Below are 122,126 nucleotides of genomic sequence, written 5' to 3' on the forward strand. Positions count from 1 at the left end.
AAGAACCAATACCTTAATAAGAGATCTCTTCGCAGTAATTTGTCTCTAATCTGCGATTATACCTTTTAGGACAGTGTCCGTAATATACCTTTATCGCTAAATGCGAATAACAGACACAACCACAGTATAGAAGTATGGAGATAGAAACTCCGTAAAAAAGATGTATTTAAGTCCCTAATGGACAAAAGGGGGTTACAGGAATAGAAAATACAGGTATAACAGGTAATACAATAGTCTAACAATGAGTATAATAAACAGGCTCTACTAGGGGAAGAAAACAGATACAGGATACAATCATAATCAGCCACATTACATAAAAGGGGAATACGAATGTTACCTTCAGGGGAAATAGCGCAGCGCAGTCCGGTCGGAGCTCACTATGTTCAGGTTTGAACATAGTCCGGTCAATGGTCAGGGAAAGGAAGATGTGCCAAAGTGACCGAGGCCACCCTGGGTCACCTATCTTATAGGGTCAGAAGGGGGAGGTCAAAGGCCATTCCTATTGGTCAGAGATCGTATGTCAGGTCCTCTGTGATTGGGGCAAAGTAATCCAACTGGTTTGGAAAGGTGCAGGGGAGTGAACTTTTGGAGTCCTTTGTTTGTTAGTATCGTCGTCAGGGATTGTAAATAGCAGTCAGAACCGGTTTTAATAGACTCCTTTGTTATATACTTTTCAACAGAAACTGTCTTAGGAATATGGATTTTGTCCATAACTATCGGACCGTATGTATTGCGAAATATTCGCACTGACCGGAATACTGCGCATATGAAACGGAACATATCGGTACTAAACATGATACAGACGGATGTATGCAAATGCTAACTAAGCTATGTGTGGCGTTCTAAACTTTTAACTATATTTTATTTAGTGTAAGTATGTTATTATGAATTTATGTGTAATAGTATGGCTGCGCTTCTGGTCCACTTTGTCACACAGACTCGGGTATGGAAACTTTATTTGCGCAACTCTGCGAACCAAAATGGCGGCCATACTATTCTAAAATGGCGTGTGTGCAACTCGACTTCCACAGTCCACCCTTTAACAGTAAATATAAAACTGTTACAATACAAACATTTTACATAACAATACAGAAATTCATAATCCAAACAGAGGAATTGGGATCCGTGAATTAAACATATAAGGGGAGTAAACCATCTGCTCTTTGGCCGATCCTGGATCATGGATAAACGATGGGCCGCATTTATCGAACAATCTACTCAGGGTGACGAAGGATAATGTACAAATCTTGGGATAAAAATAAAAACAGGGGAGGTTACACTATATACAATTGTTTTTCAGATATGGCATCCTTTGGTAGGTATTGTTTGTGACAACAGACCCCTGAACTCTTTGTTGTCTCTCTTTTTGGTATGCTTTTAAGTATGATGGTATTATCACTTCTGGCTTTCTGTTCCTTTGGCAGTAGGACGAACGTACCCGAATCTCTCTCTCTGCGACTTTGTTATTGAGGTAGTGCTGGTCAACAAGACTTGGGGTGGTTCTTTCCAAAGGTCTATCAAGCAACCTGTATATGGCAAAGCAGGGGAAACAACAACATCTCCTGGTTCATGGTTATGACAGTTCAGAACAGGTGTCAGCAAAGTCCTTTTACTGCAGTTTTCCAGGTGTGGATACATCACTGGCATTACTTTTTTTCCGTGGTGAGGTCTGGGATCTCCTTGTGGGATTACCATAACGTGTGGCTGCTCGCCAAGCAATGTTTCGATGGGAACAAATGAGGTGGAGTTCTGAGAGTGATTCTACTACTACAAAAAGAGATTGTGGGGTGTACCATCAGTCCCTAAAAGGTTCACACATGACTTAAAATCTTTCATATAAACTTGCATACTCAGGGGTGTTTCTGGGCTGCCATATCTATACACACAAACGTCAACACATATATATATATATATATATATATATATAAAAAAAATAAGTAAATAAATAACTAGAATGCTTCTAGAGTCGACTGTACAAAGCCAATTTTGTATTACCTGCAGAGGATCCTGCTGGAGGAGGGATGTGGAGATGGCTCTGTGGGAACAGCCGTTGCAGTTTCTTTCCCCCAGACAAGTAAGGCATGATCCTGTTGTCTTACCTGTCTGTGGGCACACCAGTAATTTCGGACTAATTTTCCACATACCTTCCCTGTCAAGACAAGTCAGGCCATGGGCTATCTCTGCCCTGACAGTTTGGCATGTTCTCAGAGTCACTGGTTTTCCTTGTCCATCTTTCTATTCCTGTCCACATCCCTTCGGCTTCCAGACTGCTTCTCCTGCAGGGGACACAAATCTTGTATTTCTATGTGAATACACTGACATTTACAGGGGGAACACAAACATTATCCGCAGAGCGCATGGCTCACTCAGCTGCCTTGCCAGCATGTTCATTATCAAGTGACACTGAATCCTTATCGAAGGTGTGGGCTTTATACTTGATAACTGCCACTCTGTCCGGCAGCTGTGTGACTGTCAGGAATCTTTTAAACTTACAACGCTTGCGCCACTGGAGTGCCAGCTACTGAAACAAAACATCTGAGGCGCCATAGGGCCTAAGATCTTCTGCATTACCCCAACAAACATACTTGGAGTCGGCATGAATATTGGCTGTTTTTCTCTCAGCCCGCAGTACTACTAATGAGACTGCTGTTGCTGAGTGAGACGTCCAATGGGTTCAGCCTCTACTATGCCTTTTCCATCTATTACGGTATAGCCAGTGTACAATTTTCCCCTCTAGGTGTTGTGGAAAGAACGAGGGAGAGAGAGAAAAAAAAAAATGAATTACCTCTTCCAATGGGTTGTTACCACCCTTTGGGGGCATGCTGCAAAGGTCTGATTCAAACATGTCATGCAATCATATTCATCTCGGCTCCCACTAAATTCCACCATTCCAGCAACCTCAGCACCAATCCACCCTTTGTGCCTTTGCGGGCACACCTGGTAAGAGTGTTGCTGGGTTTACGATATTACCCATTTTACTGGTAACATCAATGCAAGTTCCCATTTAGTGAACTTGGCTGATGAATTTTTTTTTCACATGTTTAGGCAGAATTTTAGGAGTGTCCAGACTATATGAGGAGCATAAACAGTTAAAACACACCCCAACACCACATTCTCAGTTTTGTTTACCAGTAGTGCTATGGCAACTACACTGTGTAGACAAGTATGAAGTGCTCAAGTAATAGGTTTTAATTGTACACTGCAGTACGACATTGGTCAGGCTGGCATCACCTGGTTTCTTACGTCACTATATCTGTCGCCCCCTCAGCAGGTCTAATATTCTAAATCACATGGTCTCTTGTGTCAGTTTTACCCATGGCAAAAGGCTGTAATCAGGCCTGTTTCTTCTTCTTTACTATCCACATCTGTCTGTGAAGACATGGGTTTTGTGATTGCACCTATTTATATGTAAATGTGTTTTACAACCCTTTTCATTCTTTGTAGAAGGGGAATGCTTTGTGCATTACTTGGACTGCTTTTCACAAGATGGTGGCTGTGGTTGCCCTCAGAGCCGGCCTTAGGCATAGGCAAACTAGGCAATTGCCTAGGGCATTGGGAATGCCTAGGGGCATCAGCAGCTTCTGCTGATTAAAATGATATGCAGCATGCCTTTATTCTGTGTGTGAGTGAGGCTGTATCTGCATATGAAAATAGTGTATTCATGGAAATCACTGTAACATAGCATTCTGTATGCAGGTACAGCCACAGTCACACACAGAATATATTCATGCCACATATCAGTTTAATCATCGGAAGCTCCTTGTGTGTGCTGGTCATAACAATGCAAATAAGACGAATTTTCAACAAAAAATGCACCCAACGTTAGCAGAACTGGCCAGGAGCTGCATTGCTTATTCAGTCAAGATGTATGAGGAAACATCTGTATCCAAGCAGAGGCAGAGGTCACAGTGTTAGCGGCTGTGCGAGTGCTGTCTGTGGGTGGGTTGGTTGTGCAATAGTGTTTGGCATATGTGTAAGGGGCATTATGTGTGTCATGTATAAATGCATTAATAATGTGCGAAATATGTATAAAATAAAGGTTGGCATAATGTGTAAGGGGCATTATGGTTATAAGGACATTAATAATGTATGTCATGTGTAAGATGCATTACTGTGTGGTATTATCAGGGGTGCCAAGAGGAAGGGCCAGAGTGGGGGCCCCGGGCCCCCTCCCCCTAAGTGACAGCAGCAGCTGCAGCTCTTCTCCTCTGCCCAGCACGCACTGCTTTGTGCTGGGTTGCAGTGGGGCCATGGAGGTGCTTAAAATACAATATTTTCTCAGGATTTTTTTCTAAGGGTATAATGTGAATAATGTGAGGAGTAATGTACATTATGTAAAGTGTTACTACTGTGTGATGTAACGTGAATAAGGGACACTATTGCATGATATAATGTGAATAAAGTGGCACTACTGTCTGGCATCATTTTAATTTGGGGTACTATTGTGTGGCCATGACCCTTCCCAGCAAGAACACACCCCTGTTTGGGCTGCGCACCGAATGTATGCACTGTTTCTATTTAAAATATTGTGTGTAGGAGCACCAAAATGATGACTGCTATGATGAGGGTTGATGGTGCTGGGAAAGGGGAGCAGGGTCAGAGGCAGAACTAGTGGCGGTGCTAGGGGGCACCAGCCAAAATCTTGCCTAGGGCGTCATTTAGGCTAAGGCCGGCTCTGGTTGCCCTGGGTAACATTAGGAGTAATGCTTAAAGTTACTGGGACTTTGTTCAAGATTTACTGAAAAATATATATTGTGACTACTCGCTTTATGGGGTACCGCATATTTACAATTGTATTTCTCTGCTGGGAGTGCGACAGATTCTTCGAACTATTTTTCTATGATTTGTGGGTTTATGGTTACTAATGTGTCCCAGATTTTCCCCTCCCCCCTCCTTGTTCAGGCGCAACCGCAATCCGTCCTGAGATACCTTATGTCCTGCCTCAGGAGGATACACCAGAAGTTGTCTATCGCCATCTGCTGGTGTTTTGGATGAGGAAAGGACATAACAATAGATCATTAACCCATTGTATTGGTATTTACCCATTGGTGGGCCGTAAGGACAGTGTGCGATTTTGCACGACCCGGGGGAGGGGCTTGGTGGCTCTCTGAGGTTTCTGGAACCGAAGAGTAGGGAAAGGAGAAAAAAATAGGGAAAAGAGAGAGAGAGAAACTCAAAAAAAAAAATTTTTATGACAGTAGGGTGTACAGTTATTTTTAAACAGGAAATTTCTCTTTTATTTGGATGACACCAGGATTTGGCACTATGGGGGAATTGGCTCTCAACTATTTGGTTCTTACCCTTTTCAACTCCTGTTCTGATTTGTAAGCCCTCCCTCTTTCTCTTTCCCAGTGTGGTTGTGACTATGGGCTGTGTCTAGGGGTATTTTGCTAAAAGTTCTCTTTTGGGAACCTTGTTATTTCACTGGGTATTTTTCCAGCTCAACTTCAAGTTTCAAATGGTGAAGCTGTACTTTGGGGCGCTATGCTTTCTGTTTTTAACAGGGTTTCTGTTGAAGCTATTGTTGCCATTAATCCTGTGTCCTTCCCATCTTTAGTTCAAAGGGAACTCGGTATTTGTGCTGTAGTTTTTAGCTACCTTAGATGGGTTTAAAAAAAAAAAAAAACTATAACAGTACAGTGCAGCATTAGTCATGGGGGTATATCTAACAATTTTGCATCTAGTTCGTGCATACTGGTCCTGTTGTCTCTAAGTTATGAATCCTCTGGAGTCCAGTAGCAGACATAACTTAAATTTCAAGGTAGTTCTGTAATTTGAAGGTCAATCGTAGCTGCTGCAGTCAATAAGACAGAGCATTTGATATGCAAGGGCCCGATTATGATCTCTATTTGTTTTACCAATGGGTAATGCTGCACCTTTCCTGTTACCCCAATCGTAACTGCTAATTGCTTGGCACAACCTAGACCAGGAGGGAATGTTGTTAATGGGTTTGATACAAAAAAAAAAACTCTTACATTTAAACCATTCCACTTACCCATATCTGAGCGTGTCCACGCATTGTGCATGTCACTATCCTTTACAAGCATTACCTCATCCCTGTCTCCCCGTCCACAAGGAGGTTCCACTGTGTGCAGAGGGTGGATCTGTATCTCCCCGGCCCCATTGGACAACATCCCAGGAACAACTATCTTTGTGCTGTGTTGTGTGTACTTACCTGTGTCTCCAATCGTGTTCCTGGCATCAGCCATCTCCTCGACCAGAATGGCAGCAGCAGCTTGGGCTGTCTCAGCCTCTCTCTCCTTTCCGCTAGTTTCACAAGGGATGGCTGATGTCAGGAATCCCCCCTGTGGATAACTATGTTCCTTTTGGGTTGTAGTTTCCTTCTGCCACAATTTAAGAATTTCTATGTGCTTCACTCTCTTCTTACGACTGGAGAGTAGACATATTTCATCTTTTACTGCCGATAAGATTTCTGGATCAAAGCTACCAACACTGGGAAATTCTAACATGCTGCCTTGTGTAATTTTTCTCCATTTCTTTTTGTAAACAACTGCTCGTTCACTGTGCTCCAACACATTATGGAAGCCGCCGATCCTTTTGGTCGACACGCTCCCTCCCTAACTGGCACGTTATCACTGTGTGACCCATTATTACCCATAATTACAGGAATAAACGTTCACAGCTAGTAGATACCGGTGGGTTATTACTTGTCTGAGAGCCCCCAACCACTCACTTCTCCACAAAATGGCACTATTCTGCAATCAAGCGTGAAGCCCACTATGCGAGGTAATGTACTCAATCACCAAGTCTTTCAACTAGCAGCGAACTTCTAGTCAACTTGCAAGGTGTGGCCTAATTTTTCCAGGGTACAACAAACTTGTTTTCCTGTACCCCCAAAAATCGGATTTTCTAAAGTAGCTAATCGGATCACTGGGTTCCGATTTAGCTTCTTGTACCCTCCTAGTGGATCAAAATAGGTAGTTCCACGGAAGGGGCAGTTCCTATGGGCACGTCGTCACGTGCACCCTGGTCCTACACTGGACTGTCCTACACTGGACTACACTGCGCTTGAGTCGTGCCGTCACACACCCGTTCGCATCAGTTTTGTTTCACACTGGGCGCTAGTTACACCTAGGTCTTATGCTTATATTTGAAATATTTCTGTACAGAAAATCTTCCCAGGCTGGTAGCTTTTCACTAGATACTTATGCAGGTATAAATCCCTTATAAAAGGCTATAGGAATCTATTAAAATAATGCTTGAGTTGCTTGTTTTTGGAAAATGAACAAAAAGAAAAAAAAAAACTTATTTTCTTTTATTAATCACCGCCTTATCCACAGTATATTACTATACTGTTTAAATAAAGTTAGTGGTTTAATACTGTTCACCTTTGAGTTCCTATGTGTGCTGCATGCGCAGTGCCAATGAACAGCCACGTGTGTACGTGCGTTGTTCACAGGCCGCCGATGAATCGGCCACCCACGTGTTATATAGTGTATTTGCAAGGTTGCGCTCGAGTTTCGCTATACGCAGTAATTGCGCCTAAATGTGGAATAAATCCCTTAACTTCGTCCGAAAGTTACGTATCAAGATGCGAAATAAATCCCGCCCTTAATCCGTAAATCACGTACAAAGATGCGAAAATTTCCCGATATGGGCACGTGCGCGCGCACCTTGCGTAATACACAATAGACACTTTACGTTACTGTAAAAGGCCCAGAACTTATCGCCACTTGGCGGAGTCCTTGGCCCTGCAGTAACTAACACTAAAAGTTATAGTTTTGCACAGAGGGGATCCTCTATGTACTATAATAAAACACAGGCTCCACGTGTGCGAACCTTATCGCACGTGGCACATATACTGTAATAAACAAGCAACTCAAGACACTATACCCCGTTAAACTACTTGTGGCAGGCAGAAGTACAGTTTACTAAACACTTAATATATACTTTAAAACACGTGGCTTTATGTTTCACTTATTGTACTTCGGGTTCAACGCTAGCACTTCTTGAGCCCCGCACCGCCGCGGACCTGGCCTATCCAGCAATGGATACTAAATACTTCCACCCTTTTGCTGGTATAGGTCAAGCCGCGCACCTGGTACTGAGCTTCAGAATGTGAAACGGTCGGACGATGCCCCCAATTGTTAATGGCGATTAAATATGACCAAAGAAACAATAAGTGAAAAGCGCAGGTTACGTATTATGTCCGTAACCAGCGTACCCTTTAAACCTAACTACGTGCGAACAAAACGTAGCGCAGCGTAGCGTACCTTTTTTGTGTATTATACACCAAAGAACCAATACCTTAATAAGAGATCTCTTCGCAGTAATTTGTCTCTAATCTGCGATTATACCTTTTAGGACAGTGTCCGTAATATACCTTTATCGCTAAATGCGAATAACAGACACAACCACAGTATAGAAGTATGGAGATAGAAACTCCGTAAAAAAGATGTACTTAAGTCCCTAATGGACAAAAGGGGGTTACAGGAATAGAAAATACAGGTATAACAGGTAATACAATAGTCTAACAATGAGTATAATAAACAGGCTCTACTAGGGGAAGAAAACAGATACAGGATACAATCATAATCAGCCACATTACATAAAAGGGGAATACGAATGTTACCTTCAGGGGAAATAGCGCAGCGCAGTCCGGTCGGAGCTCACCATGTTCAGGTTTGAACATAGTCCGGTCAATGGTCAGGGAAAGGAAGATGTGCCGAAGTGACCGAGGCCGCCCTGGGTCACCTATCTTATAGGGTCAGAAGGGGGAGGTCAAAGGCCATTCCTATTGGTCAGAGATCATATGTCAGGTCCTCTGTGATTGGGGCAAAGTAATCCAACTGGTTTGGAAAGGTGCAGGGGAGTGAACTTTTGGAGTCCTTTGTTTGTTAGTATCGTCGTCAGGGATTGTAAATAGCAGTCAGAACCGGTTTTAATAGATTCCTTTGTTATATACTTTTCAACAGAAACTGTCTTAGGAATATGGATTTTGTCCATAACTATCGGACCGTATGTATTGCGAAATATTCGCACTGACCGGAATACTGCGCATATGAAACGGAACATATCGGTACTAAACATGATACAGACGGATGTATGCAAATGCTAACTAAGCTATGTGTGGCGTTCTAAACCTTTAACTATATTTTATTTAGTGTAAGTATGTTATTATGAATTTATGTGTAATAGTATGGCTGCGCTTCTGGTCCACTTTGTCACACAGACTCGGGTATGGAAACTTTATTTGCGCAACTCTGCGAACCAAAATGGCGGCCATACTATTCTAAAATGGCATGTGTGCAACTCGACTTCCACACTTCCTTTTCCTTGTTCCACTTATATATATATATATATATATATATATATATATATATATATACAATCGAGTCAAATCGGCACTCACGTATATATAATGATAAAAGTCTCCGGTGCCATCAATGAGACCTTCAAAGAGGTCACAATATAACAGTCCACTTTAGCGGCACTCACGGATATAATACACTTGAAGTCAGCTGGTTGTCATCAACGTTTCGAAATCTTTTATTTCGTCATCAGGATATAACACAAGCATTAAAATCACTCACCTTTATACCACCAGCACCCTAAACACCCACGAAAAACTGCCGGCAAGGACGCTACCGGAAGTACACACCCACAAGTGACGTGTGTAACTCCCGACGTCTGTTGCCTAGCTACACCAAAAATACAAACAATACTAATCCTGCACCAAGTGCGGTTACTACAATAGCTCCGGCAAAAAAACCACAAGTTACGTCAGGGTGCTGATGGCTTTTAAGGTTTACACAAATCAATGCATATCCTATTCATGAAAAATAATCATATTCAGCAAAACATCGAGACTCTTGCACAGTATTTATATCACTTCCTTAATAATGAATATATTACATATTTAGCAACAGATATCAAAGCATCTCTAAGGCAAATTACATGTTGGACCATATGAAAGACAGATAGGGATTACAAATAAGAACCCAATCCTTTCTGCTCATTAAGTCCCGTCGGAGACATAGTGTCTTATTTCAGAATCCATGCCGCCTCCCTCTGCAATAATAACTTAGACCTGTCCCCACCACGCTTCAGGGGTGCGACATGGTCAATTATAATATATCGAATTGTGTCGATTCAGAGCAAAGTGCCGTGCCACCGGCTGGTCACTTTGTCCTGTCTCGATCGCTGCACGGATGGAGGATCGATGTCCCGCCATCCTATCACGCAGTGTACGGTCGGTCTTCCCCACATAGCCCTTTCCGCAGGGACATAGAATGAGATAGACAATAAAGGTAGTAGTACAAGTGACACGTTGTCTGATATTAAAAGATCTACCTGTGGAAGGGTGTTTAAAAACAGTGCCGGTAATTAATGATCTACAAGTTATGCAATTTATGCATCTGTAGCACCCCGGGCGTAAACTTAGAAAACTAAGATTAGCAGAATCGCCCATTGTCGACACGTCAGTTTTGACAACCCAACTACGGACATTTCTGCCCCGGGTGTAACAGGGCATAATGTCAGTATCCTGTAAACCAAGTTGAGGGTCAGTTTTCACAATCGGCCACAAATTTTTGGCAATGGAATTGATTCTAGTACTCTCCTGATTAAAATGATTGACCCAAGGAAACTTCTTGCGACTTATCTTAGTATTTTTGGCCCCCAACAAAGAATCTCTGGATGTATTTAACGCTCTCTCCTTAGCTTGTAGGAGAGGACCCTGCTGATACCCCCGGGCTAGAAATTTTGTAATCATTTCATCAATATGCGTCTCCGCCATCACTGGGTCACTACAAATACGTCTGGCCCTAACAAACTGAGAAAATGGCAATCCATATTTTAATGTTTAGGGATGAAAGCTAGCCGCGTGAAGAATAGTATTTCTATCAGTGGGTTTACTATACAATGATGTGATCAATCGACCATTGTCGATGGTAACTTGTACATCCAGAAAATTCACAGCGGTACCTTCGATACCATATGTGAATTTAATCGGACTGGTAGTCCTATTGTGTTCATCGATGACCTGTTCAAAACCCGCCCGGTCACCGGACCAGATGATGAACAGGTCATCGATGTATCTCGCATAAAAGTAAATGTGTTGATTAATCGATGGTTTGTTCAAAAATATTTCCTCCTCCGCGGAAAACATATAGGCGTTGGCGTACGATGGGGCCACATTGGACCCCATCGCACACCCCACCAGCTGTAGGAAATAATGACCATCGAACATAAAAAAGTTTTTTGTTAAGATCAAATCAAGCAATTCCAGGACCAATTCCACCCTGGGACCCTTATACAGTGGATTGCCAATTATCAGTCTTTTAACAGCACCGCCGGGGGGCACCGCCGCCAAAGGACAAGGAGAGGCGGTCAAAATAAGAGGACAAGGGGTCGCAGAGGTCGCCCGCCGAAGGCAGGGAAGAAACCATAGTCAATCTGTCGACTTATGAACTGACGCCGGCTGAGGGGAGAGTCCTTAGCTGGGGTTTGTCCTATGTGCCCACAGTTAAGATGAATCCGTTAAAATGGGACATTGAGAAATTCTGCCTTAATCGCAAATTGAAATTGCACGAATACTATAACAATAAGGAGACTGTATCACAAAAGCCAATTGTATCTTCTATTCCTCCCAGTGTACGTAACCTATTGCCCAAATCGCAATTTGACCCCATGTCTAATTCTGCATCAATTAAAACCTTTACACGCATGTTGAATCATGAAGTTGATGTTGCTATAAAAGCAGATTCGAATGTTGATAGACATGATAATTTGTCTAAGTGCGAGTTTGAGGCATTGCGTGACTTGTCCAATAATACCAGTATCATCATCCGCCCCGCTGATAAAGGTGGCGCGGTGGTGATACAGGATTTGGACAAGTACAAACTTGAGATATACAACCAATTATCTGATAACAATGTGTATGCTAAATTGTCTGGTAATCCCACACTTGCATTTTCGAAAGAATTGAAGACAATATTGGGGAGATATGTGTCAGAGGGTGTGATTGAGCAGGAGTTGGCAGAAGCGTTATGCCCTGCTAAACCCATCACTCCGCTTACGTACACGCTCCCCAAGATACATAAGAGGTTGGTTGATCCCCCTGGTCGCCCGATTATTGCGGCCAGGGGCTCTTTATTTCAGCCAACCTCTTTTCTTGTTGCAGCCCTGTGTGGTGGGGCATCCTAGGTATCTTTTAGATACCACGACTTTTTTGAAGCGCCTAGAGGAATGTAAAATCAATTTGCCAGCCAATTGTTTTCTGTGCAGTGTCGACGTGTCGTCACTGTACACGATTATACCTAATGGAGAAGGGATACAGGCTGTTAAAAGACTGATAATTGACAATCCACTGTATAAGGGTCCCAGGGTGGAATTGGTCCTGGAATTGCTTGATTTGATCTTAACAAAAAACTTTTTTATGTTCGATGGTCATTATTTCCTACAGCTGGCGGGGTGTGCGATGGGGTCCAATGTGGCCCCATCGTACGCCAACGCCTATATGTTTTCCGCGGAGGAGGAAATATTTTTGAACAAACCATCGATTAATCAACACATTTACTTTTATGCGAGATACATCGATGACCTGTTCATCATCTGGTCCGGTGACCGGGCGGGTTTTGAACAGGTCATCGATGAACACAATAGGACTACCAGTCCGATAAAATTCACATATGGTATCGATGGTACCGCTGTGAATTTTCTGGATGTACAAGTTACCATCGACAATGGTCGATTGATCACATCATTGTATAGTAAACCCACTGATAGAAATACTATTCTTCACGCGGCTAGCTTTCATCCCAAAACATTAAAATATGGATTGCCATTTTCTCAGTTTGTTCGGGCCAGGCGTATTTGTAGTGACCCAGTGATGGCGGAGACGCATATTGATGAAATTATTACAAAATTTCTAGCCCGGGGGTATCAGCAGGGTCCTCTCCTACAAGCTAAGGAGAGAGCGTTAAATACATCCAGAGATTCTTTGTTGGGGGCCAAAAATACTAAGATAAGTCGCAAGAAGTTTCCTTGGGTCAATCATTTTAATCAGGAGAGTACTAGAATCAATTCCATTGCAAAAAATTTGTGGCAGATTGTGAAAACTGACCCTCAACTTGGTTTACAGGATACTGACATTATGCCCTGTTACACCCGGGGCAGAAATGTCCGTAGTTGGGTTGTCAAAACTGAGGTGTCGACAATGGGCGATTCTGCTAATCTTAGTTTTCTAAGTTTACGCCCGGGGTGCTACAGATGCATAAATTGCATAACTTGTAGATCATTAATTACCGGCACTGTTTTTAAACACCCTTCCACAGGTAGATCTTTTAATATCAGACAACGTGTCACTTGTACTACTACCTTTATTGTCTATCTCATTCTATGTCCCTGCGGAAAGGGCTATGTGGGGAAGACCGACCGTACACTGCGTGATAGGATGGCGGGACATCGATCCTCCATCCGTGCAGCGATCGAGAAAGGACAAAGTGACCAGCCGGTGGCACGGCACTTTGCCCTGAATCGACACAACCTCTCTACAATTCGATATATTATAATTGACCATGTCGCACCCCTGAAGCGTGGTGGGGACAGGTCTAAGTTATTATTGCAGAGGGAGGCGGCACGGATTCTGAAATTAGACACTATGTCTCCGACGGGACTTAATGAGCAGAGAGGATTGGGTTCTTATTTGTAATCCCTATCTGTCTTTCATATGGTCCAACATGTAATTTGCCTTAGAGATGCTTTGATATCTGTTGCTAAATATGTAATATATTCATTATTAAGGAAGTGATATAAATACTGTGCAAGAGTCATGATGTTTTGCTGAATATGATTATTTTTCATGAATAGGATATGCATTGATTTGTGTAAACCTTAAAAGCCATCAGCACCCTGACGTAACTTGTGGTTTTTTTGCCGGAGCTATTGTAGTAACCGCACTTGGTGCAGGATTAGTATTGTTTGTATTTTTGGTGTAGCTAGGCAACAGACGTCGGGAGTTACACACGTCACTTGTGGGTGTGTACTTCCGGTAGCGTCCTTGCCGGCAGTTTTTCGCGGGTGTTTAGGGTGCTGGTGGTATAAAGGTGAGTGATTTTAATGCATGTGTTATATCCTGATGACGAAATAAAAGATTTCGAAACGTTGATGACAACCAGCTGACTTCAAGTGTATTATATCCGTGAGTGCCGCTAAAGTGGACTGTTATATATATATATATATATATATTTAATGTAATTGCCGAAGAATACATATATCTAATTTGAATGTCTGCTTACTGTTCTCTGGGGTCTGTTAAACATGTGGCATGATTTAAACACCAGAATGTCGATATGGATATTATATAACTGACAACAGTCGGCATGTTGACACAGTGGCTTGAGCTTATTATAGTCTTAACCACAGCCTAATGTTATAATCGACTGACTTTCTGACAACCTGTCAATATAAAGAATGTATACTGTTCTTTGTACTGTGTCATCCATGTATCATGTTACTTTGAATGTTGTATGAATTGGTGTTTTGTAGTTTGTTGTTGTAGTTGTTATTTTTAGCATTTAGCACATAAATGAAACACCAGATAGCAAATAATGTAAATATTTAATATGTAGTTTTTTTTTTTGCAGTGTTGCAACCTTAACTACGGCATTGTAGTAATCTAAATTTAAATTAATCTGCTAATGTGCTGACCTGGCATTTTGCTTGGCACCGTACCATAGTCAGAAAAAATAATCCTTTTTGTTTTTCAGTGGAAACAGATCTTTTGAATGTCCTATTTTGGAATTGTAGTCAGCCAGGCATGGCAGTTCTATCTAGCAGTCTATGCTCTCAGAGCAAACATTTGATTTCAGGGGTCCTTTTTTTAATAGTGAGAATTCGGAAAAATTAAGAGTAAATAATGAGTTTAACTAAGAAAAACTAGTTTGTATTGCATGGCTTCCCTAGTTATAGTTAGTGTGTGTGTGTGTGTGTGCGTATATTTGTGATCTGCATACCCAAATATACCACACGTATTTCTGTCTTACACTATTCATAGCACAAAGCAATGATTTTTTTTTGTACCTTACTAGTTTATAGGTTAATTGACGTCTCAAGCCATAAGCATTTTATGAAGCTGACAAACACCTTTTCGATTAAATGTAACCTTTACTGACAATGCACTAAGGGCCTGATTCTTATGCAAAGCACACGCAGCGGCATCTATTAGCGACTTTCCGCTACAGACTCCTTCCCTAATGTATATCTGTTTGGCTGGATGTGTAAGGACTGAAAAGTTGCATTTAGCATCTGTGCACACTGGAATGCAAATTGGCATACCCTTATACACCACGATCAAAACTTACACCAACCCCATGGTGTGTGCAGTGCCTGATTATAGTCTCCTATGCCTGCAGCTGTGCATCTGGGATGGCAGAAACTTGTACTGACATGCCCACATCATTCCCATAACACACCTACCGAAAGGACTATATATTTGCGTGACACATCCCAGTCACCGCACATGGACGCCCATTACTTTCCTGCCAAATTGGTACTCTTTACCTAGAAGGGCGCCCGTCGCGGGCATCGCGGGTACATTTATGTGTGCCCGCGACGCGACCGACGCGATGACCGCGATTTCCCATTGAAACCCATGTTAAACATGGAAATCGTGTCGGTCGCGTCGCGGCCGGCCATAAATGTACCCGCGATGCCCGCGACGCGATGCTCCCGATTTCCCATAGGAATCAATGTTAAAAGGCGCGATGGACCCGATTTTACTGTTAAATGGCTCAATGGACCCGATTTGGCCACAGAGCCCATTAACCCTTAAATGTCCCCCCCAATTTTTAACGCCACCCCACGATCCACGCCAACCCGAAGCGTGGCGAGCGCTGCGAGCCCGCGAGGGGCGGCGGTACGCGTCCTCCGACCTTTTCATGCCCTACTATCCACTAGGGCGTGGAGTGAGAATATAATAGTGTGGCGAGCGCAGCGAGCCACCGAGCCCGAAGCGTGGCGAGCGCAGCGAGCCCCGCGAGGGGACGCGGATACCTTCACAGTTATACGCGTCCCCTCGCGGGCTTCACAGGTGTCCGTGGCAACGCCGACACCTGTGAAGCCCGCGAGGGGAAGCGTCTACCTGTGAAGGTATCCGCGTCCCCTCGCCACGCTTCGGGCTCGGTGGCTCGCTGCGCTCGCCACACTATTCTATTCTCACTCCACGCCCTAGTGGATAGTAGGGCATGAAAAGGTCGGAGGACGCGTACCGCCGCCCCTCGCGGGCTCGCTGCGCTTGCCACGCTTCGGGTTGGCGTGGATCGTGATTGGGGGGGACATTTAAGGGTTAATGGGCTCTGTGGCCCATTTAACATCGATTCCTATGGCCAAATCGGGTCCATTGAGCCATTTAACAGTAAAATCGCGGTCAATCAGCCTTTTTAACATTGTTCCCTATTGAAAAATCGCGGTCATCGCGGTCATCGCGGGCATCCCGATTTACCCGCGATGCCCGCGATGACCGTGATTTTTACCCCCGACGACCGCGATTTCAATCGCTGGCGCCCTTCTAGGTAAAGAGTACCGCCAAATTTTTCAGAGGTTTGCTTTTTTGGTATAGTCAAACGTACAGTACCTGGGCATTTAAATTTATTATGTTATGAATTTCTCCAGTTAGTACTTTACAATATAATTGTTTTAGGGAAATATAATGACTTTTTCATAAGATCCTATAAATAGATTTCCAGATTTTCACCAAGCTTTATATATATATATATATATATATATATATATATATATATATATATATATATATATATATTTTTTTTTCGTTACTATACTGTAGGTGGGCATTTGAAGTACATGTTGAACTGAAGATTTTAATCTGTATTTTACAGAGAAAGCATGAGAACCTAGAAGAAGTCACATGTGGTCACATAATAACTGCTCTGTGTAATGTGGGGCAGAGTGATTGTGTGAGAGGCTGGTGGTTAACTGCTGCTGCCACTGATATTTCAGCGCGTTTTAACCCTAAAAATTAAAATGTAACCCTTAACTGAGCGCCGAGGGGAGGGCACTGGGGGATGGGCACCTGGGGACCTGGAACGCAAAATTAGGAATTGTCGCCGGTGTCGCCGCCATGTTTGTGATGCCCAGTTCTCATACATTCCTAGGTAGAAAACGGGAAAATGGCTGCCGCCGATAAGTGAGGACAGATGTAAGAATAGACTTCGGGACTTTGTTTTGAGCATAATGATTCAGGGGGGTGATTTCCGTTTTCCGCTCGTTGTGTCTGCTGGTGATCAGAGCAAGGAAAGCAGTCGCTGCAGTTTAGTCTATGTTGCTTGGACCCTCTGCGGGCTGAGAGGTCTGTTGCCTGAATAGCAGAATTCAGGGGCCCCGTAGCCTGGGCAGAAAGATACGGTAAGAATTTGTACCTTGCTGATATGGGGTCTATCGCCTACTGTCATGGCTTCTCTATAGTCCTGCACCTCTCTGATAACATGGTACACTTCTGCTGATATGGAGTCTTCCCAGGCAACCACCTTTCTCTGCTCACCCTGGCTCTCCCCAGTAACCTGTAGCCCTCTGCCAACATGCTCATCTCTTCACCACTTGCTGTCACGTCTTCACCCCCATGCTGACATTGGGTTACCACCTTTCTCCAATTATACCTGATTCCCCAGTACTATTCCTTCCCTCCCACCTATTATCCCATACTCCTCTGCTGACATGGTAACCCCCAGTTCCCTGTAACCCTCTGAAGCCATGTACAGTAGTTGTCTCTCCCCCACCACCATGCTGACATTGGCTCTCCACCAGGCTACCATCCTTCTCTGCTGGCATTGGTTTTCCCTGTTACCATTTTCTTCCTCTGCTTTTATCAAGTATCCAACACATTTGTTGGCAAGCTGCTCAATCAGAGGTGATGTCACTCAGGCGCCAAAAGGGAGGGGTAATTCTGGCTAGGAAAAAGCATTTTGTATCCCAATTGCACACTGAGTGAGAAATATCTACATAATAATTTGATAATACAGAGATCTTGGTTGCATATATCTGCAGATATAGGGCTAAGCCCCCAGGCCGTACGTCAAGACGTCTGTGTCACTGGGGGTCCCTAATACTGGGTATGGGTCTGGGGTGTGGCCCACAACATGCCGGCACAGGCTGAGCACTCCAGTGCAGCACACAAATTAAAATTAGTAGGGGTTAATAAGAAGCACATAAGTGCTATGTAAGGAAGTGAAGGTGTGATTAAAATAATACAAAATATATACAATGTGATAGGGAAAATATAAGTGTTAATAAAGTGTGTGCTAACCTGGAGCAGACCAGTCATACCAACACAGGGGGAACCACATTCCCAAATCCATCCCATAAACAGTAACATATATGTCTGGGTCTAATAGCCCAGTGTAAGGCCACATGATAATGGCTTATAACATCTGAGAGCCAGGGGTATCTGGCTCTCAGATGGCGACCCATGTCCTAATACAGGCAGTCCTGTTATACAATGATTAAATGCTGCGGATGTTTATAATTGGGGTCTATGAAAAATGACAAACATGTGGAGAAAAAAGGGTAGGTGGGATACATGAAACATGTGGGTGGGATAATTATATATTTATAATTGGGTAAACACTAATATATCTGTAGATCATCACTAAGTATGTACAACGACAGCATTGAACAGGGTTTCTCCGCAGAACGAGCCCAACATCACAAGCTGTCGGGCTCGTTCTGCCGAGAAAAGCCGGAAATAGGCGAGCTCCTGGCCGGAGCTTGTCTATTTCCGCTCGCGGCCACACCCCTTTCTCGCCGCTCGGCGGCCTGGACATTGAATCCCGACCGCCGAGCTCCAGTCGAGCAAAGCGAGAACGGGACAGGGGCACGGCTGTCGAGCTTGCTCGACAGCCGTACCCCTGACATTGAATACCCCCCTAAGATTCAGCTGGGAGCAGATGATTAGATAGGTACAACCAAGAACTTATATCTATTATTTAACAGGAGATTACAAAAATTTAAACCCTGATGCAGAATTATTGATTACATGGACAACCAGAATTTGAATTATTAGGGACTATATGTAAGTGCATGTATGTGTTTTTTTTATTTTTAAGTGTTTTTATGTACCATTGGTATAGATTTATATTGTCCGTATAAATTTATTATTATTAATAAAATATTTTTAAATATACGGTATAGTTTGTTTGAATTGTGTGGCGCTCTCTGAGATTTACAGGGGTGTTAATCTCTATATATTCTTTTTAGTTTTATACCACTGAAGTGGTTAATGGGTGCCCAAAAAAACAATTTTGTTCCCATCTTAGGCGCAAATTCAGACCTGATCACAAGACAGCAATTTTTGCAGATGTAAAAAACCATGCTGCACTGCAGGTGGGGCAGATGTAACATATGCTGAGAGAGTTAAGCTGGGTACACACAGAGGTACTTGTGTATTATCTGGGCGCCCGATGTTGAAATTGTATGCCAGTACCTAAAGCATGCGATACAACGCGATTGCCCTTGAAATTCCCTTGAAGTCAAGATTGCGACGCATTGTATGCTACTGTATGGTATGTATGCGATGCAACGCGATTTGGGTTAAATGCCCCCCATTTCTATATGTACAGGTACCCAGATGCCTGTTAAATATGTGAAATGGCCCCCCAGACGCCATTTTTAATTGTATACCCACCCTGATGGCTAAATGCCCCCCACTATCAACGCCAACCCGAAGCGTGGCGAGCGGCGGCGGTACGCGTCCTTCAACCTTTTCATACCCTCACTATCCACGTTGGCGTGGAGTTGATTTGATATAGTGTGGCGAGCCACCGAGCCCGAAGCGTGGTGAGCGGATCGGTGTTACTTCACATGTAATTCGCATCCCCTCACGGGGCTCGCTTTGCTCGCCACGCTTCGGGCTCGCCACACTATATAAAATCAACTCCACGCCGACGTGGATAGTGGGGGTATTAAAAGGTCGGAGGACACGTACCGCCGCCCCACGCTGGTTCGCCGCGCTTCGGGTTGATGTTGATAGTGGGGTGGCGTTAACAATGGGGGCATTTAGTCATCAGGGTGGGTATACAATTAAAAATGGGGTCTGGGGGGCCATTTCACATATGAAACAGGCATCTGGGTGCCTTTACATATAAAAATCGCGTCAAATCGCATGCAATATGATTTGTATGCGATACAACGCGATTTTTAGGTGAGATGAAGAAAATCGGGCACCCAGATAATACACAAGATTTATCTGTCCAATCTATCTGGTGAGAATAAAAACCTGGTAATGTAAGGGAGCAACAGGACAATCAACCATTTGGGGTGTGTTGAAAATAAAATATAAATTGTAGTGTAATGTGGTGTAGACAAGGTTAGATTTTGTCAAGATTTCTATTCGATTTTGCTTATATAAGAAAAATTGAATCTAAATCAAAATTGAACGCATTAGCTTTTTATTCGATCCCGATGCGTGGTATCAAAATTGAATGGAAAAATAGACTGTGTGCAGGCAAGACTATATAGTACAGACCTGTACTATATAGTATAAATTGAATGTGTACATGGTGCCTGGGCGCTTTTATCCCAATTCGATCAGGATTGAATAGAAAGTACATTGCACTGTGTGTAGACCCCTTTAGAATAAAGCAGCCAAAAATTACCCTGCAAAAAAAAAAAAAAAATAACTCCTCCAAATCTAACTCTCTGCACATGTTACATCTGCCCCACCTGCAGTGCAGCATGGTTTTGTCCATCTGCAAAAATTGCAGCCTTGCCAACAGGTCTGAATCCGGCCCCAAGTGTGGAATTATGATTTGCTTTTTTGGAAAGGGGGTTAATGCTGAAGCAAGAATCACAAAGTAATTATTGGTGTTGTACAGAACAAAATACACATTTCATTCTAATGCAATAATCTATTGTCCAATTAACTCTCAGAGCAACCATCCAACTAGTTGACTGGTTGGATATAAAAATTAGTCATGTATGGGATCAAATGACAATTGGCGATTTGGTCTGTTCTTCTGGGAAAAAGGTCACCTGATTAAATCCATGTGATGTGTTTTACTTGTCTGAGTGACCATTTTTATTGGTTTTCCAATGTTTTGTACTTATGCTATTTTCTGTAAATTTATAATAATCTGGAAAAAAGTGTAATTTGTGTTGGTACGGCATAACAATAATTGTGCATATTAGCAGCTCCCAGAAGAGTCTCTCTCCCTCTCCCTGCGTTTTTCAGCTAAAATACCTGCATATTGTAGTCAATGTTGATAATTACAACTGTGCAATTCCCTTCAAAGAGATGTAGCTCCTAAATTAAGTACCTGGAGCCTATATGCACCCTCCTGGTGTATTACCAAAAACTCCCTGCTTACTACTAATACCTCGGGGCTAGCCACAGTGTTCCAGCATGCTGTAACAGCATAGTGCCCGATACTTGGGACGATATTTAGTTGCCTCTGATCAACTATCCAGAGTAATTTTCTAGCCCTAGGACTATTCTATTAGCTCCGATAAGCCGGCATGTTCTGTGGCCTAATCTGCGACATTGCATCCCCTGCTCCGACAGGAGAAGTACAATGGTCCAAAAATAGGGCATTTTTTTTTTTTTTTTAAAGTGATAACACACAGGTTTCACTGAAACAGCGTGTTTACGGATGCAAATTGTTGTTTTTTGGCAGACTGCATAACCGAAGGCGAAAAAAACCCCCAAAACATCGAGAAAATACACCTGATCATGTTTAATGGCAGTACGAATGGTGTAATGGTTAGCATTACTGCCTCACAGCACTGAGGTCATGGGTTCAATACCCACCATGGCCCTAACTGTGCGGAGTTTGTATATTCTCCCCGTACTTGTGTGGGTTTCCTCCGGGTACTCCGGTTTCCTCCCACAATCCAAAAATATACTGGTAGGTTAATTGGCTCCCAAAAAAGGCACCCTAGAATGTCTGTGTATTCTTGTACATGTGGTAGGGAATATAGATTGTAAGCTCCACTGGGGCAGGGACTGATGTGAATGTTCATCTATTCTCTGTAAAGCGCTGCGGAATATGTGTGCGCTATATAAGAAACTGCTAATAAGTAAATAAATAATGGCGATTGAATATCAGCCCTAGTCAGAAAATGTAGTTTAGCATGATTTAGACCTAGGCATTATTTGCTGTAACCTGCATCTCCCGCCTTTAATTTCTGGGTGTGATGCAGTCAGTAGAGTAGTTTATGCCAGTGAACCAAGGTGCTACATCCCTGCAAAGAGAATTGAGCGGCAATAATTCTATAAACTGATTAAATGTGTATTTTTATCTTTTGGTTTGTAGCATTCTAAAAGGTAACATTTAATCATTGGTAAACAAGTCATATTATGGTTACGATAATCCAAAATCAGCCTTACCATCAACTTTAGAGAGAGAATTCCTATTAATGCCAACTCCCGCAATGCACCGCTTCTTATGCTGCCTATACATATGTCAGATATTGCATGCAATCATTCGATTTCGGCCACATCTGGGCGATAAATCGAATGATTGCATGCATTTTTAAGCTGACATTCGACGCGATGCGCAGGCACGCCGTTGAATGTCGCATCGATAAATATTATGAGCTGCACATAATATTTATCGAATTGCATGAGCAATCGCATGTGGTTTTTAACCACATGTGATTGCTTGAATGCAATCAGCTGCGGGGATGGGGGGCAGGGCAGGGATGGGGACCGGAGCCGGCGGAAGCTGGTACCTTAGCGGGAGCTGGGAACCGGAGCGGTGGAGCTTTCAGGCGGCGGGACTCAGCGGCGGCAGCAGATGACTTGGAAACCTGGACAGCCCTCTGATTGGCTGAGGCCGCTGAGAGAGTCCCATCGCATCTGATCGCATAAGTGTATGGGCAGCATTATTCATGCTCAACCAGGAGAAGCTAGCTGTCCTCTTTAACAGTTATGGAAGTCTGCTTCCTTTACTAGAACATCTAAATTCAGTATGCTTTTTAATATTCGAATGAAGTCCTCCAAAATGAGATCTCCAATATGCTCTGTTTCCTTTTCCATTTGCATTGATAACAGACTCTTTGTATCAGAAAGTGACTTCTCTACAGCAGGCTACCGTGTTGGGAGGCAGGCGCTTCCATACTGACAGCTAGGCATAGTTGTTTTAAAGAAATGCCCTTTGTGGGTTGGTTGCTTTATATGTATATGAAGACCCAGCATATTAGTCTCTGCTCTATGACCTTTATGAGATCCCATAAATAAATAAGAGGATTGCAGCTTTGTGTCATACAAAGGGAGCCATGTACTTAGTTTTCTGCAGAGGTGCAGTGAAATATCAGATTAGCACTGAAGGATATACCTTTATGTTATCATTTTAAATGTAGGAGTTTAATGATCATTTTAAACTGGACTTAATATAAAATTACATCCTTGTAAAGGTGCATACACACAAAGCGATATTACAAACTATATCACTCATTTTGCCCTTCTGAACGATATTGTTTTTTAATATAATTTGGTGTGTACTCTATCATTAATGATGCATGCTCCCATGGATCGTTAGAGAACCTCCTGTCCTCTGTACATGCAGCGGGGGGCCGGGTGACGTTACTAAACAATATTGTATTTAGTATTGATGCACTATATCGTTTGCTCAGGAGTCCAAGGAAAAATCTTGATGATATCATCCGTAGACAATATTGTATAGTGTGTATGCACCTTAAGTCTTTCCTAAATGTGACACCCTTCCAATGTAGAGTGATATTCTATAACCCCCGTTTGCTGAAAAATTGCAGCTGGTCTGTCGAAAACACGCAGATTTCACTGAACCTGTCAACCTGTCTGTTTTCAGGTGAATATAGGTCTTTTATCAGAAAGATATATATATATATATATGTATGTATGTATGTATGTGTATATATATATATATATATATATATATATATATATATATATATATATATATATATGTATGTATATGTATATATATATGTGTATATATATACTGTATGTGTGGGTCCCTATGGTGGTATTTATTGTGCACATGTACTACTCTTTGGTTGTACCCTGACGACGAGCCAAGGCTCGAAACACCGTGTTGGTGCTTATACCTTATTCTGCAAATAAAGCAGTCTTTTGATTGAAATCTCCGTCTCCGAGTGCCACCTTGCTTCTACCCTATATATATATATATATATATGTATATGTATATATATGTACCAACACACTTGCCATTCCTAAGAATGGGGATGCAAAGAGTACCCACTTCCCAGGATGGGGTGCATTGGCCTGTGACCACACACTCTAGTAAATACAAACAGTTTGTTGTAGTGAGTGCTGGGCCCCCCGTGTTTGTGTGTGTATATGTGTATATATATATATATATATATATATATATATATATATATATATATATATATATATATATATATATATATATATATATATATATATATATATATATATATATATATATATATATATATATATAATTTTTTTTTTTTTAATTTAGTGTTCCCGCTAGGCTGTTTTAGCGGGGGCGCTGCGCCTGCCTGATTTTTAAAGGGCAAAATGCGTCCTGTCCCTATGGCAGCGCCCCGCTAAAACAGCCTGCCTCCTACTCTTATGGTGATACCGAGGAAGCCCGGCGCCGCAGTATATAGTGGTGCCTGGCGCTTCCCTAGCAGTGGAGAGCCTTCGGGGCAGCCAGACCCGCCCCCTTCAGCGACGAAGTCGCCTGGGCCCACCCCTTTTCATCACTGCGCTGCCCCCGTGCAGCGGCGCCCTGCCCGCCCCTGTTCCTAGAAGGAACACTGAAATCATTGCTGTTTTTTCCTTTTTATCCCAATGTTTTAATGGAGGTAATAGGATACCACCCTTACTGCCCAGTCATGTATCTCATATTGACATGTTTCTCTTCTGTGTGCAATATTGTACATTACCAGCAGTGTGGTATATATGTTCAACAGTCAAAATGTTAGGAAGAAAATGTTGACATGTTGATATTGTTTCAGGCACGGGGCCTCGCTGTGTTCTGCACACTATTTTATTCTCCCCCTATGCCCACTGGGATGGTGAAATAAACAGGTCATTAAAAAAAGCCCTTTTTCATGTCAACTTTTTGCATGTTTCGACCTGTTGTCCATGTTGACCTAACGGTCTAATAATCCATCAATAGTGGTCGAGCTAATAACTGTGGAGCTACACCCTGTCAATCTAATGACTGCATACCGACTAGCGAGACCAATCCAGGGACATTTGCGCAAATTGATTCTGGGATTGGAGGCTTTATTTCCGGGATTGAAGGCTTTGCAATTTTTGGATGCATCCCGCAATTGGCCTCACTAATGCTGACAATCTGCCAATGCAGATCGCTACTGTAAAAGCCCCAAATCATGAAATTTTGGAACTTAGAGATTTTCTTTCAGAAATTCATTTTTACTTTTTCTTATAATTACTGATTACCTGCCCACTATAACAATGTATCCACATAACCGTAATGCAAGTGCCGGTGTCTGTTTGCAGTGAACAGGGCAATGCTTTAATTGCCCCATCAGGCATGATCTAGTGACCGATGGTGCACAGTACACTTGAATTCCCCCTCTGCAGAGGTAAGGATCAGCATTAGCCTTTTTCTGTAAAGCACAGGTCCTCAAACTCGGTCCTCAGGACCCCACACAGTGCATGTTTTGCAGGTCTCCTCACAGAATCAAGTGAACTAATTAGCTCCACCTGTGCATCTTTATAACGGTGTCAGTCCGTAATGTGAAATTATGAGGTCCTGAGGACCGAGTTTGAGAACCATTGCTATAAAGTATAGTGTTTACTATGCTAAATGCTTTATTGCAGTGGTCAGCAAACTTTATTAAATCGCAGTGCCCCCCGAGTATCGTCATTTTTAAAGGCTCCCTAAGGCCAACATTGATATTGTTGGCTATTTTATGATTTGCAGCCACCAGCTATGGTTTTGCCTATCACTTTGACTATAATTAGATTTGGCCCTGGACCACCAATAGGAGATATCCCTGCAAGTGTATATCGGTACCCTGCACACAGTTTGGAAACCATTACTTTGTTGCATGAGGCTTCCCGATGATCAAATGCTTCTTCTACTTTAAGCACATCTGAAGAGGACAGGCCAGTGTTTATATAGCAATAGTAACAACGTGGTCACAGCATCTTTAATCCTGAAGCTAAAATAAGAGTCGGGTTTTTCAACACTTTCATGTCTGGCCAATTTTCAAAGCATAATGCAATTGCAACTGGTGTAGTGAATAAATATTTCAAATGCTCTTCATAGCTTGCAGTTCTTTCCCACAAGCACTACCCATAGCTGGGGTGGGCATAGCCATCGGAAAGCGACAATTGCTGGCTGCTGCTTTCACTTTTTGCATGAGCTGACAGTATAACTGGTCTCGTGTTACAGAGAAATCTATTCCAAATTTTGAATAAAATGAATATGTACCAAATGGAATGTTTGGCTTGGTAACAATTGTATATATGTCTATAGATTGTAAGCTTGCAGCAGGGCCCTCCTACCTCCAAGTCTGTCTGTTGTTGCCCAGTTTGTCTTATCACTGTCTACTATTGTAAAGCGCAATGGAATCTGCTGCGCTATATAAGAAACTGTAAATAAATAATATGTTCAGAGGGAGCTCACACGTAATATTCATAAATTTACATGCAAACTTTTATGTAGTTTTACATAAATATTTTTTATTTTGTTTTTTCCAGCTTTAGTGTGCTCTGTGCCTTTTTTTTTTTTTGCGTTATTGCAGCAGGAAGGAGATGTATTTAAATCTTTTAAGTGCCGTGTATGACCATGTCTGCTCAAACTGGATGTATTTCTTACATTTTTCTTCTTAGTGCTTGTGAGGGCTTATGTCAGGGATGAGGAACCTTTGTCCCTACAGCTGTTGTTGAACTACACATCATGCCCTGCTATTTGGTCATACTAAAACTGTTGCAGGGCATGCTGGGATGTGTAGTTCAAGGGCAGCTGGAGGTCCAAAGGTTCCCCATCCCTGGCTTGTATAGTAACCTGCGGAATGCAGACTGTGGGAGAAGACTGCCTGTGTTTTTAAAGCAGCAATAATTTACAAGGCAAAACCAGGTTGCTTATTGCCTTGTAAATTATTGCTGATTTAAAAAATTCTGGCACTCACCAGAATTCCCGCACAGCTTGCAGGCTACTATGTAAGCCCCATGGACTTTTGTGCATTTTCCAAATGCCTGTAGTTGACACTAGCCTGAAAACTTGGAATGGATAGTGCATTTGTGAGGCTACACTTTATTCATTGTAGCTTGTACAGTGCAACATACTGTAAATGACATAATATAAACACTGCTATTCTTCTTTAGTAGTTACCTATTGCTTCTGGTATGATTAGTGTTTAGTTTTATTCTTTCCAATGCCATTTCAGAATTAAGCTCTTTGGCACATGAACGGGGCTACTCATGTAATATGTTAACGATCATTTTTTTTACCAATAGTGGGGCAGATGTATTAAGCCTGGTGAAGAGATAAACTGGAGATAAAGTGGAAGGAGATAACGCACCAGCCAATCAGATCCCAACTGTCATATTTCAAACACAGCTGATTGGCTGGTGCGTTAACTCTTCCAAGTTATCTCCACTTTATCTCCAGTTTATCTCTTCTCCATGCTTAATACATCTGCCCCAATGAAAGTTAAACTGAAGAGTCTGCGTGTTACCTGCGCAATCTGTAAATCTTTACCATGGATTTTATGGGTCATCCAAATGATCATCATTACTGCAGCTTTTTACCTTCAGTTTCAATCACTACTGCACTTTTCACTGTGCTGCGGAATAGTAAGTAGATCAATAACTAGGTGGTGGCGATCTACAGCAGTGGTGGCTTAGACAGTCGATGACAAACTAGCAGTACATCACAGTTGGGGCTTTTGGACGGGCTTGGAGACTATAGACTCACTAATCCTGCATCAGCCACGCTTTGGGGAGATTTAGTTGCGTATACTGTTTCTGCTATGTAGACTTGCTGTGTCTTGAGCTGATAAATTTGCACATTTATCGTTTTTGTAATACATTTACAGAATGTGTTCCCATGTGAACGGGCTGTATTAATATGATACAGTATAGCAGTAGGTTGCTAGTATGAATGGCGTAATGGTTAGCATTACTGCCACACAGCGCTGAGGTCATGGGTTCGATTCCCACCATGGCTATAACTGTGCAGAGTTTGTAGATTCTCCCCGTGCTTGCGTGGGTTTCCTCTTATAATCCAAAAAGGCTCCCAACAAAATTAACCCTAGAGAGTCTGTGTGTACATGGGGTAGGGAATATAGATTGTAAGTTCCACTGGGGCAGGGACTGATGTGATTGTTCAAATATCCTCTGTAAAGCGCTGCGGAATATGTGTGCGCTATATAAGAAACTGTAAATACATAATTGAGACTAATGTTTTATTTTATTAATTCTGGGTATGCAAAAGTTACAGTAAGATACATTTTTTTAATTGCCAATTGTGTACATATATCCCTTATGATGGAGTCAATTGTAAACTAGAGGAGTCCCAATCAGAGTGCAGGAGTACCAAGGTTTTATGACAGTTAAGCAGCAATAAATCATAACTATTATTATACCCTAATGACCTCTACTAAATGGGGAGTTAGAGAATTTAGACTTGCACTCTCTTGAAAGAAGGTGCAAGAACTGACAATTTTCTTATCCTATTAACATTTTGAGACCTTTCACTGGGAGGTCACTGAAGGGTTGTGTGTGTGTGTGTGTGTGTGTGTGTGTGTGTGTGTGTGTGTGCATGTTCTAGTACTTGGTTTACATCTGGATATTTATACTTAAAAAAAAAAAAAAAAAAAAAAAAAACATTCGGGTATTCTGTACAGTAATTTTTACAACAAGGCTTGACTTTTTTTTTTTTTTTAAATCTAGGAGCCAGGATGAAAGTGTAGGAGCCAGACAAACAAAGGGTGCCCATACAAGGTGCTATGTGCACCATATGTTTTGATCTGGATTGCATCGCATCTAGTTCAGAGCGCATGCAATGCGCTACAACATTGTGCGCTTTGAGCTAGATGCAATGCAATCGAGTTTAGAAGGTACGGCTGCACATTTTTTTGTAACATGCCATGCACGGGAGCGCACATTGCTTCGCACGGTACAAAACATTCCATGTATGGGCACCATAACTCACCCACAAGAAATACAACATGTCCTTTTAGGGCACCTGTGCCCTATTGCATTCTACTGTTACCCACACCTATTATGTATCCTAGTGTATTTTTTGAGCAAGTGTAGTACTGTACATGCTCTCTTGCATCGTATTATAGCCAATGCCCTGTTGTGTATCCTAGTATCACAAAAGCACTATTGTAGTTCATGCCCTCCTGTGGACGGACCCCAATCCACTTGTCTTATTGTCACCCGTGCCTTCATGCCCTAGTGTCACTTGTGCCCTTTTGGATCATAGTGTTGCGTGTGCCTTTTTGCACCTTGAAACCCCCTTTACACGGGACTTGGGTAGAGGGTGGTGTAAATGGGTACGCCGGGTCATCCGACCCGGCTCCCATTTACATCAATGGGGGACGTGCAACCTGCGGACCGCAGCATCCGCAGGTTGGACGGTGGGGGCGCAGACAGCCTGCGCTGCTGTCTGCTATATTCTGCAGACAGCAGTGGCGACAGCGGAGGAGGTGAATGGATGCCTGTGTGCGGCATCCATTCACCTCCCGGACGATGGCTAGGGGGGTGCACGGGGGCTGGGGTTAGCCAGCATGGCGATCGGTGTTTCCGGCGGGGATCACTGCGGTCCTGGCGCTTGGAGATGACGTCATCTCCAAGCGCTGCCTCCGTCTACACTGCGGGTGGGCACCACAGCGTAAATGGTGTAAATCCTGGATCCAGGATTTTTGGCGTAAAAAAGGTATGAGTTGAGAGATGGGTGTTCACGGAGGGGGAGACACTGAAATCGCGACACTGCCGTGAGCTACATCCTCCACACTGCGGCATCCTCCAGACTGACTCATACCAGGGGTATACTGACACACACATACATAACAGGGGCACACAGACACACCCACGCACACATATATGCCAGGGGTACACAGACACACCCATGCACTCATACATAGCAGGGACACACTGACACACACATATATTTATTGTACATATACAAAGGGTACACTGACACACACATATATATTCTACATATACCAGGAGCTCACTGACAAAATGTATATGTAGAGAGAGAGAGTACAGATGCACTCTCTCACAGACACACGTATTGCAGTGGCCCACTGACACACACAAATTGTTCAAGGGCCAGGGACACACAAACATAGAGTACATCTATTGTACAGGAAACAATGGTGGGGTGAATTGACACACACTTTATATAGGACACATGGGACGCACACATAACACTTTCCGTCCCTTCCCTCCCACCTCCCACACAAAAAGTACCTGCACATTACTGTGGGTGTCTCCGGAGGACCGTTGCTGTACAGCTGTCATGAGTCAGTAGGACCATGAGCACTGCATGAGATGTGGTAGGCAGCGGGACAACGGGAGATAGTGCCGCTGCGGCCACTGCCGAATATAGAGTGTGCTGTATTTTAGATATGAGCTTTATGCAGCCGGTCAGCCATGTGCAGGGCAGTGGGGAGGATCTTTGTGGCACAGCAAGCTTCTGCTCTCCCGTGGGTGGAGTGGGGAGAAGGAGTCGGTGTGCTTTTAGGGAAGGCAGGACTGGTGCAGGGTAGCCACGGGACGCTGGTCTTTTAGGAGGGGGCTGCCAGCAAGCGGATCCTCTCCGGTGGGTGGAGTGGGGAGAAGGAGCCGGCAGGCTTTTAGGGAAGGAAGGACACCTGCAGGGTAGCCGCGGGTCGCCAGGAAGGGGCTTGCAGGAAGCGGCTCCTCTCTGGTGGGTGGAGTGGGGAGAAGGAGCTGGTCTGTCAGCAAGCGGCTGCTCTCCGGTGGGTGGAGTGGGGAGAAGGAGCCGGCGGGCTTTTAGGGCAGGCAGGACACCTGCAGGGTAGCCGCGGACCGCTGATCGCCAGGAAGCAGAATCTGGTCGTCATGGCAACCTGGCCCCCGGCATTTGTCGAGCCCTGTCTTACAACATCCAATAAATGGAAATATTTTATCCTCATATACATAGGGGACATTAATATATAAACTATGCATTGTAAGCTTATGAGCAGAGCCCTCCTACCATTTGACTGTCTGTAACGACCCAGTTTGTTTTATCCCTATTTCCAATTGTAAAGTTCAACGGAACTTGCTGCACTGTATAAAAAACTGCTAATAAATAAAGGGGGATTCAGCAGCGTTTCTACAAAATTAACGTATGAACAGTATTGATTATTGGCCCATTTTGGTCGCTTTGTAGAACAATGCATTTAGAGGGGCAAGAACTTTTGTTCCTAGTCTGCACAGCCTCTGGACTGCCATATGTGTTATGCTGATATTATCTAAAATACCCCTATTACACCAAAATTCCTTGTCGGACCATGGTCTTCGAACATGGGAGTATCCAGGGTCGGACCCAGATTCATACCCCATTTATACCCCTTTTACACCAAAAATCCCACCCAGATCCGACCCGGCATTTGGAAGAAGGATCCAATCCGGGATTTACACCGTTTACACTACGGTGCCCACCCGCAGTGTAGACGGAGGTGGCGCTTGGAGATGACAAACCAGAAACACAGATCGCCATGCTGGGGGCAGCCCAGCACCAAGGTAAGCTGCCGGGCTGCCCCCAGCCCCCGTAAACCCCCCCCAGCCGTCGTCCGGGAGGGGAATGGATGCCGAACACAGGCATCCGTTCACCTACTCCGATGCTGTCTGCAGAGTATAGCAGACAGCAGCGCAGGCTGTCTGTGCCCCCCCCCCCCCCCCCCCGTACAACCTGCGGACCCCATTGATGTAAATGAGAGCCGGGTCGAATGACCCGGCGTACCCATTTACACCACCCTCTCCCCAAGTCCTAGCCGTGTTCTACCCAGGTCCCGTCTAAAGGGACACGGCATGTCCCATTTACACCGCCTCTGTCCCGCCGAAGACCCAGGGTTTTGCAGCGGTGTAAAAGGGTTTTGCACAGTACTTCGGCCTGGGTTGGACCCAGATCTGCGCTGTTTACACTGAACCTGGGTCAGGGTCTTCCCTATGGAGTCCAGGGGTTGCCAGGGATTTGGGTGAGGACTACCCTTAAATATGCAGCCCTAACCCTCCTCCTTCTACTTTTTTCTCCCACCCCAGTGACCCTTACCCTCCAAACCCCCCCCCCCCCCTCCTATATTCTTCAAAACAATCCCCTAACCCATTTCTCCTATCAATCACCCTCTCTCTTCCACCGCCATGAATCACCCCCTAACCCTCACGGGAGCAGCATGGCACAAACCAGGGATTGGAGCTGGCGGTGCGGGCTGGCTGGACGGCGGTGCGAAGGAAGGTGCCGCTCTCCCCACGTAGGTGCAGCAGTGTCCGTGCAGTGCATGGCTCTGCCGTCTTCTACCCGGGGAGACCCTCCCTGCTGGAGGTCACTGTGCTAGTCGGAGTGGCAGTTGGGTACAATGGGCAGAGTTGGCTGTTGCAGAGCGAGGGGGATGACCTGGCCCTGCGGTGGTTCTTCATGGCTCCCCCGGTGATGGACATGGGAGAGCTGCAGGCGGCAGGGCAGGATATGGAGCAGCTTTTCCTGCAGACCCAGGCGGAAGTGTGCCGGGCGCTTCAGGAGGCTGATGGGGGGAGAAGGAGGAGGAGGTGGAGGGTTAGTGGCAGCACTACAAGTCCCAGCATGGACTACATTTATGTATTTCCCATTATGCCGGGAAGCAGGACCCATGCTGGGACCATTTACACCAGCCTACACGAGTCCTAGCAGTGTTCCACCCAGGTAAGGACCTGGGTAGAGGTCCTGTGTAAATGGACATGTATTGACCCCATTTACACAGCCGCTGACCCGGGTTTTTGCGATGTGTCAAAAGGGTATTAGCTGGGTCACTGGGCATTCTGCCTAAACAATTCCTGCTAACAGTACAGAAGACCTCCAGGTTTACTTGAGCTGTTGCAGGATAAAAACAATGTATAGGTGCGTACACATGTACAGATTTTCTGTCTGGTGGGAACAAAAACCTGGAAATGTATGGGAGCAACTGACAATCAAAAAATGTCCACCCAAATGCAGGAAAACAGAAAAAAAAATATGCTTTGATAAATTTATCAGAATGATTTAAACAATTTGTCTGACTGATCACTGTCTGTTTTCAAGTATTTGAGAACAATTTTTTGATTTGTCATTTGCTCCAATACATTTCCAGGTTTTTGTTCCCACCAGATAGATCAGATAGAAAATCTGTACGTGTGTACATACCTTAAATCATACTTTCTTAACTACAGCTGACCTTGTTGTGTCCTTTGCTTTTTCTGCTGGGCGATGTGTGTTCATTTTCTGCCTACCATTTTAACACTAATTACTTCTGTCTGGTCAATGGCTTTACCTGCGCTTTTGCAAGCCATCTATTATAACAGTGAATTCAGTCCGGGGTAGAAAACAATGTGTGACCAGAGCCACCTCGCTTCCCACACCAATCGCTGATTGGTTTCCAGTGATTTGCACTTATGCGTGCTCCCGCATCATTGCCAGCGGTCATCTCTCATTTGCTGGTATTACCATTCTGCTATGGAAAATTATCCACCCCCGAGAAAAATGTTTAGACGGGTGAAAATCGCTCAGTGTCTATGCACTGAGAGATTTTCAGCCCAATGATTTTCCCCATCATTGCTGTGCATACACGCTGGGCAAAATCGTCCAGTGTGTGTGGACCTTTAGTTAGATAATCATTGAATTGTTTAAAACAAGGCGAATCAGACCATAAGAATTGCCACAGCAGTTGGAGATGAGTTTAATGCTCTTTTTAGGGTTCAGTGACCATTTAACTTGCCTTCTGAGCACATGGCTGTATGCAGCAGAATCTGGCGGAGATGCATTTTAGCTGACTGGATTGTCCTGCTTATAGCTCTTCCTGCTTCTCCTTATTGAAGCTATACCCACAAGATGTAATAACATTCATCTGCCAGAGTGGAGGAGTGAGAACTCCTCCCTCTGATGATCTTTGCCAGACCCCACAGCCCATCAGCTTAGTGCTGTGCCTCATAACTCTGCAGGTTCCAGTGGGCATGTACAAGATATCGCTAGCATAATGAGATCTTCTGAGGTAACGTACAGGGTGTGTTGAAAAATACAGTATAAATAGGGGTAGAGCTGTTAGAACTAAAATCAGCATCAGTTCAGAAGTAGGTGTCAAAATTGTTGAGTAGACTGAGGATGAAGTAGAGGAAGGGAAGAACAGGACAGGAGCACAGGTGAGGTAAAGAGGTAGGGTGAGGAAGGAGGACCCTACTCATAAGAGTTAGCATACTAAAAGGAGGTGGGTGGACGAACGAAAAACAATAGGAAAATGGGAACGGAGGCAGGATAGGAGGATCAAAAGATGTTAGGAGGAGGCTATCCCTCGAAAAAAGTGGGATTTGAGGGAGCGCTTGAAGGAGGTAAGGGAATCGGAAAGCCTGATGGGTGGTGGGAGGTTGGTCCAGTGCAGGGGGGCAGCTCGAGAGAAGTCTTGGACACTGGGACAGTGGGAGGAGGTGATTAGGTGAGAGGTCAGTCGGCGGTCAGCGATGGAGCGAAGAGGACGGGAGGGAGTATGGATAGAGATCAGTGAAGAGAGGTAAGGAGCGGTGGAGGAGGAGAGAGCCTTGTAGGTGGTGGTGAGGAGTTTAAAGAGAACTCGGAAGGGAATGGGGAGCCAGTGAAGGGATAGACAGAGGGGGGAGGCGGAGGTAGAGCAGCGGGAGAGGAAGATGAGCCTAGCAGCAGCGTTGAGAATGGATTGGAGAGGTGAGAGGTAGCCCAGAGAGAAGGATGTTGCAGTAGTCAAGGCGGGAGATGACAGAGTGAATGAGAATTTTGGTCGTATCAGTGGAGAGGAATGGTCTGATGCGTGAGATGTTGCGTAGGTGAAAGCGGCAAGACTGTGAGAGAGCACGAATGTGGGGGGTGAAAAAGAGGGAGGCGTCAATGATGACACCGAGGCAGCGCGTTTGGTCGGTGGAGGTGATCTCTGTTTCACCAATGCTGATGGAGATAGTGGGAGAAGAGGGGATGTTCGGGGGGATGGAAGATTAGAAGTTCAGTTTTAGCCATGTTTAGTTTCAGGAAGCGTTGGGTCATCCAGGCTGAGATGGCCGTGAGGTATTCGGAGACCTTGGACAGGAGTGATGGGGATAGGTCGGGGGAGGAGAGATAGATTAGGGTATCATCAGCATAAAGGTGGTAATGAAAACCATAGGAGCTGATGAGGGTGCCCAGAGAGGTGGTGTAGAGGGAGAAGAGGAGAGGGCCAAGGACTGACCCTTGGGGAACACCGACTGGCTGCGGGGTAGTAGGAGAGGAGGAGCTCAGAGTGGAGACGGAGAAGGAGCGATCGGAGAGGTATGAGATGAACCAGGAGAAGACCGTGCCAGTGATGCCAATGGAGCGGAGGGTGTTGAGCAGGAGAGGGTGGTCAACAGTGTCAAAGGCAGCCGACAGATCGAGCTGGATGAGGATAGAGAAGAGGCCTTTGGATTTAGCCGATAGTAGATCGTTAGTGACTTTGGTCAGGGCAGTTTCAGTGGAATGTAAAGGGCGGAACCCAGATTGGAGGGGGTCTAGAATGGAGTTGGCAGTAAGGTGGCTTAGGAGACTATTATAGGTCCGACGTTCTAGGAGCTTGAAAGCAAAAGGGAGGAGGGAGATGGCCCTGTAGTTGGATGGAGAGTTGGGGTCCAGATTTGTTGTTTTGAGAATTGGGGAGACAAGAGCGTGTTTGAAGGAGGAAGGGAAGATCCCAGAGGATAGGGAAAGATTAAAGAGGTGAGCCAGGTGAGAGCAGACTGACGGACTGAGACGACGGATAATATTGGAGGGGATAGGATCGAGTGGGCAGGTGGAGGGAGAAGCGGATTGAAGGATAGAGTGGACTTCAGCGGCAGTGGTGGGGTAAAATGAGGACAGGGGTTGGAAGGAGGGGAGTGGAGATGTAGGAAGGGAGGAGGGTGAGGTCATGGCAGCAGTGATGGCAGTCCTGAGAGAGGAGATTTTGGTTGAAAAGTAGGTAGCAAAATCAGCGGCTACGATGGAGGACGGAAGAGCTGGAGGAGGGGGGGGAGAGCAAGGAGTTGAAGGTGGTGAAGAGCCTGTGGGTATTGGATGATTGGGAAAGGATGAGGGACTTAAAGTAGGATTCCTTGGCCAAAGCAAGGGCAGAGGTGAACGAGGAAAGAATGAATTTGAAATGGAGATAATCCGCGAGGGAGAGTGATTTCTTCCAGAAGCGCTCAGCAGTGCGAGAGCACTTTTTAAGGAATCGGGTGATAGGCGAGTGCCACGGTTGGGGGTTGGAGCATCGAAGGGGGATAGAGGATGGAGGGCAGGCAGAGTCCAATGCCGAAGATAGGGTGTCATTATAGAGGGAGGCGGCAAGGTTCGGGCAGGACATGGCGGCGATTGGGGCGAGAAGAGGACACAGCGTGTTTGAGAAGGCAGCAAGATCAAGTGTGTTGACGTTATGCCGTGAGACAATGCGCTTGGGAGGGGGGGTGGGAGAGGGGGAAGCAGTGAGGGAGAAGGAGATTAGGTGATGGTCAGAAAGAGGAAAAGCCGAGATAGTGTAGTTAGTAAGGGAACAAGAGCGAGAGAAGACGAGATCGAGGGAGTGTCCTTGGATGTGGGTGGGAGAGGTAGTCCACTGAGATAGGCCAAGAGAGGAGCAGAGAGAGAGGAGTTTGGAGGTGCCAGGATCAGCGGGGTTATCCAAGGGGATGTTAGTCACCAAGAATGACAGATGGCAGGTCAGAGGCGAGGAAGTGTGGAAGCCAGGCGGCGAAGTTGTCAAGAAATTGGGAGATAGGGCCAGGGGGGCGGTAGATTGTAGCGACACGGAGGTTGTAGAGGTAGTATAGACGGATAGAGTGAGACTCAAAGGAGGAGAAAAGGAGAGAGGGTTCAGGGTGAATGACACTGTGGGTGCATGAGGCTGAGAGGAGAAAACCCACCTTGGCGACAGTCAGGCCTGGGAGTGTGAGAGAAAGAGAGGCCACCGTGGGAGAGAGCAGCTGGAGAGACAGAATCAGAGGTGGAGAGCCAGGTCTCGGTGATAGCAAGGAGGTGGAATGCGCTAAAGATGAATAGGTCATGGATGGCAGGGAGTTTGTTGCAGACGGATCTGGCGTTCCATAGTGCACAGGAAAGAGGGGGGGTGTGTATTTATGTGGATAAGGTTTTTGGGATTGCAGAAGCGAGGGGGGGTCGTTGGGAGGGTGGGGGTGCGGGGGCGAGTGGTCAGGATAGGTATGGGGTGGGAGGGGGGAGGAGCGGTTGGAGAAAGTGAAGTTGAGAGATTAACAGCCATGAGGACCAGAGGTGAGAGGGTAGGTTAGTGAAAGCAGACAGAGAGGGATTTGGGAGGACAGACAGCGTCTGTAGTAGATTTGTGATGATGTGGTAGAAAACAGAGTGAGAGAGCTTGGGGTATGAAAGAGGAGAGAAGGTAACAGGCAAGGAACAACTGTCAGAGAGGAGACAAGTGGGTAAAATCAGGTTGATTGAGTAATCCAATTAAGTATGAAACAATAACAAGTGAGAGGATGAAGGGAACAGAGAAGGTCAGATGTGAGGCAAATGTGAGCAGGCGTGAAGAGGGAAACAGAGTGCAATAAATGTGTGGCAAAGATAAGAGAAAATAATAGTGAATGAGTAAAATGAAATACAATGTTGGAAAAATATAGATAAAATGAATTAAATGTCAAAATTGAGCAACAGGTTACAATAGGGTAGGAAGAAGATGAATATATTTCAATAAAATAGAAGATGAAAATTTAGACTGTTCAAACTCACCTTTTTCAGTATTCTAACTCAACTGCTTCAGTTTCCAACTCACAAGTCACTTAAGTAATCAAGGTTCACTTTAGTCAGCAAGCTTCCCTTTCAATGAGCCTGCACATAGCTTCTATACACTTCACACTGACTCTGATTGTTAGGTGTTTCGTGTGTGTGTTTTGGGGTGGTAACGTTTATGGTTAGAAAGTTATCCTGTATCATTTGCAGCACTAAGTTTGCCCCTGCATCTACTTAGCAAGTCACTTGTGAACAATGTATGTCTCCCCAGACTAGTGGGGGGTCACCACAGCTTAGTGGTATTCCCACACCACTGTGTGGAGGATCATAGGGGAGACCTATGAAGAATATGCTGGAAGCTGTGTCCACGCAGCTGACTGCAAATACCCTGCAGACTAAGAAAGTGCAGCAGGATTTAACAGTCCTTTCTGCCAGGGTGGATATCCTCACTCCCGTGGGTGGCTTGTCACGCAAGCGTGATTTAGCTGCAGTTATGCCTCACTCTGAGGAGGAGGCTATAGAAGAAGGGGAGGATGTGGATGATCCCCTAACAGATTCTCAGGGGTCTCAGTCTCTGTTACAGGGGTCTTAGGGCCAGATGCACTAAGCTTCAAAAGTGATAAAATGGAGAGTGATAAACAACCAGCCAATCAGCTCCTACCTACTATGTCACAGACTGTGTTTGAAAAATGTCAGCCAGTCCAATCATACCTGGATGACCCAAATCCAAGAGGGATTGCTGGGCGATGTGTCAACGGCCCAGGTGGCTGGTTCACTCTGTCACATACAAGATGTAGCTAAGGTGCTTTGTGACGCACAAAAGGAGGTGGGCGCTATTAATGCGTGTAACTCAGCCATGGTGGTTTCCGCCCGCAGGGCTCTGTGGCTGCGTCAGTGGGTTGCTGACACTGACTCCAAGTTTAGCGTGGAGAACCTTCCGTTCACAGGAGAACGCCTATTTGGTAAGGAACTAGATGAGTTGATTTCTATGGCCGGAAAATTCACTTTTCTCCCAACTGCCTCTAGCTAGCCCAGACGGCCCTTTTCAGGCCAGAGTCAGCAGTCCTTTCGGACAGGCAAATTTCACCCTAAGGCGAGAGGTGGCCCTAACGCTATCAGAGGCACTCGTGGTAATTTCAGAAAGTCTGGGTCCTCTGCACCTTCAGACTGCAGCTCAGGCACAGCACCCTTCACATTTCCATATGGCATCCGCACCAGGCTTACCTCAGGTTCACAATTGGAAACGAGCATTTCCAGTTCCAAGCCTTGCCTTTCGGCCTGTCCACGGCTCCGCATCTTTAACAAGGTTGGGCTAAGGGCCCAAGGGGTAAATGTTATCCCATACCTGGACGATCTGCTGATAAAGGCGAGAACAGAGGAACTGTTGAGGACGGATATCACCACCACAATGTGGGTACTGTCTTCGCACGGGTGGATTTTGAACCTGCAAAAGTCCTCACTGACCCCACCCAGGCGTCTCCAGTTCTTGGGGATGATTCTGGATACAGTGGAACAGAAAGTGTTCCTGCCGGAGGAAAATATGGTAGCCATTCAACTGCTGGTAGTGGCAGTCCTTACACCAGATCTGGTGTCAGTCCATCAGTGCATCCAACTACTGGGAAAAATAGTGGCCTACTTCGAGGCGCTCCAGTTCAGGAGGTTCCACTCCCGGACTTTCCAAATGGATCTTTTGGCCAAATGGATCTTTGGACGGGTTCCCACCTGCAGATGCACAGGCAGATACATCTGTCAGCCCAGGCAAGACTGTCCTTGCAATCGTGGCTTCAACCGCAAAACATTTTGGCGGGCAGACGTTTTGGGATCCGGGATTGGGTCCTTCTGACGACAGACGCCAGTCTCCTTGGCTGGGGAGCAGTGACGCAGGGAAGATGTTTTCAAGGAAATTGGTCTCTGTGGGAGTCCAAACTTTACATCAACTGTTTGGGACACCGATCTGTCTATTATGTGCTCCTGCAGGCAACCCCCTTGTGGCAGAGCCTGGCAATCCAGGTTCAGTCGGACTAATCCAGGTTCAGTTGCATATATCAACCGGCAGGGGGGGGCAAAGAGCAAGTCCTGCATGAGGGAGGTATCCAAGATCTTGGTCTGGGCAGAGGCTCACGCCATTGCCTTGTCAGCCATATTCATTCCGGGTGTGGACGACTGGGAGGCGGACTTCCTCAGTCATCACGAGTTTGACCCAAGAGAGTGGAGTCTCAGTCTCCAGGTGTTTGCGCAGATTGTGGATCTTTGGAGATTACTACAGATCGACCTGATGGTGTCCAGGATCAACAAAAAAGTATTGCTCCAGGTCCAAGGACCCTCAGGCAGTGGCAGTCGATGCACTAACGACGATTTGGTCTTTCAACCTGGTTTACCGGTTTCCTCCCATTCCATAAGTCGCGTGCTAAAAATAATTTGAAGCCAAGGAGTGGATGCGATTCTGGTGGCCCCAGACTGGCCTTGAAGGGCGTGGTACGCAGATCTTCAGGCCATGGTTGTAGGGACCCCGTGGCATCTACCTCTCGTAGCCAACTTGCCCACTCAGGGGCCCTTCATTTACCAGGACTTAGTGTGGCTTCTTTTGATGGGCCGGAGGTTGAGCAGCAGATTTTAGCCAGAAAATGTCTTCATGCTTCTGTCATTTCCACCATGACCCAGGCTAAACTGGATAATTTTCTACAATTTCTGCAGTCAGGCTTGGACCTGGGCCTACGGCTAGGTTCTTTGAAGGTACAGATTTTGTCTCTTTCCATTTTCTTTCAAAGGAAAGTGGCTAATTCCGGAGGTACAGACCTTTCTCCAGGGGGTTTTGAGGTCTTTGTGCCACCTAATGGCTTCCTCTGACCTTGATGTGGTCTTATAGTTCCTGCAGTCATCTTGATTTGAACCACTGGCATCAACTGATTTGAAGTACCTGATATGGAAGACTGTGGTGCTTCTGGCTCTGGCGTCAGCTAGACATGTGTCAGAGTTAGGTGCTTTATCTTGCAGGAGTCCTTATCTGGTGTTTCACGCAGATAGAGCAGAACTGAGAACAGCAGTTTTTGCCGAAGGTTGTTTCGGCTTTCCATCTGAACCAGGCTGTTGTGGTTCCATCTAGTGTGGGTCATTTTGGGATTCCGGAATCCCTGGATGTGGTTCGAACGCTTAAGGCCTATGTTGTAGAAAGGCCAGGCTGAGCAAGACTAATTGTCTTTTTGTGCTTTGATTCCCAGAAAAGGGGTTTGCTGGCCTCAAAACAATCTATTGCATGTTGGATTTGTGCTACTATTTGTAAGGCTTATGGAGCAGCTGACTCAGCGGTTCCACCTTCTGTGAAGGCTTATTCCACAAGAGCAGTGGGTGCAGCCTGGGCGGAGCAGAGCAGCTACTTGGTCGGCTCAAAACACTTTTGTAAAGTTCTACAAATTTGATGCCTTGGCCAAAGAGGACACCCAGTTTGGGCAGGTGGTGCTGCAGCAGTCTACGCACGTATCCACCCTTTCTGGAAGCTTTGGGACATCTCCAATGTATTGAGAACCCAGTATACCATATGAATGATAGTGAAAATAGGATTTTAATACCTACCGGTAAATCCTTTTCACGAAGTTCATATGGTATAGTGGGAACCCACCTGTGCGGAGTTCTACTGCATCTGGTTGTCACTTCAAGGGGTGTCACTTCAAGGGTTGTCACTTCAATGGCTTGTTGCCCATGTTGTCACCTAGGTGATATTTGCTTGTAGAGTTCTACAAGGAGTTAACTGTTTTATTTACCAGTTATAAATGTTTACGGGTGTGCTGGTATGAATCTTGGATGTGTGTATCCAGCTTAATGTAGGGTACACACCAGGACGACCCGCTCACGATGCACACCGTGAGCGGGTCGTCAGTGTCTCGTCCGACCCGCTCACGGTGACGCGGGGGGGCACGACCCACTCACGATGTGCACCGTGAGCGGGTCCGATCCGATGGCGACCCGCACCCGGCTGTATGGTCGTCATTGAGATCCTACCTGCAGCAGGTAGGATCTCAATAACGACCGACCGACCCGCGGGACCGCGCATCGGATCGGTATCGGTCCACACCAGGTCAGAAAAGGGCCCAATCAGCACACAATCTACATTCAATTGATCGGAATTGGATCTAGATTGTGGAGATCGGGCTCTAGTCGTCCCGGTGTGTACCCAGCATAAGTCTTCTGGTGCTATTACAGCCATTTTATTATTACCTATTAGGATCCTTATGTGCATCAGAGGTTGCCTGAATTTCCTGTGAACATAATTATTGAATGGGTGGACTAAGGTAAAAGTAACAGGAAACCTACTGCTGTGTACAAGAATCCTAGAACAATATAACAGCATGACAATGATGTCGTTTTATATGTAATCCAGTCTAGTATAATTGTAATCCCATTGAGACTGTGGGAGGGAGGTAGTAGGAAAGTAGGTTGCATTTTTGTCTGGTCCTACTCTTCTCTGAATATTTGCTGCCAGTTTGTTTAAAAAGCAAAATCATTTGATAATTTGAGAAGTATCACAGATGATATGCATAATGTGCATTTTTTTGCTCACACCTTTTTAAAGATGGTGAGTTTTCTTCATAATTAAGTTTTTAGACTGAATAGTTCAGAAAACAAAGGGAATTCAGTTTAATGTGATGTTTAGCTTCACGACTAAGCGTTTGGAGTTTTTCAGTTGTCCATATCACGTTTACCAAAACTATCGCCCAGGACGTACTTGCAGTACACTGCATTTTCCCACTTAAGTGCTGTGTGTGATGCTGTTATTGTTATTATAATCTATTTATATGGCGCCACAAGGGTTCCCCAGCAAGTGCTTGTGGTAAGCCCACAACTTGCATTGCAGCATTAGCTAAATAATATATATAAGCTTAGCCAACTTGAATTAGGTCAACAGTGGAAAAGGTTGACACACAAATGGTCGACAGTTTTTTGGGGGGAGTTTAAGCCAAATCCTGTCTATTTCATGTTACGTGATGACTATCCGTACAAACGTCTACCCTCCAGAGTTTGCTTTGCTTGTCATGCTTATGCTGAATGCACACTTGACAGCTCGTTTGACGATTTGTCATATTGGCGCGACAAAATGTCTAGTGTATATACACAATTGCACACTTGGGTTGGTGAAGTGCATGGCATATCAATTGTGTAATGTGTACAGTCAATAGTCGGTCCGATTTAAAGCATGGTCCATTATTAAAATTAGCCAATGATCATTGTGGTGTGCATGGGAGCAATGATAAATCAAATATGACCAAACAATACAATATATATTGTTTGACATTGCCTATGCTCAATATTGTATTTTCTGGGTTCAAGGGAAATTGGATGTAAAAACAATTTTCAGAGGGGCAAGCAGAAAAAAAAAAAAAAGCAATTCAATTATTGCTCATAACACCCAAAAAGGAATCTGTCTGGTGGGAATAAAAATCTGATATTGTTAAGAGAGCGAGAGAGAATGGAACATCCTACTGGAAAACAGACAGTGGACATTCAGCAAAATTGGATAAATCCATTTAACAATAATTTTTGTCCATTTTCCAGCATTTGGGAGTGAATTATTGATTGTCGTGCTCCCATATAGTGCCAGACTTTTGTTCCCATCAGACAGATTGGACAGACAAATCTATAGGTGTGTACCCCAATTAAGAGCCTATTGACTGGTACTTTCTCACTCCAAGGCTTAGGGGTTCATAAGACCCCCAGTCTTATGAAATACTTGAATTATTTATTACCAGTTTCTTGTATAGCGCATACGTATTCCGCAGCGCTTTACAGAGAGAATATTTGAACATTCACTACTACAGGAATTGGACCTAAAGTATTAATAAGTTTGACTACTTAAATATTTCCATCATTTTGAGAAACTCATTGAGAGTTTTGTGGTTAATGGTACTATGACCAGATTATGCATGCCTCATGCCTGTAAAGCCTCTGTTTGACCTTGGCGTGAGAGCTGTTTAATGTGTGGGTTTGTTATATTCTTGTACTGGAATTGGCTGGCTGGAGAAGCCTCATATTGTTGTTGTTAGCCTGCTACAAGTGTGTTTTTTCTTGTATGCAGCTTGCAGCTTTCCTTTACTACTCCTAGCAGAGGAGTGCGCTATATTATATTTATTTGCAGCAGGAAGGAGTAGTAATAGTAAATTTGTGCAAAGGAAATTTCCCACCTCACATCCTTACATAATGCTGTATTGTAAACTAGTGAACATCCAAACTCTGTGTGTTGCAAACAGTCAACAGAAACGTTTGGCATGAAATTGTGCAAACCACTGCTGCACTGAATATGAATTGCAGATTAATACAATGTACTCTGTTCTTTAAAGTCACTTGGTCTGACCCCTGTTTGTCTCAAGGTAACTTTAAACAGGAAGTGTTACAGTGGAGTAGACTGATGACCTAACCTTCCAATCGTAGCAGAGCAGTGCTCTCCAATATGAAGGAGCAGCCTATAGGATAGGAGGAGAGGCGGGTGTTAGTGACATGTAGCAGGCTAGATTGAATGCCTTTGACTGTTAAAGTGGAAGGAGGCTGCAGGATTTTTCATTGGAGACTTGGGAGTTTTTCCCTTAGACAGGGGTCAGCTGAAAGACAAAGAGAAATGGCGAGGAGTTTGAAAGGGGAGCAGACCCTGTCTGTCTGGCTGCAGAAATGGATATTGCACAGTATCGTCCTTGCATGTCCTCATGCCTTTGTCCTTTCTTCTTTCTCCTCTTTTTTTTTTTTTCTCCCCCTCTCTCTTTCCCGAGAGGGGGGAGGGTTAGTTAGAGTAGAGCTGAAGGGTGAAATTATAAGTGCTTCAGCTTAGCCGAATACACTCATGAAATGGGAATTTCCGGAGATTGTGCTGTGACTCTGGTAAGTTTTCTATAGATACGATTTATTCTTTTCTGTGTATCCGTGTGTGTGTGTTTTCTGTCTCTCTACCCTTCATTGAGAAATCCAAGTTTGTACTGTCTAAGAAAATGGCCCCTTGCATTCCAGGCATACCTTTTGCTGCACCTCTTGCACAGTTGTGTGGATTTCTTGGTCTCTCGTGGTGTTCTGTAGCGATAAGGACCTGTGCAAAGTGCAATTAAGAATTACAAAGACACGTTTAGCTAATATTTGTGGGTGGTACACAAATGCTTTGTGTGTGCATGCACTCTGGTATTCAAGACACACGAGTGCAGAGGATCGATATGTGTTATGTCATTTATATCGGAGGAATGTATACTCATTTTCCCCATTTTTCTGATCACCTCCTATGTCCCAGATGTTAGCTTTGTACTGAAATAAAGATGGGGTTAAGTGGCACAAAGTGATTGCTGGTATACAGAACAGCTGTTACTTTTGCTTAAATTCCAGTTGCCACATCAGTTACATTTTTATCTTTTTCACATTCATTTCTACCAGTGAAAAGTCTTCCTATTCTTATGGGAGAAATCATCTAAATACTGGTTTTGTTTACTTTGTGTGCAGAAGAATACATTCTGTGTTGTGGGTTTGCTTTTCTCTCTTGTCCTTGTTCCTTGCAGGTAAGCCAGTGTGTTTGTATATCCTGTATACATAATAGGGTCATTGGACTATGCACATTCTTGCACAGGGATTGTGGCAAACCAAGCTTGGTAACTGTACAGGTGTGCATTCTGGCTGCTGGCAAAGGTATACTTTATACTAGTTAGGCTCTCAGATAAGGTATGAAGGTCATTGGAATGTTTGATGTGCAGCAACACATTCCAGGCCAGACACTAGAACTCTGCAGGCCAAAGGAAAATACCCCAGTCAGCAAGTTATTTTGCATGCATGTGTTGCTTTTTTATATCATTTTTTAATTATTATTAAGGGCCTATATAATATTGGGCAGGGACTGCGGTACATTTTTAGAATGTTTATTTCATTTTAATCTGCAGTTTATTGCTTAGTTTAATGTTACTGAGGATAGGCCTCTTTCAGGTAGGATGACCTTGAGATTCTGCTGCTTTAAAGTAGAGTTAATGAAGGACATGGGCTGCTTTCTGCAGCCTAATATGAAAGAAATAAAGTTAAATATCAACTTTTGCCTAAAATATGCATCAGCGCGCATAGAGCAGGGCCTGAGGGAAGTTACACTGGGGTTTCTTTTGTAACTTGCTTCCCAGTGCCTGTATTGTATTATGAATTTGTAAGCTCATACTAGGTAAAGTTGGTATGAATGGAATGAGAATCAATATAAATGGGCATTTCTGAAATGGCTGCCCAAGTCAAGGCTTTCGTTTATACCCCTTTAGCATCGCACATGCCGGTTTTCACATAGGATTTGGACACTGGTCTATCCTCGGAGCCCCCCCGGAATTTGTGAGGTGAAGCTCCTATATGATATCATCGGGAGGGCGGGGCATAGGTGTGTAATCGGGGGTGGGGGTGGAGGCAGCACTTGGAGCTGATGCAGCCTACCAGCCCTACAGTGTTAACAGGACTCGTGCCGCCCGTCCCGGGTTACCCGTTTACACTGCCCAGCAACCAGTGTAAAAACCCTTCTTTTAACCTGGGTCAGAATGCCAGTTTGCTGGACCCAGGTTTTCCTGTTGGATTTTTCACAACGCACAATGACCCAGGTCGTCCTGGTAACAACCCGGGTCAGACCCTGGTTATTTGTGCGATGTGAAAATAAGGGGCAGACTAGATGGACCAAGAGGTTGTCATCTGCTGTCTTATTCTACGTTTATGCTTCTCTAAAGTGAAGATCTGGTCAATCCGCTTTTCAGGAACTTCCCTTTCAGATGTTGGTCATCAGCTCATGTTCAATTAAAAATTGATGTTACCACTTTGCATTAAAGGCCACAGCTCTTGCTGCTCCATGAGGCAAACAGCTTGGATTACTTTAATTGTAAATTGAAAGGGGGTATGCTGGCTCTACATAAATAAAAGTCAATAATGAAAAAAAGCTTTTTTTAAATAAGACTTATATGGGGTTCTATGCCCCATACATGAAATTACCCTATAGGAAGGTGGGGAGTTTGATCCTGCACGAGGTTAAGGTAAAGACTGATACAAAGAGGGGGAAGCTGGACACTTCAGTTGTGCTCTATTGTGGCACCAGCTGAAACCTCCTTAGTAGGTGTCAAAAGATGACCCTTGATCTGTGCTAGGGGCTTTCTTTCTTTCACAAATAGATGTATATCGATTTATTAAAGAGGTGGTTTATATGCATCTTACAGCTCTGTACATATTTTTTTCTATTTTAATGCTGGTTAGAGGTTGAAAGAGGGGGGGGATGTATGCGCAAATAGGCGTCTTGTGGGGATGGGTATTATGTGAAAGGTGGTTGGATAAGGTGATGGTGGTGTGAAAGGGAATGAATGGTACTGGGAGGAAGGTGGATGGATGGGTGAATGGAGAGAAAGGTATGCATGGTGAGTTTTTTTTTTTTTGCTTTTTTTTTGTGGGGCGAAAGGAAGACAAATGGGCATATGGGAGTAGGAATGGGATAGAAGGAAGTGGGATCAGGTTGTTGGGTAGGATTTTGGAAAATATGCAGTAGTTTCTTCATATGGTGTATGTGGTGGTGGTGGTGGGGGGTTTACAGGATAGGTTGTTTGGTATAAAGGGGGGGGGGGGGTAAAATGTATATTTGTGTAAGGTATATATGGTTTTATATTGTGTTGCAATATGTTTAATAAAAAGCATCACAATTTCCTAATATCCAATATGTTGCTTTTACTCAATTTGACTATCCCAACCAAAAATGGATTTTATTTTTACATACAGAATTTCCCTGGTTTTTCGAAAGATAACCAATAATCACTTGCCATTATTTGATGTTTAGATTACTCTGATGTATAGTCCACATTACACAAGCTCATTAAAAAACATGCCTGTTTCAACCCTAAACTGCAGGCCAAAAATTGGTGTTGAAGACCAACCTATAATTCTAAGTCAGAAAAGGTGACATAACTTATTGAAATAAATTACCGTAGTGAAGTCAGAACTGGTGCAGTCTGTGATTGTACAGTGTCTATCAGATTATTGGCTCATGAGTAATAGAATACATGGTGGAAACAACCGCGTTCATGCTAATTTAAGAAAATAAACTCAATATTTCAGTTAAGACACTTTTTGGAAACCAGTGTGGGTTCCCTGAAACTGAGGCATCTCTTCATCTTAAGGCTTGCACACCAGAGAATGTTCAGGAAATGTCACCTTCAAGATATGGGTTCCAGTCACATTGTTGAAAGAAACCATGTTGATATTCGTAATGTCAATCAGATCAATATCCGCTTCTGAAAAGGCGCCATGTGGCTTTTCAGTCTCAAACTACTGACAGTTAAGAGTAGGAGATGCCTTTAACACACACATACCGATACTCCCTCAAAGGTCTACAATGTTAACATGACTGCTTGGACCTAAAGCCAGGCTGCAGCTGCTAAAACCATTGGGACCAGGTAATTGAACACTGGGCTACCAGGGATTTTAGTTTAATAGTATATCATGTTGACTTATCATCTGTGTAGACATAATAGGGAATTAAATTGTGGTGGTTGAGCCACCTGCTGTCCATCTATAGCTGGGGTAGCCAACTCCAGTCCTCAAGAGCTACCAACAGTGCATGTTTTCCAGATCTCCTCACAGAATCACAAGTGAAGTAATTAGCTCCACCTGTGGATCTTTAAAAATGTTTCAGCTAGTAATGAGTGCACCTTTGCAGCAGCTAGGATGTCTGGAAAATGTGACCTGTTGGTAGCTCTCGAGGACCGTAGTTGGCTACCACTGATATAAAGGAATGCAATCCGAGTTGTTTCTCTGATCGACACACATTACCTGCAGCACACACGGTTTTTTCTCACAGCTTTTGGAGCTGCGAAAATAAATGTGTTCAAAGTCTATACTTTGGGTGCCGTAAGTGCCCAAACCCAGGCCTTAGATGTTCATGTGGCAATATTAGGCGGTTTTAGCCACTTTGCGTGTCTAACCCGGACTTGTCAGACCCGTAACATGCTAATGGCTGTCTGATCGGAGCAACAGTTGCAGAGTTCTGATAGACCCCCATTACACAGCTGGGAGCGCTGACAACAAGTGAAATGGTCTTTTCTACTGAAGTACTTTTCAGTTGATTGTAGTTGGCATGTTACCTGTACAACTTTATTGTAACAATATAAGAGCCACAGTTCTAAAAACAGAAGTTCTAGGGATGCAAGTATCTTTGTGCATCTTTGAAGGGGATTGGCCAATATAATATTTGGCATTTTTAAATATTTATTTTTCTTATGTAGATGTGTGCCCTTGTACAGGATGGTCACCTTGTATTTGCCCTTCATTTCCTGATTCTCATGGTTTTGATAGATTGGTGCCACCATAAAATACCATGTTGTTTGGAGACTTTACGTGGGAGGGGTTCAAAGCAGTTGATGATCCACTGCTTTAACCAATTTATTTTCTTGGTACTTATATGTTAGTTGGGTGCCCACTATAGTTAGTACGCTCATACCCCACTATCCATGTCGGCATGGAGTTGATATTATATAGTGGGGCAAGCGCAGCGAGCCACGGAGCCCGAAACGTGGCGAGCCCCGCGAGGGGACGCGGAAAACTAAGCAAATAGCTTAGTGGGCGCCCAACTAACATATGAAAACCCTTTTTTTTATAGTGATAGTAAGAAGTTATAAGACTTGTTTACCATTTATTCCTATTTCTTTTTAAAAATCCATAGGCCAGAGCTGCAGTTCGATGATGCTGGGTGAGTCCATGCATTCCAAAAGTGTTCATTTTGGTTGAGGCCAGGTTTTCTTTGTCACATTCTTTGCTCTGTGCATGGAGGCATTGTTATGTTGAAACAGGGCTACAAAGTTGATAGCACAACAGTTTCTAGAATGTCACTGTTTGCTTCAGCATTAAGCTGTACCTTCTCTAAAACGAAGGCACCTTAAGCCAAAACATCTCAGAATATATCTCCTCCACCAAATCCTACTTTTGTCAGTAAGCAATTGGCCAGGAAGCGTTCTTTCTTGGCATCCGCCAAACTCTATTAATCCACCAGAACACGTCAAGGAATCTGTTTCTTTTGCTTCCAATTGTGTCCAATGGTGATGCGCTTTACACAACTCCAGCTGCCCTTTGGCCTTTTTGCATGGGGTTTGTATGCTATGGAAACGTGACCCATGAGCTCCACGCAAGCAGTTCTTGTGCCAACGTTACTTTGAAAAGCAATTTGGGACTCAGTAGTGAGAGTTGCAACTGAGGTGGCCTTTTTTTAACGCTCTTATCACTCTTCAGCAAGCAACCATCTTGTTGTATGTGTGGCTTATCCCTTCGATGCCTCCTTTCTCCCATAGCAGTGCTAAAAATGTATATTGTCTGCTTTAGCAAGACTGAATATTTCCAATTAAATAAGTGTCACTTCTTCTAAGGACTGCTCAGCAACTCATATTATGTGAAGCACCACAAGTAACTTGTTAAGGTTTATTTCCAAAACTTTTGTCCAAATGAGTAACCTACAAATAGCCTCTTACCTTTTATAGCAAACCACACAGTCGCCAACGGGCTACATGCTGGCGTAGTTTGACCTCACCTGTTGGTGAAGCGCATCCATGAGTGGATACACCAGCGTGGGTGCTGCCTAGCAACAGTAAAATTAAACAAACACCATTTACGATGTCTTAAAAATGAAAACAATGAGCATACGGTAAGTGGCATACATGAAACAGAGATGTAGGGAATCGTGTTACTGAATAAAGCCCCATACACACTAGCTGTTATGCTACATAAGCAATATCGGCAGTGTTTTCATTTGATTTCCTGTGCAAATGATATTGAACGTACACACTGCATGTGATCGATATTGTTCAGTTGCACCACCTAGCCTCCGCTGCTAGCATGCCTCGTTGGCTTTTTTTTACATTTTTATTAAAGCTATCCCTCAGAAGGGCCAAAATGAGCGATCTCTTGATAAAAAAAAAGTCTAGTATATATGGGGCTTAAATGGAAAGAAGACATTGATAGATAAAATGTACAGTACATTAATGTCTTTGCTGAGGGAATAAAACCAATCGGAAAAGTGGATCCATGAATCCACATCTTTTCCGCAGAAATGGCCGCTCTTAGTGGCTGTTTCCACCAACACAGAATGGCAGCCACATGTATGGTCAGCATACCGCACATGCACAGTAGCTTTGTAGAGGTGCAAAACAAGTGAATCAATAACTAATATGACTGGAGGCAGTGGGTAATGGGGGATGGAAGAGGAATGCAGTTGGTATTTAATTAAGTAGTGTCTCTCCAACTACCCCCGGCCACCATGTGTGGTTCATACGGTCGACCATTGAAGGTCGACAGGTGTTAGGTCAACACCCTGAAAAGGTGTCTTGGTCGACAGGGTCATTAGATGGACACAAGCATTAGATAGACATGGGGAAGGTCAACCGTCGACCATGCCCCCCCCCCCAATTAGGTTCATACCATAAAGTCTGTTCTCTGTGCTCCCCTCCACCCTATCATGCTCCCTTTCTGCTGCTGGTTTCCAGACCAGAGCCGCCCCTCCTGGTTCCAACAGATGACAGCCCAACCCCCCATGCTGCGCTTACAAGAGGTTGTTAACGCATTCAGAGTTCTGTTATTGAAAGTTGGCTCTTCTTGTTCTACTAGTATGTTACCCATAGCTCAATATCGCCAGGACCCAGGAGTGCACTCACTGCCAGCTGTGTGCCCCTTGTAGATGAGGGATCCAGAAGTGCAGCCTGCTGATGGTGGTGGACAAGAGAGGCAGGGCATTCGATTGGGGGCGGAGCTGCAGGCATCCTCGGATCTCGAAGCCAGTGATTCAATAATTCTAAATAGATCAAATGAGTCATTAGCCTGACAGTCAGAAACATGGAATCACGACCTCTTGCTGAGATGATTGGGACCCACTTTGGGGCTGGGAAGCACAGATTTAGAACAACAATCCACGTCACCTGATATGGAAAATTTTATTCTACTTTTTTTTTTTTTATAGAAAGAGGGCCATTTCTAGAAACTCTAGAATGTCCCACTAAGGAAAATTATTTACTATTTATATGAATCCACTAACAGGTTGTCTACCACCAGTTATTAAATTACTGAGGCTAATAATAAAGCCATGGTATCTTGGCAAAAACGAAGGCATCCTGGTAGGTCCCCACTGGTAACAATATCGCTGGGATTTTGATCCCGGGTCCAACCTTTTACCCTGAACCCGGGTAGCCCATTATAACCAAGGTTGAATTGCCGAGTTTGTTGATCCGGGTTATACCCCTTTCACCTTGCAAAGCCGAGTCGGATCTGGGGACTGATTTCACATTGAGCCCCGGTCAACAATTATATAGACCTGGGTTTAACCCTTCTTATAACCCAGGGCAAATTTCCCAGACCAAGATTACAAGCTGTGGTACCGCACCTGGACCCTGGGTGTCCCTGGGTGTCACTATCCCTGCAATAATCTCCAAAGCGACCAAACGACCAGCGGGGACATGCATCAGATCGGAATCGCATTGAAATCATGCACAATTCTGCTCTTTTTACATACAATTGGTCCTTTTACGCATCTAAATTGGAGGAATTGAGCCCAAATCATTCTGGTGTGTACCCAGCATAACTCAGGTCTGAGGTGAGATGTAAATGGGGTAGTATACACTTTGCTGCTTACACAATGCACCTCAACTGGCAATAACCCTGGTTATAAATGCCATGTTCCGGTGTATCAGTGTGAAAGGCTTGACCCTGGTTGCAACCAAGGTTATTCCTGGGACCGTTCCATGTTGGCTGCATAGTGAAAGGAGTTATTTTATCCGGGTCATGCCAAGGCTGCTTTTTGTCTGTGTATTGAGAAGGCTGTCTATGGGAAGTGTCCAACAGGGCAGACATTCCAAAGTGTAGTCTTGAAGGTAATATAGTAGGTGAGGCTGAATAAAGACTTGCGTCCATCTAGTTCAACCTATGTTTATAATAGTTTATCCCTTGTATAGTATGTTCCGATATTTTAAAGACAGATTATGTTACTTATTCGTACCCGTGGATGTTTTTAACCAATAAATGTTTATCCAACCTTATTTTAAACGTATTTATAGTTTCTGCCGACACCACTTCAGGAAGAGAGTTCCAAAGTTTAACTTTTCTTCTAGATGAACAAAATCCTTTTTTCTTCTAATCCAAACTCGTCCTAGATTCCTGTCTAGCAGAAAAAAGGGTGTTTGACAGTTCCTTATATTGGTCCCTAACGTAATTATACATATTGAGCATGTCCCCCCCTTAAAAGTCTCTTCTCTAGTGTAAATAGTCCCAGATTGCTTATTCTTTCCTGATGAGGTGATGAGTCAAGAATAACTTGGTGATAAAGGGGTCTAACACCTTTCAGAACAGTGTTAAGTATCCTTAATTGGAGTATGTAGTATTTAATTCCTATATATATATATATATATATATATATATATATATATATATATATATATATATATATATATATATATATTACACAATAATTTTTTTAGCGCACACATATTCCGCAACGCTTTACAGAGATTATTTGACCATTCACATCACTCCCTTCCCTAGTGTTGCTTACCATCTCTATTCCGTATAACATGGACTGTGTGACTGTGTGATTGTGGGAGGAACTCAGAGTAACTTGTACCCAGATGTGGTAGGCAAAATTCTGTATAATACAAGCTGAAAGCCACTCAAATGAGTAAACTGAGCGGATTTCAGCTTGAAAGCCGCCCTGTGTGCATGGTTCGGCGATGAGTACTGATGTGCGCTCCTGCATCTGGTATAGATCATTTGGTTGGCCCAAGAAAGGTAGACACTAATTAGGTCGGCAGGGACTGAAGGTCAACAGGGTCCTTTGATCGACCGGCAGAAGGTCGTCAATGCAGAATGTTGACGCGTTTTTTATTTTTTTAGACGTCTAGTTCTGGACATTGTCTAAGTGTACGGCAACCCCTCATATGGCTTGCTATGCTTCGGTATGATGCCTTTCTACGCTCAGCACACTATTCGGTACTTATGTATTATCTGGGCTCCCATGTTAAATGCACCCCATTTTTTCATACCCCAACTACGCATGGAGTTGATTTTATATAGTGTGGCGAGCGGACGCGGTCTAATAATAAAAATGGGAGCCCAGATATTACATAAGTACCCACTATTCTATTCTCCCTCCATGCCCATGTTCTGGAACCACAGTAAGGGCAAAAAAATAAAATACCCGTGTTGAACTTCTGCATTGTCGACCTAAGGGCAGTGTCAACCTTCCAGTGTTGACCTAATGACCACATCCACCCCCATCATTGCTGGCCCGGCAGATGAGCGAGGGAGTGGACGGCTTTCCACTGGAAGGCCGAAACTCTCAGTGTGTATGGACTTTTAGATCTATACACAGTCACTTTTTAAACTCTGATATAAAAGCTTGCTGATTTGATACTAGCAGCAGTTAAGTTCCCCAGCATACTTCCGTTTATTTTTTTAAACAGCGATTGTCCCAGTTGTCACTACAAAGTTGTATTTGATCAGTAGTAACTATTTTATTGAGTCACTGAATGTTTAGGGTCTTGATTTACTCATTGCAATTTTAAGATCATAGAATCTAAAACTTGCAGTGTTGAGCCAAATATAGCTCCACGCCATCTATGATTCATAACAGAAGTACACTTGGCATATGTCAGGGGCTGTTTAAAGGTTTTGTTAATACTTGAAAGGGAACACACAAGATATTTTTAGAACCTGACCACGCTTGTGGCTACATATAAAACTGGATGATGGAAGGTGTTTCTCCGTTGTTGCCGTCATTATTCAGTGTGTGAAACAACGTAGTATAACATGCTGGTAAATAAAAACGTAATTTTGTATTGTGTGTGTAAAACCACATATACCAGTGGTTCCCAAACTGTGTGCCGTGGCTCCCTGGGGTGCCTCAGGACACTTGCAGGGGTGCCCTGGGTTGGTGGTCCAGAACCAACTCAAATTCTTAATGGTTCGTTATTTATGAGTAAAACCAGTGCTGGTGGCTGACAATCATAAAATGTGTACAAACAAAAGCAAATCCTGCCCTTTAACACATAACTGACCCTAAGAATCGCATATAAACCCAATCTAAGTAAAAAAAAATTGGCGTAGGGGTGCCGTGAAAAAATTTCTAATACTCTAGGGTGCCGTGATTCAAAATAGATTGGGAACCCCTGACATATACTATTTATAGTTTTATTTGAGGACACTAAATGTATGATCTTAAAGCTTCTACATGTTTGTGATAATACGTTCACTGTACTTTATGTTCTTGCCCTCACCTGTAATAAGCATTTATATTATGTTAAAAGGACGTACCGGTAATTGTCAAGAGCACTTATATGCATGTACGCTTAGCTGAGGTCTCTTGTACTCTACTTCTCTCACTCATGCGGAGGGAGCTCCTCTCTCAATGAGCCCTTTGTTAGGATTTCTGTAGTGCATTGCAGATATGCATGAGGCTGCAGAGCTGTGCACTGCAGGCCTGTCCGTTTGAGGTGGTAAAACTAAAGCAATGCTATTGAATATTGTCACATTATTTTGTGGCAATCTGAAGCGCAGTGGCTGTTGGCATCCCTTTTAGCCACACTAGAATTACGGTTTTTAGCTTTTATTTATTTTATACTGTGTTTCTGATCAGGATATTGTATTTTGTCTTTTAGATTTGAACATGTCTACAGATGGGGGGTTCGGCACAGGAAACAGTGATGCTCAGCAGAGCTTGCAGTCCTTCTGGCCAAGGGTCATGGAAGATATTCGCAATTTAACTGTGGTAAGAGTTAACAAGTAATAGAAAACCAAAAAATGAGGAATATTCTATATGTATGTCTTTTTGTTTTTAAAAGAATACTCCAAAATCCTCTTGTTATATTAGATAATTTTTTTTATATTATATAAAATTATTATATTTGTACTTTTCGACATTGGGCAACATTCAATGCAGCCGGTGAGGGGGTTTGTGCGGCGAGCATAGCTTGTTTTCGGCTAGGAGATTTTGTCCGATAACAAGCCATCCTCGCAGTCAAACCCCCTCGCCAGACGCTCACTGTATTCAATGTTCCGGGGAAAATCTTGCTGTCAGAGGACGGCAAGGACTCCCTTAAATTGCGAGGTTCGCTGCAAAAGCAGGGAGCCCTGGTTTTCATGGCCTCACTCGCTGTTTCCACTTTGCTGAAAAGAAATAGCTTGGTGTTAGTTTGCGAATGCACATACCCGAGAAATGTTAAATCCAATTAGAAATGCCTATATGCAGTGATCAGGGCAACTGTGTGTGAATAATCTACGAACAGGACCTAGGAAAAGTGCACCTTCCTGAACCCCCAAAAAGTGTCTGCTTTGTTAGCAGAATTATTTAGAAGTTTGTTACTGGGCATAAGGAAAATACTGAATGTTTGTACCAGATGTTTAGTTACAAACAAATTAATTTAAAAATGCCCTAAAAAAAAGTAGAAAAAGGTTCTTTGGGGGTAATTTGAGGCAAATAATGGTGACCAAAAAAATGCACAAAAGCAAAGATTTTTATTTAAAATGAATTAAATAAGTTTAGGATACATAATAAAACAAAAGTAAAGTTGATATAGGGGTAATGTAAGTCCTAACATTTTACCTTAGAATAAAAAGGTTACCGACCTTTTCACACTGTGGTGCACACAAAAAAAAAAAACTTATTTCCACTCAAAAAACAATGTGGGTAAATGCAATTCAGTGTCAATTTTCTGTGAAAACAGCTTGCACAACTTAACTCAGTTTTCTTTATGTGCAACCACACCAAGAAAAAATAGGGACTTATGGTGCACAAAACACTACTGTACTGCTATTTCTTGCAGTAGTGTATGGCCATCCAATCCCCTTGCCCTGCCCAGCACCTGATCAGCAACAGGATCGCTTGCGGTACATCGTATGCTGTCCTTCTGCACGTGATGTATCACATACTAACCCCATTCCTCTGAGATTGGACATGCAGACTTCTGACTCCAATGCGCACAGGGCGGTGCATCAGATCAGGTATGATGTCAAGCACAAGCAGTTTGGGACAATTTCACCCAATCCGTCGGAATTGGGTGAAATTGACCCAAGTGCATTAGTGTTCATTCTAGCACCCGCCATATTTGAAAACCCATGCAGTTCCTCTTCCCTGCCTGGGGGTTCACTGTCTGCTGTAGTGCTTCTAGCACAGTGTGGTCTGTATATCAGCACTAATATGTAAACCAGCTCTGTGTTAGAAACACCACAGCAGACAGCGACACCCCAGGCAGGGAAGAGGAACTGCATGGGTTTTCAAATATGGCGGGTGCTAGAATGAACACTATGCATGATAGATTACATCACTGTAAATGATCAGAAATCCAAACTGTTTGGTACTGATGGGTTCATGCTCTGAAATCCCATTAAAAAAAACCCTCAAATTACTGCTAATTGGCTAAAATTATGGGTATGGCATGCTGAAAGTGGCACAGTCGTAACGGTTTCTGCCAGTGCACCATACACCCATACCACAGCACACCCAAAGCTTGAATATCCAGCGGACAATATGTTCTGCAGAGAATTCTCCAGGTCCTTTGTCAGCATCTACAGGTAACTGAAAATATCTGGAAACAACAGAAGGCATTCATTAGTTACCCCCTAGTTCTGAATAAAGCAGTTGTTCCTGTCACTTCTGAGTATCAGAATTCTTCTATTTAGTAGTGCAGTGTTTCTTGTGCAGCAAAACCACTTTCAAAGGAGAAGCCAATTTTTTTTTAAATATTTTTATTCACATTTGAACAGAAATAAATAACAGACATTGCATTGTAATTGTTCATATAATCTCATCGGCATAGGCACATTGTACAGCAGCATATCATGAGTGAGCATAGATATAGGATTCCCTCGAGTGCATCTTTTAAGCGTGTTGTGGGCGTACCAGTTTAGATAGCGTCTAGAAGGGTGGTTTACCCGCCGCTAAAGCAGCCATATTATACCAAGTAGATAGGTGGACAATTTCCCTTATAGTATCCCTTTCACTTGCTGGGAGTGTTGCTACATAGGGTAGCCATATATCAAAGAATTTTTCCGATCTGGTCTCTACGTCACCCATGCATTCGACCCAGTCCATCTGGTACATATAAATCAATCTAGGCATACACAGCGAAAATGATATGTCCTCTGGATGTATCCACCTAGAGAGTATGGTTTTCTTTGCCGCTGTCGCTATTCTAGCTAGCAAAAGTCTTGTGCCTTGTACAAGTTTGGGGTTAAGCGAAGGGGGATAATAATTCCACAGCGCCCAGTTCATATTGATCGTGAATGTGATGTGTAATGTATCATTAATGTATGCCTGTATCTTGGAGAAGCCAATTTTAAGCCTAAAATTGAACGAGTGCTGCTTATAGTATAATTTCCCTTTTTAAAAGAAATCCTCCTGTACTACCCAGGGTTCGCAAATACTCGCGAGTATTTTACCCACTTTGGAGCACCAGGGACTCATTTTTTTATGAATGGCTGGGTCCCCTGGGACCCAGCCATTTCAGTGTGCATGCCGTGTTAATATGTGTGACAAGGGCGGAGGGATCAGTTTCCCCCTCAGTTGTGATGTGACCGTGGAGAAGACACAGTGTGACTTACGGCCGCTTCATACATCTGCTGGGCGCGAAAATGAAAGGGTCCCTGTCACCGCAGAGTCATAGGCAGCAGTGCACGGAGGCCACGTAAGCTGGCTCCTGCACTGTGCCTCAACAACAGATGGCTGGAGCCAACACCAGAAACAGCTGCTCAGCAGGGGAACAGATTTGCGGCTGGTGTGAGGACGGAGCACGAGGAACTGAAACCAGCATTGGGGGCCAGAACCAGGGAGGTGTGACAGTGAGGACAGAGCAGGCCCGGGCAGGAAGTAGAGGTAAGAGGGGTGCGTGGTCCACTTAGCAGGCTGCTTGGTTGTGTCATGTAAGGGGATTTATTGCTATCAGGACTCGGGCTGCAGACTTCCCTCCTCCTCTCCTACCTCGCGGTGCTGCTCTCTTGTGTGTCACTGTCACCTCCTCCAGGCTCTGAGTGCTGGCTGTTAATGGTCCACTTGTCCCCTCCTCCCCTCACTGCACGGCTGGCAGAGAGGCTGCAGCTCACCAATTAACTCTTAACAGGCAGAGCTGCCTGTAGGAGAGGAGCCTATAGACTCTGCTGGGATTTCACTAACCCTATCCCTCCTGTTCTTGCCATTACTTTTACAATCCTGATTGGTGCAGCACAGGTGTCCCTATTCCGACATTATGCCCTTTTCTAGTATATGTGTATCTTGCTTTATGTGAGTGAGCAAATTGCCAATTGATTACACACACACACACACACACACACACACCCAACCCACAATAGCCACAGTTTTGGGGTGCCCAAATCTATGTTTGCTTACCAAAAAAAAAAAAATAGGCTCAGGCTGGCCCTTGGCTCAGGGTATATGCCATATGGAAGAGAGGAGGAGGCTTTTGTATGCGCCATGCTGGGGAAGGGGAGAGGAGGCTTTATTCTGTTGGGACCCAGAAAAGGTCAAGTAGGACCCCGATTTTTGTAAGTGAGGGGTCCCTGGGACCCATACTATTGGGGGGTTTTCGCGATCATTGCTACCTATATAAAGATTGGAGTAATCCCTATATAAACCAACTCAAATGATGTGAGAACATTCATTCAGTAGATCTCTTGTCCTGTAACCACTGCTTGACTTTGTTTTTTTATGTTTCCTGCTTGCCATGGAAGAAAATACTTGATTCAGGTTTGGGGCAAACATTTATTAAAATACAGGCACTCATTATACTTGCCACACTGGGGCTGATAATGCTGTATGTTGATGGTCACTTTGGGGTTGATTCAATACGGTGCGCATTGAATATTGCCGGGACCGATCTCCTGCAGCTATTCTAATCAGCGTGCCTCTAACTGACTAGTGGATTTCTGCTTGTATCTCTTGGGGTGCAAGCTGAAATCTGATTAAATTAGGGCACTGATGCTTTTTTAAGCCCTTGCTGGGAGCAAACCCTATCACTGCGGGGCACATAAGTAGGAAGATGCCGGTACTTTCGACCGGAACATCTGCAAGTACCGGCATTTTCCATTTTAGCAGCGTGCTGCTTAGGGGGGTATTCAATAGGTGTCGTGCTCCCGCAGCCATCTCCCGACGGGGGAAGATGGCTGCGGGGCCCTATTCAATGCTGTCTTCCCCGACAGCATTGAACAGGGGTTCTCCGCAGAACGAGCCCGACATCACAAGCTGTCGGGCTCGTTCTGCTGAGAAAAGCCGGAAATAGGCGAGCTCCCGAACAGATCTCGTTTATTTCCGTCCTCAGCTCGCGTCCATGCCCCCTTCTCGCCGCTCGGTTGAATCCCGACTGCTGAGCTCCAGGCGAGCAAAGCGAGAACGGGACAGGGGCACGGCTGTGGCGCTAGCGCCACAGCCGTGCCCCTGACATTGAATACCCCCCTTAGAATAGCTTTGGGAGCTCCCTCCCGGCACTATTCAATGCTCACCTTATTGAATTTATTTATTAACAGTTTCTTGTATAGTGCGGCATATTCCGTTGTGCTTTACAAAAGGAGACCGTGATACAACAAACAGGGTATTTACAGACAGCCAAAAGGTAGGAGGGCTCTGCTCGCAAGCTTACAATCTATAGGGAAATAGGCATTGATACATAAGGATAGATACTGTATTCTTTATTGCATCGATTCCACCAGAATGCAAGGTTCTGTGACTGGTTCTGGAATTTGATAAGCTTGCCTGAAGAGATGAGTTTTCAGGGAATGCTTATAGGTTTGTAGACTGGAGGAGAGTCTTATTGTGCTTGGGAGGGCATTCCACAGAGTGGGTGCAGCCCGAAGAAAGTCCTGCAGTCGGGAATGAGAGCGAGTAATGAATGTGGATGAGAGACGCAGATCTTGGGAGGAGCGTAGAGGTCGTGTTGGATGATATTTTGAGATAAGAGAAGATATGTATGTTGGTGTAGTTTGGTTTATGGCTTTGTGTGTAAGTAAAATAATTTTTCATTGAATACGTCAGAATACAGGTAACCAATGAAGTGACTAATAAGTAGCTTTGCAGACTATGAACGTCTGGCTAGGAAGATTAGCCTTGCAGCTGCATTCATGATGGACTGTAGTGGGGAAGGCCAATACGGAGACTATTGCAATAATCAATGCGTGAGATGATGAGAGCATGGATTCGAGTTTTTGCAGTGTCTTGTGTTGGGTAAGGGCACATTTTGAATGTTTGTTTTTTAGGTGCATGTGGCATGATTTTGAGACCGATTGAATGTGGGGTACAAATGAAAGTTCAGAGTCAAAGATAACACCTAGGCAGCGAGCTTGAGAGGTAGGAGTGATTGTCATCTTCTCAACCGCAATAGAAATATGAGGTTGGTAACTACTATTTATTGGACGAAATAGAATTTAATTCTGTTTTTGAGATATTAAGTTTGAGGTGGCGAGATGACATCCAGGATGAAACGGCAGAAAGGCATTCAGAGACACTGCTCAATACAGATGGGGACAGGTCCAGGGAGGAAAGGTAGAGCTGAGTATCATCCGCATACAGATGATACTGAAATCCAAAAGAGCTGATTAGTTTGCCAAGAGATTGAGGTATAGATTGAGAAAAGCAGAGGACCTAAAACTGAACCCTGTGGTACTCCAACTGAGAGGTAGCGAAGAGGAGGTAGAATCCGAGAAACGAACACTAAAGGAGCGGTTGGATAGGTAGGATGAGAACCAAGAGAGGGCTGTGCCATTAAGACCTATGGATTGTAGTGTTTGTATGAGAAGTGTGTGGTCAACAGTGTCAAAAGCAGCAGAGAGATCTAGAAGAATTCGTAGTGAATAGTGGCATTTAGACTTGGCAGTGACCAGTTCATTCACAACTTTATTCAGTGCTGTTTCTGTGGAGTGTTGGGCACGAAAGCCTGACTGATGCGGGTCCAGTAAGTTGTGTCAGTTAACCCCTTCCTGACACAGCCAGTTTTTGCCTTCCTGACAGAGCCATTTTTTTCAAATCTGACATGTTTCACTTAAGTGGGGATAACTTTTTTTTGCTTTTACTTATCCCAGTGATTTTGAGATTGTTTTCTCGTGACACATTGTACTTCAAGTTAGTGGTAAATTTGGGTCGATACAGTCTGTGTTTTTTTGTGAAAAATACCAAAATGTCGTGAAAAAATGGAAAATTTTGCAATTTGCAAAATGTCACATTTTCTGCTTGAGAGACAAATAAACATACCACTCAAAATAGTTAATAACTAACAAAGACCATATGTCTACTTTATGTTGCCATCATTATTTCAACCTCCTTTTCATTTTTTTGGACACTAGGAGGCTTCAAATATGAATAGCAAATTCTCAAATTTTCAAGAAAATTTCAAACACTGATTTATTTTTAGGGACTAGTTCAGTTCTGATGTGACTTTGAGGGACTTGTATGTGAGACACCCCCATAAATGATGCCATTTCAAAAACTGCACCCCTCACAGTATTCAAAACAGCATTTTGGAAGTTTGTTAACCCTTTAGGTGTTTCACAGGAATTAAAACAAAGTGTAGGTGAAATTTCAAAATTTCTTTTTTTTTGCAGAGTTTCAATTTTAATACATTTTTCTAACGAATACAGTAGATTTTACTAGAGAAATGTGACTAAAAATTGATTCCCCCAATTCTTTTGTTTTCATAAATATCCTATATGTGGCCCTAGTGTGCACGTTGACCAAACCACAGGCTTCATAATAGAAGGAGCACCTACTTGATTTTGGAGCCTCCTTTTTATGAGATTTTTTTTTAGGCACCATGTAGGTTTCTAGGCACCATAAGTGCTAAAAGTTAGGAACCTCCCCCACAAGTCACCCCATTTTGCAAACTACACCCTTCAGGGAATTCATTTAGGGGTATAGTGTACATTTCAAACCCCCAGAGGTTTCACCAATTTTGATACAACTGGGCTGTGAAAATGAAAAAATTTAATTTTTCATTTTCACAGCTCAGTTGTATCAAAATTGGTGAAACCCCTGGGGGTTTGAAATGTACACTATACCCCCTGATGAATTCCCTGAAGGGTGTAGTTTGCAAAATGGGGTCACTTGTGGGGGGGTTCCACTGTATGGGTGCTTCAGGGGTCATTCAACCAGAATCTGTGCTGCAAAATCCAAAAATCACTCCTTCCCTTCTGAGTCCTGCCATGCACCCAACTGGTATTTTTTGGTCACATGTGAGGCATTGCCATACTCAGGAGAAATTGGGGCACAGATTTTGGGGTGCTTTGTCTCCTTCATTCCTTGTGAAAATGAAAAATTTTGAGCCAGATCTGCATTTTTGTGTAAAAAAATGTAATTTTTTACACAAAAATGCAGTTCTGGCTCAGTTCTGGGGGTGGGGGGGGGGGGGGCTGGCGATCGGTGGTGATCGGTGCTGTACTTAACAGCACCGATCACTGTATATATATATATATATGTGTGTGTGTGTGTGTGTGTATGTGTGTATATATATATGTATATATATGTGTGTATATATATATATATATATATATATATATGTCATATAAATGAATTTAACCCAAAATCAAATATTTAACTGTGCTGCTGCTGGCGGGGGGGTGGGAGGGGGGCTGGCGCTGCTGGCTGGGTGGGAGGGAGGGCTGGAGGGAGGCTGCCGGGAGGGAGGGCGGGCTGCCGGGCGGGTGGAAGGGCGGGTGGGAGGGCGGTTTGCCGCTCGGTGGTGATCGGTGCTGTACTTAACAGCACCGATCACCACCGATCTCTGTGTTACCGAGCGGCTTAGCCGCCGGTAACACAGAAAACGCTGCAATTGGCTGTTCACTTTTGAACAGCCAATCGCAGCGATCGCCGACCGGGGGGGGCACCCCTGCCCCCCCTGGGCGGCGAGGGGGGATGTCTGCTGTCAGGGACAGCAGACATCTCCAAACTGTCACCGCGTCTATAGACGCGGTGACAGTTTAAAGCCATGACGTGTATATATACGTCAAATGTCGGGAAGGGGTTAAGAAAGTGTGTAAGGTGAGTGTAGGCAAGTCTTTTAAGTAGTTTGGAGGTGCATAGAAGTTGAGAAATGGGACAGTAGTTTGAGAGCTTGGATCAGAATTCTGTTTTTTCAGAATTGGAGTAATAACTGCGTATTTTAACAATGAAGGAAATACACCAGTAAAGCGAGAGAGAGATAGGTTTCAGATTTAAGTTAAGGATGGGATGAGCACAGCAGACAGATTTACTTATTTGTGAGGGTATAGGGTCAAGAGGAGAGGTAGTAGAGTGGGAGGAAGAGAAAAGTGCAGATACTTCATCTTCATTCCTGGGATCAAATGAAGTAAATGCGTCAAAGGGCTCATGCATGGAATTGAGCAGATCACCAACTGAGTTGGAGCATACCAATCCATCTCTGATCTTGTGAATATTATCCCTGAAGCAGGAAGCACGATCTTGTGCATGGATAGTGGCTTATGGCTTGGGTGCGGGAGGGTTGAGAAGGGATTTAAATGTATTAAAAAGACGGTTTGGGTTAGAAGCTTGAGCAGAAATGAGAGTTTGGAAATATGTTTGTTTGGCAGTTGAATCAACCCCTTTGATACCTGACCATTCTGTCTTTTATCTGCACTGCGCAGGTCTGATGTGGAACCAGCTAAGAGATGATCGCATATATTGCAAGTCACCCTCCGCAAATTGTTTTTTATATTGTTCACATGCACATAGTTTTAAATTGTGAAACCTGTCGTTTGTAAGGAACGTAATAAGGTTACTGATATTATGCTGCTGATATTCTACTACAGGCTGCATGTGGTTTTAGCGTCACACTTTTCACTAATTTTGTTTTTTTCAATACATTTTCATTGAAAAATAAAAACCTGGCAAGGAGAATACAGTTTCAGTTAGATGGCATTGTCTGCAACAGGTAGATGTGCCGATATTGGCATCTTGGCATATGATGCATCACTTACTTGATATGTCTGTGATCGATGACATTCCCAGACGTTTCAGCTGCTCATACAAGCTAGTGCATCATTCCTAGTAACTATACAGTCTTAAGCCAGGAGACAATGGGCTTAATTCAGACAAGATCACTTCTTAGTGAATGTGCAGCGGCCATCGAGCAGGTCTACACCAGTCTACTAAGACTGGTGACAGAATGCCTACAACAATGAGGATGCCGGTGCCAGAATCTAGATGCATCTCGAATATGGCCACTGCCCACTGACTGCCAAACTCCCTGGATTCACCCATTGCCAGCCACCCTCTTACCTACTGCCTTTTATTTTGTCAACACCCATTGCCTCTCGCTGGGTCACCTACTGCATCTGCCTGTCATTCTTTCCTTGGTGTTACCCACTGCCTATACCTGGCATCAACCACTGCCTCTCTCCATCACCATCCCCGCAATCTATTGAGTCTCCCTGGCATTACCCATGGCATATCTCCAGTCACTTTATCTCCTGTCCTCCTCTGCCTCTCCCTGCCATTCACTACCTCTCTGTCTGCCTCTCACCCTCACCTCAGTGTCACTTTTGCCCCTATAACCCCCTCCCAGACATCACCCTCTGCCTCTCTACACTGTGTGGCTTATTATGAACTTGTTGCGTGTCCAAATCATTTTTTGCATGTCGGCTCTATACACTTAATTTATAGATAAATCCCCAAATACATTTTGTATACTATATACATGGGCTTTTGGGGATGATATACAAGGTGATGGGTGCCAAATGCGCTAAAACCAGAGCATTTTACACTTTCATTGACCATATATATGTATGATAGCAGATTATGTAGAGAAAATTACTTTTCTCTTTCAATGGTCCTGGTGACACAGCTTCACATTGGGATGTAGGAGGGTCCGCAGGAGCCAGGCACCTATCCTAAAGCTTTTGGAGGGTAGGCTCCTCCCCTACTGCATCCCAGATTCCTCAGTTCGTGTTAGGTGCCCACTGGAGTGGGTGCTATTCTAAAGGGCTGCTGGAGCAGCCGAAGGAGTAGAGTTAGTTAGGGTTTTTATTATTTTATTAACTTCTACACTAGCTAGGTAGGCACAGTGTGAGGATTCTCATTAGTGAATCCTCACACTGCTAGCGCAGCAGGAGCTGACAGAAACGAGTCCTGTCAGCTCACTGTGCACGAGGGAGACGCTGTCTGGCCTCCCTGTGCAGCGCTTACAGCTTCTTTTAAGAAGCTGCCTGGGCTCCGGAGCGCTCTGAAACCGGCTTCACGCTAGGTGGGGATCATGGGGGACAGGCGCTCCGTGATGGCGGCGGCCATTTTCTGCGGAGCTTACACACTGAGCTCCTGATATGAGAGGACAGCAGTGTTGTAACAGGCATGTTCCGAGTGGTCCCCAGCTGAGGGGGAGATACTGGAACGAGGAGATCCTACAATGGGAGCGGCTGTCTGGGGGTAGTTGGCGCCAAAAGTCACAGACCCCGCAGCAGCAGGGACTTGGTCCCTTCCCTCACTCTGTTTTGGCGCCATTCAGAACGCTTGCAGCGGAGCTGAGCTGAGCTGGCTTACAGATCCTGACAGAGTGATTGGATTTCCTGGGCTTCGCTTTCCCCATTCTGAAGACTACAGAAAGCTAAGTGACTGAGTACACTGTATATAATGTATGTACATTTAATGCTGTGACTGTGTTATTGAGAACATCATGTCTGAGCAACAGTCTGTGGTTTTGGGGGAGGGAGCCTTTAATGCATTGAGCGCTTGCAGTGGTTGTACACTGAAATTTGTCCCTAAGGGGGGCTTATGTATTTGTTGCGCTGCTGTGAAACCCATGGGGAGTGAACCCCAGAGGGTAGTGCATCGGACCTTGCGAGGGCTAAGTCCCTGAGACAGGTCGGAAAATGCTTTGGTGCATTACTGGACAGGCAAGAGTGATGGCTGGTAATTTCCCTAGACCATGGCCATTCTCTCAGCAGTCCGTCCAGCTCTTTGCCTCGGACCCAGACAGATCCTGACTTCTACAAGTCATGCAGGATACTGCTATGGGAATCAGCAGGTTTAAATTACTTGTTTGACAAGCTTTATGGTTATTCTGGGGGGACCCCTAAAAGGTCTTATTCAGTGCCATTATTAGCTGCTGATGAGGAGGGAGAGTACACAGACATACCCTGGGTTCAGGGTGATGTTTCTGAAGAGTCCTCACCCTCTGGGGTGGAGGATTTGATTACTGCTGTAAACAGGCATTGAATTTGTCTGTGAAGAAAAAACTCCTGCTAAGGTTGTTTTTAAGAGACAGCGTGAGGGAAATGATATCTCTCTGCAGACAAGGGTTTACAAGATTTATTGGAAAACCCCTGACAAAAGGCTTTAGATGCCTAATAGATGGTTAAGCCTGTATCCTATGCCTGAGGATCATGCAGACCTCTGGGAAAATGTTCCAGTGGTAGAGGCTTCTGTGGTATACTTGCAAAAGCCACTGTGCTACCAGTGCAAGCATTCAAGCAAGGCAATGGTTAAAAGGGTGGACTACACTCCGCCCTCTGATTGCTTCAGTCTGGGTCTCTAAGGCCAGGATTGGTGGGTCAGTGACCTGTGCTCTAGTTGACATACTGTTTTTTGTGTGTTGTTACTATGCAGAGAAGTCTAATGCTGCTGCAGAAATGTGATTCAGGCTGAGCAGGAAGCTCTCAAAATGGCTGCCAGAGTTTCCTCAGTGTCTGGAGCGCCAGGAGAGTGCTCTGGCTTATAGCTTGGAAGGCAGATAACAAGTCTAAAAAGGCTTAGAGGCAATAGCTTTTAAAGGAAAGCTGTTATTGGTTTACAACTGAAAGAGATCAATAAGCAGGCCACAGGTGGAAAAAAAAGCACTTTCCTGCCTACCCCTGCAGCCAAGCAGACATCAAGGTTTTCTGTTTTCAGGCCATCCTTTCGGCCCTCCCCTAGAGGAGGTGCGTCCTTTTGAGAACAGTCTTTTAAGGGATAGTCTCAGTCCTCCAGGGGCAAGGCCCCATAGTCAAAAATTGGGTTCTTTTTATAAGAAACCAAAGGAGAGGAAAAATCCTCCGCATACTGCCAGGGGTTTTGCCTGGCGGTGTTTAAGGAGGGGGGACGTCTGTCACTGTTCAAAGACGCAGGGGCACTGTTAGACCGGAACGCTTGGGTTAGAAATATAACCCGGGGTTAAAAGATTCCCTTCAAAGTTCTTCCACCGAGAAGGTTCATTCCTACACCACTACCAAAGGAGGCTCGACTCCGTACAGCTCTCTTGGGAGCGGCTCATTCTCTTTTAGAGAAGGGTGTGGTAGTCCCGGTCCCCAGAGCGGAGGGAAAAAAGGCTTTTATTTCACTCTGTTTTTGGTGCCCAAACCAGACGGGTCTTTCAGCTGATCCTAAACTTAAAGGCATTAATAGCCATTTGTGGGTAGACCATTTCAAAATAGAGTCTCTACGGTCTGTGCTGCTAAGCCGGGACCAGGGAGAATTTTTAGCGTCCATGAAGGTCCAGGACGCATACTTGCAGGTTCCTATTCACTCGGAACATCAGGCACTATTGGGGTGTGCAATAGGAGACCTTCTCCTGTAATAACAGGCGTTGCCTTTCGGTCTGGCCACAGCGTCAAGGGTATTCACCAAATAATGTCAGAAAAGGCGGATGTGCTTCGACTTAGGGAAATCATGGTTATTCCATTTTTGGACGACCTGCGGTTTAAAGCGGAGTCAGCAGACAAGTGAAGAGTCACTTGGCAGAAACCATCAGGTTTTGCAGATTCACGGCTGGCTTTTAAATTTACAAAAATCTCAATCGGTGCCGTCACAGAGACTCCAATTCTTGGGGATTGGTCTGGATACCCAGTTGCATTGGGTGTTTCTACCAGAGGCATAGGCCAGGGATCTGGCTGCCTTGGTACAGGAGATCCTAGGGTCTCAGAGCACAGCAGTATGGAGGTGCCTCAAACTGCTGGGGAAGATGATGGCGTCTTTCGAGACGTTACAGTTCGCCAGGTTCCACTCTAGAGTGTCCCAGTGGACAGGGAACACTCAGACCATGAGGTCAGAACAAATGGTGTTGTTTTCAGAAACTCGATCCTTCCTAAAATGGTGGATGGAGGTGGATTCCCTTCGGGGGAGTCGGTCCCTGCAGTCCTGGAGCTGGTTGGTAGTCACTACCGACGCCAGTCTCAGAGGCTGAGGGGCAGTAGTCGTGGACCTGCGTCTGCAGGGCTTGTGGACTTTAGAGCAGAAAGACTGATACTTTACAGTCTGCCTTACTGATCAACATCTTGGAACTGAGGGCTGTGTGGAAGAGGTTTTCTCTGGCGGGAGAAAAGATTACAAGAGCTCCCTTTTAGGCATTCAGACCGACAACGTCACAGCTGTGGCGTATATGAATCACCAGGGAGGCACACACAGCAATCTGGCCATGTGGGAGGTGTCCCGAATCTTCTTGTGGGCGGAACGGAATGTTCTAGCATTATCAGCAATCTTCATACCAGGAGTGGAGAATATAGAGGCCGACTTCCTGAGCAGGGAGAAACTGATGGAAGGAAAATGGAGGCTGAATCCACAAGTATTCCACTAGATTACAATAAGGGGGAAACCCCGGATAGGGACCTGAAGGCATACAGGTTCATCCATCAGGTACCCAGGTTGTATGACAGGATGTGGGATCCACTGGCAGAAGCAGTGGATGCCATGACTATCCCCTGGGAGGGGAATCTTCTTTATGATTTTCCGCCAGTTCCAATGCTGGCAAGAGAGTTGAAAACAATACAGGCTCAGACAATTCCAGTAATTTTAGTGGCCCCAGATTGGCCAGGGAGATCCTGGTACTCGAGGCTTCAGAGATTCTCTGTGGACTCGTGGCGTCTACCTCTGAGGTCAGACCTTCTAAAACAAGGACCGTTCAACCAGCTGGATTCAGCTCGATTAATTTTGACGGTCTGGCTGTTGAAAACGCCATTTTGAGGAATATAGGATTCTCAGAGGCGGTGGTTAACGCAATGAGGAAAGCCAGAAAGTCAGTGTCTTCTGTAAATTATTTTGGGGCCTGGAAGACCTATATTTGGTGGTGTGTAAGACAGAGGTCACGCACATCGAGATTTAAAATGGCTAAATTGTTGGAGTTTTTTACAGGAGGGCCTTTCCTCTGGGTTAGGCCTTCAGTCACTCAGAGTACATATCTTGACCGTGTCAATTTTTCTTTCCAAAGAAGGATTGCGTTAGAACCAGAAGTACAGACCTTCCTGCAGGGGGTTTATCTATTGAAACCTCCCTACAACCAACCAGTAGCGCCAGGGGAATTATCTCTGGCTCTGGAGTACCTTAAAGAGGCGCCTTTTGAGCCGTTAAGGTCGGTTGACCTTAGTTTCCTTTCAGGGAAGCTGGTATTTTTGTTGGCGGTGGCGTCAGAGAAAAAAAAAAAAAATATCGGAGTTGATTGCTTTGTTCTACAAGTCTTCCTCCCTTATATGTCATGATGATAGGGCTGCCTTTCGGACAGTACCCCTAGATTTTTACCAGAAGTAGTCTCTGCTTTTCTTATAAATCAGGAGATTGTTCTGCCTGTGTTTCAACCCCCAGAGGGTTGTTAGGAAAAGGGACAAATTGAGGAATTTGGATGTTGTGCGCGTCTTGCGCGTTTATGTGGACAGAGTTAAGAGTGTCAGAAAGACTGATACTTTACTGGTTTTGTATGACATACACAAACTTAGTTGGCCTGCTTCTAAACAGACCATTGCTAGGTGGTTGCGCTCTGTTATTGCGTTTGCATATACTAAAGTTGGTTGGCCTGTACCGGCCAGGATTAATGCGCATACCACCAGGTCGGTTGCCACCTCTTGGGCGGTTCGACATGGGGCAACAGCTGAGCAGGTTTGCAGCGCTGCCACTTGGTCATCTGTTCATAATTTTGCCAAATTCGATAGGTTCCATGAGTTTGCGTCGGTGGACGCATCATTCGGGCGAGCAGTGATGAATACTGCAGACCTGAGCGTACCCACCAAAAAGGACCGGCTCTGGAACGTCCCAATGTGAAGCTGTGTCACCAGGACCATTGAAAGAGAAAAAGGGATTTTTGTAAGAACTTACCGTTCGAATCCCTTTCTCTGATATGGTCCTGGTGACACAGCGATCCCTCCCTTACGCTCAGTAAGTATGCCAGTGTTCATGATGTTTCATGTTATAATTGGTTGAAAAGTTAAATTTAAAATTGTGCATATAATATGTGCAGTTGTTTGTACTGAGTTAATGTATTCCAGTGGCTTTGAAAGATTGAACTGAGGAATCTGGGATGCAGTAGGGGAGGAGCCTACCCTCCAAAAGCTTTAGGATAGGTGCCTGGCTCCTGCGGACCCTCCTACATCCCAATGTGAAGCTGTGTCACCAGGACCATATCAGAGAAAGGGATTCGAACGGTAAGTTCTTACAAAAATCCCTTTTTCTCTATGATATCTGAAAACATCTAATGGTTTGCAACTATTATATGTGAAGGAAATAATGGAGATCTTTCTAAAAAAACAATAAGGGCCAGATGTACTAAGCTTGGAGAGTGATAAACAACCAGCCAATCAGCACCTACTTGCCATGTCACAGACTGGATTTACAAAATGACATGTAGGAGCTGGTTGGTTATCACTCTCCTTTTTATCACTTTGCAAGGCTGAGTACATCTCACCCTAAGTGTGCTTTTATGGCCTATTGTTATTTTAGATGTCGGTAGGCCAGTCTCTGTAATCGCTGAAAGGGTGGGCCAGTGCTGTGGGCTTGCCCCCTAGGCTGAAAGTTGCGAGCAAACCCCTGCTATACTGACTAGTTACATTGTTCCAGTACATATTTTCAATTGCCAGTACCCATTGAAAAGTGGTGCCAATACCATTGTGATATTGGTTCTTCATTTTATATAATGTGTTTTTAACAATCAACTGTTACAACTCTTATTGAGTCCCTTCGGCAACCTGAAACCTTCATATTGCATCTAACTTATCCAGTATTAAAATCATTATGAATAAGGTTAGAGGCTTGTTAGCCCTGTTTTGCGGAGAAATATCTTCTATTGCATCTCACCTACTGTAAACAAATCTGCCCTGACCCACATACCAAATTGATAAATGCTTGTTGCAGGAGAGCTAGCAGACCGGGCTGCTCTGCTATACCAGTAACTAGCACACTTATACTGGATAGTGCAGAGCTGGTGACTTAGGGCCATATTCATTGCGGCCGGCGAGGGGGTTAACTGGCGAGGATTGCCAAAAAAGAAGCCACCCCTGCGCCTCTTGCCCGATTCAATGTTCTGGGGGGGGAGTCCTCGCTGTCAGGTGAGGATTCTCCCAAACGGTGAGGTTTGCGGCTAATGCAGGGAGCCCGCTGCATTTAGCCGCGAGCCTCGATGTTTTGGCGGCCGCACATGCCGTTTCCACCTCGATGTAAAACACATTAAACACACAAGAATATCCGATTTTTAAACATAAAGTAATACAGTAGATAGAAATAAAGAAAGATTAAAGTACTGAAAGAATCTGATTTGCTGTCAAACAAATATATCAGGTTTAAAGTAAAAGGCAGAGAGAAGCAAGAGGAGGGACAGAATTAGAGAAGAGTAGAGGGAAAAAAGGGCGAGTCCTCGGGGGCTACAATTAATGGAAGGGGGAAGCAAGTCGCTGGGTGGTCAACCACAGGTCCCAGATTTTATGAAAGGATTGCTAGTCATAAATTAAATGCGTTAAACATGCCACATACGGGATATTATAGATTGCAGTGAAGGTGGGTTATTGTTTTTCCAGTCGTGTGTGTGCTTTTTAAGTATAGAGAAGTATTGCATCAGTTAGTGAATTATAGGTATTAACTTGTTTTGTATTAGTCTATTGTGTCTCATTTGACAGCTGTATGATAGCAATAATATAACTATAATATGATTCTTATTGTAAGTGTTTGGCAGCAGCACTTGCAGGGGCTTATCAGCAGCCTTAGCTAACTACATATATATATTTATACAATAAATACTTCAATAAGCCCAATAAAACTTTGAATACACATTTCAAAAGTAATACTTTGTTATATTTCGGTTATGGTTTTCTATTTTTAAGGTAATAAATATAATTTGTTATACCATCGTCCATGACTACAAGGTTTTTTTGTGCTAAATACTCTTGAGAGCAGGAAGTCTCCAACATACCTTCATCCGGACATCATTGCTATGATTGGCCTCTCATGAACACTGTGCCTTTCTAATTGGAGAAAATCAATCCCGTAAAAGTAGATGCAGAAGAGGATAAAGTGCACCTGCAATGGCATGAACACACTAGCACAGCACATCTCTAGGACCCCCCCCCCCCCCCCCCCCCACACACACACACACACACACACACCTTGAAACCTGCAGATTTTTACTTGCCGGCAAGAGTCTGGAGCTACCCTAAATGTGGCATACGGCTGCACTTAGTCCCCCCCTCATGACTCATGGCTAACTGAATTGACCTCTGTGGCTTTATCAAGTTTCTATTTAATATAAAGCTAGGTTTTCACATTTTAACAGCTCTTGTGTATGTCTTCCACACAGAAAGACTTCAGGGTCCAGGAACTTCCACTGGCTCGGATAAAAAAAATTATGAAACTTGATGAAGATGTGAAGGTGAGTGTTTCATATTTTTTACCTGTTTAAACTATTTCTACTTCAAACCAAACGTTGTGTTACCAATGTATTAGTTAATTTGGTGGTGTTTTTTTTGTGAGCATGGCAGTTAAGATACCGCCATTGCACTCCTCTGGATAGTTAAGTGAAATCAAATTGAGGTACGGTACTTGTGTATTATCACGGCGCCCACTACTCCATTTGTGTAGAGGGCTATTCAGGGAAGTGAAATCGCATCGCATTGCATGCCATATTGTATGGCATTGCGATGCGATTTTTCTATGTAATGTATTCATTGCTCTGTCAGTGAATCCATTAAAAAGATAGGAAGCGATTAAAAATCGCATGGCATGCCATTATTGTATGGCATGCGATGCGACGAGATATCGGTTCTGATGGAACCTAGAATAATGCCATTTAATGGTAAAATGACAAATGTCATTTATTTTGTCCCCCACCCCGCCTACTATCCACGTCATCCCGAAGCGTGGTGAGCGCAGCGGTACGCGTCCGACCGACCTTTTCACACCCCCACTATCCACGTCGGCGTGGAGTTGATTTTATATAGTGTGGCGAGCGCAGTGCAGTGTAACAGAATACACGTCCCCTCGATGCGCTCGCCACACTAAATAAAATCAACCCCACGCCAACGTGAATAGTGGGGGTATGAAAAGGTCGGTCGGACGCGTATCGCGGGGCTCGCCACGCTTCGGGATCACATCGATACTGGGGGGGTGGGGGATATTAATAAATGACATTATATGTAATTTAATGCTATAATACATCAAATGCCATTATAAGCGTCATAATCACATCGCATGCCATAACGGCATGCGATGCGGTTTCACTACGTTTGCGTACATAGTAAATTCGGGCGCCGTGATAATACACAAGTACCTACTTAAGAAACTTGTGCTCAAGCATTGATATTCTCAAAACCTGAACTGTACTGGTGGACTTCTTTTTTTTTCAACGCAAAGCACACATTGGCCCTTATTCTGGTTGACTCGCAAGGATGTTAATTTCACAGTTTTGCGAGTTCACTAAGGGCCGCCCCCCTCCCGAACCCCCTGCAGGAATGCGAATGGATAATTTGCATAATCATCCATTCACAGCCTTGGGTGCGGGGGAGAAATCATTCTATGGTTGGCGACCATCAAATTACTTCATCAGTGCTCGCTGATAGTCTTGGTCCTGCCTGCACCCGCGTCACCGGGCAATTTGCATGGGAACCCCCAGCAATCTCATGGGAAGGCCCATGAAATGCTTGACGTTTCCATCTGCAAATTGCCTGGCCCCCCTCCCGGACTTCTGTGTGCGATCGCTAGCACACAGTGGCTGCAAATGCGATTTAAAACTTATGTGCAACTGTAAAAAAAAAATGGAACGCGCGAGGGACCGATTGAATCCGAATACCCCCCATTGTCTTCACATTTCTCGTTCTTATATTGCAAGCAGATATTGCAAGCAGATATTGCCCATGGTGGAACGAGTGCTGATTTGTGGCAACAATTTTATTTTACACAGTAATAGATGTAGCACAGTTCATCTGTCCCATAATATGTGCACTAATGGCAGGAGCAACTTGCTGCAGCTGTGCGTGATTTGGGATTAGACAGTGCAATTTCTAAAGCCCTGTGCACACGGGGTGATTCAAGCCATTATCGCTGGCTAAATGTTCGTTGAGCGACCATATTGCCATGTTTTTTTGTGTGTTGTGGGAGATTAATCGCGAGCCGTTAATGGTCGCTGGTCCTGCGATTATGGCTAAAAATTGCTGGACGATGGTGCTCAATGCACTGTGCACCAGCGTCCAGCGATTTCTAGTCAACATGAGATAGACAGAATGCAATAGAAATGCTTGCAGTTGAGAGATATTAATCCAAAACTACTCAGTGACCATATTGCACCGTGTGTACACACCTTAAGGATCGTGGGTGCAGATAGTCACATGCTAACAAACATGCATTTGCTGCGCCAAGGCTACTTCTATTCAGTCATAGGTCAATGTTCAATACACATTGGGGGGGGGGGGGTGTCTTAGAATGCACACCCTATATACTTGAGGTGCTATCATGCTGGGACTTGGAGTTCTGCAAAGAAAAACACATAGGGCAGATGCACACTCCATATTATTAATCAATCAATAATAGAGGTTCTTGGTATATTAATTGGGCGAGAAATATTTGCCTACCAACCAGCTTCACGGTGACCTCATTTCTGTTGGGTCCCTAGTACTAAGTTTGAATCTGGGGCACAGAACCCCAAAAAGGCTAGCATAAGCCAGTCCCCCCCCCCCCCATGGCAGCACACAGGTGAAAAAACTAAGCTATAAGTGTGTTAATAACAAAGTAGCAGAAGCTAGAGGTTAAAATGTGTAGTGCTAGAGAAAGTATAATATTAGTGAGAAAACAAATAATAAATTTAGGGTGGATTTTATGTGCATAGAACCAATTTTTGGTTTTGTATACAGAGTTTTTGTATATATATATATATAAAAAAAAAAGTCCACTGTAGAAAGCCTTGAAATATTGGTTTATATGTAAGTGCAGCTTAAGTAAAGACAAATCTAGAAATTAAATGGTCAAATTGAATTACTTCATGCATGAAATAAACTTACAAGTTCACAGGACCTAAAATTGCATCTGGGCTGGAACCCTCTCACCATGTGTTGCTACTTGTTCACAATGCTTAAGGGTTATGAAGCCAATGTGTATCCTATGTAGAAATAAACTTTTAACTGTGATGGCAGCCTGTCTGACACTACCTAATTGGTAAAAAAGGGGTGTGGAGATCCACTCGTGGGCGCTCCCTGTGGTTCGGAAAGTGAGAGAGGGGAGAATGGAGAAAATATAGGGGAAGTAGGATACTTCCCTTTGTTTTCTTCTCCTGAGTGGGCTAATTTCTCCTGTAGATGTTCTTGGGTTAGAATGTTCCTGATTCCAAATGTGTCTCGGTGATCATATGGAAAGGGTGAAAAAAATCAGAGAAATCCACAATGAGAAGTGTCCCTGGGGTAAAGGGTAGGTTTATAATGATGTCACTTCGAGCTACGGTGGCGTACCGAACTCACTTGTGACAACAAGGATACAGGTGTATCAAGGTATCTTTGGTTCGATTAATGGGATTGCGTACCCGTACTCACGTGGTAGAATGGAGATCAAAGCGCATCAAGGTTTCTTTAAATATCCGTTTTTATTGGAAAAAGTAAAACATCAATAGAATAAAAGAAGGTATAAAGTGGAAGGTGAGGTGCCTTACCAAGTGATAGTTGGGTGAAGTCAAACCGGATAACATACGCCCAAATTCTCACAGGTTAGCTGAACTCACCTTCACAGCTTTTCTGCCTCCTGGGTACACTAGATCTGGGCCAACATGTTTCGAGATAATGCTATCTCTTCTTCAGGATCCTGAAGAAGAGATAGCATTATCTCGAAACATGTTGGCCCAGATCTAGTGTACCCAGGAGGCAGAAAAGCTGTGAAGGTGAGTTCAGCTAACCTGTGAGAATTTGGGCGTATGTTATCCGGTTTGACTTCACCCAACTATCACTTGGTAAGGCACCTCACCTTCCACTTTATACCTTCTTTTATTCTATTGATGTTTTACTTTTTCCAATAAAAACGGATATTTAAAGAAACCTTGATGCGCTTTGATCTCCATTCTACCACGTGAGTACGGGTACGCAATCCCATTAATCGAACCAAAGATACCTTGATACACCTGTATCCTTGTTGTCACAAGTGAGTTCGGTACGCCACCGTAGCTCGAAGTGACATCATTATAAACCTACCCTTTACCCCAGGGACACTTCTCATTGTGGATTTCTCTGATTTTTTTCACCCTTTCCATATGATCACCGAGACACATTTGGAATCAGGAACATTCTAACCCAAGAACATCTACAGGAGAAATTAGCCCACTCAGGAGAAGAAAACAAAGGGAAGTATCCTACTTCCCCTATATTTTCTCCATTCTCCCCTCTCTCACTTTCCGAACCACAGGGAGCGCCCACGAGTGGATCTCCACACCCCTTTTTTATGATTGTCTTGACTTTGAGGTGAAATTGGGATACACCTCGAGAGATCCATCAGGCAGATCCCTCCAGATAGCGCCACGTCACCCTGCTCACTCCCTATATTACTACCTAATTGGTATTCTCAGAATTGCTGTGTGCTGTAGAGAGTTGGAATTTAGTAAGGCCATCTGTGACGGTGTACTGATCTCGCCACGAAGACTGAATTTCAGGCCACTGGACCCTGGTTATTTTTTAGGGCCCTCTTCCTCTAGCACCCTTTTCCACCAAAGTCCCAGGTATGATCCAGGATTAGGAACGCTGTTATAAATAGGGTTACATCTAGGCAGGCCCTTTTCACATGAAGGCGCAAACCCTAGGTTATTCTCAGGTTGGCACCGTGCACACTACCCACTGAACTCTCAGGCTGGTGCTTTCAGAAGATGTCCTCTTTTTGCATTACAAAATTTGATCTGCCCACGCTGTAAATTGGATCTGGGTCGGACGACCCAGGTCCCATTGTACAGGATCTAACTTTGCTTGCTAACCGGTTGGATTGCTGGGTGGTCCCAATTTTTGTTTTTCCAGGGACCCTGTTACACTGAGGGGCGATCCGGCAATAACCCAGGTTATTTGGGCATTGCAAAAAGAGTATAAGTTGTATCTTGAATTGACTGCAGTAACCCAGGCTATTGCAGGAGCGAAGAAGGATTTAGGGGGAAAAAAATGGCTTGCTGCACCCACCTATACTTGAGTTTTAAAAATATTCTTTAAATAAAGAATTTATTTAGCCAGAAAAAAACTGTTGATCATACTTATTTATTCTAATGTAGATGATCAGTGCTGAAGCTCCAGTTCTTTTTGCCAAAGCTGCTCAGATTTTTATTACCGAGTTGACCCTACGTGCCTGGATTCACACAGAGGACAACAAAAGAAGAACATTGCAGGTAATATTACCTAACAGAAATTTAAGAAAAATATTCGAATGTCCCCGGTAGAATAATTTTATTACGTACGTTTCTAATACTGGGTATGACCTCCTTTTTGTCCCTAAAAAGCCTGAGTGCTTTTTGCATTTGTTCAGCAAGGTTTGGGAAACCTAGAGATTCTGGTCCATGCTGACATGGCAGCGTTGTTACAGATTTGTTGGCTGCACAACCATGTTGTGAATCACTTGTTCCACCACATACCCAAGCTGCTCTCTTGGATTGAGAACTAGTGACTTTAGAGGCCGTTGAACTTGTCGTTTTTGTGTAACCAGCTTGAGATGAGGTATTCGTTGTGGCAAGTTATCCTGCTGTGTACCCCGTGTACTGTGGCCATAAAGGGATGCATACGGTGAGAATCGGTAATCCGGCTGTGGCATGTAAAGCAATCATTCCATCCATGGTCGTTCACATAGATAATGTTTATGCCCCCATACTGGTGTTTTGATCTGAACACCTGAACCTCTCCACCATGTCTAAATACCATTATACATAGAGTTGTTGCCACATGATTGGCTGATTTAAGATATTTGATAATTCCACCTGCTCAATAGTGCAACATGGTCAGTGAATGTATAGCCGTTCTTCCAGTATAAAAGAAATGTCTAATAGTACTCAATGGATTAAAACAAATTGTAATTTCTTCGTAAAAATGTGAATATTAAATGTGCCAAAAATGTTCCTTATTTAACGTTCCACCAATAAAATAGTTTTCTCATTGTGAAAGCACACCGAGGGCACAGTGTAGCCTTTCACCCCTCTACAATGCAGCAAGCTGTTCATCTAGACAGCAACTATTATACAGTTGACAAATGAATGCAGACATCTGGTGACCTTTTTCTGCATGTATCGCTACTACCTGTCTGGAAGCATATGCTGCACAGCATAGTGATTAATGGATACCAAACACATTCTCTTTTTAATATATAAAATACACGTTTTTATAAACTTAAAGGGGCTTATATAAACTTAAAGGTACATATGAGTTCTAACTGTAGTCTCTTTCTATCTTCAGAGAAATGACATTGCTATGGCAATCACAAAGTTTGACCAATTTGATTTTCTCATTGACATCGTTCCCCGGGATGAGTTAAAACCTCCAAAACGACAGGTAAACATTCTAAAAGTACTGTAGTTAGTTTTGTTCTTGTCCTGTTTTAGGTGTTAAAAGTGGATAATCCCAGCAATTATATGTAGATGTTCTTATAGTTGTTTTAAAACACCTGTTTTGATCACCCTCTTTGCAGCCTGTAGCATTGGGCTGCACATTTTGTCCTCGGAAGGCTTTGATATTGAAGTCTCTAAAGGTATCTAAAAAAATCTTATCCTCTTAAAACGATTATAGCACAGTTGTATTACATGCAGCAGGCTTATCTGACTTCTCAGTATGGCTAAGTAATGGTATTATATAATTGTCTTCAATGGCACAAAGAAGATGCCTAATAATTGATTTCTGTGGGCAGATTGATCATAGTCAGTTACGTGCTGTCATACAATGCTGTGCTCATGTTTGTCCATTATGGTAGCATCTACATCACCGATATTCCTGTCAACTTCTGTGGCAAAGCAAAATAGTCAGTGTAGGAGGCCCATAATGTGCATTTCCGGAATGTGATGTATAGCACAATGCCTTTAATTGAATCAACCGCGTTGTTTTGATCTTAAATGATGGTCCGGTTTTACTTAATATGTTAGATTGTATTTACCTGTAAGTCTTTGTCTTGATGGCTAGATAGGGAAGTTGGCAGAACTGGTTTACTATGCCTCATGCCCTTTGGCCCTTATTCAGATCTGATCGCAGTACAAATTGGTTCTCAAAATGGGCAAAACCATGTGCACTGCAGGTGGGGCAGATGTAACGTGCAGAGAGTTACATTTGGATGGGGTGTGTTGAAACTGAAATCTAAATTGCAGTGTAAAAATAATGCAGCCAGTGTTTACCTTACACAGAAACAAAATAACTCACACAAATCTTAAGGTGCCCACACACGCACCGATCCCGGCGGTGCGATGCTATACGATGGGGTGCGCGCTCCCGCGGCACCCCATCGCACAGTACAAAAAGTATGTGCTGCACATACTTTTTGTACTAGCTTTTTATAGCATAGCATCGCATCGCATGCACATCGTATGCACAAGGCATACAATGCGATGCTATGTGTTCTAGTTAAGCCCACAACGCACGCCGGGATCGGTGCGTGTGTGGGCACCTTAACTCTCTCTGCACATGTTACATCTGACCCACCTGCAGTGCACAAGGTTTTGTCCATTTTGAGAACAAATTTGTACTGAGCTCAGATCTGAATGAGGGCCTTTATACGTAAGGCAAGTTAGGTCCGAGCATGACATCAGAGTTACCGTATTCTAATTAGAATAAATCAGACTGCATTTAACATTCTTCAGCCAAATAGACTGCCTTTGTTCTGTGATGTTCAGTGAATGATATGTTTTTTTACATATTGATAATTAAACTAAATGAGCTTTATCTGAAGGCAGTTTAAGCTGCTGTAAACATCCTTGACTGGAAGCTGTGATATTATGGATAGAGCTTTCAGTCGGATGTTTACAGCCGTTGGCTGTTACGGTCATCTGAAAGATCGGTTTCATGGGTCAAATGTAAAGATGGCCCTTTTCTCCTGCTGAGTAACTGTCCATTTCCTTGACAGTCAAGGACTTTACCCTTTCACATTTCATAGCTGAGTATTTATCATCTTGTACACCTGCCTTACATGTACGGATCAAGACCTGCTTATCAATGTAATAACAGTGGAACATACAGCATGTTGCCAATTAAATTTGTCAGCAGCTTCGTTCTATAGAGTGGGGGGAAATTCCACCTTAAAGACACATGCAGCAGTGAGGTATGGTAAATCCATTCCATTGAAGGACTTGATAAAAATTATTTAGCTCTGCAAACTATGTACAGTATATTTAACTCTTTATAGTGTTCTATGGCTTTAATGGTAAATATACTTGTCATTGAACTTTTGTTTAGGTTACCCTCTCCGGTGTAGCAAATTGTAGTAGGGTCCCCATCTGTAGTAATATAGGATGATACAGATGATAAGCAACCTGGTGCAGCTGCTGGGATTATGTTCTGATACTGCAGTGAGTTATGGGCTTCTTGAGGACACTAGTCAAAAGCCCATCAAAATGATGGCTTTTGCAATGTACTTTCACTTTAAGCTGTGACATTTTTTTTATTTTCTCTTTTGATCAGTGACTGTTTTTAGCCTACAAACTCTAGTTGCGCAGTATGACTTGTTAATACTCAAACTGTTCGGTTAGGAATACTGCTGCCCTTATTCCTTATTTCCCTATCTGTTTGATGCTCTGATTAAAATATTTATTTAATGGGGTATTCCTATTTGGTGCGGATGATTCACAAGTGCGAATCATCACAGCACCCGCCGCACTTTATGGCAGACAAAATTTGCCTAAAAGTGCTCTCACCTGCATAGGGTTGCAAGCAATTTTAAGCCAATTCGGGCCCAGCGAAGGGTGTGAGATCGGTTTAATGCAGGTGCCGTTGCCAGCGTTTAAACGCATTGGAAAGGCAGCTTTTGGAGTAAATAGGATCAACCCCTAAATCTGTACCAAGTGTTGTATATAAAACGTGTGATAATTCAAACTACCCTCCGTCCCTATTAGTCTGTAGTCTGCTTTCTACCATATATGCCTGGACTTCACAGCTTCTATACACGTCATCTACAGTCAGGAGTTTGTAAAAGTGTCTGCGTGGTTTTCCATACATCTTACAGCACATACTGGTCAGCTATAATTGCTGTAGCTTTAAATATGCTGTAGTGGGACTAATTATCAGTACAAATATTTCCTTACACCTTTTTTCCCTTATTCTGATTTGCAAGAAGAAACGGTACAATGTGCACCATTGTGAGAGAATTGGGTGTCTGCCAGCTGTGCGACTGCAAGGTTGGTAGGTAAAGGAAGTGGATAATCTTTGCATGTTCTCACAATTGCTTGGGGCTGGAAAGCTACAGGGTTCTACTTCATATGTCTGTGATGCAGGGTTTGTAAACATCCTACACTCTCAGCTGTGAATATGAGATGGCTGGGAGAAGGGTGTTTACTCCCTCTGCCATGGAATAACCCCCAGACTAATGAGAAAAAAACGGCCTTCGCATATACTGTATATCCAATTCCAATGTTGAACCTGTGTTTACCTCCTCTGGTTACTCCAGGATCTGCAATGTGAGTTCAATTTTGTTGTCACACTACTTATTTAAGAGTTTAGTACATGGGTCTTCAAACTGTGGCCCTCCAGATGTTGTGGAACTACATGTCCCAGCATGCCCTGACAGTTTTGGCATGCTCTTATAGGAAAGAATGTTGCAACATGTAGTTTCACAACATCTGGAGAGCCGCAGTTTGAAGACCCATGGTTTAGTACTGGGGTAGCCAACCGTAGTCCTCGAGAGCTACCAACAGTGCATGTTTTGCAGGTCTCCTCACAGAATCACAAGTGAGCTAATTAGCTCCATCTGTGGATCTTTTAAAATGTGTCAGTGATTAATGAGTGCAGCTGTGCAGCAGCTAGGTTGTCTGGAAAATGTGAACTGTAGGTAGCTCTCGAGGGCTAGGGTTGGCTACCACTGGTTTAGTAGAAAGTAACCAATAAAGCTGACAATTGGTAAGCTACATGGGGGGAGGGATTCAATTCCTGGTGATGTTCAGGGGCTTCTAGATTTGTTAGCCCCTACATGGCAAGTGCAAAGGAAAACTTGCAATCTGTCGAGGAAGTGATTTCCCAAACCCCCTCCAAGTCCCAATTATTATAATACTTGGCAAGTCTGTTTTGAGACAGGTTGGTCCTCTGACCTTCTACCATGTATAAATATTGTGTTATTTGATGCTTTCCTTATTCCTACAGTGTCAAATGGGTTACTGGCAGGTTCTTTATGTGAATATAAATGTATAAAAATGCTTTTCAAGTATGCAATATGTTTGCTAAATGTTGTATTTTACATTTGTGTGGTGTTTTTAACCGTGAATTTAACACTAGATTCTTGTTGTATTTACTATGATGCAGTTTGAAATACATATGCGACTTTGGAAAAGGGCAATAGTAATTCTAAACAAGCCTGGTGCGACGTGAATTACTATTGCCCTTTGAAATAGACTACCTTGTGTGTCTGAAGAGCTCTGATGGGCTTATTGCAATCTGAACCGGCAGCCACTTATTGTGTCATGATAGGCATCTGAAATTGGGTGCTAGTGATGCGTAGACCAGACCTCCATTGGGTAGAGGAGTTAAAAACTATGCAATCAGTGTATATCAAACTACAAAAGTAATTCCTTCTAAATCAGCACAGTTTAATATTTTAATAATTGCCTTTTGAAATCAGTCGGTCAAAACCATTGATCATCAGTAGATTTGAAAATGTAAATACATTTACTGACTGATGGGGAAATACTGAGCAGAATTACTTCTGGGCAAGTAATATGTACCAGAGACTTGGTTCTATGGCAGAAGTTTGAATAATTTGTTTTTAATGTCTTTTGCACTTGCACCCCTTTTTAGGAAGAGGTCCGGCAAGCAGTGACTCCAGCGGAACCCGTCCAGTACTATTTCACATTGGCTCAGCAACCAACAGCTGTTCAAGTACAGGGCCAGGCAACTGGTCAGCAGACCACATCCTCTACAACTACCCTCCAGCCTGGTCAGATCATAATTGCACAACCACAACAAGGACAGGTCAGACAAATATATCTATCTATCTATCTATCTATCTATATCCCTATTCTTCGATCTTTGTTTTAAACTTTGTGACCATAAATTAATTTCCACCCGTAAATCTATTCCCACCCCTTGGTATTAATACTGCTGCTCATGAAGGAGGGTTAACCTCAAATGACTGGAAGAAGTAGTCCTTTCAGTGACCATGCATTGCTATACCTGTTCCAGCAGCAAATGTAGCTTTTCTCTGAATTGTCAGGTTGAAGAAAATAACTGTCCAGTTCCTTTATTTCTTTGCAGAGTGCACCAGTAACCATGCAAGTTGGAGAAGGGCAGCAGCTTCAGATTGTCCAAGCCCAGCCCCAAGGTCAGAACCAGCAAGGGCAAGGCGGAGCAGGACAAACCATGCAAGTTATGCAGCAAATAATAACTAACACAGGAGAGATCCAGCAGATTCCGGTGAGTACCACAAGCCAAACACACTATGTAAACTTACCTTGTATTTTGTAGATGCTATTCTATTTAATTTCTTCTTCCAAGACCTGAATTCCTGTGGGGGCCGGTTGACCTTCTGACAGTTGGGATTCCGATAAACATTATACTGATATAGGAATCCCTACTGTTAAATGCCCATCAGTCTGGATCCTGACTTAAGGTGCCCATACACTGTACAAGTATAGTATGCAATTTGAACTAGATTGCATCGCATGCGTTTTGCAATGCAATGAGATGCAATCTAGTACAAAAAGTATGTGCAGCACATACTTTTTTAGCTGTGTGATCGGATGTGCACAAGAGCGCGCATCTCATCTCACCTGGCAATTGTACCATGTATGGGGACACCTTTTACAAGGGCTAATCTGCCTTGTGGGGGTCCACAATCCCCATAGAGGGAGAATAGAACCAGTGTCGAGCGCAGCGAGCTGGCAAGGGGCATATTAGCACTCGCGCCCCTGTCGGAGTACGGGCAGTCATAATCCCAACTGTCTGGGAACTGTCCCAATTGTTTGCACCAGAGTTTGTCGGTGTCAGGTGTCCAAATGAGCAGTTCTATTGGTGCTCTGTGCATGAACAGCTGCCAGCCTTTGATGCAGTGAGCAGAAATATGTAAAAAGTTACCTGTTTAGGCACACATTGTGCCCAAAACTTTAGTTTGGATTAGCTGTTTTACAGAGCTAAACCTGACACTTCAGGGTGGAATTAAACAATGGTAGCCCAAATAATTACATATCGCCCCATCTAAAGTGACAGGCGATAGGAAATTTTGGGCGCCTATTAAACAATTGAACGTTCCCCTTATAGATCTATGCAAACCCTTGTTTCCTCGGGTTTGCGCAGCGAACATATGGCAATTCACTTTAGCATCGTTTTACAATATTCATTATTCTACAATAGTTTAAATTTGGAAGATGGCAGCAGACCGTACAGAGAGGAATAACTTTCAACAAACATGTTTTTTGAAAATAAAACTTACTCAGCATGTAACCTTATATCATTTACTGCCAGTGACTGATTTTACCTGTAACAGTCATATTAAAACAAATGGGGTGACCTTCTAAAAGCTGATGTGCATGTCCAGCGGAGGAAGCAGCCCCTAGGTAACTTGTATATGGAGAGACCCTCCAGGGGCGTAAATCCCAGTGGCAATGGAGCCTCCTGCCTTTGGGCTCAAAGCATCAATTGTGTTATTCACAGCTGGCAACTGGGAAAAATGGCACACCATCTATCTGCAAACACATCAACCCACTGCCATTATATACAACGCCGCTACAGCAAATGTCTCCTTTTCATTTGGGCACACTTTATACTAATCGAATATCACAGCAAAGAAGTTTGGCCTAATGTTAGTGTCTCCATTGTAAGCATATATTCATCAGAATAGACATTTGTATACCATTTACATTGTTTCAGAGCACTGAGAAGTGCAATAGGCCAGTAGTTGATATATGTTAAGGAAACTCTGGTCAGCCTGCTCAAGAAATCTGTTACCATGGTTAATGTTTGGTTCTAACTCTGATTCTTTTTTGTTTTGTTTTTAGGTGCAGCTAAACACAGGACAGCTGCAGTACATACGTCTTGCGCAGCCTGTATCTGGTACTCAGGTTGTGCAAGGACAGATCCAGACCTTATCAGCCAATGCACAACAGGTATTTATTTTATATCTTTAGTTCACTTTAACCATATCCACATTAAAAGGTCAAGTATGATTGGTGTTGCTGAAGGCAAAGCTTGCATTCAGCTACATGATGCATTTAATTTACATCTGAAGTTGAAATGAGACCGAATCAGTAGAAGAGACGGGCTGATGTAACATTGCAAATTCAGCAGATCCAAGTCCTCCAACATCCTTTGCAGTCAGGTGTGTTAGAGGTTCAGGTTTCTGTTTTTTCCTTTCTCCTTCACACCAAGTAGGGGCCAGAAGGTCATGAATTTGGGTCTGCTGAGTTTGAGGAATGTTTGAACATTTAAAAAACTCCCACTAAGTTTTAGAGGTTTGCTTGTCTAAACAAATAGATATACATGTGAGATTAATCCACATAGTATGTGCTCTATATGATCAGTTTAGTTTTCAATCTGTGCTGTTTAGCATTCAGATATTGTTAGCTAGTTCCTTGGAATGGTCTTCTTCTAATCCATGAGGTTTCCTTTTTGCATATGAAGTGGTAAAATCAGCTCTGTTCACCTGTGTAACGTGAGCTAGGATATTTTTTCCTGCAATGGTATTTGTGTAACTGACACGGTTATATGCCTTGCTGGTAAATCAATTGCATGCGATGTGATGCGATCAGAAGACCGTAGTCCATTAAAAACCTGAACTTGTCTGCATTTGCACCGTGCGATGCACGCTCCCACAGGCATCTCATCGCACAGTACAAAAAGTATGTGCTGCACAAACTTTTTGCACGGCCTTCTGATCGCATCACATCAAATGCAAAACGCATGCGTTGTGATGCGATCCAGCCCATAACGGGTGCAATCATCACACGTGTACAGGCACACAGACATTCTAGGGTTTATTTTGTTGGGAGTTTATTAACCTATCAGCATATTTTTGGATTGTGGGAGGAAACCCAAGCATGCATGGGGAGAATATACAAACTCCACACAGTTAAGGTCATGGTGGGAATGGATCCCATGACCTCAGTGTAGTGAGGCAGTAATGCTAACCATTACACCGTCCGCCTAAGGCAGACTGTGACTGATATCTGGCATGTACAGAATGGGGGGCTACTTATGTCTTAGATTACAAATGATTCTACTGTAAGGAAAAAGACGCTAGTATACATTTGGGCCTGATTCTGGTTGGCTCGTTAAGTTACGAAGATCGCAGCTTGCCAAGCACCAGAGAGGCCGCCGCCGCCGAATACCATGCAAGCGGATGTGCAAGGAAGACACATCTCCTCGCCGCTGCAGGAGAAATGATTTGATGGTTGCTGACCATTAAAGGATTTCTCCTGCCTTCTCAAATAAGTCAGTCTGAACTGAGTTTTATTTGCAGGCGTTGGGATGAAGACAGGGCGGGCGTCTGACATCATGTGACACCCACCCCTGGCAGACCTGCATACCCATGGGAACACCCAGCATTTTCATGAGGACCCCAATAAAACACTGGGCTTTCCCATGGCCCAGCGCCGCCCCCCCCTCCTTTCTGCCAACGGCCCAGCATCTGTGTAACTCGCCATGGCAGTTCACAGTCTGGCTTTGCACATGAGCAGAAATGCACATGAGCAAACCTCGACCTTCAGGATAGGGGCCAAATTCGGATCACTACGAGTAAAGGGGCCGATCCAGAATCGGCCCCTTTATGTATATTAGACGTCACCAATGACCTTCTGTTGCTACGCACAAGCTTGCAGCTGAAGGCAGACAGCATTCATACAGGTATCTGAAATTTTAAGATGCTGGCGGTGCATTATTCTGCTTTATGCACACATTTTTCTAATGACACAAGTGATTACATCTTATTGCTGGTTATATATGTACATGTTATGTATGGTAGGAAATAGAACAACAGCATCACTAAACTAACAACCTCAAACATTTTGCATGTGACCATATGAATAAATGGGCATGCGGAAGTTATGCTGATGGAGTGGAGTATAACAAAAACTTACTAACAAAACAAGGTGAAATAAAGTGCTAAATGTGAAATGTTCTATTAGCACACAATATAGCACTACACCATGCTGCATATAATGTGAACATTCCAATACTTTAAGTAGGCACTTGTATGAATATTTAAGGAGCATAGTATAGACTATTATGCTTGTATGAAGTAAGAAATAAGATACTTGAGTCATATGCTGGCCACACATCAGACCAACTTTCCTCCTACCAACCAACTAGTTGGTTGGATGGAATAAAAACCTGGAACTGGATAGGAGCAATTATCATTTGTTTCTCAAATCTGAAAATGGACAACAACTGTCACTCAGACAATGTACTGTAGTTGGACGTATTTTATTTAAACTATTTCACTGAATGTTTTTGTCCATTCCTCCTGAGTTTGGGAGAAAATTGCTTATTGGCATTTGCCCTAATACAGTACCAGATTTTCGGTCCAACCAACCAACTAGTTGGATGGTTGGAGGAAAGTTGGTCTGATGTGTGGCCAGCATAAGGTATTTTAGCTTCTGCTCTCTTGCGTATAACCGTGCACAGCGAATTAGAGCCTATTTGTCAATTTGCTGTTAACCTGCACCAGTTTGTAATCCTTAATATAGGCGAAAAACCTGGTTAATTAAGCAAATTACCTGATCTACATTTTAGACCCGGAGATTTCCTCCTGTGTGAAGGGGGTCTGGCAGCACATGGCCGAATAGCCCGGCGATTCATATGCCGAATAATTGCCAGGTTATTCGGCCGCGGCTGACTAAGCGGTATTATTTTTGTTTTTGGATTGCAGTGATACAGGGGTTTTTTTTTTTCAGATTACGCAGGCAGATGTCCAGCAAGGACAGCAGCAATTCAGTCAGTTCACCGATGGACAGGTAACTGTATAATCAGGGTAAACAATGGCTAGTCTTGCTCTTATGATAAAGAAAACTAAATATTTTCTTAACTTCTTTTCTCTTTGTAGCAACTATATCAGATCCAACAAGTTACCATGCCAGCAGGACAAGACCTCTCACAGCCCTTGTTTATTCAGTCCAGCGGTCAAGCAGCTGATGGGCAAGCTACACAGGTCACTGGAGACTGATGTGGTGATCACAGCATGACGAGGGGCAGTGGGAGATCGTGGGCACTCAAACATATGCACACGCTGGTGTTTTTTTTACGCTCCAGTGTATTAAAAGGGACAAACGTTCATGATTATTCCAAAATAGTATGAAGTTGAAACTCTTCCCTGCAGGATCTTTGACTCACTCTCCAATGATTTTAGATTCTAAACACCATGCACTATAAAACTGAAATGGTGTACTCAGAAGAGCAACCTTCACTATTTTCAGCTAGAACATCCTGTAGTTATGTTGCCTGTGCATGGTCTTCAAGTAATTTCCAGGCAACAAACCACTTGGAAGGTCGATTGCACTTGTTTCATGGTATATTTGTAACAAATGTAAAACTTAGACTTAAGTCTGAGCAGATTAGTCAACAAGCACATTTGTGCAATGATTTCTAAATGTCTTTGGGGTGTTCTGCAAGGGCTAAAGTGTTCACTTACCCATTTGCCTTCTCTACAAAATAGAATAGTGACTGAAAATGTCAAGCTTCTCTTTTGCATCCAAACCATTCCCCAAGTCTATTATGTTTACTTTCCCCATCCCACCTTTTGTTTTTTCTCTCTAAATATTTGGTTGAAGGAATAGCCATCCGTTAACCCTTGTGGCTCCCTAAAGTATAAAAGGTCTCCTGTTCATATTGTCCGAGACCCATATTAGTAAATGTAAACGGAGAAGAAAACTTTCTTTTTTTTTTTTCTTAAAGTATTGTGCTTGTCTGCATTAAATGCATGTGAGAGATCTGCACAGACAGCAATAAAGTTTCTTTTTAGATAAATATTGTTTTATGGGTTTGTTTACTGACTTCACACTTGATCACACATAACTGAACTAATAGATATTGTCATCTAGAAACATGCACATTTGCATGTGAAAGCAATGTATCGAAACAGTTAGACGACTATGGGGGATATTGAAACTCCCGCAGCTATCTCCCCACGGGGGGGGGGGGGGGGAATGGCTGCGGGGCCCTATTCAATGCTGTCTTCCCCGACAGCATTGAACAGGGGATCTCTGCAGAACGAGCCTGACTTCACAAGCAGTGGGGCTCGTTCACGCCCCCTTCTCGTCCCGCAGCAGGTGGGACATTGAATCCCGCTTGCAAATTCTCGGTCTAGCAGGCTGAGAACAGTACAGGGTCATGGCTGTCGGGCCAGCTCAACAGCTGTGACCCAACATTGAATACCAGTCTATATGTTCCACAACACTTTTTTTCTTCAATATTGTTTTTGGCTAATGACAAACAGACAAACAGTAGAAAAATCCCATCTGTCAATAGTCTGGATTACATGGAAAATATGCTCATGAGTTACATTTTAAATCACTAGGGCAGGTAAAATATAAAGTGTCCCCATAACTATATTAAGCAGCCAGCATACATACGGAAATTTTAAATTTGGGGAAAATTTGTTCCACAAACTTTCTATAAAATCTTTCATCCATCGGGGATGCTGGAGTTTCTGAATACAATGGGGTATATAGATGGGTGATCAGGAGAGCTGGCACTTTATATCTTAATGTGTGAGACTTGCTCCTCACCCTCTATACCCCTCCACAGACAGGCGGGGGGGGGGGGTCAGGGTTTACGCTGAGGGAGGGGCCACAATTAGGCTCTGGGAGAACAGGATTAAGGTTTAGGGGGGTATTCAATGGATGTCGTGCTCCGGCAGCCATCTCCCGACGGGGGAGATGGCTGCGGGGCCCTATTCAATGCTGTCTTCCCCGACAGCATTGAACAGGGGTTCTGCCGAGAAAAGCCGGAAATTGGCGCGCTTCCGGCCGGAGCTCGTCTATTTCCGTCCTCAGCTCGCGGCCACACCCCCCTTCTCGCCGCTCGGCCGCCGGGACATTGAATCCCGACTGCCGAGCTCCAGGCGAGAATGGGACAGGGGCACGGCTGTCGCGCTAGCTCGACAGCCGTGCCCCTGACATTGAATACCCCCCTTAGACTGGGAGGTGAGGTAGGTTAGGCATAGGCTACAGAGGGGGAAAGGGGGGGAGGTGTAGGGTTAAGGTGTGTACACACGGGGGCGATATTGGCTGAAATCGCTGCCAGTGATTTGGAGTGCTGCTTACGATAAATCACCAGCTGCGCGCTCCTGAGTGTACTTCCTAATGGTTGCAGGAGCATGCTCCTGCGACCAGCAGCTTCCCCCCCGAGCGATGTGCAGGAGCGCCGTGGAGATAAGCAGGGAGGCAGGAGGTTGGGCAGCTTTGAGCTGAGAGCTGGTCAAGTGTGTATGGCCCAGCAGTGAGTGCTGCTGCGCACTCCCGCAACATCGCCGGGAAAGCTGTTCATCTGCTGGTTATACTCCGCTATGTAACACCATCCCCCCCTCCATGGGCGGGGGGGAAAGGCTTTCCCCGCAGCGATGATTGTCATCCTCGCTGTCCATACAGACAGTCGTCCAGTGTGTATGGACCTTTAGATTATAGCATGTTTATGTCTTTCATGGCACAATGGTCATTGTTACGGTCCCTTTGCAAAATAAAACAAGAAAATGGAAAAACAGTTTTGGGGTATTTATCAAAGCTTGGAGAGAGAAAACAGAGACAAAGGCCCTTATTCAGATCTGATCGCAGTACAAATTTTGTTCTCAAAATGGGAAAAACCATGTGCACTGCAGGTGGGGCAGATGTAACATGTGCAGTTACATTTGGGTAGGGTGTGTTGAAACTGAAATGTAAATTGCAGTGTAAAAATAATGCAGCCAGTATTTACCCTGCACAGAAACAGAATGGTTGTCATTTGTCAAACAGCGTGTAAGGCAGAAGATGATTGGCTGGTACATTATTGCTCACAATTTTCTCTCTCAAAAATGTAATACCACTAAATGTCTTAAATCAGGCATGCCCAAACTATGGCCCTCCAGCTGTTGTGAAACTACAAATCCCATCATGCCTTGCCACAGTTTTGCTATTAGGGAATGCTAAAACTATGGCAAGGCATGCTGGGATGTGTAGTTTCACAACAGCTGGACTACCATAGTTTGGACATGCCTGCCTTAAATAAAGCACAGAAGCAAAGTACAGTACAGTACATACAGATGGAGCCCCTCTCATTGTTGCCCAGTGCCCACCAGAAAGTCCCCTCTGGCGCCGGCAGTGAGGGACTCCATTAAACTGGGACGCGCACGCGCGTCCAAGTCTCTCGGCGGCTGGGCAGCGGGTCCCTGCCCGTCTCCGCTTCAGGGAGAAGGGTGGGGGTCGGGCGGTGGTGTGGACAGCAGTGGGAAGCTCTGTCACCACAGGGTGTGCGAGTGCCCCCTTGTGGCTGGCAGGGATAGTTTCACCAGCCCCTGCAAAGAAAAAGCCGGCTCCATCTGTAGTTTTTCAGGTAATCAGCTCCCTTGAAGAAAAGCTGGACAGTTATTTCTTGCACAACCCTACCCTGCTTGTGGAATCACAGCAGGTGAAGTGCTGTTATTTTATACAACAGTTTTAACTGCCTTTTGACCAAGAGCAGTTTAAGTACCAGGTTCTGCAAATGTAACGCTCTCCTATTCTATTTGCACTGAGATCCCCGCCAGAAGTGACACTGGGGCAGATGTATTAAGCCTGGCGAAGAGATAAACTTGAGATAAAGTGGAGATAAATTGAAGGGAGATAACGCACCAGCCAATCAGCTGTGTTTGAAACATGACAGTTTGAAGTTGATTGGCTGGTGCGTTATCTCTTTCCAATTTATCTCCACTTTATCTCAAGTTTATCTCTTCGCAAAGCTTAATACATCTGCCCCACTAATGGAAGAGGCAGTGGAATGCAAAGATGCCAAAATCTTTGTAATGAAGTATATTCTTATATTCCTGTCCTCACCGGACGCGTGGCGCGTTCCACAGGGCGGGGGACAGATATACTTCCGGATTAATCAAGTAATGTTCAATGCTCTTTATTAATGTTGGATATGAAATAGTTATAAAAAAATGAATTGAATGTTTTCATTTGGGGATGGTTTGTGAGGTGTATACTGATGGACACCCGGGATACATCTGCCCCACCTGCAGTGCACATGGTTTTGCCCATTTTGAGAACAAATTTGTACTGCGATCAGATCTGAATAAAAAGCCTTTTATGTTCACATATCAGGAATAATTCGAGGAGGTTTTGATTGCCTGCTGTATGACCCCCAGACTATACGATTTAACTTGGCCTAAGTGAGGCCAAAAAAGGGTACGGGTGCTGAAAATATTTCATTTCTATATTGTTGGGACTCAGCATAAAGCTGGGTTTACAGTGAGCATTATGCCATTAATTTTGTGGGGGTGGATCAGATCGGTATATTGCACATATTATTTAGGTTGTATGCTCTCTATGTGGTTTGCCGCAGTTGCTTGTGACCGTGCTAGATTTGAAGTGCTGCACGGCAAATGTAGCGACATTCATTTTAATAAAAGACAGAACCATGTTCATTCTGTCCTTCATTATCACTTCAGTTTGTAAGGGTGATGTGAGCTGATGGGGATTGGTGCTGATGTGGGAACCACATACTCATGTGACAGACTTCTTTGAAACTAGCCAATGGGAGTCTGGGGCAGGGCTTAGGGGAACCAGCTAGTACATATATTACATAAATCAGAACATGTACAGTATGCTTATTTGCTAAGCTCTTTCTCTCTGCACTACATGGTCAGTGTTAAAGGTGCTGCAGCCAATGCAATATCTGTGAATGACATCGCTGGCAGGGCCGTGCCATGAGCTAAATGGCTCAGGAGGCACTGGCTAATATCGGCTCCAGATTGCCACACATTATATGAGCCATGTTCATGTGGACACATTATACATATGTGCAGCAGTATATATTACTAGAAAGTTAGAGTTTTAGGAAGGTCAGAGATGCATTGGGCGGTATTCAATGAGGCTGATTCGCCCTTTTTTTTTATCGCGAATTTCTGACTAAAACGGTGAATCACCCTATTCAATGACCAGATGGCGAATATATTTCAAGGTTTTTTTTGCCATGATTCACTGAGTAGCAATCGCTATCTTTTTATGGTGAAGTGGAATGTGAACTTTTAAAATAAAGTGTTTTGTTTTTTACAATTGGTGTCAAAAAATCTGGAATTTTATTCTGAGGAGGGGCATGCTATTTTTATTCACTAGTATAGACAGAGTCTCTGCCAATAGACCGATTCTGCCGCCCAAATAGACCTGTGTACATGAAAGCACTTATAAAGAGCTAATAGAGCGACACTCGGAGTGACCCACGGCGTTCATAATATAGTGCAATCTATGCACATCGCCCTACTAGGGTACACACCAGCAGAGGTCGCCATTGTACTCAGAACACTAAAATCAGTACTCTTAAATGGCTACTACTCCTCCAGGTGCAGAATCTGGGCTTTCAGCCAGAAACTAGATACAATCTAGACTAAATACAATTGTATCCACATACAGCGGAGCACCTACTCACAGTGCTAGAGTAATCAAAGCCTACAGAAGCCAGTACACATTGTGGCAACATTCAAATAACCCACAATATAAAACTCATAGATACTTTATATTGCTCTGTACTGATTGCAATGAACGCTGGTATCACAGACATAAAGTCTCCGCAGACAGACTGATGTCCTCAGTTAACACTCTCTGCCCCTAATGTATATAAGCTCCCATCAAGAGTTTACTAAGTGACACTCTAAGTGACCAATAGTGTCAACAATTCAATGTAATTGGGGTATACCTCCATATCTGGTACTCACCAGCAGAGGCAACCTCAACACTCAGGTGATCAGAAAGTGCATTTTTGCAGTATTTATTCCTCCTTTGTGGGCAGCATCTAGGCCTAACGCCAGAAATTGGTTACAAGTCTAGATTGTACCTATATGCGTATAGAATCACAAGCAGAGTACGAAGTCCTAGTGTAATTTTGTATTAAGCCTATCAAGGTAATATCAGGCTAAAAAACAGCCCAAAAACAGAACACACATATATCTCACAACAATTTGTGATCTACAAAGGTATTTATTTTGCCTGGTGGGAATTCACCCATAGATATCCACATCTCAGTCACATCCGCCTATATTTTAATCTTTAAAAACACATTCTTTATTTTTCCTGTGTCAACACCAATTGTATGTTCATGTCGTCAAAATTTTTAATTCTTATTTCGCTACGATTGGGTGTCTCCTTATCCAAAATTTAACAATAAAGATAAGAGGAGCTTTTATATAAAACGCCATGACGGTCTTCTATTGACACTATACATAAAGTGTCCAACAAGAGTGCATCCATTAACAACTTCTTTCCTCCTCCCTCTTCCCACCAATTTTTGGTAACTACTCTTGGCTGGTGGGAATATAATTAAATCTGTTTTGGAAATGTTGAGTTTGAGGTGGCGAGATGACCTCCAAGATGAAATGGCAGACATTCAGAGACACGGAGCAATACTGATGGTGAGAGTTCTGGGCAGGATAGATTTGAATATCCTCAGCATACAGATGATACTGAAATCCAAAAGTTGTTTAGTTTCCCAAGTGAGTAGCAACTATTATGTTTTAAAACTAGTATGTGCAGTCCAGCCCCCTCCGTCAACACACCCTCCTTATTCTAATAGAAAAATGATAGATCCAGCAACAAGATAAAGAAGAAACGATATTACATGGAAAGTAGTGTAACCTCTAAGGATGATTTTGTTTACTTTTTTTGTATGGTGTGTCTTTTAATAATGGCCGAGCCTGTCTACAGTGCTATTGTGCTCTTCCCACCAGAAAGAGTCCACTGAACCAAAAAGTAATGTTACCGGGGATATAGGATTCCATAGACTGTATAGATGAGACGGCAACATATGCTAAAAGTATTGGTGCTTAATTGTCTTTCCAATGTCTTATTTTCTATGGAAATTTGCGTTATCCAAGAGATATTATTCATAGCAAAAAATGTATCAGCCGCTAAGTGTGACCTGTTGCCATTAGTTTTTCCATAAGCGATGGATGCGGAATTTATTTAAAATGAACAGTCCTACTGAATATAAGCCTTTCATTGCTTATAGTATAGACATAAGGGTTAATCCAATTCCACATGAAGGGTGCGATGCGCCGTTGCCACAGCGTTTTAATGCCAACAACGGCACTTGAAATTGCTCCCTTCAGAGATTGAGATCATCCCCACTTTGCACAAACGTGTTTGCAGCCAGTGGCGTAACTATAAAATTTGCTCCCCCCTGCCAATTTTGTTTATGGCGCCCCCCCCCCCCCCCCCCAAAAAAAGAGAAAATGTCCACGTACCATACACTCCAAACCTGCTCCCCACACACTCCCTCCACCCCACACACATTATATGCAGCTACCTTTGCAAGGTGGGGGGGGGGGTCAGGGAAGCGACACAGAAAATGGCAGGCAGGAGGGAACATAGGAGCCCTGTAACAATTGGGTCACTATCACTGATGCCGAGCCATGCATGGTGGATTGGGGTCACAGATGCCGGGCTGTGAGGGCACAAATGACAGTGCTGGAGCAGCCAGACATCGGCGGGAGTGTGGGAGCACAAGGGGGGATGGGGGCCACAAATGCCGGCTGCACGGGTTGGAGTGCGGGGGGGGAGACACTTGTTGATGCTGGGGCAGACAGACTTTATAGAGCTTCTCACCTGTCTCCTTCATCACTCTACACAGTGTCTGACTGTCACGCTGATGTCGGGATCCTGCCTCCTTCTGCTCCGTCACCTGCTTGCCCAGCCATTCACTGTGCTGCAGAGCAGGCTGCTGTGTGATGATTGGACAGCTGAGCCGTCGCTCAGCTGTCCTGTTTTTCTATACAGTCGGGCCGGCGTCTGTCAATCCCGGCAGCAGGGAACTGGGGGTGCCGGTGGAGCGGGCGCAGCACTGTGACCCGTCCCCGCACAGCAGCCAGCAACTTGGCGGCGCTCCCCGCAGACCCCGGCGGTGCTGGCTCCCCAAAGCCAACGAGGGGTATGCGGCAGTACTGCCCCTAGCTCCCCCCTGTCACGGCACTGGCGGCAAGCGGCACACCTTGTTAGTGTCCCAGGCGGGTGCCAGCGCCCATGCAGCCCCCGCTGCCGCTCGCTCCCCCAAGCAGTGGCGGGGGCTGCCTTACACTAGATACGCCACTGTTTGCAGCCCTAACACTTTGGCTAAAAAAAAATCGCGGATGCTGTAAAGTGGGGCTGCTGCCACAGTGCCTGCAAGTCCATTGTGTAGAATAGGATTGATCCCATAATAAAAAATATTTTGCATAACTTGTTTATTTGTCTGTCGCTGTTTGTGACACTCAGTATTTATACATATAGTATACTGTACATGCAATGTTTGCACGGTTGCCTATTTTCCCTCAACATTAAACAACACAAATGTACATACTTAAAATACATAAAACATGAAATAGAAATGCATTGTATTGCTCACAAAATACAAGTTAATGTTTCGCCCTCTTGTGTTGCACCCCCACTCCCATTGCAAAACTTTGAAGAGATGGACACTGGCAGCCTCCCCTAATTCTGGAATTGGAAGAGTGATGCTTGACGGTGATATCACTGGCATATAAGAGCAGATGATAGCAGCATCACATGCACGAATCTGTAGTCTGCTGCTTTGTCATGTTTGCTGATGTTCGGTGTGGTGGTTCTGTTGAAGATACTTAAACCCTTGAATGAGTGTCATTTGTTAAGTTGTAAGCAAAGCAGATGAAATAAAAGTAGTGAATGTAGACCTTGGCAAAACCATGCTGCACTGCAGTTTGAGCAGACATAAAATGTTAGAGATGTGACGGGATTGGTCTAGTTGAACTCTAAACTGCAGAGTAAAAATAAACTACCCAGTATTTGTGCACTACATGCAAAAGCAGTGATATACTGTATGTAATTGAGATCTGAGTTTCTACCATCATATACAATGCACGAGGGATGTGCAATAAGTTTCCTGGTGTATGGATCATTAAATCGACAGGATTAAGGTTGACCACTATTGTTTCACAGGCAATAGGGAGAAAGTTGACCGGGTAATAAAAAGGTCTGCCCATGCAAAATGTCGATGTGAAACCAGTTGACATGAGTTTTAAAGTGTTTTTGATGTCTACAGAGGTCGACATGGACGCTGTGTAAGTGTACCACGTCCCCTCGCATGCCTCACTGTGCTCTCTCTGTCCACTCAGATGGTGGAGTATGAACCAGTCCTTTTTTTTTTTATGTGGAAAAACTCATGTTGACTTTTTCATGTTGACCTTCTGCCTGTCTCACTTATGAGAAGGTGCATTGTCGCAATGGAGAAGGACATCATCAGTGCAACATATTGGATGGTTCTTGGTTTCCCATTCAGGTGGCATTACCTTTTGTGACTGGGTCATGATCACGTTGGCGTCCGCCTTTATGGGGCTGCATCACCACAGGGATGTCCTTGATGATGGATACAGGTCAGCTGCAGAACTCTGTCTTCCAGGGTCCATCTCCTGCACTGAAATTCTGCAAACCACACGGTGATTCCTCCACAAAAAAAAACCTCTAGTAGTGGTAGAAGATCATCGCTCTACAGTGGCCTCTTTTGCACTCCATAAAGAGTTTACTAAAGAAGGTAACATTCTGACTTCTCCAGTGTACAGTGTTGCTTATGTGCCTGAATCAGAGTTGATAGCTGATGTGCAAAATTGCAGATAAAGTGATTATTGAATGACTGTGCATGCACATGGATTGTAGCGCACCAGCAGGAGGGTGAAAAGAATCAGAAATTGCATATGGTTCATGAACTCAAGGTTGCCGTACCAGGGGCAAACGCAGGATTTTCAGAAGGGGGTTTCCAGAGGGGCGGAGCAAAGCACGGAGATGGACACTTCGGTGACCCAGTATATGCCGGGTCAGTTAAAGTATTATAGATAGACCAAATGTATATAAATAATAATAATAATAATAAATATATATACATAACAGCAGTGTAGACCCCTGGGCATAGCAATGTATTAGGGCCCCTACCTATCCTCCAGCTGTAGGGGTGGGGGGTGCTATGAGCGGAAGCTTTGATGTCCCGCGGGTGGTAGGGGGTATTATATAAACTGCTCAGCATGTAGGGCCTGGATCAGTAATTTCCACTAATTACCCCTTTACCAAGATGGTGGGAGTAGGGGCCCTGATACATAACTTCCAGGGTGGTAGAGGATGTTTAATATGCAGAGGAGGGGTGTATAGTGGAGTGGGCTTATTATCCATAATTTTCTGGTGGGAGGACAGCTTGCTAGACTGCAGATATCTCCAGTTCACCGAACTAGATTTCTTAGCTTTTAATGAAATTGAAAACTAGACAATCCCACCTACCAAATGGTACTGGGGACTATGGGATCAGAGTTCAGAAGGCAGAGCAATCCCCCAACGAGTATATAAAACTACATACCAGGTGTGTGGAGCTGGAGCAGTAACCAGCTGCTGGAAGGCTAATATCTCTGGTTCTGGGAATAGTAGAGACAAGCTACTAGGGTCCATCAAAGGGGGAGAGTCCCAGCTTTTGGAATATACCCTCAGAGAAACTATAAGTCAGACAGAAACTGAAATATCTGACTGGGGAGAGCAATTAACAGGCTTGGATGGGGACCACTGATTTGAAGTCAGATATCTCCGGTTCCCCAGGGCCGATTTTTAAAATTCTTATACCCATGGAAAGAGGGGACCCTCAGCTTTCAGAATAGGTTTCTGGGTACTCAACCCCCCCCTGCGTGCACTACTGCGTACAAGAAGCCAGTGTTTGGGGGGTGGTAACCCGCTGTTTCAGTCGGAAATACAGAGACGTGCCCAGGGACCATTGTATATTTACAACTGATACCTACTGATCAGTTTACAGAGGCCGCACACCTGATACACAATGATTATGACTGGACTAAAGTCACACTGATATCATACACGTGAAATAGACTAAGCACTATGGGGGAGATTCTCTAAACTAAAAATGGGTACTTATGTAATATCTGGGCTTCCGTTTTTCTTATGAGACCGCGTACCCTTGCGGGGCTCGCTGCGCTCGCCACGCTTCGGGCACGGTGGCTCGCTGCGCTCGCACACTATATAAAATCAACTCCATGCGTAATTGGATAGTAGGGGTATGAAAAAATGGGGTGCATTTAACATGGGAGCCCAGATAATACATAAGTACCTAAAAATGTGCTAAAAAAATAACCTATGGGCTTCTAATGCGACCCCCTGCCGCCCTGCACCGACCCACCCCTGCCCCGCACCGACTCGCCCTGACATGTGTCCAGGCAGCACAGAGCTGTGCTGCCCGGACCTGTGACCTCCCTGCACTGTACATCCTCTTCCGGGTGCAGGGAGGAGGAGAGCCAGCCCCCCCTGCTGCAGCAGCTCCAGGCCGGGTAAGAGAGGGAGGGGGGAGCTGCTGGGACCCACCGCTCATCGCCGGGTCAACGCAAAAAACAGCTCGGTACTTGTTTCCTAGCACGGCCACACCGATTAAGATCGGGGTGGTCGTGCTGAAAAAAATCGGTCGATCGCATCGCATGCGATTTGGTCGCATGCGATGCGATCGACCGATCCGACCGATTTTTGACCCGATTTTTTCATTAAATCCAATGTAAATTGGGTCCCTGGGACCCAATTTTACATTGGATTGAATGAAAAAAATTCCAAACCCCCCCAAATTGAAGCGTGTACACAGCGCCCCACGATAGACGGCAACCCGAAGCGTGGCGAGCGCAGCGAGCCCGCGAGGGGCGGCGGTACGCGTCCTCCGACCTTTTCATGCCCTACTATCCACTAGGGCGTGGAGTGAGAATAGAATAGTGTGGCGAGCGCAGCGAGCCACCGAGCCCGAAGCGTGGCGAGCGCAGCGAGCCCCGCGAGGGGACGCGGATACCTTCACAGGTAATCGCGTCCCTTCGCGGGCTTCACAGTTGTCGGCGTCGCCACGGACACCTGTGAAGCCCGCGAAGGGACGCGTTTACCTGTGAAGGTATCCGCGTCCCCTCGCGGGGCTCGCTGCGCTCGCCACGCTTCGGGCTCGGTGGCTCGCTGCGCTCGCCACACTATTCTATTCTCACTCCACGCCCTAGTGGATAGTAGGGCATGAAAAGGTCGGAGGACGCGTACCGCCGCCCCTCGCGGGCTCGCTGCGCTCGCCACGCTTCGGGTTGCCGTCTATCGTGGGGCGACGACGGGGACATTTTTAATGTGAAATGGGTCATATTGACCCATTTCACATTTTTTAACATTTTTACACCATTTCAATGTTAAAAAATTTTTTAACATTGAATCCTATGTAAAAATCGGGTGCATCGCGTCGCATCGCGTCGGGACCAATGTTAATGGTCCCGACCGACGCGATGCCCCCGATATTTTACAGTTCCTGACAAGATTTCAATGTTAAAAATTTTTTTAACATTGAAGTCAATGCAAATATCGGGGGCATCGCGTCGGTCGCGTCGGGACCAATGTTAATGGTCCCGACCGACGCGATGCCCTCGATTTTTGTTTCCTAGCCGGCAAAATGGACCTGATTTCAAAGGAAATCGGGTCCATCGGGCTAATCGTGTCCCTTAATTAAGGGACACGATTAGTTACGATTGTGGCCGTGCTAGGAAACAAGTACCAACAGCTCTTAACGCAAGAGCTGTCTTTTGTGATAATTATCGCATATGTTAGATCATATGCGATAATTATGTTTGCGGTAGCCGTCGATGGGCGGCGGTAAGGGGGCATGGATGTAAGAGCACCCCCCCTATATTTTTAGTGACCTGACTACTTTGGACAAATGTAAGGTTATGTATCTTGTGAGGCACAACCAATGTGCTACATATAATTTAAACTGTGTAGAATTGGGTAAATCAAAATTGGAAAAGGACTTAGGAGTCCATATTGACAATAAACTGGGGTGCAGTACTCCGTGTCAGGTAGCAGCAAATAAGATACTAACTAGCCTGTATAAAAAGGGACATAGAATCTAGGGACGTCACTGTAATCCTACCATTGTACAGGGCAATTGTTAGACCCCATCTAGAATTTTGAGTTCAAATCTGGATTCCACACTACAAAAAAAGACATTGTAGAACTGTAAAAAGTCCAGAGAAGGGCAACCAAACTAATAAAAGGGATAGAGCCCTTCAGCTATGAGACAGACTAGCCACATTGGGAATGCTCAAGCTAGAAAAGAGAGGCCTAATTATATTAAGGCAAGTACAACAATCTGTGAGGCAGCCTATTTACCGTACTTTGAAATCAGATACTAGGATTTGAGGGCATGCACGTAGTGTGGAGGAGAGAAGGTTTAGAACGCTTATGCTGTGTACACACGGTGAGAATTGACATTAGACTTTGACTATATAGTCAAAATCGCATGCAGATCGCACTGGTTTTTTACCTTGCGATCCCGATTTGCGCTCCCGTGACAGCACAAATCAAAACCCAGATAGACAGGGCAGCAATGACTATATAGTGCAAATCTAATGTAGATAGGATGAATTGTATGTAAAAAGTGCAGAGTTAGCAAAGATTGCATAGCACTCGAATCTTAAGTCGAATAGCAAGGGAATCTCACCGTGTGTACAAATCATTAAGGTGCCCATACACAGTGCGACTGGGTAGTGCAATGAGATGCGCGCTCCCGTGCACATCGCACAGCACAGAAAGTCTTTGCTGCCCGTGCTTTTAGTACTAGATTGCATTGTATCTAGTACAAAAAGCATGGTGCTATAGCACATTGCATTGTATCTAGTTCAAAAAGCATACAATCTAGTACTAAAAGCATGGAGTTCATCGCACCGTGTATGGGCACCTTTAGAAGGAAGGGTAAACAGATGCTGTGCACATGGCATCTATATAATGCGTGGACAGTCTCTGGGGACCGCCCAGTATCTCAAGGAGTGATGGGCACACCAACAGAGCAACAAAATGCAGGATGCCATGAGGTCATGCCATTTTCGTGATTTTCATGGTGTCCTGCTCCATTGGCCGCCAATGTTGAGGAGGTATGTATGCTACATGTGTGTAGCTCACTGGCTTATCTGTAATGGGTCCAGAGGGTCTTGCACACCTTGCACCCATTTAATCATACTCCCCCTCTCTGTTGTACCGGGTTGGCAGCTGGCAGGAAAAAAATTACAGGGAGAGTGGCCATTTTCTGGAGATTTGCATATGAGCAATAAAGGTGGCTGAGGGACTTGCGCATAGCTGTACACATGGCTGCCACCTATTTTAAGGCACACCTCAGGGCCGGTGCTTGGGTGTTCGGTGCCCTCCTGCTAACTTTGAATTTACTCCCTCTCATACTTTATAAGGGACAGTGCACACTGGAAAAAAGACATGGCCACAGAATAGTACTCCCATTCCAAATTACGCCAAACAGTAGCACAATCGTATTCACATTACACAGCACCAGTGCTATAATTAGCCTTTTTGGTGATTCTCTGCCAGAAAGGGAATTGGTGACTCCCCCACCATCACTACAGGGAAAACAGGGACAGTCCTAACAACTGCAGCTGCTGGACCACAAGCTCTGATAGCAGTGGCAGACAGAAATCGGCGGTGAGTGGTTGTGTGGGTGGTGCTGCCAGATGGTGTGCCCACAGTGCATAAGGACAAGGCACCCCTGGCACATACCTAGTTATGGCCCTGCACAGCATCTACTGCCCCTTATTCAAATTATGCTTTACAGTAGTGCCCCTTACACAAAAGCTCACAGTAGTAGTGCTGCTTATACATATAATGCCAACCATAGTAGAATCCTGAAAACACATATGATGTCCACAGTAGTGGAGCCGCTTACATATAATACCCACTTTTGGCCAAAGTAGTAGTGTTGCTTTTACATGATGCCCACTGTATCTCACAGTAGTAGCGTTCTTATACATAATGCCCACACCAGTAGCCAACAGCAGTAGCGCTGTTTATATATAACACCCTTACCCGTTGCTGACAGTAGTAGCGCTACATAACTCCCTCACTAATTGCTGACAGTAGTAGCACCACGTAATGCCCACACCAGTTGTTGACAGTAGTAGCGATGCGTAATTCTCTCGCCAGTTGCTGACGGTAGTAATGATGCATAACGCCCTCACTAGTTGGGAACCGTATTACTCTCTCTCACACACACTTTATTTACCTTAAAATCTGTCTGGCAGATCATCGTCTCCTTCCATTCATCAGTCCTGCTTCCGTGTAGCTCCACCCCCTCACCCCATTTAGCTCTGCCCCCTTTCCAGTCCCTGCAGCAACTGATGTAGTGAAATGGGGTTGGGAGCTTGATCGGGAGCTCCTCCATGCTGCCGGTGCCGCTGCCTGTCTGTCATGCAGTGTGACAGGCAGCGGCAGCCACAGTGGACAGCAGCGGTGCCTCCCTGCACTGCATTCTCTGCTGAGCGGCACTGGCACCCCTGGTCTAGCTCGGTATTGTATACTGAATGCTCTGTTACTATGCCTCAGCCCCATAATGCTGAGCAGGAGAAGTTAGAGCAGATTGTGTTTGCGGTGCGCATACACAGTCCATTCTGTGCTAGATCACATCACAACTAGTTCAAATAGTATGTGATACGCTAAAACAGCATGCAATTTGAACTATTGAGCAATCTAGTATAAAAAGTACTGCATGTATATACTTTTTGTGACTTGCGATATCCGATGCGAGGGAGAGCACATCGCGACCAAAAGAAAGACGGTGCGATGAGAACTGCATGCAATTTGTTTTGAACTAAAAAGTTAAATGTATCAAACCATCCCATAATGTGTGATGTATGGGCACCTTTAGCCCTGACTAGGTGGATTGTAAGCTTGCGAGCAGGGCCCTCCTACCTCCTTGTCTGTTTGTTTCTACCCAGTTTGTTTAATCACTGTTGTCTCCAATTGTAAAGCACAATGGAATATGCTGCGCTATATAAGAAACTGTAAATAAATAAATACATTTGGCATGTGCTACTGTTACCCCTATCATTGATTTAGAGAATAAAGTCTTCAGTGCAGGAAGCTTTGCCACTACTATACTCATTTTAATTAGAACTTTCAAGATTGCAGTGATGGCAAACCAAACTCTATAATCTCTAACTCTATAATCGAGGCCCTGTAGGCTATCACATCCCAGGAATCCAGGCCCCTTTTCCATTTGGATGCTCTGCCTGTGTTGCCTTGTGGAAAATCCAGCCCTGCTTCTGTTCCTTGACATTGCTGAAAAACTTAAGTCAGAGATTACCTTCACTACCAGGTTGTCTACCCTACCTATGCACTGCACATCCAAAAACTTATTTTACACCCTTCATAAATCTCATTTACTAGCCCATTATAGTCTGTTGGGGAAGTTTTGTATTTTTCCTTGCAAAAGCAGCTTTAATCTACCCTGCATGCAAAAATATGTTTGAACTTCCGTACATTGCAATAAAGTTTCATTAACAAAGTTGTTCCACTTTGGTTGCTATGTTCTTTGCCCCCATCTCTAAATATGCCCCCAATATTTGTAGCCATAATTTGATCTCCCCTGTTTAGGGGCATGAGACAGGAGCTCTGGTTTAAGTGATCTAAAAACATGAAAATCTGTGTTCTTCATTGCCTGGTCTCATTTTCCAGAGGTGTCCACAAGAGGGCAACCTGTGTCTTTGTGTGTAATTATTTCTTCATGCTTAATGTAGAAATTGTATTTCACAAAAATAAAGATATTTTTAACATAATAGTTAAATACTGAAGCGTATGACAGTCCAAACTAGCTTCATTCATAATGTAGCACAGTTCACAATTAACTCAGTGCTTCGGTTCCAGTTTGGGTCCCTAGTACATCGTTTTCATTTTCAACTCTTCTTACATTTATTTAGAAATGTGGTTAAAGATAATATCCAGAATTACTATGTGAAATGCCCCCCCCCCCCCATTGTTAACGCCACGCCACGATCAACGCCAACCCGAAGCGTGGTGTGCGCAGCGAGCCCGCGAGGGGCGGCAGTACGCGTCCTCCGACCTTTTCATACCCCCACTATCCACGTCGGCGTGGAGTTAATTTTATATAGTGTGGCAAGCCACCGAGCCCGAAGCGTGGCGAGCGCAGCGAACCCCGCGCGGGGATGCGGAATACGAGCCCGAAGCGTGGCGAGGGGACGTGGATTACTTAACATGTATTACGCGTCCCCGCGCGGGGCTCGCTGCACTCGCCACGCTTCGGGCTCGTATTCCGCATCCACACGCAGGGCTCGCTGCGCTCGCCACGCTTCGGGCTCAGTGGCTCGCTGCGCTCGCCACACTATTTAAGTCAACTCCACGCCGACGTGGATAGTGGGGGTATGAAAAGGTCGGAGGATGGGTACCGCCACGCCTTGCGGGCTCGCTGTGCTCACCACGCTTCAGGTTGGCATTGATCGTGGCGTGGCTTTAACAATAGGGGGGCATTTGACATAGTAATTATCCGTCAGGGTAGGTATACAATTAAAAATGGGGTCTGGGGGGCATTTAACATTGGACCCAATGTAAAATCGGGTCTCAGGGACCATTTAACATTGGATCCAATGTAAAAATCGTTTTTTCTGACCCGATGAAAAAATAAGGACCCATCGCATCTGATCGCATGCCTTAAGATAAGGCATGCAATAAAAAAATCGGGTGCCCAGATACAGGTTGAGTATCCCTTATCCAAAATGCTCGGGACCAGGAGAATTTTGGATAACGGATTATTCCGTATTTTGGAATATTTTAATATATCAATGATGTATTTTGAAGTATCTTGCATTTATGCTGTATAAACACATAATATACACACAAATATATTTTATTACCACATAAAATACACACAAATATATTTTAATTGTTCAAAAAACAAGGTTTCAAAACGTGAAACAAAATGTGTGTACTATCTCAGCACTGAATTTAAATGCAAAGCAATCATTGTCTTGCACATATATAGTGCCAGTTACATATCATGTCCCCAGTGATGCTGTTACAAATGTCCCCAGTGAGTTTTTAGCAAAAAAAATATTTTTTTTCACTTTCTGGAATGTCCGTATTTCGGAATAATTTGGATAACGGATATTCGGATACGGGATACTCTACCTGTATTACACAAGTACCAAAAAAAAATAGCATATTTAAGTTTTGAGCAAGCAAACAGGTATGATGTATTCACTATGCTCACACCCATTATCTATAAAATATATGCAATCACAATAAAGTAATGGAAATAAAAATGAGATACAGTATTTGTATGGTGCATTTTCTTTTGTATACATGTGTGGTTACCATATAAAAGGCCAAGGACATTCTTTCCATTGCGCCCACATGTAATTCTTTTATGATTTGTAATTCAAAGACATAAATAATATTATCAACCTCTGTTTATTATGCCACAACATATGACAAATCTCTTAATATTGAGGGCACACTAATAAAAATAAATGACAAACAATGGGCTATTACACAGTTGATTGATGTTGATAGTCTGTGCCACAATTATTAATATTTTTACATATAATGATGACTGATTTTAATTGCTAAGAAAATTAGTTTTTTGTTTATGCAATCATAAGATGTACGTTTTGGCCGGAGTTTTTTTGTTTGTTTTTCAGTCAAATATAACTTCCTATTTGTTGTGTATTTTTATACTAGTAAGCCCAGTCAAACAAATGCTTTGAAAGCTAGTCTGCTACTTTGTGATTGCCTCTGTGTTTGTGCATGTGTGAGAGAGAAAGAGATGTAGTTTCACTCGCTGCCAACAGATGGCAGTGTTTCCGAGACACACAAATGGACACTAGACATATATGTAGATTATAATTGTGCCCTGAATGTAAACAAATCATGTAATTTATCATTATGTATTATTAACTAAGACAAACTTGCGGTTTCTTGGTTTAAATGCTTGGTTTAGACCAGGCATGTCCAAACTATGGCCCTCCAGCTGTTTTGAAACTACAAGTCCCATCATGCCTTGCCACACTTTTGCTATTAAGGAATGCGAAAACTATGGCACGGCATGATGGGACTTGTAGTTTCACAACAGCTGGAGGGCCACAGTTTGGACCGTCCTATACTGCTCTGTTTTTGTTGTATTATGAGAGCGAATACGTCCCAGAAGCAAATTAGATGTTATAAGTTAGCCAGGTATAAATACTCATGTAATTTTGTAATTGACACTTCCTAATTTTTATTTTTTTTATACAGATAATTTTAGGATTCCAGAAACTACAATCATGTTAAAAAAATCTCACAAGCATTTTATTGACCATTTATAAAGCAAAACATATTAACCCTTTCAGTGGCAAGCAAATTTGTCCAAATTGGTGTAAAAATTGCCAAGCAAACATTTTTATTCATCATGATGACCTGCAATTTAGGAAATCCCTTATTTAGGAAATATAATCTATTTTTACACAACAGTTTTTATTTGAATTTATATAACAACTGTGAGCGACGCTGGCATTTTTAGCCGATATTTTGCACATCTTTCACAGAGATGTTGGCACTCAAAGGGTTAAAGAATGGTAACTTGTCATATAACTAAAATACAATTACATGAGGCAGAAGGTAAATGAGCTTCCCATCAGAGATGTAGGAAACACTTAATAAATAACAAATGTAGTTTCTAATGGGTAAAGTGTGAATGGCTTCTGCAAGGCAATTGATGTAAGAACGGTGATTAAGAAGCGGAAGAAGAATAGATTTCTTCACAGAAACGAGTCTACAGGGAACGTTTAAAGGTAATAGGGCAGATTGTGAGTTCTGTAGAGATGCACGTGAGAAGCCCTACAGCCATATATAAGATGAGGTTATGAAAAAAGAAAACCTATAAATCCGCAGAACACAGAAGCAACTAAGAGTATTTATTGATAATAATGGATATTATAGGTTGTACAGCGTTTATTGAGACTTTCAGGCAGAGCTCAGTAGGGCAGGGTACAGGTCATGCTTCGAAAGTCAAACGGTCCACTACTATTGATCGACGGTCACACGGTCGACATATGAAAACAGTCGACAAGGTCAAAATTTCAACACAAGCAAATGGTGAACATGAGGTTCTTTTTGGTTTGTTTTGTGTCTATGTTGACATAGGTTGTCATAGACATTGTATAAGTATATTCTCCCTCTATGCCCACTTCGATGATAAAGTCATTTAAACAAGTCGTTTAAAAAAAAATCTTTAAAAATTCATGTCGCCCCTTTTCTATCTGTTGACTTTTTGACTGTCGACCAATAGTGGTTGACCTTTTACTGTCGACCTAGTGACCGCATACCATAGAGCAGGGGTAGCCAACTCCAGTCCTCGAGAGCCACCAACAGTTCACATTTTCCAGCTCACCTCACAGGTACACAGGTGCACTCATTACTGACTGATACATTTTAAAAGATCCACAGGTGGAGCTAATTACTTCACTTGGGATTCTGTGAGGAGCCATGGAAAACGTTAACTGTTGATAGCTCTCGAGGACTGGAGTTGGCTACCCTTGCCGTTGAGTAAGGGGCAGTTTGGCTATAGGGCTCACCAGAAATCTTCCCAGTAGACTGCTGGCCTGATGGCACTGCTTGATGGTCTGGGGTTTTTTTTTTTTTAAGGGACAAATTAATCTCCATAAGCGACAATATCTACATTATCCTATAGCAGTGGTAGCCAACCCTAGCCCTCGAGATCTACCAACAGTTCACATTTTCCAGACAACCTAGCTGCTGCACAGTTGCACTCATTAATCACTGACACATTTTAAAAGATACACAGATGGAGCTAATTAGTTCACTTGTGATTCTGTGAGGAGACCTGCAAAACATGCACTGTTGGTAGCTCTCGAGGACTAGGGTTGGCTACCCCAGTCCTATAGTGTCTGAGAATGTGTACTATGACTTATCAAATAATGACCATATAGATGCTCATTATGTAAAAATTACTAAAGAATGTGAAGTACAAACCTAAAACAATAAAGGCCCATACACACTTGAAGATTTTCATTTCAAAAGACTTTGCCAAAATCTTTGATAGATATATCTTTCACCAAAGTAGTGCGTACACACTGAGCTATTTTCCCCAAAGAGCAAGATTTTCAGAAGGGCGAAAGACTTTGCTGAAAATCTTTCATTATAAATGGGCTGGGTTTAAATTCCAAGAGTTCCGACGTGGCAGCCCTCACCGCATCACCCGCCGGCCCTCCCTCCCTCTGAGCGATACCCCGTGGAGCAATGCGGCACCCGCATCACACCCCCTTCCCCAGTGGAGCGAGTAGTGCCGGAGCGCCCCCCCCCCCCTCCCCCGCCTGTGGCGCTACCTGGCCATATATATATATATATATATATATATAAATATATATATTATAATATATATATAAATATATATATTATAATATATATAAATATATATATTATAATATATATAAATATATATATATATATATTATATTTATATACATATATATAAAATTAATAATAATAATATTTGCTGCCTTTAAAGTAATACATTGGTGGCAGTGGGCAGAAATATATAAACATTGGTGGTCAGTGTGTTTAGCTGGGCAGACAGCACTTCTGTGCTGTCTGCTCCGTGTTGTGCAGGGCGGGGGGCGGGGCCAGCCGGGTGTTTAACCTGGCCGGGAGCAGCAGCAGCAGCCGGGAGGCCAGAGGGAGAGCGCTGGGTGCCGTGAGTATGACATGCGAGGGGGCGAGGGGCAGCGGGGCGGTCCGCCGGGCTGAAAGTGGTCAATCTTTCAGCCCGGCAGGCGTACACACATGGTGATGATGGATGAAAAACCATCCATCATCGCCTCATCTGCTGGTAAAACCAGCAGATGAACCACTTTCCTAGCGATGATGCGGGAGCGCGCATCATCGCTAGTGGGCAATCTCTGGGCCATACACACTAGGCGATTTTCAGCTGAAAATCGTCAAGTGTGTATGGGCCTTAAGAGTGACAACTGGGTATATTTAGAATGCACCACTTGTACAGATGGAGCGCCTGTAGTCTTTGCAGGGGCTGGCGGTGGATTCGCCAGCCACCGTAAGGGGATGTGCACATACGAGATGCATGCGGATCCCCTTCAACCGTAGCTCCCACCGGGTCCACACCGCCTCGTCACTGTCCCCCATCACCGTCCCCACCTACCTGCTCCCCGCCCCTAACCCTGCCCGTCTCCCTGAAGCGACAGGAAACTGGGATGTGCGTGCGTGTGGGACCCTTGCGCATCCCAGTCAGATGTAGCATCCGCTCGCCAGTGGGGGTGGTCTGGTGAGCCACCGCTGCAGATTTAAGGCCCATACACTCTGGGCGACTTTGAGCTGAAAGCCATTCAAAACAGCAAATTTCAGTGGCTTTCAGCTCAAAGCCGCCCAGTGTGTATGGCCGGGCGATGAGCAGTGTGAGCACTCCCACATTATTGCCGGGAAAGCCGCTTATCTGCTGGTATTACCAGCAGATGAGCGGCTTTGAGGACGGCTTTGCATAGCGCTGCGCTATGCAAAGCTGTCTGCTCCCCCGCTGACTGCGCCGGGCAGGGGGAAAGCCGCTCAGTGTGTATGCACTGAGCGGCTTTCTCCCCCAGCGATGACAGCGGTCATCGCTGTCCATACATGCTGGGCATAATCGCCCAGTGTGTATGGGCCTTTATAGTAGCAATTGGTCTGAAAGCAAGCAATAAGACTGCAATATATGAGGCTGGATTGAAAACTAATGCCTTCATAACTAAAAGTTTTTATTTGTGAACATATTTGAACACTTTTTCTGCACATGATAACTCAGTTTATCCTCTCTGTAATGCACTATTCACTTTTCAATGTAGTCCCCTTTAGGTAAACCCATCTGAGAAGAAAGCTGGTGGTTGTTGTTGACACCAGGACCGAACTGCAGCTTTCACCTCGTCAGAGTTGAAGTGTTGACCCTTAAGATGCTCTTTTATCTTTGGGAAAAGGGTTGCAGCACCTGCAGTTCAAGGAGGTTCTGCCACACCCATCGTACACACTGACCTAGCACCCTGCGACTTTCACCTCTTTCCAAAGATGAAAAAAGTTCACAAACGGTTGCCCCTTGAAAAGGTCTGCATGAGTTTTTCATTTTTGGGGTGTCAATGTCAACACCTGAGCACTCGGAGGGTTGTGGGAAAAAGGGTAAAATATTATGGAGGGGAGACACTTCAGATCTGAAGAAGTTCTGCAATTACTTAAATAATAATAATCTTAATATTGTCTTAATTTATGAAATAAGAAATAAAAATGTAAACTACCTAGAGGATTTAATGACATGTCCTATTAAGTGCACAATATACGCCATTACCTGCACATGCAACCTAGTATATGGAGGTAAAACCATAAAACAGCTTCAAGTCAGATGGAGTGAGCATGAACAAAATATTGTTAATGGGCTAGAAACACATCCTTTCTCAATACATTTTAAAGAGAGACACAATAAATCAGTTAAAGGTATCAAAAATGTCTGTGGTTTATCATTGGTTCAAGATGATTGCAGGAATAACAATAGAGACCTATCACTAGCTCAGAGGGAAATGAGGCTTATATGAATGCAATTCCCTCAAACCACATGGCCTTCATTCTGAATTTGAGGTCAAGTGCTTTTTTAAATACGTTTTTTTTATAAAACAAGTCTTCCCTTTGAAATAAAGGGAAGATTTACATGGCATACCACCAAACCTGCCCCATATGTTTCACTATTTTACTCTTCACTCCACCTTGAAAAAGTCGTTGCACAATGATGAAACATGTTGGAGGACACCACAGTTCTGCAGGAGGGCAAAGGATTTATACAGCTTAATTTAACATCTTGTTTTTGCTGGACAAGTCTCATACCTAATCTCCGGTATGGGGGTAACCTTTCTTTTTTAATCAATTTTTATACCTTTGTTCCATTAAATTTGTCATATTGCATTATTGTAGTTTTTTTGAATCCTAATATATATCTGAGGATACAAAGAAACCTTGATCTGCTTGTAAAACACCATGTCTACGTAAGCTACAGTGTGAGCTTCACATGCTTAACATATACTCAGGGGCGGGCTGGGCCGGGGGGCAGGGTGCCATCTGCCCCCCAGGCCGCTTTGGCAGGTGTGCTGCGGGCCGCGATGTGTCCGAGGCCGCCTTAACGTTTTTTTTTTCACTGCCGGCGGCCATGTTCCTGTGGTCTTTTAAAAGATGTCTGCGGCCACAGAAACATGGCCGCCGGCCTCCACGGCAACGTGGAGGAGGGCCCGGCAGCCTGTTCCCTCTTATCCCCTGGCGGCAGTGGCAGACGCTGGGTGGTGACGTCATGACGATGACGCCTCCCACCCACGCGTCTGCAGAGAGGAAGGAAGGCAGGCTGCAGGACGAGTCGTGGGGGCCGCAGCAGGACAGGCCGCAGAGAGCGGAATTGAAATTCCTGGAGCCGCCGCAGCAGCAGCAGGACAGGAGACTGAGGGATAAAAGAAAGTAAGTTATCATTAAACACATAAAAAAATGATATATCTGGTGGTGGTGTCATGGCATTACTTTTATATTATACAGGGGGAGCAGCCTGTGGTGTCCTTATAATTGTACAGGGGGAGCAGCCCGTGGTGTCATGGCATTATGCCATGACACCACAGGCTGCTCCCTTTGTATAATAATAATGCCATGACACCACAGGCTGCTCCCCCTGTATAATATAAAAGTAATGCCATGACACCACAGGCTGCTCCCTCTGTATAATAATAATGCAATGACGCCACAGGCTGCTCCCCCTGTATAATAATTTGTGTCATGGCATTACTATTGTTATATTATACAGCGAGAGCAGCCTGTGGTGTCATTGCTTTATTATTATACAGCGGGAGCAGCCTGTGGTGTCCTTGCATTATTATTATACAGAGGGAGCAGCCAGTGGTGTCATGGCATTACTTTTATATTATACAGGATTATAATGCATTACGTTGTTGGCATTATGTGTAATTGGCATTAAGTTGTTGGCATTATGTGTAATGGGCATTACAGTGTGTGGCAATATGTGTAATGGGCATTGCGGTGTTGGCATTATGTGTAATGGGCATTCATTAATTGGCATTATGCTTAATGGGCATTGCGATGTTGTCTTTATTTGGAATGGGCATTACGGTGTGTGGCATTATGTGTAATTGGCATTACGTTGTTGGCATTATGTGTAATGGGCATTACGGTGTGTGGCAATATGTGAAATGAGCATTGTTTAATTGGCATTACGGTGTGCGGCAATATGTGTAATGGGCATATCGGTGTTGGCATTATGTGTAATGGGCATTGTTGTGTTGGCTCAATGTGGAATGGACATTACGGTGTGTGGCATTAGGTGTAATAGGCATTACAGTGTAAAATTTTGCAGCGCGCCTCCGGCGCACGCTATCCCTGTTTCGGGAGTGTGTGTGTAGGGGAATGATTGTTTAATAATTGCTGCATACTACATAGAGGGGAGAGGGTAGGGTGGTGAAACGATGGTGATGGTGGTGGGCCACTTGCTTGTGTTGCCCCCCAGGCTGAAAGTTGCCAGCCAGCCCCTGCATATACTACTACATATACGGTTGGTGACATCTTGTTCCACTGTGAAAAGATACCTTTATGGGTTTCAACTGACAGCTTGTTATGTAAGATACATGTAAGCCTTACTTAGTGCATATTCCACTGAGGTGTTGTCTATTTGAAAGTGATGTCTCTTGATTTACAGGTAGAATTCATTCTGGTGGTGAAAATGAAACCTTTATGGACTTCCTCTCCATGCTCTTCATGTAAGCTACATGTGAGCATTTGTTATCAAGAACGTCTGTATCCTTGTATTAAATACCCCTGATTCTTGTTTTTCAATACTGATCATATCTCATATATATATTTTTCATGGTATCGTATAAAATGGAGAACAAATGAAGATACACATCCACTGGATTCTATGGTATGAAAGTTTTCTTCAAAAGAAGCAAGGATAAGAATTGGAACAATCTGCGCAAGACATTGTTTTAACTTTTTCCCCCCACGCTGCCTGCTCCTGCCTCTGAGCTGCTGCAGTTGTCCCTCAGGTAGGTATGGCCATCAACCATCGATGATTAAAAAATCATTGATGGTTTATGAACGATGTAGAATAGTTTTGCCATCGATGGGCAGAACCAGTTGGTTGCCCTACATCGATGGCAAAGCATAACCAAATAGTTTTCGTTTTTTTCTTAATCAAAGGGTTGGGACACAAGCATAGCTCCGCCCCATCACATGTAAAGCTCCACCCCCAGGTTCTGATTTGCCCAAGTATTAAAGAAAAAATGCTGTAAAAACCCTGTTTTCAGGGTTTTTACTGCATTTTGAAATGCACTAAAGCCCCTCCCGGTGGGGCTTCGCTGCGGGGGTTAGAAGCATATGGGATCTGACACATTCCCCTCCCAACATGTCCCGTGGCCACCAGCCTCTCTGCGCATGCACAGAGGGGTTTCCCCATTAGAAATGAGGAAGTCCAAGCAGCAGCGGGGATTGCAAAGGGCAGCTCTTATCAGTGTATCGAGTACATATGCAGTGAGCATCGGTGCGAAGTGTGGTGGGATGTACTGCTGCTGCTTGGTACCTCCCGCCCTATAGTACGGTACTATTAATTGTCATTTGTATTATAACCATCCATGGGTAACCCTCAGGCAGCTCAGCTTTCACTTTGTTCTCAAAGCAGAGCACAAATAGAGAAGGCGGCAAATAGAGGTATCCTGCGGTACTGTAGGCAGCAGGGATGCTGTCAGTGTACAGTGTACACCCAGCCACCTCCTGACCTGATCCGTCCTCTGGTTGGAGAGGCGGAAAATGTTTCTGCCGGCCAGCACTGATTGGGGGGGGGGGGGGATCTGGCTACTCAGAACCCCCTGCCTGCACAACTGGACGCGGAGTGTGAAAGAGAGGGAGGAGTTAAGAGTGACTCTTAACCCCTTCCCGACAATTGACGTACATTTACGTCATGGTCGGGAAGTACTTCCCGACACATGGCGTAAATGTACGTCATGGCATTTAACTGTCACCGCGTCTATAGACGCGGTGACAGTTTCAACATGTCTGCTGTCCCTGACAGCAGACATGTCCGTGCATGCCCAGGGGGGGCTGCGATGCCGCCCCCCCGTCGGCGATCGCTGTGATTGGCTGTTCAGTGTGAACAGCCAATTACAGCGTTTTCCTGTGTCACCGGCGAATAACGTTCGCCGGTGACACGGGATCAGAGGTGATTGGTGCTGTAAAGTACAGCACCAATCACCGCGGGGTGTAAGGGTGACACTGGTGTCACCCCACCGCACCCCGCCCGCCCCCAAAGGCCGTGATTGGTTCGTCGGACCGACGGACCAATCACAGCCAAGGAGGGGGATTTAAACTAACGGTGACTGCACTGCAGACGCCATTCCGGTCTGGAATAGCGTGCAGTGCGGTCACCGTACCTCCCTGCCGCAATACTGACCAGAACCTTGCTCCATAGCTTTCTCCATACTTACCTGATCGCTGCTTCATCACTGCTTCCTGGATCCTGTTACTACTTGTGCCTTCCTGTGAAATTGTGCTGCTGCAGTGTACTAGCTAGATAGAGAGAGAGATAGAGAGAGAGATAGATAGAGAGATAGAGAGAGATAGAGAGAGATAGAGAGAGATAGAGAGAGATAGAGAGAGAGATAGTGTCAGAGAGTGCTATATTTTGTGCTGCTGCAGTGTGATATAGTTATAGATAGAGAGAGAGAGATAGAGAGAGAGAGATAGATAGAGAGGCCTAGTGACAGAGTGCTATATTTTGTGCTGCTGCAGTGTGATAGTTATAGAGAGATAGAGAGAGATAGAGAGAGAGATAGTGTCAGAGAGTGCTATATTTTGTGCTGCTGCAGTGTGATATAGTTATAGATAGAGAGAGATAGAGAGAGAGAGATAGATAGATAGAGAGGCCTAGTGACAGAGTGCTATATTTTGTGCTGCTGCAGTGTGATAGTTATAGAGAGATAGAGAGAGATAGAGAGAGAGAGATAGAGACAGATAGTGACAGATTGTGCTATATATTTTTGATATAACTGACTGCTGCCCCCTCCTTTTGTGCTGATCAGTATAAATTAACTGATCAGCAACTTTTTGGGGGCGCAGGTTTTTTTTTATATATAGATATACCTGTCACTGCTGCTGCTGCAGTGTCATAGAGTGATAGATAGTGAGAGATAGAGAGATAGAGAGAGATAGTGACAGAGAGTGATAGAGAGTGCTAAATTTTTTGTCTGCTGCCCCCGCCTTTTGTGCTGATCACTATATCTGAGGTGATCAGCAACTTTTTTGGGGGTACAGAGGTTTTTTTTTTTTTATATATACCTGTCAGTTGCACCAAAGGTTGTGCACCTGCTGCACCTCACTGGTAATCAGTGTCGCATCACTGATCACCTTTTTTTTTTGTGTGTGTGCTGTGGGGTCTTTTTTTAATTTTTTTTTTACACACACTGTGATTTTGTGGGTGTCCTGTGGCCGCTGTGCGCTGATCAGTGACGTACATCACTGATCATCTTTTTCGGCACAGGGTTGATCTATATTTTTTTTTTTTTGATCAAATTCCTGTTGCCTTTGAGCGCTGTTCAGTGACAGACGTTACTGACCAACATCTGTGCTCAATTTTTGGCGCAGGACCTTTTTTTTTTTTTTTAACCCCTTAAATTTTTTATTTTTAACCCCTTCATTTTTTTTTTTTTTATTGGTATAAAGTATTTTTTTTTTCTGCACCACATACACACTACACACTACATACCCCCCGGATTGAAATAAAGTTTGTACCCCCCCCTACACTATACACGTGTTGAAACATTTCACTACCAGTAACACAAAAATAAAAATGGCATCCCAAATGTCCTCCCAAATGTCCTCCCAAATGTCCTCCCAGTCATCCAGGAGAATGTATTCAGCGGAGGAGGCATATGCCCTGCTTGCTTCTGACTCTGACACAGCCAGTGATGCAAGCGGGGAATTTGAAGGATTCGCCTTAAGCTCCTCTTCCTCCTCTGGTGATGAGGGACCCCCTCAAAGACGCCCCCGTAGAGCAGCTGAGACCCCCCCCCCAATAATTGATCTCGTATGGACCCCACCACCAGACAATTTTGAGCCCCAGGTTCCTGAGTTTTTGGCCATGCCAGGAATCCAATTTGATTCCACAGGTCTCAGAGAAATTGACTTTTTCAAATTATTTTTCTCTGATGATTTTATAAATTTAATGGTGGACCAAACTAATTTATATGCCCAGCAGTTTATTGCTCAAAACCCCACGTCATCATTTGCTAGGTGGACCCCTGTAGATGCAGTAGAGATGATGACGTTTTGGGGTCTGGTGTTTCATATGGGCATAGTAAAAAAGCCAGAAATTAGGCAATATTGGAGTACAGATGTTCTGTACAGTACTCCATTTTACCGTATGGCCATGCCCCGGGCTCGATTTGAGACGATCCTTAAATTTATACATTACACCGATAATGCACAGTGCCCACCCAGAGATGATCCCACCTTTGACCGGCTATTCAAAGTCAGGCCGGTCATTGATCATTTCAGTGCCAAATTTGAAGAGGTGTACATCCCTGAAAAATTTATTTGTATCGACGAGTCCCTTATACATTTTAAAGGAAGGGTTAAATTCCGCCAGTACCTTCCCAGTAAGAGGGCAAGGTATGGCATAAAAATGTACAAACTGTGTGAAAGCACCTCAGGGTACACCCACAGGTTTAGGGTTTATGAAGGGAAGGATTCAAGAATTGAACCGCCAGAATGCCCCCCCTCCCTCGTAGGTGTTAGTGGGAAAATTGTCTGGGATTTAGTGCACCCCTTCCTGGATAAAGGTTATCACCTCTATGTGGATAACTTTTACACCAGCATCCCCCTGTTTAAGGCCCTTGGTTCAAGAGGTACAGCAGCTTGCGGTACTGTGCGCAAGAACCAAAGAGGCCTCCCAAAAACGCACATTGCCCAAGTAATGAGAAGGGGTGAAAGCAGGGGAATATGCACCGAAAATATGTTGTTGGTCAAATATAAGGACAAGAGGGATGTCCTTATACTGACAACAATTCACGGAGACAGTACCACCTCCGTCCCTGTACGAGGTACCAGTACCCACACCTCAAAACCTAATTGTATCCTGGATTACAATAGGTACATGGGCGGAGTGGATCTTTCAGATCAGGTACTGAAGCCGTACAGTGCCCTGCGGAAAACAAAAATCTGGTACAAGAAGGTGGCCGTGTATATCATCCAGATGGCACTGTATAACGCTTACGTGCTATTCCGTTCTACCGGCCAGAGGGGGACATTTATGCACTTTCAAGAGGAAGTCATAAAGGGCCTAATATTTGGGAACCAGCAGGCAGAGGGCCCCAGTACTTCTAGTACTGGCCCCCGTATTGTACCAGGGCAGCATTTTCCTGATGAAATCCCCTCCACTGGAAAAAAGGGCAGGACACAAAAAAGGTGCAAAGTTTGCTATAAAAAGGGAATAAGAAAGCAAACTATTTTCCAGTGTGACACTTGCCCCGACAAACCCGGCCTATGTATAAAGGAGTGTTTTAAAATATACCACACATCTATGGAATATTAGGTTCATAATTTCACCGTGCTTCGGGGGTCTTGCTAATGCCACATAGCACCCACCATTCATTCCACCAGAATCTGAGCCGCAAAATCCAAAAATCACTCCTTCCCTTCTGAGTCCTGCCATGCACCCAACTGGTATTTTTTGGTCACATGTGAGGCATTGCCGTACTCGGGAGAAATTGGGGCACATATTTTGGGGTGCTTTGTCTCCTTCATTCCTTGTGAAAATGAAAAATTTTGAGCCAGAACTGCATTTTTGTGTAAAAAAATGTAATTTTTCATGTTCACTGCCCACTTGTATCAAAATTGGTGAAACCCCTGGGGGTTTGAAATGTACACTATACCCCTAGATGAATTCCCTGAGGGGTGTAGTTTGCAAAATGGGGTCACTTGTGGGGGGGTTCCACTGTATTGGTGCTTTGGGGGTCTTGCTAATGCGACATAGCACCCACCACCATTCCACCAGAATTTGTGCTGCAAAATCCAAATATCACTCCTTCCCTTCTGAGTCCTGCCACTTTTTGGTCACACATGAGGCATTGCCGTACTCGGGAGAAATTGGGGCACAGATTTTGGGGTGCTTTGTCTCCTTCATTCCTTCTGAAAATGAAAAATTTTGAGCCAGAACTGCATTTTTGTGTAAAAAAATGTAATTTTTCATTTTCACTGCCCACTTGCATCAAAATTGGTGAAACCCCTGGGGGTTTTAAATGTACACTATACCCCTAGATGAATTCCCTGAGGGGTGTAGTTTGCAAAATGGGGTGACTTGTGGGGGGGTTCCACTGTATTGGTGCAACATAGCACCCACCATTCATTCCACCAGAATCTGTGCTGCAAAATCCAAAAATCACTCCTTCCGTTCTGAGTCCTGCCATGCACCCAACTGGTATTTTTTGGTCACATGTGAGGCATTGCCGTACTCGGGAGAAATTGGGGCACATATTTTGGGGTGCTTTTTCTCCTTCATACCTTCTGAAAATGAAAAATTTTGAGCCAGAACTGCATTTTTGTGTAAAAAATGTAATTTTTCTTTTTCACTGCCCACTTGTATCAAAATTGGTGAAACCCCTGGGGGTTTGAAATGTACACTATACCCCTAGATGAATTCCCTGAGGGGTGTACTTTGCAAAATGGGGTGACTTGTGGGGGGGTTCCACTGTATTGGTGCAACATAGCACCCACCATTCATTCCACCAGAATCTGTGCTGCAAAATCCAAAAATCACTCCTTCCCTTCTGAGTCCTGCCATGCACCCAACTGGTATTTTTTGGTCACATGTGAGGCATTGCCGTACTCGGGAGAAATTGGGGCACAGATTTTGGGGTGCTTTTTCTCCTTCATACCTTCTGAAAATGAAAAATTTTGAGCCAGAACTGCATTTTTGTGTAAAAAAATGTAATTTTTCATTTTCACTGCCCACTTGTATCAAAATTGGTGAAACCCCTGGGGGTTTGAAATGTACACTATACCCCTAGATGAATTCCCTGAGGGGTGTAGTTTTCAAAATGGGGTGACTTGTGGGGGGGTTCCACTGTATTGGTGCTTGGGGGGTCTTGATAATGCGACATAGCACCCACCAAAATTCCACCAGAATCTGAGCTGCAAAATCCAAAAATCACTCCTTCCGTTCTGAGTCCTGCCATGCACCCAACTGGTATTTTTTGGTCACATGTGAGGCATTGCCGTACTCGGGAGAAATTGGGGCACAGATTTTGGGGTGCTTTTTCTCCTTCATACCTTCTGAAAATGAAAAATTTCGAGCCAGAACTGCATTTTTGTGTAAAAAATTTAATTTTTCAATTTCACTGCCCACTTGTATCAAAATTGGTGAAACCCCTGGGGGTTTGAAATGTACACTATACCCCTAGATGAATTCCCTGAGGGGTGTAGTTTTCAAAATGGGGTGACTTGTGGGGGGGTTCCACTGTATTGGTGCTTGGGGGGTCTTGCTAATGCGACATAGCACCCACCAAAATTCCACCAGAATCTGAGCCGCAAAATCCAAAAATCACTCCTTCCGTTCTGAGTCCTGCCATGCACCCAACTGGTATTTTTTGGTCACATGTGAGGCATTTCCGTACTCGGGAGAAATTGGGGCACATATTTTGGGGTGCTTTTTCTCCTTCATACCTTCTGAAAATGAAAAATTTTGAGCCAGAACTGCATTTTTGTGTAAAAAAATGTAATTTTTCATTTTCACTGCCCACTTGTATCAAAATTGGTGAAACCCCTGGGGGTTTGAAATGTACACTATACCCCTAGATGAATTCCCTGAGGGGTGTACTTTGCAAAATGGGGTGACTTGTGGGGGGGTTCCACTGTATTGGTGCAACATAGCACCCACCATTCATTCCACCAGAAT

General features: G+C 44.2%; 1 protein-coding gene across 3 annotated transcripts; it reads left to right on the forward strand.

Moving 5' to 3' along the window:
* Positions 1 to 17,206: 17,206 nt before the first annotated feature.
* Positions 17,207 to 90,125, forward strand: NFYC (nuclear transcription factor Y subunit gamma). Of its 3 annotated transcripts, XM_083173675.1 has the most exons (11): positions 17,207 to 17,385; positions 18,970 to 19,048; positions 55,526 to 55,635; positions 73,355 to 73,426; positions 78,275 to 78,388; positions 79,443 to 79,538; positions 83,970 to 84,143; positions 84,426 to 84,584; positions 86,165 to 86,272; positions 89,057 to 89,116; positions 89,206 to 90,125. In XM_083173675.1, the coding sequence occupies exons 3-11, from the start codon at positions 55,534 to 55,536 to the stop codon at positions 89,323 to 89,325; spliced, it is 1,005 nt and encodes a 334-aa protein (XP_083029801.1). In that variant the 5' UTR covers positions 17,207 to 17,385; positions 18,970 to 19,048; positions 55,526 to 55,533; the 3' UTR covers positions 89,326 to 90,125. The 3 variants fall into 3 exon arrangements, with proteins under 3 accessions (XP_083029801.1, XP_083029799.1, XP_083029800.1); XM_083173673.1 differs by lacking the exon at positions 18,970 to 19,048 and having other exon boundaries at positions 17,211 to 17,385; XM_083173674.1 differs by lacking the exons at positions 17,207 to 17,385; positions 18,970 to 19,048 and adding an exon at positions 44,501 to 44,750.
* The last annotated feature ends 32,001 nt before the right edge of the window (positions 90,126 to 122,126 follow it).

The sequence above is a fragment of the Crinia signifera genome, chromosome 2 (genome assembly GCF_055691185.1).
Source record: "Crinia signifera chromosome 2, ASM5569118v1, whole genome shotgun sequence".
In the NCBI taxonomy this organism is placed as follows: Eukaryota; Metazoa; Chordata; class Amphibia; order Anura; family Myobatrachidae; genus Crinia; species Crinia signifera.

Excerpts from the sequence above, each read along its gene's own strand:
- NFYC (XM_083173675.1), top strand. The coding sequence starts at position 55,534 with ATGTCTACAGATGGGGGGTTCGGCACAGGAAACAGTGATGCTCAGCAG. Across the intron at positions 84,144-84,425 it reads CACAACCACAACAAGGACAG|AGTGCACCAGTAACCATGCA; the intron begins GTCAGACAAATA and ends ATTTCTTTGCAG. Across the intron at positions 86,273-89,056 it reads TATCAGCCAATGCACAACAG|ATTACGCAGGCAGATGTCCA; the intron begins GTATTTATTTTA and ends TTTTTTTTTCAG.